Here is a 144,179-nt window from a genome sequence, read left to right as displayed (position 1 = left end):
TTTACACAGAGCGCTGTTCCAATAATATTTTGATTATACATCACAGTATAAATAATATGAAACTATTTGTAATATAGAATCAAAGGTTGTTCTCTTTTTGCATTCAGCCACTCAAAGCTTCGTAATTAAATTAATTCCAGTCATATGCCACCACATAAAATGATTTTAAACCTGCATTCCAAAAGAGACGGAGCAGAGATACAACTGAACATGTAACTAGCATTATTGGCAAGTTCATTTCTCTATGAAGAGAACACATTTTCATTTAAGACAACTAACACAATTTATGGACTGACTAATTATGAAGAAATAGAAGAACACGACTGACTCAAACAAAATTATATTATCCCATACCCTAAAGCAAATATCCAAATAAATATATTAGTGATAATTATAACCTATGTTTTAAAGCAGCAATAGCTTAGTTGGGTGTGGAACAGACTCCCGAGACGAATGTCCACAGGTTCTAATCCTAAGGGCACACACCTCTGACTATGCTAAAAATTATGTGTGTATTCTTTGTCAGTTATCGCTTGCTTTAACGGTGGAGGAAAACATTGTTAAACAGGTGTATACCTGAGAAGTTCTCTATAGGAAATTTGAGGGTGTGTGAAGTCTACAGATCCGCACTAGGCCAGCGTGGTGGACTAAAGCCTAATCCCTCCTGGTAGTAGAGGAGGCCCGTGCCCAGCAGTGGGACAGTATATAATCCAGGGTTGATGTATTATTATAACCTATTATAACCTGCATCCATAACAAACTCCGCGCACGTTCTCGAAACGGTATACTGTACAAAAGTAAGCTTTATTTTTCTCAAAGCGGAATAAATCTCCGTGGAGCATTCGGTTCGTTGCACAGATTACGTACGGATCCCACTTAGTAGATGCAAGACGGATAACTGGTGTACATTCGTCTTTAAATCCGCCTCTCTTATCTCAATTTCGATGCAGACTGCACTTGTGTAAGTGTGATACAGATATAATGCTATTTTCGAGTCCGTTTACTCTGAATTTAAATTCGTACCATTCATTCGGTAAATAAGGGTGTTTTAATCTACTTTTGTAATAAAATTCGACGTTGCTTCAAAAAGTTCACTTAATATGAAACGTTTAATGAATTATGTATTGAAGTTGTTTTGTAGATTTTGTGCTAAATAGTACGAAATTTAAATCCACCTCTTTGCTAAAATCAGCCCGTTTAGACAAATGAAAGAACGACCATGTTTAAAAAGAATTTCACTTAAAAACCGCAACATGAGAATGCTCTTTCATTACATTAGATTTTATTTCGAAACAAAAATATTCGCATCTCCATTCGCCATAAATAATCTGAGGCCTGATTTCCGCACGGCTGTTACATCATTGCCAGGTGCAAAAGCCTGTAACAAGTATTTCCAGGTAAAAACACTAAATTCATTTTATGTGGCGAATGAAAATGTATATATTATGTTAAAATCGCACACCCACGAGTCCATTATTTCTTATAACAGAATATTCACGGGAAAACTTCCCTTTTATTGTAATGAAGGATGCCCAACAGAAAAAAATATATATTTTAGCGTCCTCCCGAGCCAGAATAGTTTCCGGACGCGGTGCACCCTAAAATATTGCAGTTTTTATAACTTTCCCTTGAATATTTTATGTCAGGATTGCAAGCAATAAAAATAAACTGCTAACTAAATCACATCCGCCATTGTTTAATACAGAAATAGCGTTCATTTGTTTGACTAATGTATGTATTAATAACATAGTGGGGGGTAACGACTAGGGGAATTTTGGAATGTTTATTAGTAAATAGGGAGTACCCTATGAACATAGTTTGAGGGTTTATCCCTCTCTTCCATATTTCATGTGATTCATCAATGCGAGGGAGCTAATTTATAAAATTGTATCAATACGCTTGCATCCCTATTTCTATCAAAAATATTGTACTTAATAAAGTCTAGTGACTGCGAATAACCGCGCGAATGGTCGTGAAGTAAATAATAATTTATGAACCTCATATCAGAGTCGAAGATTGACTACGTAGTGTATAAAATACTGTAAAGATAGGAACCAAGGCAGGCTATTTCATTATCAAACAGCATTGTACAAACATCGTTGTAAAACATTATAGATAATATTATGAGTGTATTAAACTTATCATCTAATGTCTCTGAGTATTGTGCGCTCCGCAATCCAATGTAGTGCTTTGTAATTCATTATTCTGATTAATTTATTTTGATGAACAGGCTTGCCACTTATCTAGGGATATCGCTGGTTAGCTGTTTATTTTTTGTGTTCAAATTAGATCATTATATATCACAAAATTCTGATTGGCCACGTAAAAAAAAACTCGAAGGATAAATAAAGGAATTTATAGTTTTGCCTAATTTTTAGCAACATGAAAAATTTTAATCATTATACTAACATTTCAATTTAACATACGAACTCGTAGTAGTGAGCCAACGATATTATCTCTGTAATTAGATAGTAACAAAAAATAATACTATAAAATATGTACATGTTCAAGATAATTCTAAAACAAAGGAATTATGAATACTAAACACGGAATATTTACCCCAAAAATAGGGGTTGTAACGTTTTTGAGACAATGTATTTAATGAGACAAGAAATCCTCACTGCCCTTGTGCCCTTAGGGCTGGTGCAGCGTAATTATGATCTGTTTAAAGGAATAATATTTTTTTATAAGTTGGACTAACAGTTGTTTGAAATTGTTTTTGTGAGTTAACGAGGACATTTGCAATTAGTTTCTCGGAATAGCGTCTTTGAGTATTAATTATGGTGTTAGTAGATTCCCAGGATGAGCATCTAAAAATTGTTTTGTTAGGTTTTGATTCTAAAATCATTTGAGCCGACCGAGATATGTATTAGCGTTCGATATTATAGGTTACTAGTTGACCCGACAGACATTGTCCCGTCTTAACTATGAATTTGCAGCGCGCAAAATCAATCGCTAACATTTATTTCAAACAATTGACAGTTATATAAAATTAATATTTTCGTTAAATTTTCTAATTTTCCGCGCAATTTTTTGATTTTTTCTTTCATAAGAACCTTCTCCTGGCAATAATTAATACAACAAAAAAAGGATTAGCGAAATTGTTCCACCCGTTCACGCGTGATGCGATGACCAAAGGAAATAAAGATTCATTTTTATATATATAGATATGAGTAAATTATTATATCATGTGACGGATACGCTAGCAGTAGTTCTTATGAGAGATTAGCGTGCTTACCTCTTTATAGACGAATTTTCAAACATCCTCTCAGTACCCCAGTTTTGTAATGAATACATGTAATACATTTTACTACCAGCTTTCTACGCTTTGAATGAGACAGTCAGTTTTAAGAATTTTATTAAGTTAAAGTACTAAATAAATCAGTGAATGGGAGAAAGTGGTATATCGCCAATTACAAATTAGTCCTCTGTGTTGTAAAAATCCTATCTAGGATTTAACTTAACAGGGATTTTCTGTTCTTTTTTTTTTCACATTAAATGCTGGCTTGGATCTTGCGATTAGTTCTTTCAAATATTTTTTCATGACCTTGGTGAATTGTGATACCTGGAATTAAAAGGTGGTTTATAGAAAACCTTAGATCATAGATTCGGTATATCTATAAGTTCGTCGTATCATACTAACTGCACTAAATGCAGTTAAGTTTTAAGTATAAACGTATTCTAGCAAGTCCGAGTATAGTAAACTTTAAATCTAAATAGAAAAAAAATTAAGCGCCTTATACTGCTAAAGGAGTCTCTGCTCGCGACGCTGCTGACGTAAAAGAACTAATATAGGATAAAAGTAGCCCATAGTACTCGGAGATAATGTAGCGTCCTTTAAATGAAATCATTTGTACTATCTCAACAATAGTTCTAGAGATTATCGCGTTAAAAAAAACAATCACTTTATTATTATAAAACAAAAAACTAATCTCATTTCTCGCAATAATCTAAGCGTAATAACCCCAATAAATTAATAAAGGTCTAGAGAGAAAAAATAACCGTTGACTTCCTGATAAAGGAGCAATAGCGGCGGAGAAAAGAAAAAAATGAAAAAAAAAAAAGATAAATTCCCCTTTGCATTCTATTTCATTCGTTGGCCAGCCCGCCTCCTTTTGTTCTGAGTGATTTATGAAGTAACGCAAACCTTACAAAACATTTAACAGTGGAAGGAATGTAAATAGATAGAAATAAAAACGCAAATTCGTATACAAAACGTGCGGAAGTGTGGGGCATAGACTTTAGAGGTTGATTATAAAAGTAGCTCATGGGGTAATTGTTTGTGACGCGATCGGGGTAATTGCACGGAAATTTGAATCTGTGACTTAGAGTTTTGATAGATAATTTATATTTTATTTTGATATTGCCCTTACATTGTTGATAAGACTACGTTTCAACATTTAGAATAACAATTCTTTTGTACAAGTCAATTAAGATATTTTCTTATTGGACTAAAGTGAATTTGATTTTAGTTATACTAACACATGGCCTTGGTTAGGCAACTCATTATAATTGCAGATCGAATTGGCTATAATTTGTCTGTCAAATTCGTTGACAAATACTTATGTTTTTGCTGGTGATGGGATATATTTCATATCAGCCCGGAGAGCGACTACACAAGGTGTCAAAACCCGCCAAAGTGGCCCACGTAAGTGTGTCGCGTTGTGGGACCAGCCTGTATATATCCGATTCCAAAAAGCCGGCATAATTGTGTCGACTGCCGAGAGATAAGGTCTTGTCAGTCGACATTATATTGTACCCCTCTCTATTTGTCATCAGGTGTAGTGTGGTCACTTTACGCGTATATAAAAAAAACTAATATTTAGTTACAAAAATAATGAACTTAACAATTTTATTTAATAGAGTTTCCCATTTAAATTCACGATTTTGACTACCACTTCACAGGCAGAAACACGAGCAATATAACATTTGATAAAATGAACCATGAAAATTTTGAATAATTACAACATTCTTAATGAGTCGCCGTTTAGAAGTGTCATCAAATCAACGCGACGTCACGTTGTTAATTAATGAGATTGTTAACTTAGTAAAATCTAATCACAGGGCGAAATTAAGGAATTCTGATAACTAATCCCGTGGAAGCTCGGTCATTCCGTACAGTTTTCCAATTTGTGTTTCATGAATATTAATGACAGTTACGTGGCTGTACCCGGCGATGCCTTTATATTTTATTTATCATGTATAGAAAAAAAATATATAGGTTATTTTTTGTGTGATTTTCCATATCTATGAAAACTATGTCAGAGTTTGTTACTACTAAAATGTTTAAGGAAAATGGCGTATGTTCTACATCAGGATAATTTCGGCTGATGTTTATGTGTATGGTAATCGTACTATCTTCACATTGAATTTGCCTTAATTTTCCCACAATACATTACATTTGTTCATAGTTTGAGAAATCTACCATTTTTCCCCGAATTATACTTTCCATTTAATCGAGACAATTTAGAATAAACAAAATTAAAGTCTTCAGTTCTATATAAATATCGGCTAGTACCTACTCTTGACCAATTTGACTTTGATCTTTCCTTAATTGACTGCCCACTCTCGCCCAAAGCGGACTGTAAATGCTAAGTATTAATAATTTGACGGTTAATTTATTTTTTAAGATTACACCACTTGTGTTTTTCACAATGATAATTGACCTACTTTATTTATTTCATACGCTACGCAAATTAACTTGTTTAGATTGTTTATTATTTCTCCTTTGTAAGTATGGAAAAAATTATTAGTGGTAATATTTTCTTTACCGATTATAATAATATTTATTAGCTGTTAATATAAGTAAACTCAATAAGAAATAAGTAAATCAATGCAAAGAATTCAAGATGCATCAATTATGCCTCTACCTACCCCATTTAGGATAAAAGGCGTTTGCACGTGCACGCGCGTATGTAAGTGTGCGTGTTTGAATAAACTAATACAAAACTTAAATGGTCACGACTAAAAAATGTTACTTCAAGACCGTTTCATTCATTTCAGAAGCAAGACGACATTTCGCTATATAATATATTAGGTCTCATGCAATGGTGTGCAAGCGCATTACTAATCAACAGGCACAGTTCTTTCAGGCTGATACCGAGAAGATAACCCCAAATCTTATTTCAATAAAATTTGAACAAATATTACTGTTTTCTACTCATCATTAGAATTACGCATGTGTATTTGCGTCAGCTCCAAATTCATACGTTGACAATAAGACGTTGAGTTTTACTTTAGTCTTAACAATAACATTTATTTGAACTTGATTATATACATGAAGCCGTTAATCAACATATAGCCAACAATCGATAGAAGTACTATACCAAACATGGCACAGAAATCATTAGTATGGCCAATGCCGTTTTTTAGATTACAATGAAAATTGTTGCTTTTCGCAACTCAAGGTTCGGGTTAACGACCTACGGAATAATTTATCGCCGCCTTGTGGCCCATTAAAACGTCAAAGCAAATTGTTACCTGTATCAAATAGTGTATTAAACGATTCGTTCACAATCCGTTTTTCACGGTTTGGCAAGAATATAAATCGGATCCTGAGTATTGGGGTATCTTCGCAGGATTTCGGGTCCCATCTGCTTAGAAAGGTATCAAACCATTATTATGAGGGCTAATAATAGTAATATCAGCCCTTTATTATATACTGTGCCACTGGTGGGCACGGGCCTCCTCTACTACTGAGAGGGTAATCCCTCTCAGTAGTAGATTATTAGGCCTTAGTCCACCACGCTGGCCCAGTGCGGATTGGTAGACTTCATACACCCTCAATATTCCTATAGAGGAATTCTCTGGTATGCAGGTTTCGTCACGATTTTTTAATGCGATAATTCACAAAGAATACACACATATTTTTTTAGAAAAGTCACAGCTGTGTGCCCTTGGGATTTGAACCTGCGGACATTCGTCTCGGAAGTCCGTTCCACGGCTAACTAGGCTATCGCCGCTTATGAGGGCTAGTATTATTTATTTATTTAAACTTTATATACAGTAAATGTTTACAGACGGACTTTATGCCTGAGGCATTTTATAAGTTAACCTTTGGTGATGCAGAGATGAGACAATGTGGGTGAGGAGTATTAGTATATTTCAGTAGTCTTGTACCTAATTGTATGTGTTGTCTTGTAGTAGCCTTCAGTAGTTTCTATTCAACGATTTAATTAGTGGTATTTTTATCACTCAATGGTGTATAATGCATGCATTCTATAAAATGTCTAGGCAATGTACAAAATGCTTGGTGCGTCTAGGCAATTTATAAAAAGTTATAAATATTATTGTCCATTACACTTTTTGCCTAGGTAATGTATACAATATCCAGGCATTGTATAGAACACAATATATTTGACAATCTGTATGTCGCCGCAGCACTGGTGAATTTCCGGAGCAATAGTGGCGCCATCTATCATTACATCGAGGAAGTATTAGAAAAAGAGGGAGGTGGACCGCTGTCAATGTAGAACCGGCCGAAGGGTGAGAGCTCAGTCTTGTACGAGTCTTGTAGAAGTCTTCAGCAGTCTTGTTTGGACGCTCGGGCCGAGCACATTGTGTATTCCGCTAGTGTTACCATGCAGTAAATTGTTAATGAAGTAAAGAGGTGTTTCAATCATTGAATAACTGTCTGAATAAATAAATATAGACCAGTGATACTTTACCGGTCATGCAAAAAAATAACCAAGTAAATAGTTTTCACTTCGACATGTATATTAGTATTGCCGAAAAAACGCCTCATGATCAAGCTCTTCGAAAACCTATACATCGATGGCTCCTAAGTAAACTATCGTATCTGAGAAAATAGCGATATTCGCTTATTATCGTTTCGTTATCAAGGTACTATGTACTACGAAACCCATTAAAAAAATTAACAAATGATTTTTAATGAAGTTTTATTTTTAATCATCGCTTTTGTTAGAATGTTCTGAACTTATTTATTTGCTACCTCATATACTACACATATATCCAAATAAAAAAGAAGGCTACAAGGTAATAAATAAAATATACACATTGTCGGTTTTTTAGACTCTTTTCCTTCGTAATAATGTTTGTTTAAAAATGAACAAAACACACTCTATAAAAACTGAAATAAATAACAAAATGATCACTTTTTATTCTTACAGTAACATGACATCTTTGCAAAGCAATTCCAATACGATACTCGCCGGGCAATATATTTACGACTATTTACTCCGGTGTTTATGTATGATTGCGTAACAATCGTAAACTCTTATTTACTTATGGCCCGTGTTTTATGATTTATTGCTTGGGATCGGAGTCAGTAAAACGCTTTTTTGCTTTCATTATTTTATAGTTGGACTGGATACCTCTGAATAAAACTGAACAGTTAAATATAAATATTATTTTCTTTGATATTGGTGGATTGATCTTTGTTGTTGTTATTTATGTGATTGAACTTAGAACATATGAAACCGTATAACATCAATGATTTTTGTTTGAATGTTTTATTTGGCGAATAAGGTTTGATTTAAAGAAGATCTTTAACTATTTACCGTAATTTGCATTAAACGATCTCAATAGCTTTTTGCGATTTATCTCAAAAATTTACCGATGAGAACAAAGTCTTCCTTGACATGCTTACAAATGAGTTATTTTGATTGGTTCTTTCTCGGAATTACATTGAAGAATGACATTGGGTTCGTTTTCGGCCGTTAATAGCGAGATGAAGTGGTTATTTATGATGCTTGGCAACAGAGTTAGATAACACGAAAGCACTTCTAGTGCTATCTTTTACATTTTTATTTTTTCGGGGAAAGGAAATTGCACTGCACCTGATGATAATGGAATGGCGTCCAATAGAATGTCGACTGACAAGAGTTGATTACGACTCGACAGTTGACTCAATCATGCCAGCCGGTTGGACCCTGATATACACAGGCTAATCCCGGTTCGTGACACACTTACGTATTTAAATAAGTTTTATATACCACTAGTCTTTAAATACCAAAAAAAAAAAAAAAAAAATCACGTCGAATTGATAACCTCCTCCTTTTTTTTGAAGTCGGTTAAAAAAAATAGCGTTATTTGCTGTCGTAACTAAAAACATGATCATCAAAAAAATGGTAAGTATGTCAAAAAAATTATCCATAAAAAGGTAACTTTTGGTTAAAAGTTACGTTGATTCATAATTTTGGTTTTTTAGTGTCCATTACTCTATTCATGTTACTTAATAGTGTTTACGACGTCTTATTGTCTTTCATTAAATAATTGTCTCATACGCACATTTAGTATTCATTGATGAACGTCAATCTGACGTATGATCTAATATTTGTTACTTATTATGTGATGTGTCCATAATTTTATGAATGATTTATGAAAATTTAACTTATTATAGATTTTTCATTTGTATATAATATATTTTTTTAATATGACTGCATGTATCTATAATTTCTTATCTTTTCTATATAGCAAACTTTTTTTATTAAATAAACTAGCTTTTGCTCGCGGTTTTGCCCGCGTGAAGTAGTTTTCCGGGATAAAAGTCCCGCTTTTTTTTACCGGGATAAAAGTTGTCTATAACCTTTCCAGGGTCCATAAACTACCTTCATACCAAATTTCATTAAAATCTGTTCAGTAGATTTTGAGTAAATCGATAAAATACAGACAGAAAATGGGACTTTTAGATTGGTGTATTATTCGGGGTACCACCTTCGTTCGAAAAACATTATATATAAATCATTATAAAAGCATTATTACGTACAGTCAACCACAAAAATTGCTGTAATGAAACATGACCAAAAAAAGTTAATCCATTCACCCCCAACTTCAGATACCATTCAGATTTAATGAAAACGTGCACAAGAAGTCTTTTAAAGTGATTTTCTTAAATCCTCCAACATGTTTTATCCGATGTCATTAATATAACCTTTTCATTCCATTCTACGTTCGCAAAATCTTTTCACGTACAAATTGAATGCCGGTTTTTGTATGTAAATCATACGGGCCCGATCACCTTTTGGAGGACCAATCATGTGTGACTGGTCGTAGAAAATAATTTTCAGGAGTGCGTAAGTCGAAATGCGGGTAGGCAGTATTTTTGTTGGATTCTATTCGAGAATTCGTCTGGGGTTATTTCATGACATACCCGAAAGGAAAAACTAAAATTTGAATAAAGAATTCTTTTTAAATAATTATTTTGTTCTGGGAGACGCAGCGTAGGCAGCCCCCCACGAGATGGACCGACGATCTGGTGAGGGTCGCCGGAGTCCGATGGATGATGGCGGCCCAGAATCCCAGGTCCCTGTGACGCTCAATGGGAGAGGCTTATGTCTAGCAATGGACGATTCCCGGCTGAAATGATGATGATGATTTTGTTCTGGTAACTTTGATTAATGAAATCGCCTACTAGTAAAATAAAAAGCATTAATGGGGGCGCCATTTTGCTTTTTCGCTTTAAAGTTTTTTTTTACGTAATATTTCCATATGGCGGGGTCTTTTATTTTCCTGGTCAGACTATAACTGAAAAGTGGCTAGTTATTTGTTTTAATTTTATTCTCTCGCCAAATAAAATGTATTAGAATAATATTAATAGCAATTTCCTTACAATTTAGTGCCTTTTATATTTCAAAAAACACCGAATTCATATTTTTACTTTACACCATAAATCATGCCAAAATTGGCCAAATTGAATAACAATTAACGACCCTTCTGGCCTGTCAGTTGCTCGCGTTTGACAGGCGTGTCTGTTGTATATACAGATATTATTGCTCCAAAGCTGTGCATTAAATTGTTTTTGACACCGTTACATTATGTTGAAATACGATTGGAATTGTATGCGGTGTGAGTGAATATGTTATTTATTATAATTTGTTTTATATTTAGAGTAATATTTATATGTTTATACATACATAAATAATCACAATCAAGTCTTTAATGGCAGAGGCGTAGCTTTTGCACCCATTTTTCGCCTTATATATGGTGCTGCCAATGGTGCGATAGGGGGCGAGCCTATCGCCAAATTGGGCACACATTCCAGACTCTAGGCTGATACTAGTAGTATAAACCTTTGCTATAGAAAATGTAGGATTAAAATACTAAGACTTGACCTCTAACTATGAGCCGCTTACTACGACTTACGGTCACTTAGCAAGTTATGGAGACTATGGTCGATGTTTCTCTACGCGATCAAATCAGAAGTGAGATCCAAAGAAGAAGGAAAGTCATCGACATAGCCCAGCGGGTAAACAAGTTAAAGTGGGTAAGTCATATCAGGGACTATTCCGCGCAGCTTAGTGCAATAAGATACCTTCGTCCCGTATGCGCCGAAGGAGGCCGCCGTAGGTTTTTAGTTGGTATACTGGTGTAAAGTGCACAAAGCATTAGGTACTTTCTAATCAATCAATCAATTAATCGATAATTATTTCAGTAAATAGACCTGTGCAAGCACTTCTACATAACTTCTGTACATGGTTATATTGATATATCACAAAATGTCATATAATAATCATAGTATCAGCCCTGTATTATATACTGTCCCTCTGTTGGGCACGGGCCACCTCTACTACTGAGAGGGATTAGGCCTTAGTCCACCACGCTGGCCTTGTGCAGATTGGTAGACTTCACACACCCTCGAAATTTCTATTAAGTACTTCTCAGGTAAGCAGGTTTCCTCACGATGCTTTCCTTCACCGTTAAAGCAAGCGATAATTCACAAAGAATACACACATCATTTTTAGAAAAATCAGAGGTGTGTGCCCTTGGGATTTGAACCTGCGGACATTCGTCTCGACAGTCCGTTCCACAACCAACTCGGCTATCGCCGCTTTTATAATATGTCTAATGTATACCTAATAATTACAATAAAGTTTCTTCTTAATGCTCGCTCAGATGATGCTATACTCCTCGTGTTGATATTGGGCCGTAAGACCGGTGAAACCAAAATGACTGTTCCACTCACTCCAATGGTGGTAGGTAGTAGGTAGAGCATATAGTTCGCAGAACTGATGGCAGATGGGACAAAGGAATTCTTAAGTAGAGATCACGCACCTGCAGGCGTGCCGTTAGACATCCTCCTACGAGCTGGACAGACGACTTGACAAAGGTCGCAGGAACATGCTGGATGGAGACAGCTTTAGAGAGTCAGTCAATCTGGAAATCTTTTGGGGAGGAGGAGAGGATGTTCAACAGTGGGCTTCATATAGCTGATGATGATATAAATTGATAGTTATTAACATATAAAAATATACAAAAACATACTATCATTAAATGTTAATAATAATATCAGCCGTGTATTATATACTTGCCCACTGCTGAGCACGGGCCTCCTCTACTACTGACAGGGATTAGACCTTAGTCCACCACGCTGGCCTAGTGCGGATTGGTAGACTTCACACACCTTCGAAAATCCTATTGAGAACTTCTCAGATGTGCAGGTTTCCTTACGATGCTTTCCTTCACCGTTAAAGCAAACGATAATTCACAAAGAATACACACATCATTTTTAGAAAAATCAGAGGTGTGTGCCCTTGGGATTTGAACCTGCGGACATTCGTCTCGACAGTCCGTTCCACAACCAACTAAGCTATCGCCGCTCATAAAATTAAATGTTAACATAGCATATAATTATTGAATTAAGCAAGACTTAAATCAAAATAGTCGGTTGTTACTGTCTACGTAATTTTTAAACTTCTGATGATCAATTTAACCCTTATTTTTATATCGCTGTCGGAAATTAAAGCGACCGAAGCCTCAAGCAAATACTAGTTTTATAATAAAAAAGAAGTGAAACTCTTTGTCATGCAGTCACTCTAGCTTTCACGAAGATTTTATTACTCAATAGGGATGGAGAGGACACAACAATAGGGGCGTTTGATTTCATAATAATATCTACTTTCTTTTTCTATATCAAGATTTTTAATATTGTCCCAACAATATTTTGAATTTATTTACGATTGAATTTTATAACTTTATGAAATTATAGCTTGGACATATCGCATGCATACAAACTCTCCCCTGGACTTTAGAAAATAAGTCACTGATCTTTAACAAAGTGACATGCAATAGTTAAATAAACATTCAAGGATATTTACCACCCATTTACTTTACGACCAATATCTAGAATGGTAGAGTTAAGTCATGTGAATCTGAGTGTTGCCTCTACTTGGGTTCCGATATTTTTTACTGTGAAAAGGTCATAAGTGATACTTGCATTGGCGAAAGATACCTACTGGCTTCCCTTATGTAGAATTTAATTATCATTAGAACAATTTGCAAACCGCATTTATATATATTAGTATATTTCCTTTCGAAAAATTTTCCCTTTCGCCGCTGGAGGCTTGGCACCATACTAAACGTTACGTTTGGATGAAAATACATTTTAAAAACACAAAAATAATTCGTACATAACAAAACGAAACATTCTCACCGCCTTAAAATAGTATTCATTTTAAATTTCGAAAACGGAACACAAAATGTCAATATGTCCATTATAGAAAATGTGTTAAAGCAACCTACGTGGAACGTTATTTTAAAATTCACCCCATTTTGTGCCAGACCCGTTTTCAGTGCGCCAATTTATTAAAAGCATACCCCGCTGTGTATGTTTGAAGACTATAAGTATTAAATTTCCACTAAGCTTGATAACGTGTGTGTGAAAGTCCAGGGGATTAGGCCCGTAATGGGGTAATACGTCACGCTGTAGGAAGTCGTTGCCAGGGGAGTCTCAGAGTTTATGCGACATTGTTCAGGCTTATTTTTCTTTTGCATGCGGATGATTTTTCTTTGTTATGGCTATCTGCCCTAATAATTTATATTGTTTACGTGCGATTTATTATTTATTAATATTGTTGAGTTTTTGTTCGTATAGAGTATTATTTATGTACGACTGTAGACATTTTATAAAAATACTAGTTTGTCTACTTTGACTAATATTAAAGAACACAAATCAATCCGATACAATAATTCTTTAAAACTACAACACACTGATTTAATATTGGTTGGTTTCATGGCTACAGTTTAACAAGAAGACATGACGGACATTACCAAAAACAGCTAGACTGCAATAACTTTTTCGAGCTACGAATTCAAGATTTATTACTAAAAGCCATACATAAAAAACGACAGAGACCATCGGCGAAGGCTTGCAGATTCCCTATCACTATTACCACGTACGCCCATTCAATTCTAGTGGTTGCCAAAAAACGTATTGGATCCGCCACCGTTCGTATCGCGGTCGCGAAACTAAAACCCAGTTTGGAATAAACTAACACCGCCAACAAACCGCACGCTTCGGCAGCGAAAGCAAAAAAATAGTCGTTCATAAATGTTGTTCCAGCGTGGAAAAGGATTCTGGCTTGTATAAAATAAGTAAAAAAAAACTTTCTATATTTAAATTAAATTGACGTTAAAAATACGTTAAATTATTATTAGTTTCATTTGTACTTTTTAAATGTTATGGTCGAGAATAATCCACAATTTATTTAATTTGCTTTAATTAAATATTAATATTATTGAAAAACTTTGTTTAATGTAATTTCTAGCAATGACGAAAATTCGAAGATCGATCCGTTCCTTAAAATTTTCTTAATACAATTTTAATGAACAAGTGGTTGGCGAAAGACAACGCGTGTGTAAGACAGTAGAGTTCCGTCGCTTAACATTCATGAAATTCAAATTGGGTACCTACTGAGTGAAACTTTCTCCCGTCAACTTTTAGATAAAAGTTTTGCGTTAATTTTGATTTTGATATTACGATTACAGTTTAATGGATGCTTTAGATTACACGGAATGATTTAGATGGAAGTTTGTGAGACTTTTTAGAAATTTCTGTTTTTAGATCTGTCTGTTTTAATTAAAATAAAATGAATATGCTATTTAGAATTATTTATTAACCACGTAATCACTAAAAAAGTACTTATGATATGTCATCACAAAATTAAAAATCTTCAAGTCAATGATCTTGTCACAATTTTTCAGGTAGGTTGTTTACGAACGTCATTGATTCATTTGCCATCACGAATTCTATTCTATATCGTCCTGTCTGTCTGTATGTTATCGATTTTCTCAAAATCTACTGAACGGAGTTTTATGAAATTTAGTATAGAAATAGTTTAAGACCCTGGGAAGGTTATACGCTACTTTTTATCCCAGGAAAATATATAGCGGGACTTTTATCCCGGAAAACTCATTCACGCGGACGAAGTTTACACGAATGTTAGACATTGAAATAAAACTATATACCAGTGGCGAAGGGTGAAATTTTTCAAAAGGTAACCCGGTGTAAAAAAAATTGGCGTCAGTTAAGATATCGGGGCAATTTATCGGCAAACAAAAACTAAGACAACGGATTAGTCTTGATTCGAAATCAACAAACGTTGACATACATACTAAATTACTTATTATGCGTAAATAATTGAAACATTCATAAAATCGAACAATAAACGAAGATAATTCTCGATCCATTAATCAAAATATAAGTACTTACCTATTAATTAGTTATAACAGCAACAAAAGTAAGTATTAAAATTATAACCACACTACATTAAAAGTATCTGTTTATTTTCAAAATAAAACTATAAATGTAATAGAAATAGGTATCATGATCGCCAAACAGACCAACAGTTTAAGTCTACCTACATGATAAACTTATATAATTATCAATTTAAATTATAATCAAGAAAGGTTATTCGTTAACTTTTGATTGTATCGTGGTGCTACTTTTAATTCAGTATAATATCATATTTATTTTCTTCCAACAAACATTTTGTGTCTAAAATCAAAAACTTTCAGATCTTCTTCAAATATTTTACCATCTAAATACTAATATCGATGGCTCCTACGTATATAATCGTATCCCACAATTTTGCTGTTTTCACTTTTTTGTGTTTTCTAAATGAACTAGATGAGTTCCATAAACTGTGTAAATTTGAAAGTCAAATATTGAAAATTAAGTATTTTAGATTTCCGTTTTCTATCGTATGTTGTTTTTGCATGCGACGTAACTGATCGTATTTACTTTGGCCACATTTTACGGGGGAGAAGGGTCAAGCGTCGCGCGTCGTATGTATCATTTACCGTTCGATACGTTGAGCATACGCATGTTCGAACCTAAAATATTAGTTTAACTCGATGTGAGCATTATTGATTGGTTCTACTAGAAATATGTAATTACATATTTCTACCTATCAAGAAATATTCACGAACACAAAAACTCTGTGTTATTTGCTTGAGGATTGGTTTAAAATGACGACAATGTTTGTAACGTTGTAAATAAAAATGAAGAGGATCATTGCATTTCAAACAATTACACTGAAAACAGGCTATTGGGTAAGTCTTTTGAATTATATTTGTAATATTTACGCAGTTTATTATAAAATACAATTTTTAGTAATGCTTATTAATCAAATTAAGTAAGAATATGGTTAGTAGCACATACGATTATGTACGTTGTTTTTGTTTTTAAAATTATATCGCATGTAACACATAATTTTTTACGTCGATCATTATCGAAAGTTATTTATCGTATCTAATACATGCAATATTTTACTTAGTTCGCACAAAAGTGTTTACTATCGTATTTATAACTTAATATAATTTACGTCGCTCTATCTCTTATCGTAACTATCAATACAATAGTATACATGGAACTCAACAAAAATAATGCTGTCTTATGTCAGTTTTTTAATGTTTCAGTCTCTCCGTTACCAGCCAGAGCCGACCTTATTGAAATTTTAGCCCTTTCTGAACTCTTGGGCGAAGATTTTGAAAGTATATCACCAACATTAACGACTTTAACTACTTGTGATATTATCTATGAGGTTATTTAAAAATTCGGTATTATTATTATTATTTTACTATTGATGGATTTTGCATGGTGATTGTTTTTCCCCATACAAAGTAAATGAGATGAATCATGTAAATTTTCTTGATTTTAAGTTGATGCTACAAGATAAAAATTGGTGAAAAATTTTGCAGAGTAATACTGTTCAGTGGTCTAAGATTAAAGAATTAAAACTACTAGCCCTAATATCATTCTACATAAATATGACTGATGAACAGAAGTATATGACAATTGTTGATACCATAATTCTACCCATAGGGGTAGAGAGAGACTATGGATTGCCATTTTGAAAGATGCTGACATACTTCTCTCGCTTTCTCCACCTTCATCAATCTTTTCATGACTTCCCGCCGGTTCCGGGTACTTTTGACCTGACCTATACTAAGAATGTCAGATATCTGACATTCAAAGGTACGGTGCGGTCGACCCCTATCAGCTCTTCCATCCACATTCGCCTTATAGACCGTCTTTGTCAGTCTCTTATCATCCATTCTCTTCAAATGCCCAAACCACCTTAGACTGTATGAAAATTGTGACGAAAATGAATACCCGGCGTCGACAACAAAACAACGTTTCTGTAAATCCAATTTACTACAATTCATTGGCCATACTTAAGCGAAAAAAATGATTTGATTAGTCTTTGTACTAGTGGTGTCATTTTAAAAATTCACCACAGTTTTTACAAAGGCCTTTCATTAGAACCTTCATTCTCTCGATATCGAAAGAGAGACTTATGAGAAGGATTCAGAATAAGACATCATTATATTCTCAAACCGTTATAGAAGATACCGATTGTTCCTTATGACGGTTACGAGATCTCTTTTATTCTTGATTTTAAGATTATCTTAAGTACAGTAAATCATGTGATACTAATCCTTGACACTTAAAATGATCTATGTAATTATTATTTAATTTTTATTTTACACTTTATATACGTAAAATGTGTAAAGGGCATTCTTTACCAGTTAACCTTTGTGTGATGGAGTCATGAAGGCAATAAAGATAAGTGTAAAAAATATATAATATGGGATGAATAAAAACTGTTAAAAATAATAAAATAAATGTTAAATGTTAAAAATGTTATAAATAAAAATATAACTACACGAACCTTAGCTTTGGATGCAAAACGATTCATGGTCGTCCTAATATCGAGTGAGAGTGCATTCCGGAGTAAAATGGATTGATTTGCAAAGAAAGAGGTGAGTAAAGTCGAAACTGTGAGAGGGACACTTAACTAGAAGATGAGGAGCGAAGGTTTTTATTATGAGTACTACTTAGGTACTGGAATTGAGAAGGTAATTAGGAAGGAGACTTGGGATGTGAAAGTATAGAGAAAGTATAGTGAGTGCCCGCAAAGAACGGCGTTGACGTATGGGCAGCCATTTCAACTGTGAGCGGTAGGAAGACACATGGCCATATTTACGGAGATTCAAAATGAATCGAATGCAGTTATTCCGGAGGCAGTCAAGTTCATTGAATTAGTCTGCATTCAAATCAAAATAGCACGCATCACCGTAGTCAATTATAGAAAAGATAAGGGATTACACAAGCATTGCCTTAGTTTTGCTATGGAGAAAGTTTTTCAAACGATAAAGAGCACGCAGAGTACTCATAACTTACTGGCAAAAAGAGTTTATTATATTATGTTTTTTTATATGATATTCAATAAGCTTTTAAATGATTTTAGATAGCCATTATTACTACTTTCACGGGTTAATGTTCTTCATGAAAGTTACCTACTAAATCTTTCTCATAACGACTGTTAAAACCTAATTAATAAAAAGATTATTACATAAATTCTGATGCTCAATTATAATACAGCCAATCTATACATAATAAATATCTAGTATATAAATTAAACTTTTATATCTAGATGTCATTGTGATTCTAGAAAATTAAGGGTAATGAATGGGTCACTTTGTTTATTTAAGATAACATTTAGTTCCTTGTGGCATGTACGTAGATAAAAAAATTACCTATACATTGGTTACATACATTTCAACTTGTATACCCAGAAAAAAAGGAGAAATTGTGTGTTCATTTCATAATTATCTTTGGCTATTTATTAGTGTATAAGAATAGGACCCACCTAAATACTTTATAATAAATATAACTTAAGGTAAAATTTACTGTTTTTATTTAAACCTATTTTAACTATTAAACTATTATATTAAAAATCCGGCTTATTTAATATAATATTATAATATAAATACATTTTTGATCACCTAATCATCACATACACTAATCAAGTAAGTTTACAATGTACGCAGTTAATTATGGCATGTATGTGTTACGTCTTAATTTTACTTTAATAAGATCATTGTATACTACCGTAACTTTTATATACGATATTTCTATTAAAATTTAAGCAGGCGTAAAAAATCGTAAGTAGCACTTACTATTTTTTTACCATATGCATTTCCGACAGAAATCATCGTAACTGCAATATTTAAAAACTACAAATAATTAATATTTTATTCCTACTCTATATTGTGCCTCCCTAGATCATCTATGCATAGATTAAATTTCAAAATAAAAGGGTTAAAATTAACGATACGGTGCCAGAAAACACCTTTAAAGCTCTGTCCTGAAAAAAGTGCAAAACAAACATACGATTATATACGTAGGAGCCATCGATATGTGAAATCACCGACTTATAATATACTTACGTAAAGGTAGACATTAAACTGATCACAGGTAGTTATTTTCATTATAATACACTTTTATTTGTAGTTTCTAAATAAACAAAGCGCTGGTAACTATCACATAACTATCAAAAAATAAAATGAATATGATAATTTACAAACACCGCAACTTGGTAGCATAATAAATTATGACGTTTGAAGGACGTAAAAAGCGACAACTATACAAAGTCGGTTAACGTGAAGCCGAACTAGCTCGGGTTACCTTTGCCCATATCTTGCGCGCGATTTCGACAAACACTGGCATAGAAAGTCATAGAAAGTGCTGCCATCTATATTAAAAAACATACTACGACATTAAGCCGCTTGACAGCGGGTTACCTTTGCCTGTGGCGTCACAATTTCACTTAGGTAACGGAATTTCTGGGGAACTAAATACAAGGTGCGCCATCTAACGTCATTTAAAATAAGTAATTGATATCGATTAAATTAACAAACAACGGGCTAATCGCCGATAGATGTCATTATTAAGTTATCAATTATAATTAATAAGTTAAGCTATTATAATTATTGTCCATTGTCTGATATGTTGTAAATTTATATTTGCCTATTAAATATATTGTTTAGTATCACCGAAAACCTAAAAGGGAAGCCGGTGGGAATCGGCTTGTATGGACGCTTCGCCACTGCTATATACTAGACTTGTAACGCTCAAGAAACGTATGTCTCGTCCTTTATATAGTAATACCAACTTTTGCATGCGGCTCCGCTTACGTGGCTCCACTAAAAGGTTTTCTGGGATAAATATTTTCCCCAAATAGTAGCGACCTTTAGAAATCAGGAGTAATGGAGTTTCTTATTAGTTAAAAAAAAAAACAATATCAGTTTAGTAGTTCCCGAGATTACCGCGTTGTAATAAACTTTTTAGCTTTATAATATTAGTATAGATATTACCAGATGTGGCAACTAAAAATATGAGTTAAAGTTCATATTTAAATCCCAGATCTACAAATTTATCCGCAAGAACTTATTATGAAATATAGGACCCCAAGCAGTTTTAGAATCGACAGAATCTCAGATGACACTAAATTTAGGTGAAATGAGCCAATCCCAGAAAAATATACGATTCCTTACATCCCTAATAAATATGAAACAAGGTTTCCCACAATACTACCCCGTATTAAATCGTAAAACACATAGATCGTAAAGCCACATCCAGTACAATTTATGTTTTCACGTTACAACCTATGAAAATCGTTATTTACACTCTGCATAGAAAAAGTCCTTATCTTTTCCTTTGGTGAAAATTCAGGAGCCTTATTTTGAAGGTCGGTCCCAGCGGAAATATTGGTTTTACGTGACAAATACGGTGCCCGGACCCTTGAGTGGATACACGGGTTTTTATATCCGGAACCCGAGTGGTTACCGGGTACATTGTCTTATTATTGGAAATTGAAAATTTTTCATGCTATACGCTTTTTTCAGAAGCAGCGTGTTATTTTTAACCGACTTTAAAAAAGGAGGAGGTTCTGTTCGATGTGTATACTTTTAAATATACAGTATGTGGTATTCAAATTTTACAAATCATATCAGCCCTGTATTATTTAGTTCCACTGCTGAGCACGGGCCTCCTCTACTACTGAGGGATTAAGCCTTAGTCCACCAAGCTGTCCTAGAACGGTGTGGTGGATCTATATCCTCAAAATTATTATAGAGAACAGTTATGCAGGTTTGTCTTTCTTCGCCCTTTTAAAAAGTCAGGGGTGCATGCCCTTAGATATGACTGCGTATATTCGTCTCGGCAGTACGATCTACTCACAAGTAGGCAATCGCTGCTTTTTACGTTTGCTTAGCTAAAATATTGATACCAGAAATTGAAGGGTAATAATTGCGTGCTATTATTAAAATTAATAATCTTAAAATAATGATTACTTAATATGCATAAAATATTAATAATGCATAGCCCTCGTCAATCTAAAATAGGAGAATACCTTCTTAAACCGCTAAAATGAAATCAAATCCAGTTCTATAACGTTTTAAAAATTAAACAAGACATTTGGACGGGAATAAGGTTCTATTTACGGTTTAAGCAAGTGACCTGAATAGTAGACTCAATGTGAAATCGAATTAACAGCGGCAACCCGCGGCCGTCTAGAATGTACTCGAAGTAGAAATCAGGTCGTGGATAAAATGTATGTGGAGACGAAAATGCAAATTTTTGTATACGTATTTTTAGAAGGAAGATCAACTCGTGCATGTATTATTTGTTGATTTTTATATCTAATCCTTTTGCGAACCTATCACGAAATAAAACAAGTTTTAATTTTATCTTTATTAAGATTTTATTCATATTTTTTATTTCTTCTTTCCTGCCAGCCCGAGCTGGCTTCTTTGTTTACTTTATTGTATGTCCAATATAAAATATCTGCTATATAAGCAACTTAATTTAAGTAATATTTAAATATTGATATGTACCTTGACTTATCATGAACGCAACCATGTTCACCTATGTGATAAATGAAGCATTTTATTTTAATGACAAAACAAGTACACTCCAATAAGGGTAAGTTTCAACGTTGCACGTAAACAGCAAAACCTTTTAGAACTTTTAATTACTAATAATAATAATAATAATATCAGCCCTGTATTATATACTTGCCCACTGTTGAGCACGGGCCTCCTCTACTACTGAGAGGGATAATTACTAAACTCGCATCAAACTGCGCACATCTTATACTTCAATCTTTCATCTTTGTATATAATAACTCACTTTTTTACAGATGCAGTAAAGTAACCATGCATTTGAAACATGCCACTTGGAGTAGCACAATATTTATTAAGAACTGTATAGATACGTCATACCAGGTACCAGCAGAATTACCCGCATCTTGCTCCTTGGAGCAAAGCAATATTTCACAAATGGATATGTACTTGTCAATTGTAGCTAAAATAAACTTTTTTTATCTATGAATCTAACAAGATATCCAGACAATGTAAACTGACGAGTGATGATTTTTTTTTGCTTTGAATGAGGAGACGAGATTGCCGTTCGCCTGATGGTAAGCGATACGACCGATAAACAGTAGAAACACCATCCAACACCTTGAATTATAAAGTATTGTTTGGTATTTCACTGCGCTCGCCATCCTGAGACATGAGATAAGTATTATTATGTCCAGTAGTTACACTGGCTACAATGACCTTTAAACAGGAACACAACAGTGACTACACACTGCTACTTAGCGGCAGAAATAGACATTGCGGTGGTACCTACTTAGGTGGACTCTCACATATGACAGACCTACCACCAGTTTATTTTTCAGTTTACGACCAGATTATTCCTCCACACAATTATGCCGGCCTATTTGAAATCGGAGATACACAAACTAATCCCAAAACGCGACAAACTTACGCCCCGAACCTAGAAATCAAACCTAGAATACAATTGAATGATATTAAATTTGCGTTTAAAATCAACTTTATAACTTAAGAAATAAGGATGTCAAATAAAATAGGCCCGAAGAAACCGGCAAAATCTTTGTATGGGAAAGCATTACGCGTCGACCTAGGTGTCGGTCTAAAGTGGCTTTTGAAGTCATTAAGGAGTCTGTGCATTCTTTTATACATTTTAATAAGAAATGTACTTTTATAAAAGAAATTCTACATCTAGTATAAATAAAACATTTTGTCAACAAAAACAAACATCATGCCGAAACCTGCATACTTGAGAAGTTCTCTATAGGAATTTGAGGGTCTGTGTAGTCTACCAGAATGCACTAGGCCAGCGTCGTAGGCAATAGGGCTGATATTATTATTATAATCATATAATATAATTGTGAATTGATGGTTGATCTAATTAACTAAATAAATAAAGCTCACCTGCTTGTAACATTACGTAACATTATTTAATAGACGAAGAATTTTCATAGAATCTTAATATCACAAATTCAATTACATTACCCTTTATAAACGCTTACGACATGTTAATGAACATGTCAATCTGTCGAACTTTGCACAACACGAGTTATAGACTTTATACAGGGGTTTTGAATAGGTGTAATAAACTTAGAACATAGAAGTAATATTGTTGCTGTCATATCAAAACGTTGTGTTTAGTTTTTATAAGGAATAATGCAAACGGACATATATATAATATGTTGTTGCTGGTATATCATAATAAGGTATGTTTGGTCGTAAAAAAAATATGCAAACGGTAATATGTTTAAAAAATTCCATGTGTTGCAATTTGTTTTTAAGTATGTTTTGGTTAAATAGGAAAAGTAAAAAGTTTTTTCGGAAAAAAATGAACATAGTACTATAAAAAAAATCATGTACTAGCTACAATTTGTATTTAAGGATGTTCTGTTTGAATAGACGCAGCAAAAAGTCAATTGCAAAAAAAAAACTATTTACATGGTACTATAAAAAAATGTGTTTTCTGAAAGAGGGTATTTAAACATTCGACATTTTGATATGACAGCGACGATATACTTTGAAGTAATGTTGACCAGGCATTGTTCTTCAAAATCGATAATTATATAATAATGCATGCCTCGTATTGTATATGTATCTGGGCCCTTATTCTGTATGATAGTGTAAACGCGTAACGCGGCCGTGTCATGTTATCTTCGAGAAATGTGCGTGGAATGGTATTCTGTAAGCCAAATTTCTATAGTCCTAAACATGATGCGTTGTGTTACGTGCTTGTTACGCACTGTCAAAATAACGTGCGGGATAGAGAATAAGGCCCCTGTTTATAATTCTCATCTTCCACTAAGTGGTTGAAGCCTTTTTATTCATAAAATCATAGCAGCCTTCAATACTTCTCTAGAAGGATCATCATCATCATCAGCCGCAGGAAGTTCACTGATGAACATGGGCCTCCTCCAAAGATTGCCATACCGGGTTATTGGACGCGGCATTTAGAAGGCTAGTGGATCGAAATGCCTTTCTTTCCCAAAAAGAACACGAAACTAAATGTATTTGACAACATCAAAACAAGTCTCGATATATTTAGTGAGATATATTTCCACAATATTCTCAAACATTCCAAAATTCAAAAAAAAATCTAAAAATACTCAAAACGACTAGTTTAGGTGGAAAAGAGAATTTTGTATGTTTACTCACACCGCTGGTTCATGACATACGGGTGCGAATTGCGTCAAACATTTTTCTACAAAATAACTCAGGTCAGGCCTTATTTTTCCAAGCAAAATTTCTAAAAATTACTTAATTAATAGAATTGTGGCCCTTTTAAGTTCAGGTTATGGTATTATTATATTACATATAATATGCTTATACGAATTTGATCAGTTGATGTAATAAGTATGGAGATTAGTAATATCTAGTTAAATATTACCAAATTTTTAAGTCTTTTTTGTGTAATGGCTGGCACATTTGTTATGACAATAATTTCTTGGATAAAATTTAAGTTAATGGAATTCCGAAGGCTACTTTATTTGCCATCAGGGTGCACCACATATAAGCTAAAATGATTTCAAAATAGTGACATATAAGTCAAAAGAATCGTAAAACTATTGTTTGTATGCATTATGCACTCCATAGATCTTCTATTAAAAGCATCGAAAAGTGAATAACTTGTAGTAGTGCTGGCTGGTAGGTTTTTCTTTGTCTAATGTTTTGTTTTAAGTGTAATTTCAGTTTGTAAATAAATGTAATTCAAGAGAAGAAACTCTGAATATTATTTCCCGTTATTCTCGAATTCTACATAGGTCACTTTTAAAATCTATTTTAATTAATGTTAATAACATTTACCCTACCCAAAATCCAGTTTAGGCGTCAAACACAAACCAACCTACACTCCAACGTAATATCTAACCAATAAATCAGTCCGAACGAACGCCCGTGAATTCCAAAATTTATCATCTGGAATACACGTGAAACAACTCATGCGTATGCTAAGGGATAATCTAGCTTTCAACTTGTAGATAAAGTTCCTAGTTCAGTGTAACATCTGAATTCGTGACACCAGAGTGTGCTAGGTGAGCCCCCTCGCGAGGACTTAGCAACTGAACTTCTAAATAGCAGGGATTGAATATCGGAAAGTTTGAGGATAAACATGCACTTGCATGTCCCGGCTTTGCACTGAACTTGCGAAGTGAAATAAATTGTATTCGGTTTATTATAGAGATGGTTTTTGTGTTTTCGTAACATGAGCTTGTGTGGTTGAAGGTTCACTACTACCCATAAACATGTCGCTAGAGATATGTTGAGTGCGTTGTTTATGTTTCAAGAGAAAAAGGTTTTTGGAAAGTACGTAATAAGTTTTTTTTTCATTACTGATTAATAATTTTCTCCAGTTATGCCTGAACATAATCTACGTATATTATATTAACTAGCTTTTGCCCGCGGCTCCGCCTGCGTTATAAAGTTTTTCAGGCTCAAGTTTTCCGTTATAAAAGTAGTAGTTTCCCGGGAGCCTATGTTCTTCCCAGGGTCTCAAACTGTCTCCATACCAAATTTCATCTTAATACGTTGGGTAGTTTTGAGTTTAACACGTTCAAGCAGACAGATGCAGTGGAGGACTTCGTTTTATAATATATTTTTTAGAACTTTTTAAGAGGAACAATCCCGTCATACATCATTGTTGCATAACTTTAACCGTTTACGCAGCGCACGCAACGGAAACTCTCAAAACTAATAAATTGTCCCCGTTTTTGCAACATGTTTCATTACTGCTCCGCTCCTATTGGTCATAGCGTGATGATATACAGCCTATAGCACTCCACAATCAAAGGGCTATTCAACGCAAAAATAATTTTTCAGTTTGGACCGGTAGTTCCTGAGATTAGCCATTACTGCTCCGCTCCTATTGGGTATAGCGTGATGATATATAGCCTATCGCACTCCACGAACAAAGGGCTATCCAACGCAAAAATATTTTTTCAGTTTGGACTGGTAGTTCCTGAGATTAGCGCGTTCAAACAAACAAACAAACTCTTCAGCTTTATATAATAGTATAGATACGTGAAGAAAAAAATTTGTATGCCTTTTTAAGCACATTGCGCTCACGGAGCAGTGTGAGAGATTAAACTTATTTATCCTTCATGGAGGGAGTGCAGAATAAAAATGATGTATAACATGTTTTACAAATATATTAAACTCTACTTTCGAAATTAGACCGTCACCAGTATTAATAAACTTGTATGACATCGTTTTAAACTGTGTTGCTAATATTCTAAGGTTTTTGAAGTTGTGGTTTAGAAATAGGAGTATAAAACCCAAGGCAAACCTCTAACTTTTCGAAGTTACGTGCGTATTGCTATCGTTTGCTTTAACGGTGAAAAAAAATATAGAGAATGTACCTACAGGTCTGAAAACCCCACATACCAATTCCGTAATTATGTATACTTTTTTTTGTTCAAATGGATATATAGTGTATAATATAATTTTCGCTAAATTACAGTGATACTTTTTACTTGTACTTTATAAGTGGGAAAGGGAGGTCGCTATTCGATATGTATCTATCTCATCCCTCTCAGTTATGTGTAGTTTGCCAACCTGCACTAGGTCAGCGCAGTGGACTAAGGTCTAAATCCTATCTAGGCCCGTGTCCAGCAATGAGCAGTACATAATACAGGGCTGGTATTATTAGTTCATCTCTGAAATGTAAAATTTAATAAATTGGAAGTAGGTTTGATTCATCCATCCTGTCGTGCCCGAGGACTGATGTGGCAAAGGAGCTCTGTAATTTAGCGACCATCTTCTAGATGTGTAGGCTGTAAGTCTATTTCTCAATCTGTGTAATTTCTACTGTATGATACAATAGGGTTGACATGTTCTTGTGGACTAAAACCCTAAACAAATAATCAATTTAAAAATATATCTCTGAAATGTGCACAACACGACTTTTACTCTACTTCAAGAAATAACTTTCGCGCCCAGAGCTGCGAGTTAAAGTTAGTTCAAAGATATTACAAAACTACGTAACAAAAAGTTATGACAAGAAATAATTGTAGCTTAAAAGTAGTTGCTAAGTGCTAACGTATGTTACTAGGGGTCCATAATATACTGAGGGCGGATTAAGTTTCATGGCCTCTATACTCATGACAAACTGCCAACTAACTTCCCAGCTATTTGTGATGTATGAATATAATTTAAGGGAATAGTTTGTGTTTTAATGAACCGGCTAAATTAAATGACTAGTCAAGATATATTAGGATTTAATTTGAAAAGTTGATTCATATATTCGTATATTAGCTGGATGCGGGCCGCTTCCATGGATTGATCTTGAAATCTTTGAGGAGGTCCATGTACAGCTGTGAATATCCTGCGGCTGATGATGATGATAAATAATAATAATAATAAGAATTTATTGCACACAACACACACAAAACATACAAGTTCAAAAAGAAAAAAAAGGACAATGAAATATAACGATGAACAAACACAACATGACGAGCATTCTTATAAACTAACTATACCTAACTATACTATACATAAAAGCTAAACACCGGTACATCCTCCATAGCTATAAGATGCTCCATCTTGCTTACTCCAACACAGAGTGCCACTTAGCATAGATTAGTATTACGAAGGCCTAATTTTATCATAGAGTACTCATTTTATCTATTACCTACTAACTGCAAACTATACAAATTAATATACTTACAACAGCTTCGATTTTATGAAGCCTTAGGGATTGCACATGGCTCCGTTCGCGAATATACCTTTTACAATATAAAGGTCTTACTGACAACTTTCCCGATATAAAGGTAGCCTATATTATTGTAAGCCATTATCTATCTATAGTCAATTTCATCTAAATCTTATCAGTGGTTTATTTTTTAACAAATATAATAACATGTTCACATAATTCTATCTCAATTCTTTTATGTTTTTTTAACAAATATCAAAACATGTCCGCAATCGTTAGAATTTATTAGAATTAAATTTTTTATTAAGCAGATTTCATAACGATATTTTTCTTAGAAAAAAGGAAGGCTTATGCTTCCCAAAAACTGTTGATATTCTAAACGATGAACAAGGAAACGGGATCCTATCATTAATAAAGGAAGGGAAGGTAAGATTTCCTCCTAATGACGTAAACATGACGTATTAACCTACGTTAATAGGGTCCTTTTATGTCAAGAGGTCTGAATATGGGGAAAAGCGCTTCCGTGTCGTAATTAATATCACTGATGTAATTAGTAAAATGTAATCAAAATCTTTGTTATAGCAATGCAAATAAATATGTCGTTTATAAATTGTATTTGGCGTAAAAGTTAACTTGTGGAAAACTGTGTTTTTTTTATACGGTCTAGGGACAGTGACCCTACTGTCCTTATGGTAAGTGGAGTAGGATCCTAATAATGTGTGTGGTGTTATTCTGTATGTATATATTCAACATTATTTTTAGTAGGTTACAAACTCCAAATTAGTTTGTTCATAATTATATCAGTAGCACAATCCATTGCCCAGATTTTTAACATATTATGTTATATTTTATCCCAAAAATATATTAAAAATTCGTCAAGCTTACCTTTCCTATTAATAAAAATCCGGCGCATGTCGGTCGCTCACTGATACCTACTACTACAGTCGACCGTTACAAGCACTCCCTTCCCCGCCCCGCGGCCCCGCACATGTCCCGCTCGTTCCCTGTGGCGGCGCGGACGGTGTACTTGATCTATCAATCCCGCGTGAGTTTTCATTGTTATTATTATTTTTGTATTTTTATGTGATGTTTTATACTAAAATCTAATTTGGCTGTTATGGTATACAAAAATTAATCTTGTATATTTCATACAAACTACATTTATACTTACGGTAGTAATCTTGGAGAGAATATCTAAAAGGTTCTCAAAATAAATTAATTGTGATGTAAGCATTCTGTCACTATCTTTAGGTATAACTATTGGGATTAGGCTTTAAGCGTGATTCTATTTAGAGATAATTTTCCGTAGAGTCAAAAAAACTACGTTTTGTCCATATTGTTGAAGAAATAATAATTATTACTATTATGTGAGTTTTAACTAAGAAACTATCTCTTGAGTTATTCTATTTAGTTCCATTTAAAATTTAAATATCCGTGCAGTATCTAATGCGATGACTTTGTTTGAATCAATAGTGCTAAAATAGTACGTAAACTAATAACAATAAAGGATACGTGCTTGTCGCTCCCGTGTTGGCTTTTAGTCATCAACAAAATGTCTTGCACGATGCGCGATCGTTTATAGATACAATTCAATTTTCTAGTATACAAATATCGTAAAAGAATATAGTTGTAGGTATTGAAGTGTAGTTATAGGTATAAAGTTTACCATTTCAAATCTGGAACAATGGTCGACTTGTATTGTGACGTCACCATCTTAATAGTATGCGCGTGCGAGGGAGACAGCTATATGATTCCATAATGCGCTCAAATTGGTTTTATAAACAGAGATTAAAATTGTTGTTTTTTTGGGCGAATTCGGGGCCATTTTCACGGATGATTTATGGATTATTTTGCTTTTTGTAATGTACAAGATCGAATAATATTAAAGTGCTTAATATTACTGAACTATTTACACCTGAAATATGTTCCTGCAACACAATCAGCGTAACTCGCAACAATATGAAACATTGTCCCGCATCAATAAAATTATTGATTATTAAATGCCTTAATGCAATAAAACAAAATTCATGTTAAAATATAAAGGCAACTGTCAATAATGAACGAAATTCGTACAACAAAGTGGACATTACTGCCGATGCAAATATTTTCATTGCATCAATTGATTGCAATCCGTCGCGGGTCAGTTTTAAAAGCTCCGAGCCTTTTTCAGTTAAATCGCGTTTAATGGGCCGAAGGCATAAATCAACGTTCACTTTGGATAGCGATTATTTTATATACTGAATGTATTTATCAGATAATTTTGCACTTACTGAATGCTAGTAATGAGTTGTTTGCTTGAGGTGCTTGCGGCGGATTTGTGAGGTTATTTTGACGTTTGGTACTCTGTTTATAGATTTTTGAGGAGGATAAATATTTTCCTACAATAAAAGTAGCTTATATTACTCAGTAATGTAGCTTCATATAAGTGACAATAAAATCAAAATCGGTATATTAATTCCTGAGATTAGTGCATTTAAACAAATAAACTCCTCGGCTTTATTCGCTTGCTTTAACTGTGAAGGAATCCATCGTGAGGAAACCTGCACACCTGAGAAGTTCTCTATAAGAATTTCGAAGGTGTGTGAAGTCTACCAATCCGCACTGGGCCAGCGTGGTGGACTAAGGCCTAATCACTTTCAGTAGTAGAGGCCGTGCCCAATAGTGAGACAGTATATAATACAGGCCTGATATATATTTTATATTCAAACTGTATTGTGACTTCCGTCTGTGATTGTTAGTTTACATGAATTAAGTATTATGGGTCGCTCCAAAGTAGGTACGTTATTTTGTACCTACTATTATCCAACTCCTATTTGGGGTCGCCGAAAAATTTTCATGCACCTTGCAAAAACGCTTTGGCATAGTTTTTACGACCCGTCGCGCATATCGACCTCTATAATGAAAAATGTATTGTATTTTTTTTGTAATTTATTGTATTTTTTTGTTTTTTGTAAAACAGCTAAATCCTTACGAAAGTATGTGTATAAAAATATCTAATAATTTAAATTCCGAATTATATCATTGTCCAAGTAACTACGTTTGCGAGGTATGTGTAGTTTTTTTTTTATAAATAGTTTGTAGATTTTACTTTGTTTTTTTTTTTAGAATATTTGTATGATTTCAATTTGTTTTTTTTTTAGAATATTTGTATGATTTCAATTTGTTTTTTTTTTTCTTATTTTGTCGGCTACTTATGAGTTTTTGACACTATCATTATAGGTATTTCAAGATACAGGAATGGCCTAGTTTGTGGACCTCTGATAATATTGAAATGCTTAACTCAGATATGCGAATTAATGTTTCAAGTAATTCTTAAGTAATTCTTATTATCTCTGTGTATTTTTTGTTGTTGTTAAAAATATTATTATTATTATTCATTTCGAACAATAATTTTGATTGCAAAATAACACGCCATAGACAGGTGTAGATAATGGCTGCACTCTGATGATACTTACGCAATAATCCCTTAATCTATGCGGACGTATAATGCACCTCGTGATTGGCAGTGTCTCATCGCCGAGATATCTCTATTTGGCATGGCTCCGACGAGGGTGATGAACCTGGACAGGCTAGAAGGTTAGACAAAAGTAATGTGTAGGTTGATACGGTCTATTGAATTTATTTTAAAGTCCTATTGTCCACAATTATTAGTGAAATGATGTCTATATAAAATTTAAAATTTTACTTCTGTTAGAAGACTTCGAACAATATCTAATCATACATTTTTTTATTTATTATATTAAAACGTTGGAATAAAATTATTTTTACAGTTTTTATCGTTATTTTTAAAATATAATTTTTCTCCCGAGGTTTTGTTTTCTCCCGAACCTTCGGGGTCACGACGCATACTGAGATGTTGGTCATCCGAAAATAATAAAATGAGAAAATATAAAAAACCGCGATAAAATCCGCAAAAATCGTTTTATTTCAATGTCGAACATTCGCGTAAACATAAGAAATCATTATAATATTGGAATGATTAATATTTTTTTTATGATCATTTTTATTATAATATGTTAAACGCTCTTTTTACAGTATTAAACATTATATTAGGCGAAATAATTACAGAATAAAATTTTAAACATTTCTTGACTACGTGCAACCAGAGAGAACAATAGAATCGCCGCATTTTTTTTTTTTTTTTCTCTTTTGCCTGCCTGCCCGCGCAGCCGAATACTTCCGGAAACACCCGATGTCAACGACTAGTATAGCGGCGCGTAACAAATACTATAATTATATTCTGTGATTTTATCTAATTACCCATACACTGTCTAAATATTAACAAGCTTAATACAATAAACCTGCTAGACATATTAAAGGTAAATCTTATTCCAAGATATAAATTTAAGAATACTTGTAGACCGAAATCTGTCTTATTGCAGTAGAAAATCCAGGTTGCCTTTATAATGCTTAAGAATAGGTATAAATTTTCAATGGGACACCCAGATTTTCATATGGATGTGAGGTCGTGTTTACGTTGATAAGAAAAGCGGCAAGGGATTTTCCGGTTTATTCTCATTTTATTAAAGTTTATATTTATTATTCTCCGTATTTGTATTTATTATTATTATGAACCGACTTCAAAAAAGCTGGTTATCGAATCGACTTGTATTTTTTTACTCATTAAAACTAGGTAAGCTAGTTAAATAAATAAAAGAATGTATGAAGATAATGTTTAATTTTATTCAGTCACCGGTTTTAAAATTGGTAACCAGTTTAATAATTTTGTATTTTTTAGTTGTGTTTGAAGGCGTTCTTAATTTGTGTTTTTATTTAAAGATAAACTCATTCAAGATGGAGTTACCACTTTTTAAGACAGTCATGAGACATGACGCATAGGATCTGGTGAACAATTAGATATTCGTTAAAAAAAACTTACGTACTACTAATATCTGTACATATTATACTACAAAGTCCCCTTTTTTGTCTGTAAATATGTTATCGATTTTTTCAAATACTACAGAACGGACTTTTATGAAATTTAGTATGGAGATAGTTTAAGACCCCGGGACGGTTGTAGGCTACTTTAATCCCAGGAAATATAGCGGGACTTTTATCCCGGAAAACTAATTCACACGGAATAAGCCGCTAGCAAACGCTAGTCTTACATATAAATGTTATTAAAGCGGGATATTATGCTGAAATAATCGCTCTTAAAAATTCAATCTCAGTTCTTACATAACTCTAGTAATAAATAACGCAGCGAAGGTATGAAAGACCGCCAAACCCTCACAATATGGTGTTAACCCTACAATATCGGTTATTCGCGACCGGAGTGGCATCGGCTTGATAGATTTTGAGGTTTAGGCAAATCCCATCGTCTCTGCGACGGTAATTTGTCTCGGATGGCTCTTTGTTTCGTCCTTTTGTGCTATAATGTTGATCGACTTGTACATTTTTCGATATGTTTTGAGGTATTGTGTCGCTGTTTTTTTTCTTTATGGTTGGATTTGAGACGTAGGTTTTGATAGTCTGGTGGTTTCTCTTTCCTCTTTTTTGTCTCTCTCGGCACAGGAATTTCTCTGCAACAATATTAAACGTGTTGAAGTCCAAGAAAAATATAGAGAAGTATAGGATTTCGTATCAGTCTGTATAATTATGACGTCCTAATAGCATTTACGTGTTCAGCCTAAAGGACCCAATATTATAAGAAATTAACATAAACAAACAATTATTATTTGATAATTCAGGACATGATCCTTATGAGCCGAACATCTAAGTCGGTTCAACAGTTCCAACAGATATCCAAACTAGTTTTTATTGTAAAACTAGCTTTTGCTCGCGGCTTCGCCCGCCTGAGGAAGTCTTCCGGGATAAAAGTCCCGCTTTATTTTTCCCGGGGTAGAAAGTAGCTTAAAACCTTTCCGGGATATTAAACTATCTCCATACCAAATTTCATAAAAATCCGTTCAGTAGATTTTGTGAAAATCGATAATATACAGCCAGACAGAAAACGGGACTTTGTTTTATATGTATAGATAGATTTTAAAGTTTAAACGAGCCACAGGTTGTTCTAGATTCCGTATCCCAAACTAGGACTCAAAGGCTCAAACCACTTCTCGATAATTCACTTACCCCGCATCGCTCTAATTGAAGAGTACACACGTAAAATCACTTCCACATTTGCTGATCTATTACTAAGTAATATCCGAATCGAACTATTTTACGACCAAGACATGAATTACATTAGTACACTAAAGATAGTTTGCTTCGTCGAAAGGTTGATAGCTGCGTACTGGGACTACGAGCTTCTAGAATCAACTCTTAGTGTGGAATTATTATGAAAAATTGTTTTATTGGATTAGTGGCATTGTGAATAAGGTTGATTTTTTATTATTATGCTATTAATGAATAATGTGTACTGCGTTACTAAATGAAACCACATAATAATCTTTTTGAAAATAACGCTTTACAATAAGTTATTCGAACCGTACATGAAACATAAAAATGCAAGTTTTGAACAACATATTTATATCGATTAAAAGTAATGTAAGTAGGTACACACCCTAATGCCTCTATTACTACTTTAAGTCGCAGCGGCAATATTACGCATACATTCTGAAATACACTCACGCATACGCCATATTCGCATTTAACTTCAAAATGATAAAATATTAGGAAATTAAAACTGGAAAATTTTGGTGAAAATATTAGTTATTCATGAATAATTTTGACACAATGCTTAGCACATGTAAAAACGCGTACGTGGTTTCATGCTAATTTCATTCACGTAAATTTTTCAAACAGCCTTTACTTTCTTAACGGTGTTGTTAATTCTTCAGTATGATCAAAAATTGTAGCCAGGGTAACTATTGGACACAATGATACTTACTTAACATCTTATGTTTCAGGAATACCAAACAATACTTTGTAATTCAAGGTGTTGGATGGTGTTTTTACTATTTATTGGCGGTCGTATCGCTTACTATCAGGTGAACGGCAAGCTCGTCTCGACATTTAAAGCAATAAAAAAAATTATGCCCTTTCTGCAAAAACAAGTTGTAATATGTAGGTAGATATTGTAACTTTGACTTTACGGATGAACAACACCTCAGTCCCCCCCTTGACCATGAAGGCTGCAAAGTCTTCGAAACGTCGGGAGAAAATAATAATATAAAAAACCGCGATAAAATCCGAAATGTAGTTTAATTTTAATGTCTAACATTCGCGTAAACATAAGAAATCATTACAAAAGCAAGTTCCTTAACAAGTATGCATGTTTTCCATTCATTCATATTTACATTGCAGTATGCCCTAAACAATTTACCCTGTTACCCGATGTTGCATTACGAAGCCTGCAGACGAGGTAAACGTGAGATTAAAACTCTTGTCTAGCCGTGATTCATTAAAACCCAGCCGTTTTTAGTATAGAAAATTAAAGCGGTGCAAAATTTTTAATGATGTATTATTCCCAGTAATAGTCATTATGTCAGTCGGTTTTTAATTTATATCGGTAATGGCCGGGTGGAAATGCGTTTGAGAACTGTTTTTGATTTCAGGTCTTTATTCAACGAGATTTGTAAAGTACACAGTTGATTGTAAATGTTATGCACACCAAAATTGCCATGTATACCTCAATATATAATACGTATACTTTAAATTTAGCAATAAGATTATGTGTGGTGTCGTTGTGCTATTAATGAATAGATGTTACCTATCACGTGTACTGTGACAATAGATTATTCTTTTCTTTTTCTTTTTTTTCTGTACTTTAAAAAAATGGTTAGTTGAAGTTCGTTGAATAAAACTGCTTAGTAGGTTATTCAGTTATTTAAAGTCTCAGAAAATATTAAATTTTTCAAAAGTTTGAGCTTAAAAATTGGGAATTAGCATAGTATTTTGAAATTCCGATGTATATTTACGCCTTATGAATATTTGTTACCTTCGTATTTAAAAATATTTTACATAATTCCGAAAAATTATTCATTCTTTAAAATTAAAAAACCTTCTATGATAATAATATTGACCTTAAATAAAACTAAAAAGTGTTAAAGTAGTATAATTCTAGACGCAACTAGCCTACAGTGTTATAATCTGATCATGCCTGAATGTCGACTTTGGAATAAAAATATTTCTTCCTTTGCCTGCCGGAGTCGTTTAGGCGGCGACTCAAGTCACAAGACAATTGATGTTCTCAAGATACAATATGTATTTATTTGTCAAACATTTGTAGACCATTATACATTGGCAAAGCGAATGGATGTCATAAAAAAAAATGTCCGACTTGCTTTACCATGGTAGGCAATATAAAGACAAAGTAAGTATTACTATTAAGGTAAATTATATTTTTATTACACGGTATTAGACATTAACTAAATACAAAAATAATATCAGCCCTGTATTATATACTTGCCCACTGGTGAGCATTGGCCTCCTCTACTACTGAGAAGGATTAGGCCTTAGTCCACCACGCTGGCCTAGTGCGGATTGGTTGCTTCACAGACCTTCGAAATTCCTAATAGAGAATTTCTCAGGTATGCAGGTTTCCTCACGATGTTTTCCTTCACCGTTAAAGCAGGCGATAATTCACAAAGAATACACACATTTTTTTTAGAAAAGTCAGAGGTGTGTGCCCTGCGGATTTGAACCTGCGGACATTCGTCTCGGCAGTCCGTTCCACACCCAACTAGGCTATCGCAATAATGAAATATAATTTAATTTAAAATAATATTAACCCTTCATTCCCTAATGTTAAGCAAAGACATTTCAGATAATAAAATATTAAAAAATCGAATAAATTAAATAATATTTATTAGCAATTAAAACGAATACAGTGGAAATCAATAAAGTACAAATAATACAACAAATCAATATTGTTTAACACTGTCATCATGCTGGTAAATAGCAGTTAGCAGCGAAAATGGGCTAGACGATGCTATCACTTACTAACATTATGGGCCACCTACTAGCTATTAGATTGATTAGGCAGATACTTTAGAACTTAGAAAATGTTTTCTTTTTTAGACGCTTGCTGATTGAATAAACTGAGTAGAGCTTTGTAGTGTCTTTTAGAGGGATAAACGCTGCTTTATTCGAAATAAATTTAATTTTAACATCCATATTGTTTTTTATAAACTTAAGTTTTCTTTGTAATCAAATAGTATCAAGTAGAATTTGCTTACAATAAACTGTGAAATTATTTTAGAAATAAAAGTCCGACTGTACAGTATTCCAGGAAGTATTTTGTATAATACAATCTTTGGGCTATCTTTGTGCCAAATCTCATCCACCTATCTAGCCCTATCCATCCATAATCCATCTATTTATTTCACAATATTGACCCTGAAACTCGAATATATCTGCAATATCATATGATCATTGAGTTACAGTGACCATTAATGTTTGTCATCAGCATTGATGTAATTAAATGGGGTTGTGACGCGATAACGTATGTACGTTTCAACAGAGGCACTATAAACAAATGTAAATAAACAGCCTTAAGCTATACTGTACATTACTTGCGACTGCATTTACATTAAGTTTTAAATATATATAATTAGTGGCGTAGGACTTAATATTTGAAACATAATTAATAGATAAGTTATATTATAAATCGAAGTGAATCAGAAATAAAACTGAATATCTCGTTTCTTAATTGATTATTTCAGATGACATATATATGGGAATAAGAAGTAAATAGGGCTTTACTTAATCACATCATAGGACAAAAATACCATTTCAAATACATTGCCAATGTATTTGTAACTCCTGAAGAGTATGCGCAATCAGTCACGTGGAATCCAGGCCAAAGCTTCCAAGTTTGGGACAGAAATATTAAAAAACGATGAGGCCACACCGGAATGCATCACCAACGGCCAGGTGTGAGCGAATTGAAACGTCGCAATGCGGCACTTGCATCTTATATTCATATTATTGTAGCCTTAACATTCAAAAATCAAAAAGTACGTTTCTTGAATGCTGAGTCGCTGCGCTGCGGAATATTTCATCGCATGCTGTGTTGTGGTTTTGGTAGTCTTGTTGGCATTTTAAACTTAGCGTCATTGGTCTATATTTAGTGGATAACTTGATTTATCAATGACCTTAAGTCCTGGATTAGATATTCGGGTTAAGTCGGTACGTGTTAAATTCTGAAAATCAGTGATAATATTCTAGCTGATTATAGTACCGCATATTGATTAGTGTAATAGTTGTTTGTACTCGACCGTCTGGAAATCTTATGATAGCCTGTTTAGTAGTGGGCTTGTGGCTGAAGGTGACGATGTTATATCGATAACAACTCTCTTAACCCTAAATACATGTACAAACATGACTGTATTATGTATATTTCCTATAGCTATTAGATTATTCCTATACTAAAAATCAATGAACCGAATAATAAAGTATTCTTTAGTTCCTTATAAAGCTTAGTTTCATATTTGACCACAAAGGGAACTAAATATGTATCTTTTATGTGGTACAAACTAAATCTATTACAATTAGAGGTTTTAGCCCTTTCTGTTAATTATAGCAAGCATTAGGAAACACTGCTCTTCCAAATATCTACATTTTAAATTAAAATTAGAATTACTTAAACTCAAAAGTCCCATTAAAATGTTACGTAAAACAATACACATGTATCACGACTTCATCCTCGAAGGGGTAGGCAGAGCATCTACATTTTGACAAGTGTGTTCCATAGCGTGATAGGAGGCATGCCTATCACCCTATCCGCCACAAATTCCATGTTTATAAACTTGAACTAATTAATTAATGTCACCGATTTATTCTGTCTTGTCTATCAGTGTTTAGATAAATTAAACATTATATGATGTTCTCATTGAAAATTGTTAGAAAATAAATGGTATAAAAGAGATGAAAATTAAACTATTTTTCGGATTTTATTATTTAATCTTTTAGTTTTCTCCCGACGTTTCGAAGACTTTGCAGCCTTCGCGGTCACGGGGAGGACTGAGGTGATGGTCATCCGCACAGTCAAAATTACAATATCTACCTACATTTTACAATTATACAACTTTTTAAAGTTTTAGCTGTTCGTGGTCAAATCTACGTTGAATGAGCTCAGAGTGTCTTGAAGTGGGAGAAAACTAAAATATTAAAACCGCGATAATATCCGAAAAATTGTTTTATTTTAATGTCTAACATTTGCGTAAACATAAGGAATCATAGTATAAAAGAGGTTTAAATGTTTGTAATTACCTTTATGTTCACTTACATTAAAAAAGAAAAGCTTTCATGACTGTCAGTAGAATCGGTGTCGTATTGTTCTCTCTAGAAAACACTGTATAACGAACGTACTGATTAACAAAATAAAAAAAATATAAATCATACTCGATCTTAATTTATTATTTTAACCTAACAAAAACGATCATATAAAAGCTGTACAAACACAGTATAATGACTTACAAAACGCACATATATAATGTAATTGTTGAGTAAATTCAAAGTAGATAAAAAGACATCTGGGTGCCGCGCGTGATGCCGACGTGCGTCGGAATACAATTTTGTATTATTGGATTTCAATAAACGTTTCATATTTCTATTATAGATGCATTAAAAATGTTCGCGATAGTTTGTGTGAAGTTTCATTGTGGTATATTATCATAAAATTTAATATAACCCCTAATTAATACATAATTAATTAGGGGTTATATTAAATTTTATAGTCAATATCGAATATTAACACATAACGCATTTATCCTCGAAGGGATATGCAGAGGCACAACCAGAACACCCACTTTTCGCCGAGTGTGTTCCGCCCCATGATGTGATAGGGGGCGAGCCTGTCGCTATATCGGGCACAAATTCCAGACTCCGGGCTGTTACTGAGCAGAAAACCCCAAATATCACTGCCCGACACGGGATTCGAACCCAGGACCTCAGAGCCCTGCCGAACCGCGCACAATATAACTGCGCCATCGAGGCAGGGTATTAAACTCTACTTATATACTCTATATAAATATCGTGAGGAAACCCATATACCTGAGAATTCTCCATAAGCATTTCGAAGGTATGAGAAGTCTGCCAACCCACAGTAGGCCAGCGTGTTAGACTAAGGCCTTAACCCTTAATAGAAATAGAAAACCAGGGCTCCGCAGTGGACAATATAAATCAATAGGACTGATATTATTATTTTATAAAACTACTACATTATGAAAAACTTGGGCTATAGAACAATTTTGATAAAAGTTAATTATGCAATTTACACGCTTACGATTCAATAATTTATTACACTAAAATTGCTTATATGTTGTTTTTTATTTATTTTTTTCATAGTTTATATTAATGTTTAAATATGTTGATCATATTACCTTGATTACATAAGCACTAATTTTCTCAGTGTCATACTATTATAACAGTCTGTTCGTAATAAGTGTATTTGTAAATGTTGGTACATCTTTATTTGGTAAGCCCATAAGAACAATAAATACTATACTAAGAAAACTGAACTAATATTGATTGTGTGTGTAAACTGTTGATGTTCCTGTATATAATAAATAAATAAACACTGTAATTATGTTTTTAAGACTTCCACGTGCCAAATTATTGTTTTTTGTTTTTCTTTAAAACAATACATTGTCCTTTATTGCATTATATTATATATTTTATAATTAAAATTCAACATTATAAGTAATTTCTACGATTAATAAAAAACAGCTTTTGAAATCGTCGGAACGCTATTTATCACAGTCATTTTATAGAACATAAATTATCACACAAACTAGTAAGGAATACTTTTACAAAATAAAGAAGTGTTCTTCCGCATATAAATTTAATGAGAAAATAATTATATCGTCAGAATATTCTTGGCAAGCGACTTTATTTCGTCCCTCGTGTTTCACAAAATAGCTGTTTTTTTTTATTTGAGTAATAAATGCAATCAACATGAAATGCACAAGGACAATGTCTATTGGACGTAAATATGCGAGAGTGAGTACAGTCGCATGCATAATTCATGCAATGCTTTAGAACTGACAAGTGTTTGGAAAATGTATGAGTGTCGTTTTGTGATGTTTTTCATAGTTCGTGTGTTGTTTTTAGCAATAGTATTTCGTCTTTTTGAGTTTGAAATATTCTCCAACGACGCACCTAAGCGAACGACGAAGCAAGAAATATATTTTATTCTTCTATTTTTCTAGAACTTAACTATTGCAGTATTATTATAAATACATATTCAATAAGTGTAGTTTAGAGGATCCCATCGCAGTATCGTTTATACCAGTGGTTATAATTTCATCGTTGCATATAATATAATTTTTTACACTACTTTATGAATTTTAATTGTGTTAAATCACGCACAAGTTTGTTCTTCACTTATTAATGTATAAATATCTTGTAACAATATTTTAAATAAACACATATAATACAAAGCAAAATGTCATAAAATGATTGACATTGACGAAACCGAATGACTTCCGACACTGGCAGTACGTTTAAAATATGAATGTACTATAAACGTCAGGTCGCCTAACAAGCACTCGTGTGCAGGAATAAAATATGTGCTTCTGGTACAGCGGTACTGAAAACAGTTACTTCATCTCGAATAGTTGAATATTTATGGACGTCGGCCCACACGGCCTATCTGGTTTGATGCGGTGTATTTCTTTGCATAAGTCCCGTGAAGTATGATTGCTTTTATTAAAATACTAGCTTTAATGAGTTTGTATGTTTACGCGAATGTTAGACATGGAAATAAAAAGATTTTATAGTATAATTTTATGACGACGAATATATAAAGTGTAGGTAGATATTGTAACTTAGACTTTTCGAATGACCAACACCTCAGCCAGTGACCAGTAAGGCTGTGAAGTCTTCGAAACGTCGGGAGAAAATTATTATATAAAAAACCGCGATAACATCCGGAATAATAGTTTAATTTTATTACTAGCTTTACATATAAACTGACCCAATGCTGGGCACGGCCACTTTGAAGGTTTAGGTTTTACTTCAACACGCTGGCCTAGTACGAATTCAATTTCTATGAAATCGATACACATATTACTAGCTTAAAAAAATTGGTAGAAGTTGATGACAACCTTATAAATTTCGAATATACGAATGAGTATGCATCTCTTTCTATCACCTTATCCAACTCATAAGGTAAAATAATATCATCGTATTATAATATATTGAGTAGCTATTTTAGCATGACTTTTATGCCTTTTGTTATTGTTCTGTGGTTTCAGGAAATCATCCCGATAGTTTTGTTTTAAAACAAAAGACGCTGGACCAAAATATTACTAAACAAAACTTAGCTCATTCCTGAAATTCGGGAAACCAGTAAACAACTAGATAACGTCTGAACTGTACGGCGGTATAGTTTAAATTTTCACTTACTGTATAAGGTATACTTACCAACAATAGAGTCGAGCTGGTGCCAAAAAAGTTTATATTTTACTGCACTGCTATAGATTCGTTAGTCCAATGGAATACTTTGGTAATTGAGTAAGATCGGGAATTTTTAAAGGTTCCTTTGTTCTTTGGTACCGAATGAAAATCAATGAGTCTGCATAGGTTTGGCTGGTTTTACTTTGGAATTTGAATATGTCGGTCTGTTTAAGTTGCTTGTTGAAGTTTAGTGTTTGCATCTATATTGCATAAAAATCTTCCATGAAAGCTGATTAAGGTGGGCCTGCAGACCGACCTAATACTGGCGACTGAAAGAAAGAAAGAAACAAAAATGTTATTCGCACAATATACTGGGACGCACACAAACATGTATAACTGCCGCCAGAGACATCGTCCTTCTTTAGTCCATATTATATTTAAAATACTGTCCACATCATAATTACCGTGCCAAGGAAAAAAGTATTAGAAAAAATTATTTATACCTATTTTGGAAGAGGCTTCACAAAAACGGATAGGTGCTTACTTCGTCAGTCTTTTTTGAAAAGATATTATGATGAGTTTTGTGCTGTAGCGAAAATGTATGATAAATGGCTGGACTCGAACCAGCAACTTTCATTTGATACGTTGCACTCTTCGCTAATCTAAAGCGACTACGAAGAGTAGGTAAGGATAAGAAAATTTACTAACACAGCTTCCAATAAAACTATTTCTAGAATCCAATAAGAGTTAGACTACATCCGAAGAGCATTTATAGAATAAGTTTCCACTCTAACAAACAGGCCATCTGCGAATTAGTTAAAATCCAATTCGGTAATTGTTTCTCTTTCGCTAACATTTCCAAACTTTACTGAGTTGTTTAACTCTTTTCTTAAAGTTTCGTTTATACCGAATGCCGTTTGCAGTAAATTAATGGTGAATTTTTCGCCCCTTTTTCGTCCATTTTTCATGATGGCCTTTCATTATGCTGGTCAACTTTGACCTGTAAGTCGATGGCAGACGTTTATTGGTTTTTTATTTTGCGAAAGAATTTGAATTCGGCTTGCTCTTTTCAATCTCGGCGACTTATAAGTCGTAATTAGAGCATATCAAGTTCGACATACTTTACAATGTAGTACTTTTCTTTCATGGTTAGTAGTGTAGTATTTTTCCTTTACTTTTATTTCATCAATTTTGGCGTCAGTTAGCAATGAATTTTGGCAAAAAGTTTTACTTTTATCTGTTTCATATTTCATAAATATGTAGCAAAACAGTTAGGCAATTTCTGTATAAATAAAAAATATAACATTGATTGTCAAATGTTCAACGTCAATTCTAGAACTAGAATTCTAGTTACATTACGACAAATTTCTGTCAATTATACCATTTATTCTAATAATCCTTCCAATGTTAAGATTAAATCATTATTATCAATAAACCTTCCACTTATCCCAGTGGGTCATGGCAGGTAACCAAAGGACCTTAGCGTATCCAAGCGGTTCAATCAGATAGGGGCCGGTGAAAAGACCGCCATCATCACTCGCTTTAGAAAAATTGTTAACGAAAGCCAAGAAAGCGCGTAAAGAAATACGATGGCTATTTCGCATAGACTTTATAAACTTCAAAGATGACAACGCCAAATTCATTTATTCCTCATTACAGTTATACCTACGTCTACTATTAATATTACAAATACATACACAATACTAGGAAACGTTGTTAGGCATTAATTTTAAACGCAATATATAAATAGAAAACATGAGCACATCACTAAAGACGTTTTGACAAAAAAAAAATCACAAGCTTACTTCCCTCTCTGTCTGTGCCCATGGCTCTTGTAACAACGCTGTCGCAATATACATCTCTGTTCGTCCTGGAATTCTTCTTAGTTTTATTTATCAACTATCAAACGTCGCGAAGCCTATGAAAAATAATACCTTTTACGATAAAACTAACTCTTTCCCCCACATTCGTGTCTGTAACAGCGTGACAGAAATAATTAACTTTGGAAGTTACTACATAAGATTCTATAGAAGACCCAAGGAAAACAACTCACGATAAAGGATCTGCCACAAAAATAAGCCCGTAAAACGATTTGTACTTATCATGTAACGTTACTACGAGGTTAGACGACAGACCATGTATTTTATTTCCACGTCATTTATTCCTGATATATCAACTTCAGTAATCAGGGCAGACTGGAAGATGAAAATGCCATTTTGTTTTTGTCAATAAAATATTTCTTGGTTTACTTAAAGGGGACAGATTGAGTGCAAACGACGTGGAAGATGGTAAAAAATGGGAATAGGGGGATATTATTGGTAAATGAAGTAAACGTTTGTAAACAAGATAAAATATCTCTCTCTCTCTCCATTGAAATGAAATTTTATTTCACTTCAATAGAAAACCGTAATTTTCTTAATTTATATCAGATTTTTCGAAATGACATGTTATAGATTTAGGTATGTCGTAATGATAGATTTGCCTCCGTAAGGCGGTCGTCTAAGCAAAGGCAGGCAAAGGCCTTGAGAATTCGTTTGCAACCATATATATTTTAAAGGGCACGAGTCACGGGCGGAAATATACATATTTTTTGGTCTTTATGAAAATTTTAAACTACAAAACTAACAGTGTTGATTGCAAATTAATATGATTTTTGTACTTTAGGAGATATACAGAATCAACAATATTAATGTCATTTTTATTATGAAACGAATAAAACCTTGAATAACCAAAGTAAAGATAACATATTGTAGATATGGTGATTATTTTTTTATAAATTTTAAAATAGATAGCTTCTTCAAGTATGGTTCGCGCGCTTTGGCCGGGAGCCCCACCTAAGATGTTTGATTGCCACGCAACAATACATTCGGCTAATTGTGAGAGCTTCAGTTCTATATCTACTTTAAATGTGATGACATATTTATTGTTTCTGATACTATTTTTATAAATCTCATACCAACTGTTGTGTTTCGATATTACGAATATTGCAATCTGCATGCCTGAGAAATTCTCTATTTGGAATTTTCAAGGGTATGTGAAGTCTACCAACCCGCATTTGGCCAGCGTGGTGGACTAAGGCCTGTTCCCTCTCAGTAGTAGAGGAGGCCCGTGCCCAACAGTGGGACAGTATTATAATACAGGGCTGATATTATTATATTACGAATATTTGGCATTATTACTCGTAACATCATGTTACGAACTATTTATATTTAGATCTGTGGTTCATAAATAGTTCTGCGATGCGATAATGCAAGCGACTTGGTCGTTTTGTCATAAAATTAAAAATACAATTTATTAATAAAATACCAAAGATATATGTGTTGTGTGTACTACCAGTAGCCAAGAGTTAATATAATTCCACTTATGCAGGATTCTCTTGCGTGATTAATTAATCTAATGATCATTAGAACGAATTGCAGACCGCATTAATGCGTATAAGCACCAAGTATATAAATATGTTGTGTTCCCTTTCGGAAAATTTCACTTTACGCCTCTGTTGTACCATACTTGTTGCATATATCTGTGATCGTAGATCGGACCAACAAAGCTAAAATTTAAAAACGTATAATTGTAAAATGTAGATAGATATTGTAATTTTGACTATTCGGATGACCAAAATCTTAGTCTATTCCTTAGCTACGAAGGCTGCAAAACCTTAACTTCGGAAGAATATTATAATATTAAAACCGCGATAAAAACCGCGAAATAGTTTTATTTCAGTGTTATATAATTTAGAGTATAATTGACTAGTACCAATAAACATAATTGAGTATTTGCAAACACTTTTACAATCCGTCACACTCCACCACACAGCTCTAAAAGCCCAGCATTCAATCTGACACTCGGACTGAATATTCCCGAGAGTGGGTCAGCTGGCAGGTGCGCCTCGCAAGCCGATCGTGCTGATCCGTTGTGATTCCCTACTCGATTGAGCTGCAATTTTACATCTCGTTTTAATACCCTTTGCATATGCAATTTTCGCATTTGTCGCGTTTAAGTTTGTATGGGGTTTGTTAAATTATTCCTTGTTAATAATATTGAAGGAATATTATGTTTATTTATTCATTTTTGTGATAGCCGATTACACATAAATACATGAAAATAGGAAATAATTAAAACAGTACAAATATGAAAGCCAAAACAAAGCATTGACAATATAAAAAAAAAAACACTATAAGCTACTACGTAATTTTAATTATTAGAATAGTGGATCAAAACTATAACTTACCAAAAAAAGAAGATGAGAATTTAAATAGACTTATCACAGTAACAAAACTTTGTAGTTTTAATAAAGAATATAATATGTCACATTACTTTCCGAAATGTAATCGAAATATGGTAAATGAACACAAAGTCTGGGTAGAGGTGAGTGAGGTATTTGTTCTAAATAGAGGTGTATGCAATAATTTTGTAATCAGTTTGCGTGGAAGATTTTAAGGATTAAATATATGTTGTGAGTAATTATAACTATGTTGTGAGTAAAGCTAATATTTTTCAAATTTCGTACAAGTCACGCGTGGCTTATTAAAATTAAATTCATTTTGATTCACGGTTGATATCACAAGAAAACTAGCATTAAACCATTGAGATGGTAAAATAATTAAGATGAAGAATTATTTTATGATATTGAAAACAATGTTATAATTGGCTTGTTATAAATAATGCACACTAAATACTTGAAGAATTAATAATAGAAGTATGTACTGGAATAAATAACCTAAAATACGTCGCCATTCTCACTGGTGATGATTATATGAGCTCTAGTCTAGCTGAGCTACCAGCCATTCACTAGCTTCCTGAGAGATGACTTCCTAAAGAAGAAAGACAGAAAGAAACTACAGGCTTACTTATTTGCCTGCAATTGTCCAATTCATCTTTTTTTAAGTCTTTTGTATACAAAGTCACATGAGTAATAAAGCTGATGCACACACATCATAAAACAAATACTAATCAATCAAAAATAACAAGTAATTGAATAAATAAATAATACAAAGTCGGAGGTCAAAAAATCTCCTATTTACTTTACGGCTATCAAAGCTGTCCTTCTATTAGAAAGCCCGCTATTGCAAAAAGAAGAATTCGCCTTCATAGACGAAATAGGGCCCTTTGACCTTACAACGTTTTTGTTTTTTTATTACTTTCAGTATAATTTAATGTAACGCAATACTGGCTCATATAAGTGCATCAAGTGCCGCATCAGATAGTGTATATCCGGTTTCGAACTGACCAGCGTGATCGTGTCGACTGGTGAGGGTTAATTATATCTCGTCAGTCGATACTCTACCTCGCCACTACTCCCCGGTGCGATATCTTTGTTGTACACGTATGAAAAATGGAAATTTTAAATGTGTAGTAAATTTTGGAATTATCGAACTGATTCTAATAATTATCATTTCTGTAATTGAATCCACCTGAGTGTCTCATAATGTCAAGCACAATACAGTTCCAAGTATACATACACATTTATACCCTGATCCCATAGGGGTAGGCAAAGACTATTTACCACCATATACAACGATTTTGATTCACCTCTTTCGCCTTTCCACAGTCATAGTTCTCCTCATGCATTCTTGCCAAGCAATTCTCAGTAAATAATTTCATGTGTTTACGCGAATGTTAGACATTGAAATAAAACTATTAAATCGGAACTCAAAAGACCGGCTGCCAGATTTCAAGACACTGTGAGCTCATTCTGTGTAGATCGGACTGTCAACGGAATTTTTTTTTAAAATGTACGTAGATATTGTAATTTTGACTTTTCGCATGACCAACACCTCAGTCTACTCCGTGACCATAAAGTCTTCGAAACGTGGGGAGAAAATTATAATACAAAAACCGCGGTAAAATACGCAAAATAGTTTTATTCAAAATCTTTGTAATTCAGAGTATCTGTTCATGAACCGTCACGTCACTTACCATCAAACGAGCAGCTAGCTCGTTTCTAAAATTACCGAAGATGTTACATCAAAATCATTGACCTTTCTAAGTAACAGGTGTCCATTACTAAGAAATATCGTAACCAGTAACGAGCGATCAGCAACATTCTATGTCTCTTACGTAAATTGGATCTTCGTAGATATCTCTGATTGAATTAGCCGCTCGATGGCGCGGTACATTTTTGCAGATGAAATATTTAAGTGCGGCCTTAATATTGATGAAAAAATATTGGGAACAAGGCTTTCGATGTCGTTTAAAGGTTTTAGATTGATTGATAAGGTATGCTGATGATATTGTGGTTTGGAGAGTTGATTTTGTATAATGAGTTGTGAGATGAAAGGTTGAGGATGGGTTTCTGTATTATCGGAATATTTTCTGTTCTTTACATTAATTAAATGTAGATGAGGATTAGTTTTTGGTGCTTCACGACTGCCCAATAAGAATTAAAATTACCGTTTTAATTTCCAGTTGCAAGTTACTGCATGATATCGGACTATGTCATTATGCGTAGCGTAAAGAAACAATTAAGCAGGCCGGCATAACTGTGTTGATATTCCGTGGTTATCTTTGACGTCGATATGTTTTTGGGATTCTCTTCACTTACCAGTGCAATGATATATGACGCCAATAGATTCTTAATTTAATTTGTTATAATAAATAAAGAACGAAGCTCATAATGGTTAATGGTCACGAATTATCATATACGAGAAAATCATTCTTTTACTATTACAACTTCCAATTAAATTTTAACAGACGCTTGAAATCTACCTCTGTTAGAACAGTTAACATTGTTAAGATAAGAAAATGAATAACATTCAATAAAAAGGTACAAGAACACCTAACATCTCATAATTTTCTCTGAGTAGCTTAAAGTAACTTCACAACGTAAGCATTCATTGCTTAGGGTGTTCATGATTTAAGTGAAGATAGAGATTTTATTAGCGAGCTAGGAAAAGGGGGATATAAAATAGAAATATAGTAATGCTAGATTTATGAGCTAATAGTAATGTTGACGTATGGTGACAACAGCCAAGTCCTAATTAGGTCACAAGTTTGAGTCACCTAATACCTAACACTTAACAAAACAATGTTGGTCTGACAAAGCTAATCTTATAATGAATGTATAGAACTTTGCGAATAATAACAAAGTCCTTATTGAACCCAAATAAAACCTGCTATACTTATCGCCTAACACCAACAAAGATATGCTAGTCTGGTATAGTAAGAACATGAAAGGAACGATCCCGTAAAACTTGGAAACGGCACTCTCTAGCCATCAGTGAAACATTGGTGAATTTTCCGGAACGTGAGTCGGAGATTTAATGTAATTTATCTGCACTCATGAAGCTCTCATTTGAAAAGATTTACGCTCGTGTTTCTGTACACACGTTCTCAGTTGCCGTTTACACGGGCTATTTTATTTAATATTACTATATCATTTGAATTGATTTTTAATACTGAAATTAAACTATTTTTCAGATTCTATCGCGGTTTTTATATGTTTGTTTTGTCCCGACGTTTCAGACTTTGCAGCCTTCATGGTCACGGGGGGAACTATGAAGGCTGCAAAGTCTTCGAAACGTCGGGAGAAAACTAAAATATAAAAAACCGCGATAGAATCCGAAAAGGAGTTTAATTTCAATGTCTAACATTCGCGTAAGCATAAGAAATCATTATGATTTTTTGTTACTACTTGGGTTAGTTGCAGTACTACTTGGGTTGTATTGTAGCATTCAGCTGAACGAGGTACCTTTGCTGGACTTTATGTAATTTTTGTTTATTTATTAATAATATAGTAATTTTGTTTGTTTAATGTAGTAATGTGTTTGTTTAAAATTGTGCCAGCAATATACTTTCTTTCTTTCTTCTTTTTTCTTTCTTCTTACTTCTTTATTTCTTTATTCTTTCTTTCTTTTTTATTTCTTATTTGTTTCTTCTTTCTAATAGTGACTCTAATGCAGTTGATAATACGCGAGGTAGGGTTCAAATAGACTGGTGCATTTTGCTGGTACTAGGATATATATTCTATCCGCCCGGATATACAAGGTGTTAAAACCCGCCATAGTAGCCCACGTAAGTGTGTCGCGTGCCGGGGTCAGCCTATGTATATTCGGTTCCAACAGGTCGGAATGATTGTGTTGACTGTCGATGGATCATCTTCTCTCGTCAGTCAACATTCTATTGGATGTTACTCCATTTACCACCAGGTGCAATTAATTATCGATATAATTATTCATCAATCAATTTCAAGTATCGATATGATTATGCATCATCAAATCAATAATTATAGCTTAGTCTAGCTTGTTCCGATTCCTGTTTGTAAGTGATTCCAGCTTTGGTTACAAAATTCAAGTTACCACATATCCGTATCTAAGTGAACAGTTTACCGCGTATATAGACAAATTCTATAATAATATCTCGACATTTAATTTCATGATGGTCATTCGGGTCATTGTATACTCTATATAAAACATAAATCCAATGACCATTGACAGACGCGACATGTCGCTGACCAAGTGACAGTCTAGTCACTATAGTCCGGTCAGTTTAGCCCAAAAATAGGGGTCACCTTGCATTAATTCCCAGAAAGCTGAAAATTTACATAGATGTTAGGGACACCATGGTTATGAAATTGTGAAAAGTCCCCATCGATCCCATGTCTGCAAAAAAATTTATTCAAGGTCAAAGGTTGCAAAAATGGGTTTTTATAATTTTTCAGCGAAACGGTTAGCTTTATGATAAAATATGTCAGACAAAAATTGTAGATCATGAAATTATCTACAAAAATTGACAAGAGTACAACGACTGAAAAGAAGAATAATAACCAAACATTCATTAAATTTTACTATAATAGACCGTGTAATAGGCCTACCGGGGAAACCACATTAAAAAAAACGCGCTAGGTACACTATCTCATAGGTGGTGTGGAAACGTGTAGGGGAGCGAGGGGTTATGGGAGCGGTGTGAATATAGGCATAAATAGGACTCGTATTCGCTCAGGCGCCACTCGGAAGCGTTCGTCTAACATCAATTCGGTTCGGCCCACTCGCTTGACTCGACAGTGTCACGCATTCCGTCGCGAGAGAAGGTCGTCGGTTTTTCGCCCCACGCTCATAATATTTCACGACATTCCAAACCCCAAGTAAGTATCAAAATATATATTTATTACAATTTATGTACATTAATATTATGGCCAGGTCTATCTAATTTCATGTTACTGAACTTAAATTGTGATAGTAAGCTAGGTGATTATGTTTTTGTTGTAAATCTAAGATGGTGGTCGCTGGTTAATAGGAGCCTATGTCGCTCTCATTAACCCATCATAGCTCTCATAACCCCATATATCTAAAACGTATTGCGTGAAAATTTATTTGAAAGTGATGATGACACAACTGAAGGAGAAGATTTTCATGATATTTGCGATGATGAGTCTGAATACTCAGAGGAAGAAGCTTTGTGTGCCATCTGCCTTGATACAGGCAAATATAATGAATTGTGGTTCCGTTGCAGAAGTTGCGGGAGCTGGGCACATCAGGAATGTTCTGGTTCTGATGATCCAGCTGCTTATATTTGTGCCTTTTGTTTGGATTCTTAATAGTAATTGATTAATATACGTTTGTAGAAAGAAATTTTTTATTTAATCAGGAACATGAACCTTAATTATCTAACTACAACATAATCATAATTTCAATGTTTTATAATGAGCTATTTTTCTGCTATTAAACTTTTTTCAAAAAAACAATAACGCTCTCATTACCCTCCATTGTGGGAAATGAGAGCCTATATATTTCTGTATATTTAATAGGAACTTTTATATTAAATCAGTCTCAAATTATTGTTACAAATCAGTCTCAAACATATATTAATCAATTACTATTAAGAATCCAAACAAAAGGCACAAATATAAGCAGCTGGATCATCAGAACCAGAACATTCCTGATGTGCCCAGCTCCCGCAACTTCTGCAACGGAACCACAATTCATTATATTTGCCTGTATCAAGGCAGATGGCACACAAAGCTTCTTCCTCTGAGTATTCAGACTCATCATCGCAAATATCATGAAAATCTTCTCCTTCAGTTGTGTCATCATCACTTTCAAATAAATTTTCACGCAATACGTTTTAGATATATGGGGTTATGAGAGCTATGATGGGTTAATGAGAGCGACATAGGCTCCTATTAACCAGCGACCACCATCTTAGATTTACAACAAAACATAATCACCTAGCTTACTATCACAATTTAAGTTCAGTAACATGAAATTAGATAGACCTGGCCATAATATTAATGTACATAAATTGTAATAAATATATATTTTGATACTTACTTGGGGTTTGGAATGTCGTGAAATATTATGAGCGTGGGGCGAAAAACCGACGACCTTCTCTCGCGACGGAATGCGTGACACTGTCGAGTCAAGCGAGTGGGCCGAACCGAATTGATGTTAGACGAACGCTTCCGAGTGGCGCCTGAGCGAATACGAGTCCTATTTATGCCTATATTCACACCGCTCCCATAACCCCTCGCTCCCCTACACGTTTCCACACCACCTATGAGATAGTGTACCTAGCGCGTTTTTTTTAATGTGGTTTCCCGGTAGGCCTATTACACGGTCTATTATAGTAAAATTTAATGAATGTTTGGTTATTATTCTTCTTTTCAGTCGTTGTACTCTTGTCAATTTTTGTAGATAATTTCATGATCTACAATTTTTGTCTGACATATTTTATCATAAAGCTAACCGTTTCGCTGAAAAATTATAAAAACCCATTTTTGCAACCTTTGACCTTGAATAAAACTTTTTTGCAGACATGGGATCGATGGGGACTTTTCACAATTTCATAACCATGGTGTCCCTAACATCTATGCAAATTTTCAGCTTTCTGGGAATTTTTGCAAAGGTCAATGTCTAAATTGACCAGACTACTATTTTACATTACAATACAGAATGTTACTCCGACCAAAATTGAGAGATAAAACAATGCAGTTTGAACTTTATTGTACATATCAGTAAATTGCAATTTAATCATTATTTGGTACCAGAAACTATGTTCTATGTTGAGGAACCCCTATTTTCGCACTTAGCCCGTAATAGGTTGAGCCGTTGTACATGTACATACAACAAAAAACAACTCCAATCTATATCAATTAATTGAGAACAAACAAGTTATCAATACCGTATGCCTTTGATCATATCCACAACCAGGTTCAACATAAAAGAAAATTTACAAAATTTTAATTAAGCCGACCAATGACTCGACAACTTCACAAAGGATAGTTTTGATATCAGTTAACCCATCCAATAACCCGAGGAAATATTCGGAGCATAATCGAGCGTAAAGACTTGCCTACGTTACTGTGTCGAAAAATATCGAAATAATAAGAGATAGTTCGGTATTCGACATCAAAGGCCAGATGTCTCAAGACCATCGGGCCATGTGAACTTTGATCCCGTGCTTATTTGAGCGTTCTTCAATATTTGTATGGAAATTGTAGGACTAAGACGTCTGGAATTGTTGGATATAAGCTCTTAGACACTTTGTGTTTTGTTTTACATTGTTTCGGGGGTTTTGGTGTTGTATTTGTTTTGTTTCGTCTAGATAAGCGAATATTTCTCTAATAATCTGGTTTGGTAGATATTTCTGAATTTTATTTACATGTTTTTTGTACGTAAATAAATGTTTGGTTTTTGTATCCAGTACTTATATCTCGCAATGTAAAAGAATTATTTTGTCCTTTTTATGGTGGGAATAGGGGTCATATTTGAGCATGCGAGTCATTTGAAGTTATATACTCTCTTCCCGAGAAATATCCATAACGTCTTCCTGATATGAATAGTATGGAAAAAGGGAAAAGGTTAGGTATCGGGAATTTCACCGTACGAAATGCAAAAGAATGCTGTTACTTCACTATGGTTGTCTGTACGACCGTAGTACGAACCCATTCGAGCCGCCAGCCAGCCATTTAATCCTGTTTTTTTTTTATTCTGGCAAGGCGTCGTGACCCCACTTCACCTGATGGTAAGTGGAGTGGAGTCCAATAGAACGTCGACTCACGAGGGATGATTACCCCTCAGTAGGCGAAGCAGGATCCAATAAGATGTCGACTGACGAGAGACCCCTCGGCAGTTGACATAGTTATGCCGGCCTGTTGGAACCGAGTATACACATGCTGATCCCGGAACGCGACACACATACATGGGCTATGGCGGGTTTAACAAATATGCCTATGATCCTACTACTTTTAATAATCTAAAATTATTCCTCAAGCCGGGTGGTATCCCCAGTACGTCCACTATCCTGTGTTGCTAAGCGTATTCCACCTAAAGAGCTGGATACAAACAACACAAAACAGAGACATTTGGGCTTCTTTGGAGGAAGCTTACATTCGCAGAGGGGTTCTTGTAGATTAGATTATTTAAATCATAGAGTAATTCAAAAGTAGTTTAAATTGATAAAAATAATTATTAAAATTAAATGCAAAAAAAGTTAAGCATTTAATTAAGACAAATCTTTGTACTTTTACTGTTACAAGAAATAAAAGGCTCTTTATTTTATTTTATTTATTAATTTAATTTATTATCCCAACTTAAATGTCTTAGAGCTTTTACGTAAGCTATTAAGGTGGATTGCAGTGTCCATACATTTTGAGTTAATATACGTAAAGATACATATATTTACATAACATATGAAAAACATTATGTAATTCAACGAAACTGTGTCAGAGACAATGTGTAAGTTGCGGGTAGAGTGTAAAGTTAGATTTTTTATGCAATATCTGAATTGGTAGATACATCTGAAACGATAAAAAGTTGGTAATATTTGTTCTTGTGTTCATAGTAGATATGTTTCTCTATATCACTTCATCATCATTATCAGCCACATAAAGTTCAGTGCCTCTCCCAAATATTTCCAGACGCACCTGTCGAAAGTGGTTTGCATTCAACGTATTCCTACGACTTTTATCAAGTTGTCTGCCCACCTTGCAGGAGGACGTCCAACGCTGCACTAGCCGGTACGTAGTCTCCACTCGAGTACTTCTTTGCCCCATCTGCCGTCAGATCTGCGAACTATGTGTCCTGCCCGCTATCGCTAGCTTCACTTCAGCGACATGTATTGATTAACACAGGTTTTGGTCTACGTGCTAAGGTTTATCCTTAATTATTTAGAGAAAATTTTATTTTCTAATAACAAACATTCAAGTATATTTACAAAAGTTTGCTATAGTATAGTGCTAGCTTTTGCGCGCAGGGTCGTCCGCGTGACACTGATTTTCCGGGAAAACAGTCCCGCTATATAATATTTTACCGCGATAAAAAGTAGCTTGTGTCCTTTCCAGCGTCTCAAACTATCTTAATACTAAAGTCCATCGGAATCGTTTGGTAGTTTTTGAATTTATCGTGTTTAGATGCAAACGCGCCTGGGGAGCTTACTTTATATGTGAGAATGAGTAGAACACGTTATATTACAATACCTATGTTTTAAGTGAGATTCAGTTCATCAATTAAAAAGAACGATAAAAACTTTCCATTGTAAATCATTTCCACAAGTGGCATTCCGGGAACACTGTTTCAGAGTTTTCAATGTAAAATTTAAATATTTTAATTCACTAATATATAAAGGCTACACTTCATTCAATTTACGTTCATGGAAAAATCACACAACGTCAATACATCAAACGAAATGCCGCTAAAAAAACGTGAAGCGAGCCGACAATGCTTTACACAAATTGTTCGCCGGACGCCGTGCAAAATGGCCGAGTCCGTAGTTTGCCCGCAACGTGCCTACAACATTATTCACCGAGCCCACCTCATTCGTATACCTTGACAAGAGAATTGTATTTGTAACGTAGAATTATTGCGTCGCAGGCATAAAGAACGCGATATTATAATGTTGGTACTGTTTGCGGAGGAAATTGTTCCCTCTTTAACCCGTTTTCAGGTGGCAAATTGATATTTGAAATTTAAATGAAATTTATCGCTTATAATATAATTTTTCCAGATTAAATACAGTAAATGTCACCCTATGGAACTAGATTTGAGAATCTGATCAACTGCTCTATGTAGGTAAGTATAATTTTAATAATAATAACAAATAATATCAGTCCTGTATTACATATTGACCCACTGTTGGGCATGGGTCTTCTCTACTACTGAGAGGGAATAGGCGTTAGTCCACACGCTGGCGTAGTGCGGATTGCTTGAATTACCACGCTCTTGAAATTTCTATAGAGTACTCAGGTATGCAGGTTTGCTCACAATGTTTTCCTTCACCATTAACGTAAGCGATAATTCACAAAGAATACATATGTAATTTTAAAAAAGTCAGAGGCGTGTGCCCTTGTTTTTTGAACCTGCGAACACTTGTCTCTCCAGTCCGTTCCATATTCTCACACAACTAGGCTATCGCCACTTACATATACATATTATATAGCACAACTTTAACGACATAAAAATAAAAATGGCTTTCTATACAGTATTGTTACTTTTCTATGTAACAATGAAATAAAATGATGACATTGATTATAAGCCCGATTTGGAATGTTTTTTAAAACGGAAGAGTTATTTGACATCTATTGAACACTTGACTAGTTGCTTATCCTATAAAAATACTTTAATATAGCATAATATTGATGTGTTGTCACTCTATTAAGTGAATGTTCCTTAGTAAGTGCGACACAGCCTCCCTGATGTCAAAAAAATATTTCAAATGTAGAGCAAGTGAAACGCAAATTAAAATGTATTTTAGCCCAGTCATATTTAGGTCGGCTTTTAATTCCACGAATTTTAAAGTAAAAAAAATAATGCTAGTCAAACATGGACGTGGTAGAGAACATTTCACATCTATTTCAATATCTGGGTATAACATGCAGCGAAAATGGAATGTTTTTGATGAGTACTTTCATTTTTAAACTTCACGTTGCCATTTAAACAGTTTTGGCACGTAAATTTAACCAAAATTATAGTTAAAATAAGTATATAAATGCAGATCATGTTCGATTCAATGTGAGTGGTTCTTCGGAATTTATAAACTACTAAAAATAATATATTAAATTGACAATGTTTTCATTATAATGTTGGAATAATAATTTGATTTTATACTACCGTATTTATTGAAAGTAATATAATTTTGATCCACACAATTCCCAGTACTCAAGCTTAAATATACAGTGCTTGCGTATTATGATTTTGCAGGACGTATTGCTGCATTAGTCATTTAATAACTAAGAAGATAGACCGATATAATTCTGACAATCGTCAGAAAAAACAATATAACTCATTAATCATTCAATTTAGACTACCCTCTACCAACAATTAAATAGATTTTATACTGTTCTAATATTTTTAACGTAAACAGTATTTACACAACATGGGTTTTATAACCCAAGGTTAATTCTCATGTAAATAAGCATAATAATGTGCCAGTGGCCTCTAATGACCTTTAGAGAAGGGTTCGCTGTGACACGACTAGGGTAATCCAAGTGTGTCGCCAGAAAGGTCACTAACCACAGCAGAACGTGATGTACCTAGCCATAGAGAAATTAACACCCAACGCATTTAAGCTTGGCATGTTAACATACTGCCATTTTCACTGATGAAGTAGTCAGAGAGGAAACTAATGCAACATCCGTTTTTAAATATTAATATTCTTGAGAATATTTTGGCAAAGACTGTTTTTTTAAGATCAATTTATTTACCCGATCTCATAAAGAAAAACAATTTACATATTTTGGGTTTGTATCCGTCACATAATGGGAGCAAACATATCGTCATGTTGGACATAAATTCCAATCTGAGATAAGTCATGTTTATTTTCTTTAATCCCGCACCGAACGGTGCATAAGTTAAGCATCTTCAGTAATTTTCGCTGCTTTTGTTAGAGCGATTTTAGGCATTGTCTATATTATTATAATGTACCAGTCATTAAAAAGAAAAAAATGTTTCGTACAATCAGATGGAAGTAATATAAAAATCCGGAAAATCTTTCAGCATTTCAGCCTCACGTGAAAATGCCAAAAGAATTCACATGAACCCTTTCCCAAATACCACGCAGTACTCGGCTTACTTTTTTTAATAAATTCTTATTCTGATATGGAATGAAAGCAATCACCATTCAGCCAAGGTCGGCACCTCACCGTTTTGTATACTCAGTTACTCAATTTGCTCGCTCAAATAAATTCAGCTCGCGGTTCACGCTTTCCCATCACGTTTCGCTGTCAAAATTCTCATACGTTTTGATCGCGTTATTATGTGCGTCGTGCAAAACAAATGAGACGACTCCTTGTGGATGTGGGAATGCTGGATGCGGTTTGGATGACGGGTTCGGATTTGAATTGTTAGTGATTGTAATCACTCTTACTTTGAAGAACTCATCACTTAAAAGCATACGATAAGTTATAACAAAAACAATTTATTTATATTTTTTGCAGTAAATTTTTTCCATAATGCTATAGTTCGAAGTCATACACTGATCAAGGCAGAAAACAAAAAATAACTTTCTAATTGTAACCATCAGCGACATAAAGTGCTTATTATAGGTTTCCCTTAACATTTTTGGGAATCAAAACTTTAGATATATAAATCTTAGTAATATTATAAACGCGAAAGTTTGTCAAAATGTTTAGATGTTTGTTAGAAGTAAACTCAGAAACAGCTAAACGGATTTGTATGAAATTTGCTACACGGTTAGACCATATCCTGAATTAACATATGGCCCCTTTTTCACTTTGGTAATTTACTCCCATGAGAAATAATAGAATTTTTAAACTTGATGTTTTGAACAGATGGCGCTATTGTGTTTTGCTAGCAGGAACGGCTTTTTCGTGACTAATGGGATTTTTAAACTTGATGTTAGGGATAGATGGCGCTGGGGTGTTTTAAAGACTTGCTAGCAAGAACAGCTTTCCACGTGATCCAAGCAGCGAGCAAAATTTAGTTAATAATAAAATTGAATCTAGTTACTTTATTTTGTCACATACCCACACGCTTCGATTCTAAAAGACAGAAGCAAACGAGTTACTATCCTAGATCTTTGGAGGCAGGTGAGTGGGTAAGCTATGCTCACGTACCGAGCGCGTCTCTTGAATCACAAGTGGCCGGCCTATCAGTTGGATTTGAAATATTCCTCATTCATAAACAAGTTTCTGTTATTGACGGTGGCATGAGGATCCCTACGTATTGGTTATTGAGAGTATTTGTTTCAAATTTCTGTATCGGTTACATTTTGTTTTTTGCGTGTCATTTTTTTTATTTATTTCCTGATTGTATTGTTAAGATATATCGAAATATGTATCAACTGTTGGACAAAGTTTTTTTTTTTTTTATTTACACTTTTAGGTACACATAGTATACAGGCGGACTTAATGCCATGGGCATTCTCTCCCAGTCTACCTTGGGGTGGTGTAGAGAGAACGGAGGCAGATGCATAATAAAAGAAAGTGAAAAACACATAATAGGAGTAATAATAAACAAATGTATGACAATTACAAAATGTACCAGTTTAAAAACGACATACTCACAAATATAAATTAAGTTCTGTTACTTCTTATAATTATGAAGGTTTGTGGTAACCCATTATCCTAGGTCCATTCACATCGATATATCGCCAGCACAGGTGATTAGATTTTAATCTTTTCGAATAGTATTTCCAGACATCGTATGCATTGTTAACAGCCCTTCGCCTATTGTTTTTTTTTATTTTCTAGTCAATATTAAGTAGACCACATCTCTTCCTTATTCCATATTACCTTTTTTACAGAAGTGGTTTTTGCTATAATTGATTAAAACATTTTAAATAACGTGACAGATGAAATTCCATTTGAACTAATGAAAGCGGCACGCGATTAGGCCATCGCTTAGCGGTAACACTCAAATATATAAAATTATCGCTCTTTAACTATCAAATTCTCAAATCTCAAAAATCCGTTATCGCTTAAACAGATCTATTATTAAATATGAATTCAAATATAATAATTTAGAAGTGTTACTGGATTACTTTTACAACATCGTATAACAATTTACATTTATTTTGTAAAAATGGACATACTTATACTACACGTTGGTAAATATTTGAAAAATATTAAAACCGCAATAAAATTCGAAAAAAAGTTTAATTTTAATGTCTAACATTCGCGTAAATATAAGCAATCATTAAATATTAGAAAAGACGATAATTCCTCGTCCCCTTTCATTTATCTCTCGGGTTTTTTTTTTTTTTTACTATACACGATGTTAAATCATGTGAACTATATAATGAAATTAGTGCAACAAATAAGGTAAAGTTAAAAATACGTTATTGAATAACACTTCCACGTAAAAATTTAGAATGCACTACAGCGTATCTTATAAGTTCATAAAATTGAATATAGAATCGAGTAGTAAACACGGCTTAGTTTCAAATAGAATGTATTGAAACCAGATCATGCCAATAAGCTCGCGTGTTGAGCTTTTGATAAATGCATTTCACATATCGATTAATGGACTGAAGTAATCAGCTTATACCAGTTCAGATAACCGCGTTAAGCCGGCATAAGTTCACGGTTCTGTTTCTGGAGGGTTAGGCAGAGTTAGGACGGTTTGACGATATTTAAAAAAGTAACTAATGTACCTATTATAGTCCCATGCTAGTATGACTGATATTCGTCCCGTGATGTGATAGATGAGGGATCTATCGCCATATTAGGGGACTTTTAATTCTGGACAATTAGGTATGTTTGTCTTAAAAATACGTACAATATATAGTAGTTCCGTACTTGGAAATCGAACTCAGAACGCCCACTCCGCTTCAAATAGACCAATAGGGCAAATTGTATGTCTAATAAGATATTTCATCCGACTTATGAACATTGATAAAATAATCTTTCACTAAGTAATAATTACTGCATAAAGTAAGTAATATAAAAAAATCTCAACAAACAATTAAACCGCCTTCAAAAAACCACTAAAAACCAAAAAAAGAATTTAACATAACAGATATATACTGGATACCAAATTGAGAGTCGGTGACTAATTAAAATAAAACATTTTTTTCACACATTTGTTAATTTATTTATCTTACCTAGCATTTTCATTTGTCCTCGTCATTTTTTTGAAACTGGTTGAAAATAAGAAATATGAACCATATTATTTAACCTATACGGGCCATTTTGACATTGCGTTACTGAATGATACCACATACTCGTCTTCACCTTTGGTGACATTGTATCAAAAATCACCCTTAATAACGAATATTTTCACCAAGAATCCCGGTTTTAGTTTTTTTTATTTTTTGATCATTTTGTAGTTTAATGCGAATATGGCGTGTGCATGAATATATTTCTGACTGAATGTATGATGTTGCCGCTGCGACGAATTCTCTTAGAGTATAAGAAGTGGCATTAGGTCACGTAAAATTAAAATTACTTTCTATTAATATTTATTTTGTTCGAATCTTACACTTTTTTATTTTACATCTACGGCCCAAGTACCTTGTTGTAAAGTATTATTGCCAAGTAGATAATTATGTGGATTCATAGTAACGCAATGTCAAATTGACCCTTGTTAATCAATAACAAAGTCGCTCATATACATGTTAACTAACGAATACTAGGATTCAAACCTAAACCCCGTGTCGACCTGACGCATCCATTAGACAGCTAATCCTCAAAACCCGCCGATGTCCATTGCATTCCGAACGGCGTGCAGTTGTATGAAAGGGGCTTATTTGCTCCCAAAGGATTACGTTTAACTGGTGTTGAAATATTACTATCCACTGATACGTGGTTTGTATAACTTAATTTAATGGGTATACATCTTATGTGACGATTAGAGATGTTATCTGTTCGTCAAAGGGTGTTGGTTAATAATAATAATATCAGCCCTGTTTAACATACTGAGAGGCATTGCATCTTAGTCCACCATGTTAGCTTAATACGGACATATACCTCAAATTTTTTATGGAAGACTTCTGATGTATGCAGGTTTCCTCATTCTGTTTTACTTCACAGTTACCCAAGCGATAATTCACAAAGAATACTTACATAACTTTATAACAGTCAAAGGTGCGTGGCCCTGGGTTTTGAACCTGCGTACATTCGTGTCGGCCAAAATATCTGACCATTTGTCTGAGTGAACGGCTGCCACACTTCAAGACACTGTGACCTCATTCTGCGTAGATCGGACTACAAAAAGCAAGAATTGTAAAATATAGGTAGGCATTGGAACTTTGACTTTTCGGATGACCAACAGACCGCCCCGTGACCATGAAAGCTGCAGTCTTCGAAACGTCGGGAGAAAATTATAATATAAAAACCGCAATAAAATCGATAAATTAGTTTTATTTTAATGTCTAACATTCGCGTAAACATAACAAATCATTATCTCCTAGTAACTCTTATTACTTACACAGTAAATATCTCTAGCTTAGGATTACGAAGAATCTAAATCTATAATGAATACACACACGTGAGTAAACGTTTCCTTAAGCCCGTAATCAACATGGCCGCACATGAGGCTGTCATCTTCAGATTATGACGGGTTGTAAGGAAACTAGACTAGGGCATAACCTTATGTATATTGTGCTGAGACATCGATTTGTAGTAGTTCCTTTTGCTAAGCTACTGTTAATGTTTATAATAGATATTTTAGGCAATAATCCTTTTAGTAAGTGCAATGAATCTTTATTTATATCGGAATTGAGTTTAATGCGTGAAAAGTAATTTATTTCGCTATGCCTAGGTATCGAATCTGTGATTATTATTTTATACGAGCAAAGTAACCTCATCACACCGATGATAAGTGGACTACTGTCTATATAGAGTTGACTGATAAGAGACGATTACCCCTTGCCAGTTGACATAATTATGCCGGCGTATTTAAAAGCCTGTCTATTGTGAATCCAATAACCACACACGTGTTTGTTACGAAATTAAGTAGGCCGGTAGCCGGCATAATTATAGCGGCTATTTTGAGATACTTTTCATAATATAATTCTTAAACGGTTTGACTTACTAAGTACTAGATATAAAAACAGACTAAAATGTAGTAAAATTATAAGAATTTGAACCTTTTAAAATGCGAGACATGGTTTAGATTCCGCCGAAACTTTATTACTAATTCCCACCAGACAAGAAAGACAGAAAAGAAGTAGACAGAAACTCTAAATAGCTTTGTCTATACAAGAAATCTCGTGTATGAAACCCACAGACGAAAACGAAACGACAATAACAAAAGTCGGAGGTCAATATAATATGCTCTTTATTACTTAGGGGAAAGACAATATTTCCACAAAGTTAACTGAAACTTTTGCTTTGATACATTGAACTGGAATAACATTCATACTTTACCTAGCTTATACTTTTATGGTGAAAATAACAAAGTGACTTGATAAGACTGACTGACTTATTAATAAGTTAAGTTTGCTGGTGTTAGGTTATATTTTATATCCGTCCGAATAGCGACCACCGTCCACAAGGTGTTAAAACTCGCCATATTGGCCCATATAAGTGTGTCGCGTTCTGGGATCAACCTGTGTATATCCGGTTCCAACAGACCGGCATAATTATGTCGACTGCCAAGGGGTAATCATCACTCGTCAGTCGAGATTCTATCGGACCCCCCTCCACTTAGCATCAGGTGTAGCGGGGTCACTTTCCCGTGCATGTGCCAAAAAAAAACAGCTAGAATATAATAAAGTGCTTTAACCTACTTTTATCCTGAGAACGGACTTCGCAAGCAAAGCCACATGCAGAAGCTAGCAATAACATACAAGTTATCAAAAATTAGGCCACAGTCCCACCACTTGCACAAAAATAAACAAAAACATATCTCCAAAATCGTCCGGGCCGAATCCCTCGCGGTCAGCATATATAACGCAAATAAGTAACGAAGTCGATTTATTCCCTAACCCGCGGCCGAAGTGATGTGTTCAATAATTTAGTCGGGTAATTTTGTTTGCGCCCGTACGAAGTAAATATATTATTCATAGCTAAAGTCCGAAACGTGGGAATCGTCTAATGCTCGTGAAAATGTTTTCTAATTCGGAATAGGCTGAGTTTGACTGATTACTGCATTTATTAATTAATTAATCCGGTATTAAAAAAGTTCGTGAATCTTGATTAGAATTATACAGAATCGAATTGCTATATCAGCGATAGCTTAGTTGGTTGTAGAACGGACTGCCGAGACACATATCCGCAGGTTCGAATCCCAAGGACATATATTTTGTGAATTGCGGCTTACTTTAACGGTGAAGGAAACATCGTGAGAAAACCTGCATACCTGAGAAGGTCTCAATAGGAATTCGAGGTTGTGTGAAGTCCTGGTAGACTTCCAACGGATTGGTATCCGTACTAGGCCAGCGTGGTGGACTAACGCCTAATCCCTTTCAGTATTAGAGGAGGCCCGTGCCCAGCAGTGGGACAATATATAACGCAAGGCTGATATTATTATTAATATTAAATTGCGAAATGTTGATTAATTGCGACTAAAATATCTAGGTTTGGAAAAATATGTATTTTAAATATTTATTTAAGGAGCTTAGTCGTAATTTCTCGACTATGTCGCACCACATGTCGACTTTCATGGATGTTCACTCTCTTTTCACTATGTCAACATATTTTATTGCCCCTAGACGTAGGAACCGACACAAAACTATTTGTGATGCCCATTGAAACCTAAATCATGAGAATTAGTTATTAATTAATTCCGCACGCACTCCGATAAAATATAATGTACATATTCGAAAAATCTCTTTCTATGAAATAATATAAGCCACAATAAAATTTATTTTCATCGGGTTTTACTTCAATTCAATATTCCAAAATCCTTTTTCATTAAATTCCTCTCGCATTCCCTTCATTTTTTTCAAAACATCAACAAAGCAAACAATAGGACGGTCCGTTGCTGTAAAAAAAATGTGGAACACATTGCATCCCTATCAATCATTATTTCGATATCAACATCATCTGTGACGAAAAAACAAGATTACAAATAACGTTTCTGAAAATTTAATAATCAAGGCTTCGGAGGCCTCGCAAACTTTTTAATAAAACGTGGCCCAATTTTGAGTTGACCTGTTTAAAGTTACAGGTAACCAAACACGCACTTTTATCAAAGCAAAAAAAAACAAAATTACATCCAACAAAGAGGTCGTTGACAAAAATTCTGGAATATTTTAAACGAGATATTATTAACCCTCCTTTAGGTTCGAATTTCAGGGGGAGGAAGCATTAACAGTAACAAAGTTGAGGTTAATGGTTTAAGGAATGTTGGAGGTGCTGAATGACGCAACTTTATGGCCTTTTTTGTATTCAGATTCGCTATATAAGTTATAAAATTGTTTGCTCCTTGAGGAGATAATTTGGATTAATAACGTGATTATTTCTTATGGTACTTGATATGTAAAGATATCAGTTATAGATTTATATATATTACGAAGCAAAGTCGTAACTAATGATATATGTAGCAAAGGCATACGTAATGAAATGATAAAAACATATTTCAAATCCAATTATCAATAGTGATAAGGTTTATAATTAGATGTAGTAATAACTGGCGTGGTTATGTGGTTAATATTTCTGAAAGTAAGCAAATACCAAAAGGTCATTGACACGTTTTATATAATCTGACTTCTTAGATTTGTTTCAGTTCGCAGCACACGTTGAAAGCCAAACTATTCACTGATAGGTCATCGCCCTAGCTTTAAACTTCGTTGGAACACGAAATCTTGTATAACACATAATAATTAAATGTAATTTAACACGTTTTCAAAGGTCAATAAACTAAGAACCTTATTTATGTTGTACTAGGAGTTACTCGCGGTTTCGCGCGTTTAAATAGATTTTTGCGCTACAATAGTCCTTAAAATATTACATAAGATACTGCACAACGCCTGCGACATCATTTAAAAAAATCAAAAAAAAAATCAGATTAAATAATTATATTATTTCCCACAGAAACAGATCACCGTGATAAAAGGCAGCCTACGTAATATGTATCCTAAAATATAGTCTACCAAGTGCTAAATTTCATCCAAATCCGTTCCGTTGTTTCTGCATTTACATATAACAAACATAAAAATATCTCAACATTACCACAAGCTAATAGTAGGTAAGAAGCAGTAAGAATAAGATACATCACGTTTTATCCCCAAAGGGGTAAGGATAGATGCAACAGGGTCATCTACTTTACCTGTATATCTTCAAACTCATGACCTGGGCCTATTTCTCCATGAAATGCACTGCTGCACATAGGCCTAAACATTTCCGAACCCACCCGTAAGAAGCTGCCTGCATTCAGTAAAATTTTATTATATTTATAAAAATCTCATCATCATCCTCCTCTTGTAAAGTCCCATTGCTGGGCATAGATCTCCCCTGAAGATTCCCAAACTGACCTGTTTGAAACATTTTGGATCCAGTGAGATTTCATATACTTACAAACAAGTCCCGTAATCTTTATTACCGTGTGAAGTCCCACTGCTAGACATAAGCCTCTCATACCATGCCAAATTTCCTAGTTTGGAGCCACTCGCATCAGTTTCGACTCGCAAATATATCCACCAGGGTCAAATAAAACAAAATTTACACAACGATCCATTTTATTTTTAGGAAATCTCACAATAAAAGTCTTGACTGGATCTTATCCATAAACGGCAGTATGCACAGCAAGTGTTTTACATCTCCTTAACTTTAAATATAAACTTACACGTAACATAATTCGTACAAATATTTACATGGCCCGTAACCGGCTATCCTTAATTGTTATAGCTACGTTCGTGTGTGAGTTCCATTTGGTGCTCTACAAAATGTCAATCAAGTTATGAAACGGGGTAGAAACTAGAAGTGTGTTGAAAAAAAGATTATGATTTGACCACATAGTCTAACCGTCTTGTATAACCGTCAAGTCGGAAAGACAAAGAATTGCTTTCGAAAATTTCAAACGCATTAATTCCATCCAGCTTATTATAAAGTTCTTCAAATGAATTAATAATGCTCATAAGTCATAATTAAATATTAATTCTTGAATTCTAAAGTCTAGAGACATAATCAAATGGAATTCAAACAGTCACATAGATATTTTTATCATATCTATCTTAATCAGACATAACGAATCACACATCGATCGACAAAAAGTTATCACTTTACAACAAAAAAGTTACAATTTATTAGAATTTCGAAGCCTTTTAGAAAGATTTGCGAAGGGTTTTTTTTACAATATTGTCACAATTTTATTAAAAGGAATATCTAAAGCGAAAGAAATTTGATACCCTGTTGATAAAGGTACGCTTCCTTTTCGAACGAAAATGAAAGTTAACAAATAGGAATAGAATTTATAAGAGAGAGTTTTTAATATTTATTTTTAAGGGTGTTATCAAACGATCAAGTGACTGTGACAAGAAACCCAAAATATACCGACATTCGCTAAAAAAACAGTAAACACATATTATTTTATTTCCAGTACTTGTACATCCTCGATATCATAGCATCAAGCTGTACAAGACTAGAAATTACGAGTCCATTAGAATACTTACGAAGTTAGATTTGAAACTACATTATCTTTGCTTGGACTAAAAGAAAAAAATTATTAACTCCGAATAAGTATTCAGTTTGAAACTCGTTTATTTTCTGTGTATCGATCAAAATTATTTAAAATGAAAACCGATATTTTTATGATTTACTTATTTGTACATTGTCTACGTATATCGACTTTTTGATCATATTTAGGTAGTTTTAAATGTATTTTTTAACTACCATTCAAACGCAGAAATTAAAATAAATTAAATAGGGAATGTAATAAAATAATTTATAATTATTTTTTGGAATCATAAATACGTTAATATATTAAATTTTGGTATATCAAAGTTTAGATTAATAAACATTATTAAACTAGACAAACATCAAATGCTTTACAAATTAATATAATATTTTATTAGTAAAATAAACTATACATGTGCTACCTAAATGGAACGTTTGAAAAATAGTTTTTGAAAATGTCCAATCATTAACATTTGCGAAATAATTTAAAGCAAAACTTGTATGGCTGCGACATCAAAGTAAATTAAAATAATATCAATTGATCTCAATAAAAGAAATATAATAAGTCAAATGGAGTTCTACGAATAAAATCCTACCTTTTTATTTTAATAATGAAAAGTTTAATTAAAAAGTATTCTGAAAAATTATCTACCGTAGAGTCCTACACCGATCAAAAAAGGTTGATAGCTTTAAGGAAATCGTTATCATGTGCCATAAAAGTTTTGCTTGCAGCACACTACAATCTTAGGCCCGTGACCACACAACTACAACAAAACGTCTGTACAAATTCTTTCCACGAAAGATATATACACATTATTCTATCATTGGTTTTATTAAGAAAAATAATTTCGAACGTGAAACCCCATACTGTACATTTCGATAGCTAATTTTATATAAGATTAGCTTCCAACACGCATTTCCTCTTATATTTAGTACACATAAAGCTATTTTTTTTATTTGCATGACATTTATAAAACTTAGTGTCTGTTCATTTTTTGTGACACCTATTTGTTGTTAAAATTGGCTCGCTTTGGATGTTGTGACTATACGTAATTTTAAACTAAAATCCGTTGTGATATTTACATGATTAATAGAAGAATACAAAGCTGGATATTACAATGAAGTTTTAAAAACATTAAACCTAGATATTTGAATCACCAAACGTAACTTTTATTGTGGAAAATTCAAGCGTATATTATGTGGACTAGTTAGAATTTTAAAAGAAAATGAAAGAAATATATCAAAACCGTTTGGCATCGAGATTTTTCTCAATATAGCACAATGTTATCATTATTATCCAATTACCGGATCCGGGTCTATTCAATTTACTAATGCTTTTTAAGGATCTCTCTTTGTATTACCTACTGAAAATTATTATAGAAAATTGTTTTAAAATCTAAAAATTATCCAGTGCAATATCAAATAATGTTTCGTCTCCCAGTTACATCTCAAGTAGTCCAGAAGCACCTCACCAGGTTATAGTAGATCAGTTAATCTACGGTGTTGGGTTATGAAGGCCAATTAAAAAAGAGTAAGACCTCCATCTGTTAGTGGACTGATAAGTAAAATAATATCGTTAGCTATTAACAAGTTATGTACTGCAGTATAATTCGCTTTCTATAATGACCCAGTTAATCCGTACGGATTCCATTAATCGCTTCAAATAAAGTCCAAACAGTGTTACTCAAATTGGCAGCGTTTAAATTGCGGTTTATTACATTTGCACAATTGTCGATTTAGTTAAATTGTGAATTTCCATTTCCTAGTAATGTTGCATTGCCAATTATATCGAAATGTTATGATAATTAAAATTTAAATTCTAAACCGTGAAACTGAGTTCAAACATAACTAAGTTGCAACATACAACTTGTGTTTAACATTGGTGTTGATTCTATTCTGAAACACAATTTAGAAAAAAAATATCAATTTTCACATGCCAACTACACGCCATATTAGGTTTGTCACAAAAAAGGAAACTACCCTTCAACAAACGAGACGCGTTTTATTAGGTGTTTCATATTTTCTCTTCTTTCTTATCTTCCGACATATTTTATGAGGCGAACATTTGAGCGAGAGCCGGCAGCAAGACTGTGCTGAGTGCGATGTACAGATTTGCTCCTGAAAAATAGAATTCATGAATATCGGATTGGGCGAAAATCTCCAGAGAGTAATCTGTTTGATTATGCGTCTATTATGTAATCCGTTGCAGCAGAATATGTCAACGATATTGAATATATTGAGACAGATCACACATTAGCTGTATTCCTAATTAATGTAACTGTGTTGGCCACTAACGCAATCTCGAGTATATTACATAGTATGTGTTCCAGATTGATAAATACTGGAATTTCATCAAATGCCTAAGAGAATTGACCCATTATTAGTATCGAAACAAAAATCCTTTTTAAATAGTGTAAAATATCCTCTTCTTTATTAAAAGTCCATTGAAAAAATACCCAGTAAACTCAATTTGTTTTAATGACGTAATGCGATTCTAGTTTCATTGAAATTTAATCTAAAAGCCATTGTCTATCTTTTAATTACAGCGCTAATTGGATGAGCAAAATTGACACTTCGGTAGTAAATGACGGGTCGGTATTGAATTATGCTGAAAATATCAATTCGCTTTTGCCGTAAATCTTTATTATCTATTGAAAATGTTTTAAAGCGTAAATCCAGAGTTGTTGAAGGTAATAGACATTGAGTGGATGATGGAAGTATATTATGATCTTTATTTTTCATAATTCATAGATATAAGAAAATTCATTACTATGAACCATGATAACAAAATATATATTTAATATAGAAAATTCCATCACATAGATTTTTCGACGTATCTTGACTTTCGTAAATACCTTCTATTACAATATCCATGATTATTTTTGTTAGTAGCTCCATAATCACAATTTCAGTGCTCAATTAACTAAATATCAAGAATATTACTAATAGTATCAACAGATCATTTAATAAGAACGAAATTCTATCAAATCCGACATTATTTACAGGACATTAAGAACTCTTCGCTCTAAACCTAATACATTACCATCACCATTTAACGTTGTTAGGAAACCTTGGAATGTTATACGAAACAATGTATCGTATAATCCAACAGATTAAAATGACACGTCTCCTTGACAACTTTTATCCCCGCAAGCCATGTCTAGAAATATAACGAAATCCTTCATAAATTGAAACTAAAATACTGACATGCGGATTTAGAAGGTTTTGTAAGACGTGCGATCTTGTGAAGGGACCGTTCGATTTCGTACTTTCGATATTGAAGATGAAAATAGAACTGGGATCAAGGCGATAGTCTGTTGTTTATATATTTGGTATATTGTAAGATATTGGATGGTAGGTGATGTAATCGTATATATGAATCTTATGTTCAGAGAATTAATGTATGCTTATCTATCAGTGGAGAAGCGTCCATCCAAACCGATTCCTACCGGCTTCCCTTTTAAATTTATTTACGTTGTCTTAAATTTTGATTTTTTTTTTGTTAAAATGACCACGAAATGTAACTAAGGGAATTTCTTTGCCTTTTAACAAAATTTCATTCTTCCCTACTGTTATCTACTCTACTGATAAATTGAGCAAAAATTTTATTTCAAGTAGAAAATGTCTGTACACAAAGTTTCTTTTTTCTGAAAAGATATAGCTTCCTTAAAATTACCAATGTCACTAATCCTTAATCAATTTTGACCTCAAGAGTATAAAACAGTCCCATTTGAATTAGATAAAAAATCAACAGAAAAGCTGAGCGAAGTCACTTGAGGATAATGTCAAACTTTAACCAAGATTAGATCTACTAACAGAAGATTCTCAAAATTCCATTAAGAAAGAATATATGATTAACCGTATATTAAATGTAATATGAAAGGAACATAATAATTACCTTTCGAGCCAACCGCAGCTGCCAGTTGCATATCAGCTGCTGTGGGCATCTCGGGAGTTGTGCTTATAGGACCTGCAATAGAATTTAGCATTTATATTTGTTCAGTTTAGATATGCCACTCATTTAATATTTAGGAATTATGTTCTTTTAAATTATAGAGGTATTGAATCAGTTAAAAAGTTGTTTATTTGTAAAATGTAGGTAGTATTGTAACTTTAACTTTGCGGTTGAACAACACCTCAGTCCCCCCCGTGACCACGAAGGCTGCAAAATCTTCGAAACGTCGAGAAAAACCGAACATATTAAAACCGCGATAAAATCCGAAAAACAGTTTAATTGTAATATTGAATCAGTCGTTATAATGATTTATTTTTCTCAACCAACAATGAAAAGACTTATGCATTTAACGGAGTATCAAGCAGTTCAGTTCATTAAGTTCTTTTATACTATAACACTGAGGTTAGAAATTATCGGAAATTTTACTATACATAAAATTCTCTCACGTAATTTCATATCTAGGTCAAAGTCACGATAGCAAACCCATAAAACATTTCCAATACCATCCGATTCTCCAACATCATCTGTAACAAATTAGTGTGACACTCGGGACGCATCTAAACACTATCAATCATACTCTTTGAACATCCCATCGCTCCTCGCAGCGCCCTCAGGACTTGTTGACTTTTCATTAGAGATGTTACCCCAAAAAATGTTTGCCCGCGCTCCGTCGATATTCTATTAAACGCATTTTGCCTCCCACAATGGAGTTAACGAAGCGAAAAATTATTCTCTAGGACTTCTGCAGGAAACGTCCTTTTTATATGGCTGTGTACACAAAGTTCTCTGATAAAAAGCTTAAAATGGCCCTCTCGCAAATTATACCGCAAAATTGTTATTTTCATGGCGGACGTTAAAAAATATTCGCATCCCTTATTCTTCCCGCTTTTTTGCCTTCGGTAATGATGTTCCGTCGACTTACAAAACGTTTGAATTGTTTGTTTTAAATAAATAAACAGCTTTCAGTTTCACATCGTATTTTATAGCGGGTTTAACCCTTTGTTAGTTTAAAAGAACTACTTTGTTTTATTGTTGAGGTGCGAACCGAATTTGCTTTTTTTTTATTTTATTTAAATATGAGATAAGCATCCTGAGATATCAACATCGTCAGAAAAATATTTAAAATTCAAAGTACCGCATGATACTCATCTTTGTAAGCCGTTAGGGATAACTCGCAACATAGATCAAGTGACTGTTGATTACATTATCTACAACAGGGGCGAACCAATGGCACGCCAGTGGCGGCACGTTAAAAAATAATCCGGGCTGGCCAATAATATGCCAACCAAAAACTTTCTTGTGACGTAAATAAGGTTGCTAAAAAGGGGCTCTCTAGATAAGGTAGGCCTTGGTTGACATTTTACAGCCATATTATTGTTTTTTTTAATAATATCACGTCACTGCCTCAGTGGCGTATTTACAACTAATAATTTACGTATACAGTGCTGAGTTTTCGGGTTCGATCACCGTGAAAGGCAAAGTGATATTGGGTTTTTCTACTCAGTACCAACTCCAAATCTGGAATTTATGCTAGATATAGCGGTAGACTCCCCATCACATCATGAGACGGAATATACGCGATGTAAAATGGGTGCTCGTTGTGTCTAGGCCCTTCGGGAATAAAATGCTTATTAACCAATAAAAGTTCACCATCATTGGACTACAATATTCCACAAACAAGAACAGGATCATTGTAGAAATTAAAAATACACAAAACAATAATACCTAGGGAGATTCACATAAAAGAATCAACGTTATTGAAATTAATTCAAAAGTAAAAAAGTGTGCTCAATAATTATTGTTAAAAACATTTACTTCTACATTAGTTTTACTTTTTGATTCATATAAATAGACATTTTCTACTTATACCTTTGATTTATGACCATATTTGTTTGAGTGTAGTTTATTGCTTCAATTATTTTTTATAGCACAATGAGAGGCTATAAATTGTTAGAGTATTTGTATTGTACGTACTCTGTCCAAATTAATAAAAGGTTGAAGATAATATATTTTCGAAGAGAGATCTTCATAAAATAAATAATATTAATATAATAATACTATATCAACCTGTGACTGTTATGCAACTGATTATAAGCGAAATGAGAGAAAGAATCATTTATTGTTACTGAGGGCTATATTATCACAAGTAAAATTCTAAGAATAAGTGTATAATGGGGAAAATGTTGTATATAATGAAAAGCACCCACACCATGTCTACAAGGCGACAACCATCTTAGCATAAGCTGTGTTATGATGTAATTCTTAACAAATTGGTAATAACTTATCAGACATTAAAAGAACATAGTGACTTCATCTTATATTTTTATACTGGTTTTAAACATTTTAAAAATTGCCATAAAATATTGCATATTTGCTCGCGGCTCCGTTCACATATAATTCGTAGATTAAGATAAAAAAATATCCTATATATTAATTCAGGATTTGTTCCATCTGTGTGCTAAACTTCATCCAAATTCATTCACATTCTGAGGTTACTTTAACTATTATCCAAGCATTCAAACTTTCAAACTTATAATAAACACTTCTAACACAGCTGTTGTTCAGCACATATCGACACACTTTTATCTTAATTCTAATATATTAAAAACGCACCTGGATAATAAATAGCTTCTTTCCTTACAGCGTATTTGGCCTGCGATATCCTCAAGGTGCAGATGAATTCTGCTGGAGACGGCAGGTCGGCATCGTTGAGGGTCACGAAGGCCACTGCTGAGTATCTGCCGTTCACCAGCTTCAGGTTATGAGACACGCCGTCCAGACGCCTGGAAACAAGTTACTGGTTAGATATTGTTATTATCTACTACCCCTGTTTCTGTAATATGGGATCGGTGTAATAAATTTTTAGGCATGTTGAGGTTTAGTACTTTTGGTTCCAGATTTAAAAAAGACCGTTAATCCTCTTTGGCGCAATCCTGGGGAAGTTGTATAAAAAAAAAACCCACACAAAATGTTGCTTTTCCTGGGAATCAAACAGAGGACCTCCATTAGACTAGACAAATAAGGCGATAGGCACGTATACACTATAATTTAGCTTAACAATATAAAAATAACTTCTATTTAATCAATCTTTTCTTCAACTGGTCTATTGTTTCTTTACTCAAAATTGATAAGTTATAGTCAACTTTATACTTCGATATTTTTTCCAAAAATTACCAATATAACCTTTATTCAAGGGAGACGTGAAGAGTGACATAAAATCCCAAAAAAACACAGCCCTGTTTCCGTAAGTACATACCGTCACGAGCAGAATCAAGTTTCAATATAAAACGCACCATATTGGAGAGCACAAACACTCATTTAATCCGATAGTGAAACTAGTACGCAAAGTGATTATTGAATCATATCCAGCGGTGCAGTACAATGATTATCATTGACGGTAATCACTTGTTAAGGAGGATATCCGTCTCATACAGCTTTGTGTAGTAAATTAATAGTGGGTGTTATCAATAGGTGAATTGTTCCAGGTGCTTAGTACTCTAGTAATACTGACTCACTCAGGCATGAACTACATTAGGATTGTTTGTGGGTAGATCACTTATCATCCATTGACTAGCTTGTTTGGTCTTTACCCGAGACCGTAATTGGTCACGAGACCTCATCATCATGATCATTTATGCAATACAACTACGTCATCGAATGAGTCTTTTATACTATATTTTAATTGATATTAAAAATGTGTATAATTTTCGACCTTAACACGTTTGGTATACAACACAATTTGCTGGACATGACCTCCTTTACAAAAAAAAATTACATTTCTTCATAAAGGTCGGCAGTGACACAATATTTTTCTGGATTAACTGGGGTCATGGACGGCAATATAATAAATAAGTAATCCACGCTTACCCCTTCACTTCATATTTCAAAATAAACACCCAAAATTTGGAAGACGTACCCAGAAAGTCCTAATTACAACGTGAATTCAGTATTTGCCTTAAATTATTCCCAACTAAACAATACAGCCGTTTGTACAATTACTACGTACGGACTTGGGAACATCCGTGTTTGCAAGTCGACTCTCGGGGATCGTATTCTGTTCTACATTGGAGACTACGCCACGTTGAGTGTAAGGCATTTATCTAATAAGTTTCAGCTACAATTCCTTCAAGTGAATAACGTGAGGGATAATAAGGAATATGTTGCTCATAGCAAAATGTATTGTGAAGATATATGCTTCTTAGTACGTCCAGAAATTGGTGCACGATTGAATAAAATTTTGGACATATATAGACCATGAAGACTAATAATTGTACAGGTACGAGAAATAAAAATTATGGTTCGAGGAATTCTATTAGTTCTAAAAGAAAACACAATTTATTTTTCTATTGACTTTTCATGAATTTATTGTCCATTAAGAAATTTTATATGTGCCCGCGTGAAAATCATTTGTCACAAAGTTTTTCAGTCACTTTACATAAAATCGTAATGTACTATTAACCTAAACCTTCCTCAAGAATTGCACTATCTTTTAGTAAAAACTGGAAAAAATCCGTTCAGTAGATTTTGAGAAAATCGATCATACACAGACAGACAGCTTTTGGGAACAATGTTTTATAATATTATGCGTCTTATAAAACAAACTCCTAATATGTCCAGAAATAACATTCCATCGGATTAAATTACAAAATTAAATATGCCCAAACCTGGGGAAGAAGAACAATAATCCATAAGTATTAAGAAATGTCAACCTCAATGTGAGCTCTCACCATCTATAACATAAGAGCAAATGTCCTGCAGTGTAACATTAAAGTAACACTCACTTTTAAAAACTTTCCTTTATTCAACATTTCTAACTTCGTCTTGTGATAAAATTTCTTATAAGACGCATCTCTCAGGGGTATTCATTGCGGAGTGTGGTCCCTACGTTTATGTTGCTTTCCAAAAGTTAAATTAGAAACTCGAGTGGTTTCGTTTTAGTTTGGAATCATTGTATTGAAAATTGTGAAAGTTTTAATCATGTTTTGTTTTATTGTGTCAGTTGAAATTATATTAATGCTGTCAGACTGTCAAATGCTAGAGTGACGTGTATCAGTAGAATAAAGTTAGATTGCATTTCTACAATCAACGTTACTCATCTAAGAAAGTTTGATGTTTTGTTTTTAATATAGAAAAACCAAAATCATGTTTATTTTACATTTACTCGAAACACTAGAATCAAAAATAACTACTCCATCCAAATTAATTTACATATGAATTCAACACCAGTCAAAATCTTTTAATTGATTATGAAACCACACCTGCAAATCAATACAATGTAAGCAAAAAAATTACACTGTACTATTTTCGCCTTAATGCTTTCATAGACAAATATTCGCTTTTGCATGAACGTCGGTCTAGCACAAAAATCTTTACATACACAATTTCTTTGCAAATATAAAGTAAAGACTTCTAAGACCGCGGCTCCGGTGGAAACCACTATAAGCGTCTGACGCACCCATCTCAAGACCATCCCAAGGCAATTTGGGAGCCATTTTAAAAATTTAATAAAAAATACCGTGCATTATGTGGCACTTGGCACGCGTCGAGTTCAGGTGTTAACGATGGTACCCAGTTTAATCTTGCGTCTGAAACGACGCCAAGTTCTTTGTTCACGATATTCATAGCCAATTTTTCATAAGGTGTTAATGTTTCGGATTATGTGTTCCAGTTCCATCTTGTTAGTTTAAGCCTTTATTTTGTTTATACAGCATTTGCATATAAGGGTTATTTGCGGCGTAGTCTCATAGTCTAGGTTGTCCTAGATTTTTTTATCTTTAAAGTAATAGTCTAGGTTGTCGTTTTTTCTATACGTAAAGCATACCTTTTGTGAAGCATCTATCGAGGTATTTTGTACCATAAGAAAGTAGAACTTCTCGTTATCACACTCAGATTTCAGTTCTCAAAATTTTATCTCTTTATGATTTTAACTATTCGTAGAAGTCAAGTGTTGTATCGATAATTACAAATACAGTCTGTTTAACACACTCGAATGTCAAACCTGGTTGTCATGACATGACGCTTACCGGCTCCGAAATTGAGTTAATAACAATCATTGCATGCGGTCACCGAGCTTACGGCTCGGTCCCTGCGCAGTGAACTAGTGACCGTTTATTAGCAAATCCCTGTGCTCTGCTTCTGGGAAAGTTTAGCTGTCTACTCCATTCTTGACGTCACTGTATGAAAAATTTGGGTTATTCCTGTACAAGCAGCTTGCTTCTATCGTCATTTATTCATATATAATAATATCAGCCGTGTATTATTTACTATCCCACTGCAACGGGCCTACTCGACTACCGAGAGGGAATAGGCCTTAGCACACCACACTGGCCTAGTGCGGATTAATACCTGTGGATTGATACCCTCAAATTTATGGAGAATTTCTCAGGTATGCAGGTTTCCTCACGATGTTTTCCTTCGCCGTTAAAGCAAGCGATAATTAACAAAGTATATGCAAATAACCTTAGAAAAGTCAAACGTACGTGCCCTTGAGTTTTAAAACTGCGGACATTCATCTCGGCAGTCCATTTCACTCGACTTTACATATCGCCGCTTTCTGTCGCCATTTGGTTGTGTAAAAATCTTATTTTTACTAATACGAGTATTATATATGCGATTGTTTTGTCAAGATGTTTGGATGTTTGTTCTAAACGCATAAATTTCTGTATAAATTTGGAACTCATTTAGACTAACAGCTTGACAGCTAGCTTGTACATCAACATTAATTTTACTTTTGCTTCCAGAAAAGTGTTGTAGGCATTTCATTTCGAAAAAAGTGTTTCGAAAACTGCTGTTAGAATCATAAATATAATATAGTTTATTATAAACTTACCAATCATGTACATTTGTTTAACAAATTTTTCTTTAGATGTAGTATGTGTAAAAAAAAAATGTAATATAATATATTTAATAGGTATTACAAATACCGAGTCCCCGTGGACTAAAATAAGTAGGTACAAAATACTAAAATGAAAACTGAACAAAATTTAATAAGACATCATAAAATCCACAAAATAAGTTAAAGCTATTAAGAGAAGCGGACTTAATGCCATAACAGTTCCATGTATAAGAACTATTGTTGGAGTTGCGCGCGCATATTTTTCCCCCGGGAACCTTTAATTTCCCCGGGATAAAAACTGACTTGTATATTGCTGGGTCTTATATATCTCTAGAGACTACTGATGAGGTACTTAGTTATTACATATAGTTCATATCGTCGGTTTACTGCAAGAACTTATTAACTGACAAATACAAAAGTATGAATTAAGCCATTTTTAGTTTTAGTCATATTGTTTTCGCTATATCAACCTAGATATAAGTATGTTAAAAAGAAGTAAAACACTATTATATTCTTGAATATTTATGCAATTAGTGAGTTCTTGCAGTAAACCGACGATATAAAGGCACCGTCCTTTGAATATCAGTCGTGTGATTCTTTATTCGATTTGCAGGTAGAGTAATGATAACTTGGGTAAACTTATCTAAAAATTAATTTGATTTGCTTGAGATGAGATTTAAGTAATAAGGGCACAAGGCGTGATATATCATTGGCCTGATATTAGCTTAATAAAATTAAAGTCCATTAAATACGTCTGCCTAACCTTTTATGAACAAAGGCACGCTTATGTTATGAGTTAAAAAATAACAAATAATTTTTATACTCAAAATGCTATGTCTACGAAAAATCTATGAGTTCCCTTTGATCCTTAAAAATTCTATGTCTACGAACCTTGAGTTAAAACTAAATACATCATTAAATTGAACAAGAGCAAAATGAAATCAGACGTGGGCAGTAAATCTGTCGCGACCACAATACAATCCTACATCAAACAGGACAAACGCTTTTAATATTTCACATCTATGAACATTAGTGCATAACGTGGACTGTGACCGCAATGCGGCTGCCTCCCTGATGAGTACATACATCAACCGGTGGCCAGCTTAGCGTGACATGTGAAATTCTATTGTACACCCCCCAGGTGAGTCGGTGACGTGAGAGCGAGGGGAGGGTGGGAGGTCAACATAAATTGGATAATTCGAGTACGTGTCACGTCGGCCGTGCGATAGAAGGAACGGAGTAGACCTGTCAAGGTTAAGAGTTATGAGTTTCGAAAGTATTTTCTTGGATATAAAAAGTTGCTGCGTAATGTCAATGTTGTGGAAAATGTATTAGAACAAACTGAAACTTCGATAAAACTATTGCGAGATTTTTTTTACGTTGGCGTTGCGCAATCGAAGTTCGTGAACGAGGAACAGAATGGACTGCAGATGGTCCCGAATTCAATACAAGAATACGTTCCTGCATTTTATTAAATGTGCTATAACTATATTGTTTAGCAACCGTTTTTACAGTGAAAAATATCTTATGAAAGTCTACTTAATTAAAAGTATATAAATAAATAAGATATGTAAACACTATCAACTTCTACTAGATCAACGAGCGATCTCAACCATATGAGTATAAATAGACCATTTAAAATAATCTAGTAATTTAGTTAGTATTTTTTGCACTCTCATTTCTCTTTTAGTGTTAACTTCTGGACAAGCATGGATTATTTCAAACCTGAAAACCTTTAAAGCGTTTACACGTTACAAATTACTTCCATCGCCAATAATGATAACAATTTAGATTTTAGTCGACGCTTATTTAAACGACAGCATGATATGATACCCACGATTTAAACAATTGTTTTAAATAAACTTCTCTAGGAATGTTGAATTGTGTTTATATTTTCACGTAGACGAGTCCCAGCGGTAAGCCGGTCATAATGCTAATGTTGCATTTCGGGGTAAGCCGATGAATATCCAGTTACCGCGATACGACGCCATAAATTTATTGTTTTAGAAACAAACGTATCAGAATATATAAAGGTGTCTATTTTTCAGAGAAGTATAATCTATCTGAGCCTTGCGTTTTATTTAGTTGATTAAACTATTGGACCACTTGAACAATTTTTGAAATGAATTCTATCTCTAATATGGTATGGTATATGACTTTCCGTGGATAGTAAAAAAGTCGTCAATATATTAAAGGAAATGATGATAAATTTTGTAATTATTATTAACATTGGAAAAGAATAATTATTGATAGATAAACATAATAGGTTTTTTATTATTTCTTTCAATCAATTTGCCGTTCGCCTGATGGTAAACGATACGTCTGCCCAACAGTAGAAACACCTTCCAACACCTTAAATTACTAATTATAGTTTGGTATTCCACTGCGATTATGTCCAGTAGTTTACACTGGCTTCAATGTTCTTCAAACCGGAACACAACAGTGGCTATACACTGCTGATTGGCGGCAGAAATAGACATTGCTGTGATACCTACCCAAGCGGACTCTCACATATGAGAGACCTACCACCAGATCTCACATCCCCATGAAATATATCAAGTAACACTATTCATTAAAACTGCATGACCTCACTTTGAGAGATATAATGAAGCCAAAACTACTCACCTCTCCGGCGTGGCGAGCGTGAGGTTTGGCGCAGGAAACGCGCCGTCCGCAGCACAGATGACGTTGACCGTGTCGTCATCCGTTTTGTTTTGGATCAGCCGGAAGTTCGTCTCCGGCACTGTAATATTACACCTGGTTACAAGGAAGTAAAGCAAAAAGTCGTGAAGGAAGAGGCAATGTGAGTAGACTGGAATCTGTATAAAAATATGGAATTATTTTTATTTAACAGCTACCTTTTTCTTGTCTACTCGGATGTGGAGTTGACTCAACACAATTTTTCGAGAGCGTTACAGAAAGGTTTAGTTATAAAGCTTACCCCCTTATTCATAAACGTTATTTATTTAAGGACGGAGCATTCCTGTGATTGCAGCTTTGTTTATCAGACAGCCAATTAGATTAAAGTTGTACCTCAATATTAACCAATCACAACGGCCCTATGTCTACGCACTGCGATGGCTGCCATGCCGTCGGCACTGTAAAACAAATTTGTTATCACAGCACTGCTCCGTCCTTACATAAATAATGTTTATGAATAACGGGCTTAGTTTTTTGGGACATGCGTGAGACAGTGTTGCACTAATCCCACGTCATTTGGATTAGGGAAATCAGGAAAATAAGAGATCAAGTCGATCCTGAGACGTGGCTTTTCTGACTACCCACTAGTGCGTCTTATCAAAATACTTACGGTGGTCGCTATCCACTTTTACAAACGTCTAGCACGAGCAAACCAACATGTTATTCAAGTGTTAGTACTATTCACATCGGAAATTGAAAACCGACATGAATCGACAGCTTGCTGTTGCGTTTGTGGAGATTGGTGGCCAGTATTGAGAATTTCTAACAAGTATACTTGTTTTTATTATTTATTATTTCATTAGAAGTCTTTTAAAGTGTACGCATACACAACATGTAAGCACTGTAGTATTCGTATTGGAAAGATACTAATTTGGATTTCTATCTACTTCCCTCCACTTACCATCAGGTGCCGAGGTCACTTTGACCGTAAAAAAATCATCCAAACTAAAGTTTACATATATCATTTTGTACTTGATTACTTGCAAATCCTGGCCACAATTCCTAAGAGCTGTATGGATCTCGCCATGTAAAGCGCCAGTTTAATTGATACGACACTACTAAAGTAGATAGATATCAGATAGAATTTTTACATAGTAGTTATTCTTATCTACTCGGTATTGTGAAACCATTTCAATAATTACGGTGACCGAACATCCATATTTTATTCGGCTTTGTAATTCAAATTCAATTAATTTGTAAGTCTTTGTAATTTGGTTTTGCTACATTTTATCCGCATTTACTACCAGATCGATATCTTATTCAGTTGCATAAAATTAGATCTACTAGATTTGAAGCATCACTTATCTGCCTATCAAAATTTATTTTGAGATTATCGATTGACAATAGGTAATTATAACTGACTCCTGATATACAGCTACGCTAGTTTGGTAGTCAGGGACTATTTCAAATTTTTACCACTATTTTAATGTACAATAAATAAATAAATAAAAATTATTCCTCGCTAGATACAATTCTCACGGCTTTTTTGAAACCAGATATACACAGGCTGATCTCAGATGGCGATACACTTACGTGGACCATTATTGAGGATTTTACACCTTGTGTATGCTACAACTTCGTGTATGGTCTCTATCCCAGCGGATAAAAACATATCCTACCACTAACAATTCCAGTACCCATATAAATCCTTATAACATCTCATAACATGACTCAAAGGTCCAGTTCCGTTTGTTCATCTGCCCCGAAGGCGTACAAGTGCCATCGGCGTAAAAACACACGCGCTGCGGAGAGCATATGTCGGAATATATAAAACTTGCTTAACCACACAAAAAGTAGGTTGTGTGGTGTAAGTAATGGCGTTTTTGCTGGTTCTGCTTTTACTAAATTTATTTATACTAATATTATAATTTTGGGAAATTGTAGGAAATACTTTTTCTTTTAAACGGGCATATTGTAGTGACCCATTTGCACCAGATGGTAAGTGGAGTGGGGTCCAATAGAATGTCGACTGACGAGTGATGATTACCCCTCGGCAGTCGACACAATTATGCCGGCCAGTTGGAACCGGATATACACAGGGTGATTCTATTGAAGTATATGGAGTGGGGTCCAATAGAATGTCGACTGACGAGTGATGATTACCCCTCGGCAGTCGACACAATTATGCCGGCCAGTTGGAACCGGATATACACAGGGTGATTCTATTGAAGTATATGGAGTGGGGTCCAATAGAATGTCGACTTACGAGAGATGATTACCCCTCAGCAGTCGACACAAATATGCCGGCCTGTTGGACCCGGATATATACGGGCTGATTCTATTGAAGCTACTCTTAAAATTCTATCAATAAAAAGAGAAGTTCATGCTACTGATAACATTTTGAGGATATAAGAAATTGCCTCAATAAAATTCTTAACTTCTGCTTTAGTTGTTCATGGATTAGTTATTCCGAACATTGAAATGACAACTAAAATCATGAACCAGGATTGTTCTTTAACTATGAATTATTATTCCAATGGCATGTAAAAATGTTAACTTTTCATATTTTTAAACAATGCGAATGTATATATCAAGCTTAGACCTTATTTCTTGCACGATAAAAAATATATGTTTTGCTCCACAAACGCAAGATGACGACATACGTGTAAGAAAGTAAACGTTTCCAGAAACTGTACTAGAAATATGAATCCGCTTATATGAATACTGAGCCTTATTCCAGCCGATTATATTCCTTTTCCATGTGCAGCACCTAAGCTTGCAAATAAAGATTTAATATATTTATGGTCTGATCGTGGGCCGATGTGGTACTATCCCACAGGGAATCGTAAGGATGGAAGGCACTAAATTACCCGCTGAGCTTGTGGTATGTGAGTAACAAGAAATTTGGTAATTACTCTCTAGAATCGCAGCGAGGGATTAGAGAAGATACTACATACCGAAGTATGGTGGTGGTAGATGTGTAAAATATACTAGTTTTGCCATTTATTTGCTCTAGAATTACAATGTCCGAAATGTGAAAAAATAAATCCATTAAAAAATTTGTTTAATTTTTTAATGATTGTCATTCTGAAAAAAGTTTTTACTTATTTTTATTTTTAAATTACTTTATTTTCTCTATAAATATTTCATCAATTCTTAAAAATCTTTTAATACAATTAACATAATAAAGCCAATTGAAAACTGTATGGATTTATCGCGTTTATTTATATTATTACTTTCTACCGACGTTTTGAAGACAGGGTCAAACTGGGTATTTTTTTTCGTTCTCTGAACACGGTTTACATATCTGTAGTGAATAAATTGTAAAAGCATCGTTTTTTTTTAAACCGTTCATTCTTCGCCACTCGCAGCCTATCTTATCTAATGTTATCAAAATGTTCTAGACCAATTTCGTATAAGCGTTTGTGTAATCAGTTCTGCTTGGCTCTTAGCTCGAACCGTCAGGCCGTTTTGAAAACAAATTGCTTATTTTAATACCAACTTATTTTAGTTGACTGTTATTATGAAAAATGGGAGAGGCATGAACTTGAATTTGTTAATATTTTTTTTTACTAGTATAGGTAAAAATTTTAAATGAATTTATTATTTTTTTAAATGAGGAGAGTCAATCGCTGTCTTTAACGAAAGCTATACTATACTATAATTGTAAAATTCCCAATGAATACACTACCTATATTTCAGAAAACAGCCAATGATTAAATACTGCTGTTTTAAATCACATAGAGATATGAAAGACCACCGCACCTATTTTTCGCCAAGTGTGTTCCGTCCCATGATGTGATGGGGGCGAGCCTATTGCGTTATCTGACACAAATACCAGAATACAGGCTGATACCGAAAATCCCAATATCACTTTGCTCAACCAGGAATTCGAACCTGTGACCTTAAAGCGGGTTCGTTCAACAGTTGTATTGCGTACCACCCAAATAGTCTATAAAGGAATATAGAATAATAAAAAATTACCGAAAACAATCATCTGTTTCGTTCTAGAATCTTCTTCCATGAACGTGGACACAACACACGTGTAGTCACCAGAAATGTCTGTGTTTGGCTTAACAATACGCAATGCTCGATGCATTTTCAAAGGGTCGTTAGAGGCCCTATACGTAAGGTCCACCCGACCCCTCAAGATCCCCATATCTTGAGGCTTTTGAGACGCTATCCACTGGTACACAGGTCTTGCTTTGTTCTTGAAGAACCATTTTACCATTAAACCTGAGGTCTCATTACCATAAGTGTAATCACAGTCTAATATGACAGCGTCCTGGACACCATATTGTATTATTTCTGGTACCACCACTTTCACTATTTTCACTGCGTTTAGACCTGCAACAAACAGAATTATGCCTTTTAAAACATAGTTAAAAATACTACGCACTAAAATTGGTGGTGGGATATATTTTATAGACCGTATAGCAACCAACATACACAAGGTATTAAAACCCACCATAGTGGCCCATGCAATTGTGACACGCTCCGGGATCAGGCTGTGTATATCCGGGTCCAACAGGCCGGCATAATTATGTCGACTGGCGAGGGGTAATCATCTCTAGTTAGTCGACATTCTATTGGACCCCACTCCACTTACCATCAGGTGCAGTGGATCAATATGCCGTGCACGTAAAAAAAAATATGTTTATCAATATTTTCGCGAAGCCGCGATGCATGTCCAATTAAATGTTTTTAGAAATAAAAAAGCTAATAAATATAATATAAGATTTTCTCTTTTTTCTCTATGGCGATAGGCTCGCCCCCTATCACATCATGGGACGGAACATACTTGGCGAAAAGTGGGTGCCCTAGTTGCGCCTCTGCATACCCCTTCGGGGATAAAATGCGTGATGTTATGTATTATGTATGTGTGTAAGATTTTCTCTATCTCTATAAGAAATGTTGTAAAGCTGTTAAGCGGTTTCATTACTTTTTACAAATATTTGAACAAATTCTCGCTTTTAATATTATATTAGTAAATAATAGTGGCGTGAGGAAGGCCATTCGATCAATCTTTTATCAATATTATGGCACGCTATCGGACTGACGGACATTTAAATATTGTTTCTGTATTAAGTCAAACATAGCATTTGCGTCATTCGGTACTTGGAAGTATTATTTCTTAATGGTAATGCTGCTTGGCAAATGCCGGCAATGATTCAATGAGAATTAAAATTCAACTTACTGACTTTAAGTTTATGACTGAGATTGATAAAACAAAAGAAAATGATCCCGTAGCACTTAACTGAGCGCTTTGGAGTAATATCAGCCTTATACGATATTTTATAAAGATTTATTTCAAATATAAGTCTTACTGCCACTTTGCCTATAGATAAGGAATACTATAATCATTGGCCTCTTGGTCTATAATAAGGATATTAATAACATACAAAGCATTTAAGATACTGACCAAGTCAGAGAATTTATATTATGTAAAATAAATAAAAGAACTGAGACTGCCTCGGTGGCGTAGTTGTATTGAATGTCCGGTACAATAGCGCTCTGAGGTCCTGGGTTCGAATCCCGGGTCGGGCAAAGTGATATTTGGGTTTTTCTGCTCAGTATCAGCCCGGAGTCTGGAATTTGTGCCCGATATGGCGATAGGCTCGCCCCCTGTCACATCATGGGACGGAACATACTTGGCGAAAAGTGGGTGCCCTAGTTGCGCCTCTGCATACCCCTTCGGGGATAAATGCGTGATGTTATGTATGTATGTATGTAAATAATAGAAAAAGAATAATAAGTGTGGCTAAATTTTAAGCATGCATTGCAAGATATCGTGCAAAGGTTTGGTATGCTATACAGACCACAATAAGTGCAAAGCTAAGTAAGAATCCCAACAGTGTATTAATAATAGATCTATTCTTCAATGTAACAATTTTTTAAGTTTAACAAGAACTGCGACAACTAGTAAGTAGGTGAAAGATTAATGAACTTATGAAAAGTTTTAATTAAATTCCAATCTACAAGTAAAATTGAACGATCGAAGAAAGCGATATAATAAGAATTAAGTTAGAATCAGATTCAAAAGAGAGGAAAAAAGATTTAAATCGAAAATGGATGAAAAAGCAACAGCAAAAATGTCTTTTTAAAATTCCGATAAAAGGTCCGAGGAAACAAAACATCTAATCACGAAACGGCCTATTTCTGCAGCAGTCACGATGGCTGACTGACAGCATCGCATTACCACAGTCAATAATAACAAATCGGAAACTCCCAATATCGCAGCAAACAACCGGCCATTCCTTATAATGTAAACAATTAATATTCATAGGACGAGAAGCAATTTGCTTGGGACATACATATTTGAATTTCGAGAATGGTGGGAAAGTGTTTGTTAGCTGACGTTTAACTGTGTTTTTTTAAATTTGTCTATTGATTTTTGCGTGCTCAAATAATATTTATGACTTATTTTTTATTACCTCAACATAAACCGTGGCAGTATTTTAAATGTTATTTAATTTATACACTCGAATTTGATCGTAGATTCACCTGCAAAAAATTCCTATCCCGGAATTAAAATCCGACATTCCACTTTTCAAGGATAATAAGTCTATTGTAAACACAGAACGGTCTATTTAAGTAATTGATTCTTACTTTTAAGAATAACATTAAAGGATTCCAATAAAATGTGAGGATCTGTGGGCTAGTGTTTAGAATATTAAGTTACCTGATTGAGTGCAAGGTGAGTTATTGTTCCTGATTGCAGACAACGCAAACCTAACCCCAATGCTACGATCCTGACGCTCCAAGTGAATTCACTTTGCGTTGTAAGCGTCAAAAACAAATATACGATTCAACATCTATATGTTTTATAGACTTGTACATTTGATTTTGGCGCTTGATACTAACGCTTGCAGCATTAATGCGAATTTACTTGGTGCGTCAAACTTGTAGTCTGGCTATAAAGCCAAATCTTCTAGCGTAACGAAAATTTTAAAATTAGGAACCTAAAATTAGAGCTAGGCATATAAATGCTAAAATAATAATGCAAACGAAACAAATGAAGATAAACTCTAGAGACCAGAGATGCAATTCAAATTTATAATTCAACATGTCACTGTAAATAGAAATAAATGGAATTTGAAAGGTCATTTGAGGTAAGCACCACGGGTTATTTTATAAAAATACTAGCTTTTGCTCGCGGCTCCGCCCGCGTTGTAAAGTTTTTCAGGCTAAAGTTTTCTATTATAAAAGTAGTAGTTTCCCGGGAGCCTATGTTCTTCCCAGGGTTTCAAACTGTCTCCATACCAAATTTCATCTTAATACGTTGGGTAGTTTTTGAGTTTAAGACGTTCAGGCAGACGGATGCAGCGGGGGACTTTGTTTTATAATATATTTTTATAGAACTTTTTAAGAGGAATAATCCCGTCATACATCATTGTTGCATAACTTTAACCGTTTACGCAGCGCACGCAACGGAAGCTCTCAAAACTAATAAATTGTCCCCGTATTTGCAACATGTTTCATTACTGCTCCGCTCCTATTGGTCATAGCGTGATGATATACAGCCTATAGCACCCTACAAATAAAGGGCTATCCAACACAAAACGAATTTTTCAGTTCAAACTGGTAGTTCCTGAGATTAGCCATTACTGCTCCGCTCCTATTGGTCATAGCGTGATGATATATAACTTAGAGCACTCCACAAACAAAGGGCTATTCAACACAAAAATATTTTTTCAGTTCCAATCGGTAGTTCCTGAGATTAGCCATTACTGCTCTGCTCCTATTGGGTATAGCGTGATGATATATAGCATATAGCACTCCACGAACAAAGAGCCATCCAACGCAAAAAGATTTTTTCAGTTTGGACCGGTTGTTCCTGAGATCAGCCATTACTGCTCCGCTCCTATTGGGTATAGCGTGATGATTTATAGCCTATAGCACTCCACGAACAAAGGGCTATCCAACGCAAAAAAAATTTTTTCAATTTGGAACGGTAGTTCCTGAGATCAGCCATTACTGCTCCGCTCCTATTGGGTATAGCGTGATGATATATAGCCTATAGCACTCCACGAACAAAGGGCTATCCAACGCAAAAAAAATTTTTCAGTTTGGACTGGTAGTTCCTGAGATTAGCGCGTTCAAACAAACAAACAAACAAACAAACAAACTCTTCAGCTTTATATAATAGTATAGATGTGAATCTCAAATTGTGCTCATTTTGTGGAGAATATTTGTTCTCTGTACAATTTGAATATGTTGGGACCCGTTGAAAAAATAATAAAGTAGCAAAAGTACGCTCATGCAGCGTGCCAAAACGGCTCGGTTTAACATTGTTAGTAAGGATATGAGAGCTGACCGACTTACAACAAATGAATTTGGCACTAACTGGATGTATGCAGAATATTAAAAAATCCTAGGAAACCAAAATAAAGTAACACTTTTGTTATCCAGCAGACACGCTATACATCACTATGTTTTAATATTCAAGGAAAACAAATCAATAGATATTCCCATTTAAATTTCTTTCGATTAATCCATATCCATCAGTCTTCTAGTCCGTGTACCATTAATATTTATGCAATTCCCAAGTCAACGCCGACGTTGAGAGCTTATTTAAATTCATCCTTGCTACTGCTTAAAAGCCGAGATGGGCACGACCTAAAAATTTGATTCGCACTTAAAATTTCACTGGCGTAAATAAAGTGGAATGTTAAATAACAAATTCATAAAAGAAATGAGAGCACTCAGTGACAAGGGAATATCTGCGGCTTTGGAACGCGGCCTCTAGTCGGGAAATTCGAAATAAGGAAGTTGTTTTTTAGAATCAGCAGCTGTTAGCCTCAGACGACTTTAGTACCATCGAGCAAGTGCCCGGACTTCGAAGCGCTTACGCTAGAATAAAAGTTACTCGGTATAAAAGAGCAGACAGCGTGGAGAGACACAGCGTGGAACGTTTTCGAATTTAATGCACCTGACTTAATTAAATGGAAAGCATAAATTGAGTGTTAAGCAAATACGCAAACAGCGAGTGGAAGCAACAGAGCCAAAGCAAACTTCGCAGACGAATACACAAAAGAAAGACACAGAAATGTGCAAAATAAAATCCTCAAAAAACATGTCTGAAGATTTCACGAACCACATGGGATATCACGGTCGAAGAGCACTTAAGGTTATGTCTCTTCAAAATTCTCTCTAACAAGACTGCTGTCAAATTTGTATGAACTCGTTAGGTCAGCGAATGTGGCCACCGCGGTTTGCTGGTTGTCGAGTGAGCATTGTTACAGATAGCACTTCAGATAGTACTCACAAGGAACGACGCGACGACTTGGCTAGATATAAGAATATTGAAACGCATATCCAGAATTAAAATTTGAGATTTTTCCGCAAGATTTAGTTGCATTCTATTTCAAACGATGGAGTAGGTTATTCAATATCTGTCTGTGGTACTGTTTAGATTTGTGTAATAGTTATATATAAAATTATGTTATCTATTTGAGAAGATAATACTAAATGAAATCAATAAAAATTCGGTGCATTTTTAAAAGTCTGCAATCGGCATAGGCCCGCCTCTTCGTATCATGGGACGGAACACACTTGGCGAAAAGAGGGTGCCCTGTCTGCGCCTCTGTATACCTGTTCGGGTATAAATGCGTGATATGTGGGTTTAATCGCCATTACGATCATATCAACCATTTGTAATCCACATCCAAATCTCAAGCTGATTCTTGACTAACTTATCCGAACTATTCTATACTCTAACGTTAACCTAAAACGTAATAATGCTACCAGAATAAACGTTTTAATAAAATAAGAGTTCTTTACATATACAAATTCAGAAACACCAGATAAAGTCTTATCTGAAAAGCTAAATTCATTTTTTCTCGCCACCACTGGGGCTTGTTGCGTCAAATTATGTTATCGGGCCTATTCCAGTATTCTTCTTGATGTATATTACACATTACTTTATCTGAATATTTTCGTTCAGATGCTGACATCGCCACTTTTATCTGGTCATATGGACAATAGAAGTAACATTATTGTTTAGATTCTTAGATAGAGAGAAAATGTATATATTTTGTATTTTAAATAGCATAAAAATTACAAATTAAATTGAATTAATGGAGACTATTTAAATTTCGTAATTTTTAAGTAGCACCACGTGAGAAATTGATGGCTTAATGTACCCAGAATTTACGTTTCTACAATACTAGTTACATGTATAAATTGAAAAAGCAATACTAGAGTTTCATTCCCGTTCTTCCCTGGTGAGAGTTGCTTTCCGAACTGGCGATAGAGTAAAATTGGCAGAATCTAAATAATGTATTACATTTTAGGGGTTCAAATAAATTATTTAATTTCCTTCATTTCATTATTATCTATTATACCTTTATCAGACTACTGCTTGGTAATAGAAAAAGCAACTCTTATGGTATATACATAATCGTTGTCTCATCGTCTCCTGTGACCGACCTAAGCCGAGGTTCGTAGCCCGTTGGTGGGTTGCCCTCAACATGGTCGCCTAATTTTCAAGGGTTGCGAGCGCCTAAAGCATCCATCCAAAAGTCCAGTGTGTTTGTATAAGCCGGCTCTTGCTAGGCTGACAAACGTGTAGGCTAACAAAAAGTAAGATAAGTTAGATAGGTTTCTCGTACTCGAGAGTTCGTCTTGGTATGAACTTTCTCTAAGATAACATAAAGTAAATTAGAAGCACATTCTTACGACAACTATGAATATTAATAGCAAAAATACTGAATTAAGTAAATTCCAAGCTAGGGCTGTCAATGTTTTTATTATTGTAAGGAAATAAGTTCTCAAGCGTAAAACGAGAGTTATAAAAATAGAATAGAGAAATAAATAAATGTATTATATTTCCTTGGAATTGTTATTTTAGGATATTAAAATACGTTATTTGTTTCATATTTAAGGAATGAAATACCTACAATCTTAGCTTCTAGTTACTATTATAAATGCAAAAGCTTGTGAAAATGTTTGGACGTTTGTTAGAAGTAAAAGCAGAAACAGCTGAATGGATTTAGATGGAATTTGACATGTGGATAGACCATGTCCTTGACTAACACATAGACTATTTTTATCCCGATAATTGCGCCTACGGCAAATGATGTATTTTTTAATTTCATTTTTAAACAGTGATTTTGGACGTTTATAGCAGGAAAGCTTATTCATATGGGTAAAGCCGCAAGCAATAACCTCGTAACTTAATACATTAGCTTTATACTGTCATGACTTCTAAACCTAGAAGCTCAAACATAAAGTTTCTTAATCTATATTATTATTATAAAGCTGAAGTTTGTTTGCTTGAACCCGATAATATCAGGAACTACTGGTTCGAATTGAAAAATTCGTTTAGTGTTGGATAGCCCATTAATCGAGAAAAACTATACAATATCAAGGTATGACGAAATAAAGCGGAGAATCAATGAAAAATGTTACAATAACACAAAAAAAATATTTCTTTTGAGAGCTTCTGTTGCATGGGCGTAAAAAAATCCCCATATCTTTCAAACCGCAGCTCAGTGCGCGTATACAAAAATAGACAAAACAACCCTGATAGCATAAGATACCAAGGTTAATCTACCAGATTAGTTCTCACCTAAACCTAATACAAGTTAAAGTCACCTTGTAACCAGACGTTTCAATACGGTCAGCGGAGTTCGCACGATTCGCATTAGTTGAAAGCTCTTGATTACTCAAGCAAACTTCTTAAAAGGTTTCCATAGCTTCACTGCAATGTTACACTAACGAGTATACTATTATTACAAGTCTTTAGTGCGCAGTTAGAAAGTTACCAAGATTTGCTTTTAATTTATAATTGGTACTTTAGTTGAACATACACATATCAGGACATTATTCTCGAAGGTTGCAAAGCTGCCAAGGGTACTCACTTTTCGCTATGTGTATTATTTAGGGAGCTGCCTTGTAAGTAATAGTATTAATAAATAAATAGTTTTGTTATATTAGCAATCTTTACGCTATATCTGCCTCGATATATCCACATCTAACTGCTCCATATTTGACTGCCTCGGTGGCGTAGTTGTACTGCATGCGCAGTACGGCAGCGCTGTAAGGTTCTGTGTTCATATCCCGGATTAGGTAAAGTGAAATTTTGATGCTTAATATTAACCCGGAGTCTAGAATTTGTGCACCATATGGCGATCGATATCGTGGGACAGAACACACTCTGCGAAAAGTGGGTGCCCTGGTTGCGCCTCTGCATACCCCTACGATGATAAATGCGCGATGTATGTTTTTATTTATTGCCATATGGGAGTCAGATTCCAGACTCCGGGCTGATACTGAGCTAAAGAACCCATTATCACTGGCCAACACGGGGTTAGAACCCAGGACTTCAGAGCGGTGTCGTATCACGCACGCAATACGCCACCAAGAGTCAATTAGAAATATTGAATAATATGTTCTTAACTCAAACCCCCGGAGCCTTTTCATATTTGTTTGGATATTATGTTTAATATTCCCGAGTTTAATTTACTATGATTTATTATCAGAATGGAAACTACGTACGAATTTCTAATTATCAACGCGTGCTCTGAAAGTTTGTTTTGTGTTGTGTGAGTTATGTTTTTGTCTTTAAATAATAGATATTAATTGGTAAACAGTACTAAATATCTAATTACTAACTTTTTCTCGCAGCTTCGCCTGTGTTCGCCTTCTAAAGTCCCGCTATATATTTCACGGAATAGAAAGTAGCCCATAAAATTTCCAGGGTCTTAAACTATCTCCATACCAAATTTCATAAAAATCCGTTCAGTAGATTTTGAGGAAATCGATACCATACAGACAGACAAAAAAGGGGGCTTTGTTTTAAAATATGTATAGATTTTGATTTATTTAGGCATTATGGCTGCCTAACCTGGTTGTTTTGCTTTGTATGATAGAGGAGTGTAGATTCTATTTTTAAATAAATCATCTTACAAGTATTATTAATTATTAGGCGTTATTTGCGGCTTCCTTTGCGTGCAACAACATCAACACAAATACCCAGATTTTAATAGAAGATGGTTGGAAGCTTGCACTGGCCTGGGATCCTCTTATTCACTCAATTAAATCGGAACCCAAAACAACCTGCTGCGTGACGTCAGGACACTAAGCTCATTCTGCATAGATCGGACCACCAGCAGCTCAAAACTTAAAGAAGAATGTGTACTTCAGTCCGCCCCGTGACTATGAAGACTGCAAAGACAACGAAATGTTGGAAAAAACATACTAAAAAAATCCGCAACCTGAAATCTAGTTTAATTTTGATGTCCAACATTCGCGCAGACACAAAAAATCATCTCGAACATACCTATATTAACGTTCAAACAAAAAAAAATGGGAAATAAGTATACAAACAAAAACTGAATAAATTATATTTAAATTTTATATTTCTGTCAATTACTTGAAAGGCTTACGTGACAGTCACCTACAACCATAAACTGCATAAATGACGTAGATAAATATTAAACACGAAGGTTTCTAATAAGATAAATACAAAATAATATAGATTAATTATTTGTACTTTAATATTGAAATTCCAACAAAAAACACTTCATAATCGAACCATTGGTTTAAGAGCTACAACACCACAAACAAACATAAAAACCTTAAAACATAACACCCCTCTTTTTGCGTCTTGGTTTAAAAATAAGGATGATATTGAAATCATAACACTTTTACGAATCAAAGAGCTAAAGCGTAAGTACAGGCATTTTAAGTAGGACCAGCTCGAGGCGACTTCGCAGTAAGCCCCTCTCCATCGATCAAACCGCCTTCGGAGTTATTATTTTTTAATTCGATTCAGCGCTGGCCCTACCGTGTTATTTATATTTAATTTCGCTGTACTGGGCGCAGTTCGTGATATAAAATTGTTTACAGTTGGTTAGTCTTTATTTTATTTTGGTTTATGAAGTTGTTTATACTTTATTTATTGTTGGGAGGGTGCGTGAGCGCTGCAATTTTGAATAGAATTTCACTTATATTTCTAGTGGTCAATAGTTATAATAGCAATGATAAAATAATTAGAAAATAAATACAAATTCTCAAACTTAGCAGGAAAAATCAAATATAGGTTTTTGAAGAATGGCTAACTGTCAGTATTAATAATGCCTATGCCTATCGCTTCTAAAATATAGCGTTACTTTAATTGAATACCTCACAAAAATATCTCCAATAACTCTCTAAAAGTTAAACTGTCCGTAAATCACATCAAAATCGGCTTCAATATTCAATTGAACCGCTTTATACCGGTATAAACTCGTTCAAACCGCCCATAACCAGTGTGTTCCGAGCTTCGCCCGCCCCTGAAGGTCACAATACATTATTTCCCAGCGGAGACCTCTGGGTTGGTCCACAGCTATTAATAATAGGCTTTCTTTGCCACACATTCGTGAATTTGACGGTAACGACAGCACTTTTAGTCATTTATCGCCCCTTTTTTTTAAAGCTTTCAAAACAAAAAGGTGTTGGATTAAATTAATTGGAGGTGAAGTGTGGTTGTTTTTACTAATGAATAAGATTTTTTGTACTTTCTCGATATGTTAAACCCAAATTCCCGAAAACGCAAACATTTTTGCTTGATCTGCGAATCAAACATAAAATCTTAAAGATTTCTTATTTTTGCGCGAATATAATGCAGAAAACCGCGATAAAATCCGAATAATTGTTTAATTTTTATGTTAAAACGTTAAAATTCACAGCCCAAGATATCACTAGCTTTATAACTAAGACTGTTTTACCAGGCAATGTTATGTTAATTAAATTATACACACAATATCAAGTAAATATAATTAAATTCTCAACTATAGGGAAATGGGCAAAGTTGCCTGTATCGACTACCAAACCAAAGTTAGCCCAATTTTGCCCGAACATAAAAACAATATACCAGATCTTATCGGTTCACTTGACCATGACTCGGGGTTCATTTTATTACTACAATCAAATACGTATTTATGATAAGTACGATATAAAAGAAATCACAGGATTACGTATGGTCCACTTAGGAGAGAAATATGAAATAAAGATTTCGATAATGATTTCTTATGTTTACGCGAATGTTGGACATTGAAATGAAACTATTTTGCAGTTTTATATTATCATTTTATAAAGAGTTGATTAGTTTAAAAAAAAATAGGTAGCATATGATCTGTGTATACATATGTTCGGATATTATGGCCGAATACCTTAGCATAAATGGACAAATAAAAATAGGGGACCGGCCTATGCTTGATTTTGTACATTATTCTATATCTAATGGTTAATAATACGAAAAAGAAGCACTCCTGCGAAAACTGCATAAAAATTGTTTAAAAAATGAGCGAGTAATTCATATTTAAAATATTGTAATGTGCAGAAGTGGGCGCGATGTGGGGATAGCGCTTCATCTCTTTCTTTCGCACGCATCTTAATTCCCGATGACGTCACAAGTGGGTATTTCGTCTCTTTTCTGTTTCTTGTTAATTACCCCTTCCATCGAAATTCAAAGACTTATAACTTGTTGATTTTTTAACGGATTTTAATAATTCCTTCTGTGTTATAATTTATATTACGTAAATATTTGATAATAGTAAAGAACAAAAATTAGTCCGGCACCCTATTGTATTTTTACTATAGCGTAGTAGTTGTTAAACATCAGCTTACCGAGGTAGTCAGGTTTAGTCCTCGGTATCTTGATATTCATTTAACATTGAATAAAACTAAGAGTGACGAACATTTGCAAACATTAATTTGTGAAAGACATAAAATAAGTTACCAAAATTCAACATCGTCTTATTAAAAATACATTGCACCCCCGCTGTCTACATATGCATGCCATAAGATGTTCAATCTAATAATGCCCAGTAATTATGTTCGCTACAATGTCAAACACAACAGTTCATACACGCTGCTACTTGGCTGTAGAAATAAACATTGCAGTGGTAGCTACCCAAACCGGCCCTCGAATATAAGATAGATTACTTAATGATAATCAAGTACTGTACGTATAAACATACCGAAACTAAGATTTCTTTTCACTACAGAACCCCGAAAAGAAAACCTTGTGGTCAGACTTTTGGAGTGGCACATCTGTTTCTTCCAAATACGAAAGCTATCCGCCCAAAGTTCGACACAGTTTGGAAGGCATTTGCCTACTTTTATCAGAATAGTAATACTTTGAAACTCTAAAAATTGGTCTGATATTAGATTTAAATGTGAGTAAACTACTTTTGAACTTGAAAACTATCTAGGCATTAAAACTTTTTAAAATTAAAAGACTTTGCAATGTCGGGGGAAAATAAAAATATAAAAAGCGATAAAATCCGAAAAATAGTTAAATTTTAATGTCTAATATACGCGTAAACATAAGAAATCATTATGCATTACAAGTTTTTTATTAAAATAATTAAATGAAGCAGTAATCGTCTAAAGGAGTCTTCATAAAATCCTACCCGTTTATATTATTCATCTTTATTATAAAATATGATAAGTTGACCTATTTGCTTATGCAACTCTAAATAAAATCGTGACCTACTTATACTTGCTAAAACACACACAAATACACAAAATATTTGCCAAAGCGTACAAAATTTACTGCACACGACTTCCCAAACAATATTCCATTTCTAAAACAATTTAGATAAATAACAAGAGGCAAATTTAAGCGTCCACATCGCATTAGCAGGCACGTCGTATAAATTCATTCGGCCAACATTTTCTATGCATACGAAACGTTCGCTTTCGCACTTTATTTTTGTGGAAATTGTGTTGGCGTTTTAGAAGCTAAAACAATGGATTTTTTCGAAATTCTCGGAGACCTGGATATAGAATACTCGCGGGTAAGTGTTAAGCCGTCCGAGCTGGTTGTTGTCAAATAGCTGTTATAATTCCTACATGAAGCTATAGTGCTGCGAATCCAACTGCTGTGTTTTGTATGCAAACTCCATTCGTTCGACATAAGTTCAAAAAGGTTAGTAGATTTGTTCAATCTAGTGTATAAATCTATAGATTTAGTACTCTAGTTTTTGCTTCGAGTTAGGCTATTTTATTGCTGAACAGTGTTTGAGCACAGATGAATAACCAGTCTAATTACAAGGCATTTTCAGATTTAGAAAGTCTTAGGGTATTTTTGAAAATTCTAATGTAATAATTTAAGAAAGTTTAAGTCGTGACTATCAATCATTGAACTAGGAACAGCTGTTGCACTGACGCAGAACTCGTTAGTTAAGATTAGGAACTTAGTTATGATTAAGAAGCCAATTTTTCTTCGCCGTTTTTTTTAACCAGACATTCACGTTCTAATTCAGAAATTTCTACCATTTCACTACATTTAAATTAAATGATTCAAATTTAGTTAAATGGTAATGTTTCATATTAGAATGTAAATTCTAAATTTGAAACGACAGTTATTTTGAATTTCCAAAAAAACAAACAATTCAACTTACAAATGAACAATTAAACATCCATAACATGAAACCAAACCCATTAAGCAATCATGTCGACAATAATTCGTCATTAAACCCGAACAAATAATCAAAATAATACCGAATCAAAATATGTTAATTACAACGGATATTAGTACATTCCAAAATACACGCTGTTTGTTATAAACACTGAATTTGAAAGCAATCATGCAAATCGCGGCTCGTTTCCATTGCAAATCGAACGAAATAGACATACGCATAACGCTTGATTTCATATGGATATCGTGGCACTTGATATGAGATTTTGTATTGGAATTCCTTGTTGAAATGCTGGTAATGGACGGATTATGTGTTGACAGGTCCGGTATAGGGTAGTAGGTGTGCGTACAGGAGTACAGCTATTGTAAGATTAGTCGGTGCAGTATACCGGAACCCTAAAAGTCCTTATTTTTTTGGTCGCCTGTGCTGTACTCTACGGCCTCTCGAACTCTCACATTTTTAGGTCACCACCCTGACTAAACTATCATACCTTATAAACAGATTAATCAGGGACCTTATTTTGTTCCCACCCAGGTACTCTTATAAGCTACACTGAGCCAGGGGAGGGAGCTTTTTGCTGTATGTTCCTTGGTTACCAAATACATCATTTGTATTTTGAAGAAGAATAGTGTAGTTACTAGGCTTTATGAGGCCTAATATTCAATGTCTCAGGTTGGTGAGCACTGCGGAATCATTTAATATAATAATATAATAATATCAGCCCTGTATTATATACTTGCCCACTGCTGAGCACGGGCCTCCTCTACTACTGAGAGGGATTAGACCTTAGTCCACCACGCTGGCCTAGTGCGGATTCCACTACATGGTGAGTTGAGAAGGATACAGATTTAGTATTGACTGGACGAAATATGATTGCGCGGCGTCAGTTCAGCTGTCCTGTTGGGTTTGCTTGTCTCGTCGTTCATTTTTATAAAATAGTGTATATACCTGGAAGGGTTTGAATTTTAAATATATAATGTTGACGTGGTTATACAATCAGGAATTATCCCTTCACGGAACAGTGTAGTCAATACATCTGTCGCCTAGGAAATATTAAATCTAATACGACTATTTAAATTTCAACAAGTCAAAGCTGACGATTAGACAAACACCATGTTAATAGTTAATTATGTCCACAATGAGACGACAAATTTAATTTGTCCAAAAGTAAGAATAGGTATTAACATTGTAAGGCGCGGGCGGCGCGCGTGGGCCGAGTTGCGAGATCACAAGAAATTATACGCCTCGCGGCCCTGCACGCGTGGGGCGAGACACAAGATGGCCGCGGGTGCAAAGAAAGGTGCAAAAAAAGGATTCGCCCACTGTTATATGAGACATAACCTAGTAGGTATCCCTCTCTAAGCAATTCTTGTGCGCCCGGTCTTCACACCAAATGCATGCCCATATATGGATGGATGTTTGTCGCGGCCCTAGACACACAATAAAGCGTGTATTCCTAATTATTGCCCAATTCACATTGAGGCTTCTAGGGAAAGATGGTTGTACCGCAACGTCTATTTTTGCTGCCAAGCACCAGAGCGTAGTCACTGTTGTGTTCCAGTTTGAAGATTATTCTATAATAAGATATAACATCATCTCATGTTTCAGGATAGAGAGCGCAGTGGTATACCAAACAATACTTTGAATTTAAGGTGTTAGATGGTTCTACTGTTTATGGAGGTTCGTATCGCTTACCATCAGGTGAATGGCAAGCTCGTCTCGTCATTCAGAGTAATACGAAAAAACCTTTAAGAAGAATTTGCAACGTGCGCAAAAATTTAAGTAGTACGCACTTAATCAAAGTTATGTTCGCATTCACATACGAAAAAGCACAATAAAATTATATCGCATGTCACTCGTCTCTCAAAATTAAAAAGCTTTTGTGGGCCAATGAAAACACTTGAATTTCGCTGGTGGTAGGATATACTCTATATCCACCCAGATCGCGACCACCTCTAATGTAAAGGTAACCTCTCGTCAGTCGACATCTTATTGGACCTCCCTTACTTTACGGTGCACATATTAAAAAAATATATATAAAAATGTATAATATTTTCTTAGGTTTTATTTTTAATATAATAAAAATAATATAATTTAAATAATACACATAATAAAAATTGATTGAAAAAACTATTCCTTACATTTTAAACCATTCCACCAACTAGTCGTTAATCAATAAATAAATATACAATTTGACACAAAGATTGCAATTTCACTCAAATAAGTAAACAATAAATTGTAAAACTAATATTCGTATTATTAAAATTTAATTTACAAATAAATATAAATTGAAAATATTAATCCATAAAGACTTCATAGATAGATCCACAATTTAATCTAATAGCTAATAATCTGCTAAATCAAAACGAGAGAGGTAAAACAACAAATTCCATACTACCATCGTAAACACGCCCAATGCTCGTCCCTCGCACCGAATTTTAACATCTTTGTAAGTTACTTCAGGATGGTATGACCTAAATTCTGCGCCCGTTCCCATCTCGCCGAAACAGCGATATTTTTGTGTGGCAAAAAGCTACTTTGTTCTGCATTCGCCCATTTCTGCTTTAATTAATTAAAAACGTTGCTTGTTACATCTTCCTTCGCGTGAAATATTCTCACGAGATGATATCTTTTTGTACGTTTTTTGTAAGTAAATTACTTTCATTGTGGTCGCTAGTCTTTATGCTTTTGTTAATTAAGCGTTTAAGGTAGGTTGTTGTTAAATTTTTTGCAAAATATGTATGTTCATGTTGTGATAAATTTGTTAATTCTGACTTGTTCTACATAGATCGAGTTTTGGGAAGCGATAATCTAATATTTAATTACTGCTGTCGATCTTATGATGCAAGGAAATATTTTATTATATATAAATCTAAATGATATTAAAATACCTGGTCACTAGGAGGACTAGGAAGGCTATAAAGTCTTCGAAATGTCGGGAGAAAATCATAATATAAAATAGTTTTATTTTAATTTCTAACAATCGTGTAATCATTAAACTAAATTTTTCAAATTTATTTTAAGCAAAAAAGAATATTTATTTATTAATAATGATTTATGTATATCCTTGATAAAAAATATTACTGATCTTATATTAACTTATTAATAATTATCTTTTTGACCGTGACAATCTCAATTTAATTTCAAATTCCTTCGAGCGAATTTAGCAAATAATATTTTGTATATAGATTATTTATTCTATTTTTATCTTTAACTTGACTTGAATTACTGAAATTGCATCGATCAAGCCTCTCACACAGAAAATCACTGTTTAATATGTAATCATCTGCAGTCTAGAGCCAAAAACTATGAAGAGTAAAGAAGCCGTCTGAAGTAGGTTTTAATGAGGGCAAACTTAAAGTTTCGGCTTTAACTTTGTCTCCGTCTTCATCATGAATTAATATTTAGTAATTTACTAAGTGGCCTACTCGGTTGTGGAAGTGGCTGCCGAGACGTATGTCCGTAGGTTCAAAACCCAAGGCGCCTCGGAATAAACAAGAATAAATTGTGTTAATTGATTTTGAATATTATTTCAATGAAGACAATGTCGATAATGTGTGCCACCGTAATGTTTATTTCTGTGGCCAATCAGCAGTGTGTAGTCACTGTTGTGTTCCAGTTTAAAGGAAATTCTAGCCAGTGTAATTACTGGAGTTAATAAGACTCAACATCTCATGTCTTAGGATGGCGAGCGCGGTGGAATGCAAAACAATACTTCATAATTCAAGGTTATGGTCGGTCGTATCGTTTACCATCAAGCGAACGGCAATCTCGTCTCGTCATTGAAAAGCAAAAAAAAATAATAATAGTTCGATAGTAAAAACTTCTCTACGCTGCTCTTCGCTATATATAGCCGGCTCCTAAATACAGAAATGCGCACAATTATAGTAGTATATTAGATACGAAAAGGAAATACAAACTAAAATCGAGTACTCAATAAACCGATATCCAAACATATTTGGAACTAACCAAAACAACTCATAACAGAAAAGTACAATTAATACTTAACCCACAAATAGCCGAATAAGTCGATGTAATCTGACACAATAAATTGTTTTTATATTCACAATTGAGCCAATGTTGGCCAGTAGTCAAGTAGATGCCAATACTTTCTCCATTAGATTTGTTCAAGATGATCTGTTTTTGCTTGTCATTTTGGTTTTTGTGAGGATTATGATTTTGAATGGTGTTTGTAGGGATGACGTAGAATTTGAATTGATCTATTTCTGCTTGTCATTTAGGTTTTTGTGAGGAATATGATTTTGAACGATGTTTGTATGGATGACGTAGAATATGACTTTGTACACAACGTTAAAAGATTTTCCAAGTAGAAAAAACTTAATTGATCAATACTTTGGAGAAATATAAATTAAAATTTCACTCATGAAAATACTCGTTTGACTTCTGCATATTGTTCCTTAACACAATATTTAAGTAATAATAATATCAATTATTATAACTTAAAAATGGTTAATTGTAAGTAAACTTATAAATCAGTAAACTAGGATAACTTTTTTTTGATCATTTTAAGAACTGATTCACAAGTTCCAAGAAAATAAATTGACAGTTATCGTAATAATCAGTTTCGTAATCAAAAAAATTTGAAACTATAGATTACCTTGTGATTTTGGTATTCGATAATATATTACTTACTCAGAAGCGGTACTAGAAAGTCATAAAATGATACAGATATTCATATAACGCTCCGAAAACCAAACAAAAAGAACATAAAAGCACTTAATGTCTCATTTCTGAATTAGTTCGACCATAAATCGTAATATTTCCCAAACATAAAAAGCAATCCAACATTACATCTGCAATACTCCTAACGTTACGGAACGCATCATACATCCGAAACAGCCACGGTTCATACATTTTTATGTGTCTACATCAATAACGCGAGATGACCTATCATACCACGACAATGTATAAGAAGGCTAAACTTCGCCCCATATATAAAATTACATCTATCTAGATGCCGATTTTGCGGATACTCCGATATCAAGGTCGGAATGGGTTTCGTTCCATTTGCGCGAATCGCGAATTACATACACAATTTGGTGAAATGTATTTGTGTATTACTTGTATGGGTTTGTGGTTAGCGGCTAGAAGTTGTGTAAATAATAATTGGAAATGTTTTTTTTTATGAATTATAAAATCAATAGTTTAGACTTCGAATTTATCTAAAAAAGGGCATATATTTTCCAAAGAAAAAATCTAAGATAACGCAATGTGTTGTCATGAAAAAAAAGTTTATTTATACCAAGTATTAAACGTCATTTATTTTACGCACTGTTAGATACAAATGGTCTGCTTGAAAAAAAACTGTCAAACTAATAGATAAAGAACTTCACAAACACGTGTCACTGAAGCACTTAAAATAATTTAAGTGTCCAATTTTTACGTCAACATTTCAAAGTTACAATATATTCAATATACTTCTGACTTATGTAATAAATACGAAAGTTTATAGAACTTTAAGTTTTTGTAGGGAAAGAAAAGTAAATGTTCCGATGAATAAATTAAGATGAAAATTGACATCTACATTGACCACGTATTGAAGTTTATTTTTCTTGGAAAATGCATGAGAGCGTTATACCTTAAAAGGTCATTCTTGCCAGCAGAGACTCGAGTAATAAATTTAGTAAAAAAAAGCACAGTAATGATAATCTAAAATGTAGGTAGATATTATAACTTCGACTTTTCGGACAACCAACACCTCAGACCCCCTTTGACCATGAAGGCTACACAGTCTTCGAAACATCGAAAAATAATAATAATAATAAAAACCCCGATAAAATCCAAACAAAAATAATTAAAAAGCACTGTATCTCCTGATATACTGTATTTTTTGTTTATTTTTGTTCATCAACATGCGATTACAGTCTTGCCACGTGGAGTTCATTTTTTCTCATATCTAATTTATCTTATCTAAAAGCGTAGCGATGCGTATAATAATTCTTTAGATGGATAACTTTATTGCAAATTACAAGAGATTTATTATTCTCTAGAGCATATTAAAAGGTCAATTTAGTTTATTGTCTGGCATGTCGATCGCTTGAACTTATGTAAGCAACCCTCTATGTAGCTGTAATGAAGTAAATTCCAAAGAGACTAGTATATTTTCTTTTGTTGTTACCGATTACATTTTTTTTTTTTTTTTTTTTTTATAATATCGCTTTTCCTCAATTTAGGCAGTCAAACCTCTTGAAAAATATCTGAACATTAACATTTCATAACTGAGGAATAAATAAAAAAAAGTAAATATTCTGTTGTATTTTTTTATTAGGTATTTAAGTTTACTTGTAATTAGATATAGTTGTGTAATGTTTATACCTGTAATAAGTATATATAGCAGCCACTTATGATTACTATGTCTTTAGAAGTTTTGATTTTGTTTATATATATGCTGTTGATGTACCATAGACATAAATAAAGTCATAAATACAAAACTTTTCGTATTGCTTTTCAGTGTCCTGTAAACTTTTACTTAGTTGAGATTTTTCCATAGTCAGAAGATAATATTGCTTGTGTCCTGACCGAATACAAAAGTGAAATTATCCAAATATTTTTAACTCCCGATCCAGAAAGGGGTTTAACGCTTATCTCTCTGTCTATATGTGACTTCGTATTTTCCGAACGAATGCACTATGTCTTTTTTTCGTTTAAAACGTAATGTGATTGACATGCTTTTTGGCTTTAATTTAAGATCTGTTTAGGAATTATCACTAGGTCATTTTTCTTATAAAATAAATGGTCTTACTAACTTTACAAATCCGATTGATTTGAAGCTTTTCGTATTGTTGCTTATATCCAATAAATGAATACCATGTATTCATACGAATGTAAAATTAATTTGCATATGAATTCTACGAATTACTTTTATCTCCAATCAGGCCTAATTTTAAAAAATACATTCCAACACAACGGTTTACCAACCCCACACAACCAGAAACCTTATGATGAATGTGCGAAGGCTCAAAATGTCAGCACTCAAATTACAAACGATTGGGCTCGAGCCCGTGGAGCCGTTAGCGAAAATGACAAGGCATGACTCCGCCGAACTCACTAAGTAATTACATACACGTCATACTGTACGTGGGAGTGTGGGGTGACCATGGTTCTGGACGTTTTGGGACGATTTAGGACTTTTTCGAGTCGTGAGATAGGAGCAAGTAATCTTTGTTTCAAATTATACCTGTTACAATTTTGTAGAAGTCCTGTATGCATATGACGTATTTTCCTTATAAGGTTAGTGATCTAAGATCAATAAGATTGTTTTTTTTAATATTAACCTCATGTGATAGATAACATCACGTGTGTCCATAAACTACTGTTTATGACCAGGCGGAGGCAGGAACACCATAATACATTTAAATTATAAAGCACTGAGTTTGTCACCATTAGACAGTGAAAGTTATTAAGTAATTAATTTTATTACACAGAAATTCCTTTTATGTATTCCTATCACATTGGATGAAATTACATTCGATAAACTGTGCATTAGCTGCATTTAGACTCAAACTACTTCATGTAAATTGTCTATTGAGTCCACTTCGCACGTTGGCCACTTCGATAGATCTAAGTTGGAATTCCATATGAGACATCGTTTGATGGATTAAATGTCGGGTCGCTTGTGCATCCGAGGGTATGTAAAATGTCTATTTTGATTGCACTTCACTCAACATTTGCGTATGATATATAAAAGCTTGCAATTTAAACCATAAGATAAAGCATAATTAAAAAGGAACCGATTCCTTATTCATTTTAGTTTATAGGAAAACAGAATCTCATCAGTCTTGATGTAGTATGTCAATTCGCATGAAGAAGTACCAGACAATTTTTTTATTCCTATTGACACAACTGCAAAGATATATATATCTGATTCTGGGCAATTCTGTGGATTCAAGTAAACTTGTCTTTACTTTCCTTAGAGATAGGATTGCTAGTTATAAAGTAAAGAGTAGTTTGGATCACAGCCTTAGTAATGCAAACGTTGAAGCTTCGTTAATACAGGATTGATTTTCGGTTTCCGCTGGCAGAGGCAGCCACCTTAATCGATGTAGTTACAAGAAAAAAATCTTAGGAGACTGTCCATTAATATTGTAGACTAATATATGTATTCCTAGATTTTGAAAAAAATCAGCCAGCGAATGGGTAATTTATGCTAATCGATCCAGTTGATATAAAGGATCAAAAGACTATAAGACCAGCTACCTTTGCTGTCCCATCTAAAAAGGCCACCTTGTAATCCATCGAACCTTAGTCACTCAACTGATATAAGATGCTTAATATCGTAAAAAATCTAGATCAAATGCCTAGCACACGGAAATATTCATAGCATAACTAAACTCGACGAATGTTCTAACACACACGTCAACTCACATTGTCACAGTACTTGAATTAATAGCATATTCATCATATGATCAAGTGACTGGCTCAACATTCCACCAACATTATTAGTCGTGTAGCTCCAAATATCAGCGAGCGGTTGACATATTGCATTACATAGTTCTGCTGAATAGATTTGATTTTAGATGGAATAGTGTTTATGAAGACTTAGGTTAGGTTGGAGCAGGAAACTGGTAAGCGAGGAACTTATCTTGTTGTTGAGGTTAGATTATATATTCTTATAGCTAAGGAAAGATATAACATGGTAGTTAATAGGTATATACCGATTATATACTACTCAAAAAAAAATTAGGGCCAGTCGAATTATTTGACTTATTTAATAATAAGTCAAAAAATACAACTGGCCCTTGTTTAAAATCTCACCTCTAACCCAAAGTAGTAGGCAGAGACCATGGATTGCAACTTTGCACGTTCCTGGTATACTTCTCTCGCTTCCTCCACCTATGTCAATCTTTTCATGCATTTACACCGGTTCAGAGTACTTTTGACCTGGCCTTTATTAAGAACGTCAGATATCTGACATTCGAAGGTTCGGTAGGGACGACCCCAGCTCTTCCATCCACATTCGCCTTATCTATCTTCTTTATCAGTCTCCTATCCTCCATCTTCTCCAATTGCCAAAACCACCTTATCATCAAGTAATTCTTATAAAGTCCCATCCCATTGTCACCCCACAAATTTCACAATACTCAAGTGTAAAGCAAGAAGTTGAATAAATAACGCAATGAAAAGCGCTAGAAACGCAACAACGCGATTATAAATCAAGTAATTACATTAAATCGGGGGTGGTTTAAACGTATTACGTTCACAACCCGTTGTCAACGGATCTACAGTTTTGCAGCGCTTTGTTTCTTCGTAATGTCGCAAATTGTGGATGTTAGCCTGAGTAATAATGTTAGGTTACTTTCAAGGAATTAAATAAATCTATAACCTATATCTATACTATTATATAAAGCTGAAGAGTTTGTCTGTTTGTTTGAATGCGATGTTGATTTTTTTTCTACTTATAGGATGCTATCCTGCCGTGCTAAGCGCAAAGCAGTATGTCAGGTAAACCTTATTTCGAGATAATCGAAGTTCGAAATATAGTTTTGTAAAACTGAGATACTGTTTTAGGTATTTTGTAACAATTTCTGAACATGATACCATTATTTAGGTAACTTCATTGGATAGGTATTTCTTTAAGCTATCTGACGACATAAAAATCAAGATTGTGTTTTACCGTACCCTACGAATAATTTTTATCTTATTGTTAAAAAATCAGCCCTTAGACACATAGGCCTGAACCTATGTTATATAAGATATCTAATGACAATAATGTCACTAGTATTCCTGAGAATTCCGGTCGATAGACTTGCTTCGGCGGATTGACGGAATTTCCTGCAAACGACTTATTTTCTTCAGAACTGTTTGTTCAACTGGATAAACATTTAGATGTAATACCCCAGTTCTTTGAATAATCTATGTTTAGGTACTTGAATGTATTACCTTTCAAGTATTACGTAATAGCTGAAGTTTGTCACGCAATTAGCGGAATTGTTGTTAATAATTTAGAATATTGTAATTAGTACCTATTATAATAGGTTACTTAGTGATAATCTAATTGTGTTTCAAAATTAATTTATTAGTTATATGCACACAAACTCGTGCCGTTCATCCCCAAAGGGGTAGGGCAGAGGCGCTACTGGTGAACCCACTTTTCGCTCTGTATTTCATGTCAGCATTATGGATTTTTATTTTGCATAAAGTGGCAGACCGGGTTCTGTAGCATACCTTGGACCTTGTCCTTATCTAGTAGTGGACTGGAATGGGCTGGTGATGATTTCGTCCCAGAATGTGTTACGGGGCGAGCCTATTACCATATCGGGGACAAATTCCATATTTCGTTCTAATATTGAGTAAGAAAACCCAATATATCTTTGCCACATCCAAGGATCGAACACGAGACCTCAGTACTGTATTCATACCGTAATACAACTACGCCAATGCCGGTCTAGTGAGATAATATTAAAATTAATGACAAAACTTATTTTTCAGTTGCATAAGAATTTAATAGTTAAATAATTACTCAGTTGGTCACAGATCCCTTAAGAATCTATTTGTGTGTAAAAATAAATACAGCCTATCAAACTGAAAGATAGTGAAAAATTCAAATTCAAATCTGAACGTTTGAAAACAATAACAATTTCGAACGAACACACGTCCACAATAATTGAGTAACAAAGTTATTAAAGTGTAAACAAAAAGGGAGCCGAACAGTTATTGATGTTTGTGTACCATTGTTCGTTTTATCAATGTGTTTATTGGTCTGTGTAGTCCAATGCGGTGCACGTGAATATCTTTGGGATTATTGAAATATTTATATCGTAGTTTTTTTAGCCACTATAGCGGGTTTTAACACCTTTGTGCGGTGGTCGCTATCTAGATGGATATAAAATATATCCTACCACCAGCAAAACACCGTATTGTCGATTTCTGCCGCCAAGCAGCAGTGTGTAGTCCCTGTTGTGTTCCAGTTTGAAGGGCATTGTAGCCAGTGCAACTACTGGACATAATGAGACTTAACATCGCACGTCTCAGGATGGCGAGCGCAGTGGAATACTAAACAAAACTTTGTAATTCAAGATGTTGGATCGTGTTTCTACTGTTTATGAGCGGTCGTATCGCTTACCATCATACGAACGGCAAGCTTGTCTTGTCATTCAAAGCAATAAAAAAAAACAAAAAATTAAATCCTTTAGGTAAAACACACATTTATAAAAAATATGTAATATCCAATAAAAACTATATAATATGCACTCACTTTTTATGTTCTAAATTCATTCTATCCATTCGGTCAATTTCGGCATTCTCATTTCGAATGTTTAAACCGCGTCGGTTAGACTATCGGAAAGGGTCACGTGTCTATCCCTCGTTTGACCCAAAAAACCAATTGGCCGACATTGTACGGTTATGAGAGAATAGCGAGTGACACTGGCCGTAAAAACTAAAAAAAATACATTCTCTTCTGAGCTTATGTTTTTTGCTATCTTTCGGTTCTCTGGCGGATGATTTTGACATATCATAAATACGGAAGATCGAATGTAGCGTTTACTTTTTTTTAATTTCCGTAGAATATAGCTAGATAAGGAAAGTCACCTGAACTAATGTCATGAATAAATGTAACATCAATGAATTAAAAGAAACATTCGATATTACAATCCTAATTTTATAAATCGTATGTAGACACGATACCTACAGTTTAGGACTATTGGCAGCTATCATGAAACCATTCCAATATATCGACGTTTGAAAGGCTAATTGACGTTTTTTGTCATTTTTTTTGATTTCAACTAGTCCCCTCCCCTCGTGACCATGAAGGCTGCAAAGCCTTCTAAACATCGAGAGAAAACTAAAATAATTAAAACCGCGATAAAATCCGAAAAATCGTTTAATTTTAATATCTAACATTCGCGTAAACATAAGAAATTATTATAAATTTTAACTAGGTTAAAAAAACCGAAAACTTGCTGATTTTAAATATGTATGCAACTTAGTCTTATATCGCAAAATAATGTCGCTTAAGACAATTAGCCATTCAACCCTCGATATGAGTATAACATTCCTAAGTCCAAACAAAACAATTCAAAAACATAGAACACATTAATCACGAAAAAATATCATAAAATAGCCTCCAGTTTTAGCATAAACAAACAAAAGTTCGATCGCTGTCATTTATAATGGACAATCAATATTGTGAAGGCACGTTTAGCGTAATTTATCACTAGTGACGTGAAACCGTGTGGTGATTAGCCCTTAATGGTGATATTGTGGTCGTTTTATAATAATAATAATAATATCAGCCCTGTATTATATACTTGCCCACTGCTGGGCACGGGCCTCCTCTACTACTGACAGGGATTAGGCCTTAGACCACCACGCTGGCCTAGTGCGGATTGGTAGACTTCACACACCTTCGAAATTCCTATAGAGAACTTCTCAGATGTGCAGGTTTCCTCACGATGTTTTCCTTCACCGTTAAAGCGAACGATAAATTCACAAAGTTTTATAATACATGTGTTAATATAGAAGAATCCCTCCTAGCTGAATTTCGGCCACGACGGCCAATCTCAACGGAGATCAGCCAGGTACGCAGGAGATATTATAGTGCACAAGTGTGTGGGCAATACACAAGCACTCTCTGTTCCTTCACTCTCATAGTGTGGTGAGTCGGCAATCCGACATGACCGGAGAGAGATCAGGCGCAGGACCAACGGCTTTACGTGCTTTCCGAGGCACGGGGGTATCACACCGCCAACTTCCTGACTCCGAGCTGCGACTGAGTAATTTTTAAGATGGAAAAACCCAGTCACAATTATTTTTGGCCCGACCCGGGATTCGAACCCAGGACCTCAGCGCGGCAGTCGTACTTGTACCGTGTACACTTACAACTACGCCAACGAGGCAGTCATATCATGTGTTAATATATTAAGACACGAACATTTATCAGTATTTGAATAATATCAGCCCTGTATACACTGTCCCACTGCTGGGCACGGACCTCTTTTATTGAGAGGGATTATTCCCCTTAGTAAGCTTAACATTAAAAAATTATCACGTATTTAATATCAAGTCTGATACAAAATCCGAACACTTATTTAAATAAGATCCTGTAGAAAGTGTATAGAGCGTGCGGTAATCGTTTGAAATTTTAACTTGTTCCTTAATTATTCAAGAGTTAAGTACATATTAACATGCTATACTTCTGCAAAGAACCGCAGTGGAGAAGCCACGTGGTAAAGCCTACCTTGAAATTACTTTAGAATACAGGCTTTACTGCTCAGGGAATAACTGATATATTTTGTTGTGTGGCTCAGCCCTTGTTCTGTTCTATCTGTTCTAATCTGTTCCAGGTATGAAATTTACTACTAAAAGCATAAGGGATAATGTAGCTTATGTAAGAAACCAGAGATTCAAAGATTTTGTATTACAATTGAATGACGAGACGATAATACCGCTCGCCTGAAGGTAAGCGGCAACCATAGACAATAGCAACACCATACATAACCCACATATACGATTTATTGGTGGTAGGATATATTGTATACCCGCATAGATATCGACCACCATACACAAGGTGTTAAAACCCGCAATATTAGCCCACGAAGTGTGTCGCGTTCCGGGATCAGCCTGTGTATATCCGGTTCCAACAGGTAGGCATAATTAAGTCGACTGTCGAGGAGTAATCATGTCTCGTCAGACGACAGTCTATTGGACCCCACTCCACTTACCATCAGGTGCAGTGGAGTCCATGCTCGAAAATAAGAGTGTTCACCCAAAAAAATTGGCTCACCTCACTTCAAATTCAGAGGAATTTGTGCATTATTGATTATCAGAATAAAGCGTATGCGGTCCATAATACTCTGACGGATTCTACTGTTTACACAGCGCATACTACCGAGCGTCTCGTCATTCAATATTAAAAAACAATAGCAGTCACAATACACCGACCACCTGAAAACCAGTCAAAGCGTTTGTCATACTCATTTCATGTCAATCTGACCCGGCTCCACACGTAAAAGGGCTCTAAAAATCTAAATAAAAAGAGACAAAACGCGCCCAGCTCTACATAGAGCTGGAAAATCGCAGCCCCGAAACCATCGGACTGTGAACGTGGACTCGAAATCTATTCGGGCTATATTAAAACTAGACTTGTATAAATAAATGTTTGTATTTTTGTATTTTGTGAGTTTTTTAGTATGGTAATTATGATGGCGGGTGGCGTAATTTTGTTGCGTTGATTGCGTATTGTGCTAAGGTCTCAAGTTTGATTCTATAATAAGTAAATGAAAATAAGTCCAAGCCCAAATATACTAATGTATTTTATTAAGTAAAAAGTTCAATAAATAGTTTAATTCTCTAACGAATTGCAAAGATCGTCGACCATACTAAACTGTACAAAATACATATATTCCGCGTACTTCAGATAGCCGAACCAAATTCCCTCCGCAACTCTCCGCTCCGCTAAACACACTTGCACGCGACATACATAAAACTTTACGTGTCATTGCAAAATGCGCTCCATTTCAACTTTTTATCTTGAAGAAAATGTATTTATTCGAATAGAATAATGCAATTGGCCAATTCGTTCGAGCGTGTCGAGTTATGCGATTCCGAAATATATTTGTCTTTTACATTCTTTGGCCTTTGATACGCGTGGATGGTTGTTAAAATACATAAATACTAGAATAAATAAACTATAAGATGCTACCAAAAAATGTCAGAAAAGTGGTAACTGTATTGGAAGTTTTAAAGTATTTAAAGGACCAACATTTAAATACTTTAAACACTACTACTACACTACTTTAAACAACAAGGTAAATTTGACATTACCTTACTAAATGAAACTAAATACTTATTTTCTTGTAATTTAACTTTATAATAAGTTATTCGTGCTGTAGACGAATAAAAAAGTGTAAATCTCGAACAAAATAAATACGATACTAATTAATTTTAATTTACCATCTCTTAATGCCATGAATACTACTCTAATGGAAGTGGTCGCAGCGGCAACATTACACATTCAGTCAGAAATACACTGACGCATACATCACATTCACACTAAACAAAGTGATAAAAAAATTAAAATGAAAATCGGAATTTTTGGCGAAAACATTCGTGTTTACGGAAGATTTTTGCAAAATGTTATCACAGGTAGAAAGGAGTGTGTAGTATAATTTATTACGCAATGTCAAGATGACCTTGTATAAAAAAAAAGATTTGATATTTTCATGTAGCCCGTAAGAGAATCTCTAAACATTTTATTTTTATTTATTCACGGACGGCACATTTTCTTTTTCTTCTGTTATGGCTTACGTTTGATAAACTAAATTCTAAACATATTTGCGGTTAGAGAATTCTTAAAATGCCTACGTTATTGAGCCAATGATAATTTCTAGAAAATTCCTTTCATAAAATAAAGAGATGCTTGGGCGTTTGTATTTCGTGGGGCATCCAAATATAGCAAATTGAAATTCTTAGTAACATTGAATATCAGAACGCGTTACGTTCAGAGTTTCATTACTCTATAAATACAGATGATGTAGCGTTTCAAATACTATTATAGATAATACATATTCACGTATTTTATGCCCAACGGAGTAGGCAGAGGCGCAGATGATACACTCACTTTCCATCGTGGGTATTCCGTCCTAGGATGTGATAGGGGGCGAGCCTATCGTCATATCTCGCATAAATATAAGACTACGGGCTGATACTGAGTAGAAATACCCAATATCACTTTGCCCGACCTGGGGATCAAATCCGTGACCTCAGCACTGCATTCGTACCGCATAACAACTACGGCATCGAGGATTATATTATAAGGTAACTAAAATAACTAATATTATTATTTATTCACTGATTACTTAATTATGATAATAGTAATATCAGCCCTGTATAATATACTATCCCACTGTTGGGCACGGGCCTCCTCTACTACTGAGAGGGATTAGGCCTTAGTCCACCACGCTGGCCCAGAGCGGATACGTATACTTCACACACGCTCGAAAAAAAAATAAGGTTATTTTATTAATTAGTTGGATATTTGGAAAACCATGTCATATTATTTTATTATTATTGACAGGCATAGAGTTTTAAAATGAAATAGAGTGGACAATGAAAAGATTGTGATACAAAAATTTTGCGCTCATGCGATGGTAACTCAATCTACCGCGAAATAGCAAAACATTAATATAAAATACAATTAATTTGTCCATATCGTGATTTGCACTTTTTAATGCGCATGTTAGCATGTTTTATTTTTATTTTTTAATTAATATCTGGGAACGCTGTGACATTTTGTCACACATTTCAAATAAGACAACGAAATACCAATTGGTAATAACTTGGAGCACAAATTTTGTCTTGATTTCCGGTCTATAACTAACTATACTATTTAATGTCTATGTCTATGAGTGATTTTGTTATATGACATCATACCAGTTTATTTAATATTGTTGTAAATTGAAATTCCCACTTGATTGCGCCGTCCTCGGGAGATAAAAATAGCATGCGATAATTCATACTGCATCAATTCTGCAAAACGACGTTTTTAGTCAACTGTTCTTACAGAATACTATATTTTGTTCACAGTTTCGCCTGCGTGTAATTGTTTTTTGGGATAATATTTCCGTTATAAGTCCGCTCTGTGACAATAAATGATGCAGTCTTCGAAACATCGGGAGAAAATAAAAAAAAAACACGATAAATCAGGAAAATGGTTATATTTCGAAGTCCTGTTATATTTTTTTCTGGGATAAAAAGTGACCTATGTCCTTACCAGTGTCTCAAACTATCTTTATACTAAACTATATACCTATTTTAAAATATTATCGAAAACTGTTCGGTGGTTTTTAAATTCATCGCGTTCGGACACACAGACGCTCGGGGAGACTTTGTTTTATTATATGTAAGGATAGTAGGTATATGTATGATTCATAAAGTTTCATTAGTATTTTCGGCACTGCAATAAAGCCAATGGGCAAATATTTGGAAACATTATATATTTACCAAATTGTTAGTGTCAATATAGCAATATGCTAACCCCTTTTATCGGACGGAATATTCACAGAAAATTGTCGGTTTACTGTTTACACCTCTGCCTACCCCCGCGACAGCGAAAGGCGTGAGTTTCGGTGTGTGTGCTTGTATCAAAGAAATCACAGCGTCATTTTCAAGGCTCGTCGTTAAAATTGTGATTGCTTCTTGATTTTAAGACCTTCAAACTGCGCACCGAGTTTTTAGCTACGTCGGCGGAATATTAAACTTTCCCCACGATAAACCTTTGGTATACTTTTATAAAACTCTAGAATGTAACTCGATTGTAATAATGTTATAGTTTTGTCGCGAAACTTTGCTTCACTGTTGCAGTTTGTGATTTATTTTCTGATTTTATTGTTCAGTTTGCGTTTTGTATAGATGTTTTTTAATATATTTATATGTCAACTTATCATAATAATATTGTTGTTTTTATATGCTTTAACTGCTTTACTTTAAACAATAAAAAAACACTGCAATAAGCTTAGTTTTTTCATCGATTCGCATAACAAGTAGGCTCTAATATTTTACTATCTCCTACAACACGTAGTTAATCTTTGAATTAACCAACCAATTTCTATCAATTCTTTCCTTAATTAAGAGCTTATATAACAAACTAAAACTGATAATTTCATTCTCTGTTTAAAATACACATTATTGAGTTTAAATTTAAGCAGATTATCCATAAAGAACCATTAACCAACAATTCACTAAACACAACCCTAATCTTCGCTTCTTAACCGTTGACCTGGAGTTAGGCTCTTATCAAAAGTATGTAAAATGGAGCTCTCCAAACCTCCCTATGGCATTATTATAACATATTTCATACACCGACCATCTTGCAAGCGACGTTAATGACTGGACCCGTGAAATATGGCTATTTCGGCGAAAAAATCTGACTCGCTGCTTTCCAGACCTATTTTAAGGGTAATGGCTTAATTTTGACGTACCAAATGGTAATGTTGGTGAGGTATGGTTATGTTTTTTTAGATTTGTTAAGCTTTTACCTATAGCAATAAGTCTTATTTTAATTAATGTGTGTATTTTAACTTTATTATTGGATATACATATTAGTAAAATATGCTTTACTTGACTAATATTATTTTATGATTATAAATTCGAATAAAATGTTTGGATGTATGTTACAAGTAAATTAAGTAGCCGCTGAATGGATTTGGATGAAATTTGGCACACGGATAGGGCATGTCCTGAAATAACACAATATTGGCTTTGCGTTCCAGGAATTTGCTCCCACAGGAAATATTTATTGAATTTTTATCTGATTTTTAAGTAGATGGTATTGACGTAAGTACAGATGCAATTTAGATTGTTATAGTTATATAGCAATTTTTCAATTGGAAAATGCTTATAACACGGAAAAAGCCACGAGCAACACCTAGTACTTATGTATTTAAATGTGGTATTATAAACTCGTACAATTACTATCGAAGATATTAGCAAAGATATAATTACAATCCAGCAGTTCTTCGTAAATATCAAGAGCTTAAATTATAAGTCAAATGGTATTTTTTAACATGGAACTATTTTTTTTTTTATAAATTATTCTGCATAGTTTTATAGCAAAGCGCTGGCAAACGATCCAGCAACGGAATGGTAAATATTCTAATATGCTAAATACATGGATTCGGGTCATGTATTTTTCTATCAAACAACATTTTATAGTAGTTTTTTACAGAAGTTGTTATTCTGAAATATGTTTTTCAGATGGTAAAAAAGAATGAAAATACTCGTTATTCCAAATAAAAATTACCACGTGTCAACCATAAATAATTCCTAAAAAGAGACATTCAAAAGCTCGTAATTTAATAAAGTAATCTAATAAAAAATGCTAATCCTAACTTGATAATAAATTTGTCACAATGCATGATACTTGATTACATTTGTAGTTTAAACATGTAGATTAAAAGCAAGTTTTAATTTTTATAATGGCAACACCACGTGTTTCGGTCATAAATTTTGTCACGTGACCGCTCGGCCACGCGGAATTATGTTGTGTTCGTAAACACCGACTTTAACTATTTCAATGTGCGCTGATTTTTTTTTTGTTTGCGATGCATGTGTAATGTTGCCAGTGTTAAATTTTTTGTTCCAAATAGGTTGGTTTAAACTTTTTCGTTTAATATTTTTAATAATGGAGTAATTTTGTTTGGAGTTGTAAACTACTTTTCCTTTTAAACATTTCAGTGGTGGTAGGTCTCTCTTATGTGGGTAGGTACCACTGCAAAATCTATTTCTACCGCCAAGCAGCAGTGTATAGTCATTGTTTGTTCCAGTTTGAAAGAGATTGAAGCCAATGTAACTACTGGATATAATAAGACTTAACATCTCATGTCTCAGGATGGAGCGCAGTGGAATACCCAACAATAGTTTGTAATTCAAGGTGTTGGATGGTGTTTCTACTGTTTATGGGCGGTCGGATCGCTTATCATCAGGCGAATGGCAAGCTCGTCTCGTCATTCAAAGCAATACTAAAAAAAATAATTAATTAGTAGATATTTGCTTAAAATAAACTAAATGAATATTAATAATTAACAGTTATATTTGTACGCCCCAGTGGTAAAATATAGTGCTCTACTACCGAATATATTTGAGAAGTGTATTTACTTATGTTAAACAAATAAATAATTATGATTATGATTACTATAAAATTTAAAAGCACGTAGTAGAAATTTTATTTCGTGTATAGTCTCCTAAATTTTTTTCTTTTTTATAAAATTAAGTGCAAAATTTATATTTAAGCACAGATTAATTTATTAAGGGGGTAATCTTAGTGTAATATTTTTTCTATATCGTTATCTGTGAATAATACTCTCATTACAAAATTCCTAAATACCAAACCGTTAAAACACAAAGTTGCAATATTCTAAACATTGCAAAATATTTTCTAATTACTCCCTCATTAAGTTCAAGATTCTCTATGGTTAAAGAGGGTAGCCCGAGGCGCTCTAGGAAGAAACCAGCTCAAGGCCATTACTAGATGACCTGGATCTTTCCACGCACTATGTTTGCGCCCACAAATAGATGTTCAGTGTTCGACCTTTGCGTGGGGCTGGAGTGTTGATCAATGCATTACATAATGAAACACAGTTTCACGCTTCTATCGTAGGAGGGTAGGTAAAAATTCATATAAAATATTAGGCGAGGTTATTTGTGTCCCAGTATATTAGGCCTGACCGAAATCTAACTTATTTAATTCTTTAGAAAACCTTTTTTTTTATCCAAGTGATATGCCACATAAAACTAACTGTCCTTTATTAATGGAAAGCACCATTAATCCTCATGGTCTTTCTATATTTTCTCTTCGATGATTTTCATCTGAACGCCAAAGTTATAAAAATAAATTATTATTCACAACCTGTAAGGTCCCTGTGTTTATACAGGGTCTTCAACGTTGTGTTAATAAATCAAACCACAATTAGTCTTTACCTCTAAAATAATAGAAAAAAAAAAAAGAAATGAGAATATTTTCACCAAAATCCAAGTTTTACTTTTTAGATTTTTTTATTTTTAAACTACAGTGCGAAAATAGCGTATGCGGAACTGCAAATGGGATGTTGCCCCTGTGACGACTTCTCTTAGAGTAGTAGAAATGGCATTATGACGTATAAAATTAAAATTATTTTTATTGAAATTTATTTTCTTCGAAACTTTCACTTTATTTTCATCTACGGTTCAAGAAACACATTGCAAAATGTTATTTTCAATACGCATGTAATATACTAGAAACGTAACATCAAAATGAAAATATATTCTCATAGCTTTTGCCCGCGGCTCCGCCCGCGTTATAAAGTTTTTCAGGCTAAAGTTTTCAGTTATAAAAGTAGTAGTTTCCCGGGAGCCTATGTTCTTCCCAGGGTCTCAAACTGTCTCCATACCAAATGTCATCTTAATACGTTGGGTAGTTTTTGAGTTTAACACGTTCAGGCAGATAGATGCAGCGGGGGACTTTGTTTTATAATATATTTTTTAGAACTTTTTAAGAGGAATAATCCCTTCATACATCATTGTTGCATAACTTTAATCGTTTACGCAGCGCACGCAACGGAAGCTCTCAAAACTAATAATTTTTCCCCGTTTTTGCAACATGTTTCATTACTGCTCCGCTCCGATTGGTCATAGCGTGATGATATATAGCCTATAAAACTCCAGGAACAAAGGGTTATCCAACACAAAAAGATTTTTTCAGTTCAAACACGGTAGTTCCTGAGATTAGCCATTACTGCTCCGCTCCTATTAGTCATAGCGTGATGATATATAGCCTATAGCACTCCAGGAACAAAGTGCTATCCAACACAAAAATATTTTTTCAGTTCGATCTGATAGTTCCTGAGATTAGCCATTACTGCTCCGCTCCTATTGGTCATAGCGTGATGATATATAGCCCATAGTACGCCACGAACAAAGAGCTATCCAACGCAAAAAGAATTTTTCAGTTTGGACCGGTAGTTCCTGAGATTAGCCATTACTGCTCCGCTCCTATTGGGTATAGCGTGATGATATATAGCATATAGCACTCCACGAACAAAGGGCTATCCAACGCAAAAATAATTTTTCAGTTTGGACCGGTAGTTCCTGAGATTAGTCATTACTGCTCCGCTTCTATTGGTCATAGCGTGATGATATATAGCCTATAGCACTCCACGAATAAAGGGCTATACAACGCAAAAATATTTTTTCAGTTTGGACCGGTAGTTCCTGAGATTAGCCATTACTGCTCCGCTCCTATTGGGTATAGCGTGATGATATATAGCCTATAGCACTCCACGAACAAAGGGCTATCCAACGCAAAAAGAATTTTTCAATTTGGACTGGTAGTTCCTGAGATTAGCGCGTTCAAACAAACAAACAAACAAACAAACAAACTCTTCAGCTTTATATAATAGTATAGATAAAGTGCTAAGAAAATACATCACCAACATTAAAAACAGTCATAAAACACATTACAATCACAATCACACAATATACATTAACAATGAAGTGTAAACACGAACAAATAACCATGTATTCAACGCACTTACAAAGGGTAACATATTTCATTAATTACTTACACGTCCCTTTACTAAGGAAGTGCGGACACAAAGCCTACGTAACATAGACCAAGTCTTTGACGTGTGTTAAACAATTGGGACTCGGGTGGGAATATAGAGAGCATTATAACTCAATAGTCGCCTTTGGTTTGCACGAAATAATACTGAATTGCACAGGATAGTGATTGGTGTCCAATATGGCTATAGGAATTTTGATGGTACGTGAAGTCTACCAATCCGCACTAGGCCAGCGTAGTGGACTAAGGCCTAATCCGTCTCAGTAGTAAAGGAGGCCCTGAGCAAGAAAACCCAATATCACTGCCCAACGCGGGATTACCAATTACTACCAGTAGTGGAACAGTATATAATACAGGGGTGATATTATTATCTATTATTATATGGCAATAAGCTCGCTATCAATTTATGGGGCAGATTTAGCCGACACCGATCTGTGATCCCAGGTTCGAATCCCGCGTTGGGCAGTGATATTGGGTTTTCTTGCTCAGCATCAGCCTGAAGTATGGAAATTGTGTCCCATATTATGATAAACTCACCTATCACATCATGGGATGAAACATACGTGACGAAAAGTGGACGCTCTTATTAACCTTCTGCCTACTCCTTCCAGGATAATGGCGTGATTTCTGTATATGTAGCCTCTGATCGTTAGCTGTTATGACACTACGTCTAATGTTAAGTAACACGCTCAGTGCTTTGTAAATTAAATTGCGACGCGGTCTTCTCTTAGTCTTGCCTGAGTATACAAAGGTCTTCAGTTAAGTCCTCGGCCCTTTGGTTGGGTTAAGAAAGGTTGTAATATCTTCTATCAAGCTAAGGATTTGCTCATAACTCTATAAAAAATTTCGTCGCGGTCTCCTCTTAATCTTGTCTGCATACTACAAATTCCTTCAGTCAAGTCTTCGGCTACCTTTAAGTTGGTTTTAGGATGGTCGTAATGTCTACCATCTTGCTAAAAACTTCCTCATAGCTCTAAAAATACTTATCTGCGTGGATGAACTTGCACTGAAACCCGCTGTCAAGAATATAGCTTTGAAAATGTTTTTTTTTTCACTTAAGGTTTGCTTTAGGAGATCTAAGTGTATTGGATAAAATTCCATTACATTTCGCAAACACAAAACTTGAGAGGTTTATACTTTTATCCATCGAAATGTCGAGACGAGAGTCACTCGCCTGATAGCAACTCGCCTTAAAAGTAGTAGTAACTTGCGAAAGAATTTCTGTTGAATAAATAGTCAAAACACAGGTCCAATTACAAAGACTGACTGGTTTCATTGAGTCTTCTTTTGGATTTAACTTATGTACATTCAGTAAACGAGGTCGAAATAATTCTGAAAAAATACACACCTCTCTTTGGTTGATGGAAGTCTTGACTATATTTATCAAAAAGCCAGTAAAAATAAAAAACAAAGCTTACAACGAAATCCCGTACCCTATAATTCACATAATGATAGCACGATAACCATAATCAAAATATACGAAAGAAATGTCGAATCATGGTAATGATTTAACAGTTACATAACCTTTTACATTATAGATGGGATGTGATTTGTTTGATCGATGGCTCCCGTATGAGCGGTCGTTTTGGTCCACCCTTACTGTATTATTCACAAACGGGTTATAAAGTACGCTACTTATGTATGAGTTAGATACGAGAAAGTGTTAATTCCAAATTCAAATTTATTGTATGTTTTTTTTTTTAATAATGAAGTGTTTGTAGTTTAAGTTCACAAACGGGTTATAAAGTACGCTACTTATGTATAAGTTAGATACGAGAAAGTGTTAATTCTAAATTCAAATTTGATTTTTTTTGTAATAAAAGTTTTTGTAATTCAAGTTTGGTATTTATATTTTTTTATTGCTGAGTCTGATCAGGTCTTTGTATTGTCTGTAATTATAAGATTTTTAAACCTAACTATTTATAACTAAATTAGCGCAATGAAATGCCGATTAGTGTTATATAACTAAAGCTTGGGTGATGTTCATGTTTTTGAGTTATCGTGAATTCATCTATAGGGCGACTGCCACGCCATATAATATTACTAATATTAATGCGTAGTTACTATAATGTTTGCTTATTTGTATGTTGGTAAGCTCTTAACGAATTTGAAAAAAAATATAGACTATTATCATAGGATATATTTAAATATATTGTCTGTTATTTTTTTAAAATTAACGGCACTGGCGTTGTCCATAGTTCTATGGATACCTGAATGAAGTGCTTTTCTAGTATGAATGGGTTTTGACGCGGGCGAATCCGCGACCAACATCTTATTTTATAAAAAAAATGATATTATATTTATTATTAACACGTTATTATAGTATTTAAACATATTCATTATAATAAAATCCCACTTATTTTACAATAACGATTATAAAACAGTTTATAAAGTCAGTAACTCACAAAGAAAAATGTACGTCATATTCTATTATTAAAGCTTTCAATTAACACCACCATTAATAATAACCCTTTGCCATTATTTACAGGGCTTCCAGTGACCGTAACACAGAATCCTAATTACTTTAATAGCTAGTGATATCCTATGGCTTTGCGTGGGATTTTTTAAGAAACCTTTGTACGATAGTGCCTTCATTGTCTACGTTTCACCCGTAATGTAAATCAAAAGTCGCACATAGTCTGGAATTGTAATAAAGATAATAGTAATCAATACATATTATTAAACAAAGTCCCCTTTTCTGTCTGTATGTATGTTATTGATTTTCTCAAAATCTACTGAACGAATTTTTATTAAGTTTGGTATGGAGATAGCTTAAGACCCTGGGAAGGTTATAGGCTTTCTATCCCTGGAAAATATATAGCAGGACTTTTATTTCGGAAAACTCCTTAACACGGGCGAAGCCGCGCGCAAAAGTTAATACTAACTAAATTACTGAACTAACGCGTATTCTCTACATTTATGTATACAAAATATATGGAATTATATAAAAGTTGGTTTAATGTTCTTTAATATCAAAGGCATTTTGAAATAACATAACTGATACATATTTATCAAGACATGACACAAAACAAATAAACAAAAGTATTATCGATGAGGTATGTTGTGTTCTTACATAAATGTTTGTTCTTTCGTGGAAGGAAGGTCTAATTCTAATCGGCTTCTTTCTTTTACTAGTTGTTCCTTGCAGCTTTACCTGTGACTTTCTCAGATATATCTATACTACCAACAATTCTTATTGTGTTTAGAGCATTAAGAAGGAATAATCACTTAATAAGCAGTTAGAGTCAAGTCGTTTATTTTTGGAATCTTAAAACAAATGCTCTTATCTTATAGGTTACGTATGTATCGATATTCCTCTAATGTCGTGGCACTTGCATATTTGATCATTCCGTATAAAAATACCCTAAACCTTTGACTCCATTATGTTCTATGTTCTATGATGAGGGGCCCCTTTATCTGCACTTAGACCGTTGCAAGTCGGGCCGTTGCACGTGATATGTCAGCTATACGTCTAGTTAACGTAACTCCTTACAGAAGCGCAAAATTTGACTCTACTATTCAAAAGTTATTAGAGCGGCGATAGCCTAGTTGGTTGTGAAACGGACTGCTGAGACGAATGTCCGCAGTTTCAAATCCCAAGGGCACACACCTATGACTTTTGTGTATTCGTTGTGAATTATCGCTTGCTTTAACGGTGACGGAAAACATCGAGAGGAAACCTGCATATCTGAGAAGTTCTCTATGGGTATTTCGAAGGTGTGTAAAGTGTACCATTCCGCACTAGGCCAGCGTGTTGGACTAAGGCCTAATCCCTCTCAGTAAAGGGAGGCCCGTGCTCAACACTGGGACAGCATATAGTAAAGGGCTGATATTATATTATGTATTCAAATATTAGACTTAGAATTCACTGCACTTAGACACACAAAACAATTTTCAAATATAAAAACAAAAACAAAAAGTTCATAAAATCTGTCTGGATGAATAACGAAAAAATATCATAAAATCATTACTCGATAACAAGTTAGGGCAAATATAAAGCTGGAACTTTTATCAGTTATCATACCAAAACTTATTTTATTACGTCGTAAATCTGTGAAGTGATCGGATTTCTCTCGCCAATTTGAGTGAACATTTTTAATGCTCCAACGGAGTCGAGACAAATGTATTGGAATTTTTGTTTATTTTTATTAAAGAATGGTTCATATGTTTTAGGATTGTGGTTGGTCTAAGCTTCTAAGCTCTAAGCTCGAAGGTTCTAAGCTCGAAGGTTCTAAGCTCGAATAACTGGTCGAGTGAACGCTTTTTTGACTGGATACTTAGAGACTGGCATAAGATCGGTCAGAAAACTTAAATCCCTTTTACAACGTGCTTCAAAAGTATGGTTCGTTTTAAAATCTATTATAAATAAAAAAAGCCGTCACGCGTAACAGTCGGACGTGTGTAACTACTTTACTATTCCGGGAACAGTATTTCCGGTAACAGTGAGGGGGTTCAAACTAGTTCGAGGGAGTGAATGTATGCATTTCTAACCGAAACTCAACGGATAGCCCCACCGGGCTTTGAACACGGGACGTCACGGTTGACAGCCGACGTGCGTTGCTACTTGGCCAACGGATCCGTGGCACTGGTATAACAGTTGTGCAAATTAAATGGGGTAAAGTTGAATAATTTAGCCCAATTTATTTAATCCAATTAACTTGACAATTTAGATTATAATTAGTGACAATGTTTAAGTAATATTTATGTTTTGTGATATACCTTTAAAAGATGTAGACTTTGATTCTAACTGTAGTTAAAACTTGCTTATATGGGGTGCCTAAACAGCTTCCAGCATACAAATTCCTACTTTAGCATCTTTAAAAATCACTTTCTAGTGTTATTTGAGGTATATTTATAGTAATTTTAAAATTGCGTTACTAAATGAAACAATATATTTTTCTTCTTCATACTAACACTTTATCATGAGTAATTCTAAACATAGACGTAAAATAAAAAGTTGGAACAAAATAAATATTCATAAAAATAACTTATATTTTACATGCGCTAAAGTTACTATTACTACGTTGCTAAAAGTTGAGCAATATCATTTTTTTTAGTCAGAAATACATTTACTCACACACCATTTACTAAACTACAAAATGATCAACAAATTTGAAACTAAAACCGGGATTTCTGGCAAAAACATATGTTACTCGTAGATAATTTTTGGCATAATGTTAGCAGAGATGAAGGCGAATATATGATTTCATTTAGTAATGCAGTGTCAAAATGAACCTGTATAGTAAAAAAGGCATTTTCATGCCTACTGCCGAATGATGTAATGTTAGAAATAGACATTAAATTTGGACTACGCTATATTATCAACTACGCCCAGATCCAGTGCAGTTAATAAGTCATTCCAGGATAAAAAATAGCGTCATATTGACCAAATTACCAAAATAATTAATCAATACAATTCTACCCCATTCACCCATACGAAACCAGTACATTCATTAGAAAAGTAAAAGGGGTATAAAAAAAAAATAACGCTAACCGCTCAGTTGTTTGAGCAAGTGATTTATGGACGGGTATCGCCCGCAGGGGCGGAAGTCCCTTGTACCCCAAACAGACGTACCGGTTAATCGAGCTTTACTAAGATTTGAGCTCAGTATGTTTTGGTAAGGGTATTTAGTTTTGAATATCATCATCTTTCCCACACTTTAAATGAAAACAAATACATAAAAGAAACATCTTCTAACTAATCAATAAAATAAACAAATTATTTAACTCTCTCCTGCCTTTAAAAAAAAAACAAAAACTTGAAATAAATAAACTAAAACATATAATAAATCAATAGGTATTCTTATTCTAAATCTTGACAACATTTAAGAAGTTGGTTGGCATGTCGCTTCCATTGCAACCCATCCACTTCTATTGAGTAAGTTAGAACTGGTACTAAAATCTCACAAATTTTACCTAACCTAACCTAGTTTTAATATATAACAATCTTATTGGGCGAGTGATAGTTATATGGAATCAGGAGAATTATGAGAGGGTTTTCAGAAGGCATAGGGCATGTTAAAACCCACGCAAATGGCATATTTGCACAAGTAACTAACTGGGAATCAAGTGCCGGTGCTAGATGCCCCATTTTGCCCCAGCCCAAAATTACCTTCTACTTCCACCTGCGTTTATTCTATCTCAATACGGTGTCGACCCAAAGTACTTCTCAAGCAAGTTTGAGAAATATTTTGTTTTTTGCGACCGCCTGCTTAATCTCAGAATTATTTAGAAAATAGTCTCAGGTAAACCACTATAAATCCTACAAAAGTATCACCGGCTTTGGGATTCGAACTCGGGGCATCCCAGACCATACACACTGCCAGACGTGTACCGCGCTAAGTCAAATCTAAAGGCACACGTGCACCATTTTACATTTCCTTAAGGTGGTAGCTCAAGGTCCATTTTCATACATTTTGTTTCGGCTTTAATCTGGGTAACTAAACAAGTATTGGCAAGTAAAGAATTTAAATTCACGTCTAGTTAGTGATTAGTTCTCGCAGTTGAAAGAAAAATGTAAAAATAATTAATAATCATGGATATTTCTGCCTTTAAAATTTCGTCATATTAAATTTTAAAGGCCGAAATATCCATGAGCTACCTTGAGCTACCACCTTAACACAAACAAAAATAAATGAAAATGGGGTAAATTACTGAATATGTATTAACTTTATAACTTGCGCGTGATGGATTGAGGTAACAATAGGGCTGTTAATGGAGCAAACTGACTTTAGTATAAACTTTAGTATGATCTGGCAGTAATCTGTAGCTTACTGTTTATAATGTGTTAAATACAGTGAATTACTAGCAAATAACTTCGCCAAACAGCTATAAATTCTGAATTCGTGAACGAAATTGGATCTTCAGTTGATTTAGGACGTGAACTTATGTAAAATTCTGTCTTAATTGATCCGGAAGTTTGATTCGTTGAGCGAGGTATAATAGAGAGGACATATTACCTCAACGATAGGAACAACGAGGATTAGATTGTCGAGAATTATAACAATTGAATTGACATCCACTACAAAGTGAAATTACTTGTAGAAGATAATCTAAAGAATTGCTAAACTTCTTGTAAAAAATATTTCAAAATCCTTTAGATTATTTAATTTAAAACTAAATACATTTATTTCAAATAAATAATTTCGCGTGGGCAAAGCGACGTTCCATTGTTAAAATAAGTCAATCTAATCAGTTTCACATTATATAAATGTTTGGGTATGTTCAGATTCTTTAATTTAATTAATAACTTTCAAAAATAAGTGTAACTGCAACATATTTCCCTGAATGAGTCCTGTGATCTTCATGTAAGCGGGTACAAGAACTTCAAGCTAAGAAATTAAAGTATATCTCGCAAATGTTAGTAAGAAGTAAGACTTCTTATTAATATTTGCGAAGGTGTTACGATGTTTATTAGAAAGAAATGACGTAATTACTTCGTTAAGTATTTAGTTTATGATGGATGGATGATTAGTTTATGAATGAGATCTCGCATACAGGTAGACCATATTCTATCTTAATTATATTATACGCTCCCACTGCTGGGCACGGGCGTCCTCTACTACTGAGAGGGATTAGTAGTCCTTAGTCGACCTCGTTGGCTAAGTGCGGATTAGTAGACTTCACACACGCTCAAAAATCCTAAAGAGAACTTCTCAGGTATGCAGGTAACCTCACGATGTTTCCTTACCTGTTATAGGAAATGATATAGTACAAAGAATACAGGTATAACTTTTAATAAATTAGAGCTGTGTGCCCTTGGGATTTGAACCTGCGGACATTCGTCTCGGCAGTTCGTTCCACTCCCAGCTAAGCTATAGCTTAATATATTACCTACTTTTAATGTTGAATAGGTACATCTTTCGACTTTTATATCTTTACACGAACTACGCTACAGGCAACACCTAGTCATTACTAAAACTTTCTTTCTTTCTTTTTTTTTCGGCTGGCAACACTCGTACTATAACAAGCAAATTTTTGTAGCTCTGGTAAAATAACTTATTAAAATTAATTATAATTAATTATAATAACAATTCAGTCTCGAAATAGTTGTTATTGCAGTAATATATTGATTATTATTATAGTAATTGTGCAAAAAATGATGTAGTGTCGGATTTAATAGGGTTAAAACATACATGTGTGACCTGAGGCCATCTTGTGCACGCCGTTATAAAGACAATTTTGTGCTCGAGCATTTACTTATAATCTGCTTGATCTATCATATGATGGCATCTACAATAAAATATGGTTGCTGTTCAAATCGGAATTCAATAGCAGACGATCTTAAATGCTCTCAATGTCGAATAGTTTTTCACTATGGCTGTGTTGAACGAGCGGGAAAGAAGCCATACAAGGACTTGACTGCCGAATATAAAAAGTCATGGATTTGTTCTCTGTGTAATAACAGAAGACTCAAGGACCCTGCCAACACATTCCATTCTCCTCAAACTAGTGAAGAGCAGGACAATGTCACGTTTCGGAAAAAACAAGCTAGCCTTGCAGTTTCGACTAATGACAGCCATTTTCGTGAAATCATACGAGACGAAATATCAAAATTATTGGATCAGTTCAAGTCTAACATTCTTCACCAGTTTGATATATGCAATCAGGAAATCCTGAAACGTTTAAATGTGGTCAACGATTCTCTAATTGAAGTAAAGTAGGACTTAGATATTAAAGATAAAATTATCACTGGACTACAAACAGAAAACAAAGATCTGCATTCAAATATAGTTGATTTAAAGAGACGTTTGTCTCTGATGGAGCAACATTCAAGATCCTGCAATGTAGAAATACAATGTGTCCCTGAATTTAAGACTGAAAACCTGTATAAAACTATCAAACAGATAGCGAATATAGTAAAGTATAACATTAATGAGGCTGATATACATAATTGCACTAGAGTATCAAAACTCAACAAGGAAAGTAATCGGCCACGGTCAATAATTGTGACATTAAGCTGTCCCAAAGTGCGCAATGAGTTCCTTGCTGCAGCAATCATATACAACAAGAAGGCAACCACAAAAATGGGCAAACTTAACACAAGTGATTTGGGCATAGCAGGTGAGAAGCAACTTATCTACATATGTGAGCACCTGTCTCCAGCCATGAAACATCTGCATGCAGCTGCTAGGGCCAAAGCTAGAGCCTTGAACTATAAGTTTGTTTGGGTAAAAGGAGGCAACATTTATATAAGAAAGGATGAATCGTCTGAGTATAAATTTATAAAATCAGTTGAATCGCTTTCTGACCTAAAATGAAGAACTTAGTAATTATTTTTTTTTGTGTGATATCCTCATTACTTACTTAGCTGGGAAATATGCTCGTGTAACTCAGTCCTGGTATAGTATATTTACAAATTTTTTCACAACATCTTGAAAATATTAATACTACTGAATAGCCATGTTGTATAGCATGTTTCCCACTATACCTTATGTTATAAATTATAAATAATTATCTTTAAGTTATATGCACCTGGTGCTGCCTACTTAATTTGTTTTGGTCAGCGATATAGAAGTTCTTGTGCAATTTAATTAATATGTACCTTGTGCCTATGTGATTATTGTTGTATTGTATTTTTTTATTGTAATTATTTCTTGTTCTTATTATAGAACCTAACTATAGTGTTATGTTCATGGTATCCACCATAACATCACAATAATAACTTTATGCAGTTTAATGACTAAAATGTGAAACTTTTTTTTTACTATTTAAAGAACTTGAAAATCTTTTGTTTTATGTTGTATTGTATTTTCTTTTCTTTAATTTATTGTATTGCTCAATGTAAGGTGCAAGTTTTATACCTTATGGAATCTTGTACCTGAATTGAGATATTTAGTTGCTCATAGGGCAACTATAACTGTATTACTAGCTGTCAGAATTACTACAGCATATTATAGTGCCTTGTTACTTAATTTGTTGGTTAAAAACCACAACTAATTTTTAATTTTTTGTTACTGTTTTAGTTCTAAACTATTATGATAAAAGAGAAAAAATGTGTTTATCTGTGCTTAGTTTACTCTTGAATTTGTAATATTTTATGTGAAAGTTGTGAGAATACTGATTTAACTTTTATGCTTATTATTAAGTTTAAGTAGAAGTTGTAAGTTTTATTTTGTTAAGAATGCTAATTCTAATATGCTACTGAAGTATTAGTATGATATGGATCTCAATTGCTATTATTAAACTTATAAGAAAAGGGAAGAAAGCAGAAATAAAAAAAAAAAAAAAAATAATAAAAAATACTTAATACAATTACATACATATATATTCAATATGTGTATATATATTAGAATGAAAGCCTAATAAGGTAACATTATTTTCAAACTTTAATGTACTTATGTATATCTGACTTAACTTTACTGCCATTTAACCTTTATTGTTCTTTAAATTTACTGCCTTAGAAAAACTATGTAAATGGCTTATTGTTCTTATATGACCTAGATAATTTCAGGTCACACATATATGTAGTAGATGCCCTGTTACACTTAATGAAAAACAATTATATTCTTTCATGTTACTATCAAAATGTTAGAGGTTTAAGACTGAGTACTACGGAGGTTCAACAACAAATATTGCAATATAAATATGATATCATAATCTTAACTGAAACTTGGCTAAATAATACTATCTATGACTCTGAATTATTTGACAATAACTATGAAGTGTACAGGCGGGATAGGGAGGATTCTATATTTCATCACAGAGAAAGGGGGAGGAGGGGTTCTTATTGCAGTAAAAAGAAATATATATCTAAACGTATCAGTGAGTGGGAGAGTGACTGTGAAGATGTCTGGGTAAAAATTTATTGTAACAGAAATGGTAAATCGCTTAATTTATGTGCTGTATATTTGCCCCCTCCTGTCACTTTAGCAGTGCTTGATAACTACGTAGACAAAGGTAGTAATGCTTGTCCTGACAATGATAATATTATGATAGTGGGTGATTTTAATCTGAGTGGAATTGACTGGTTGCAAAGTAGTAGTGATTGCTATATGGTACCTAATAATTATAATAATTGTATTATTAAAAGTAGTTTGGTTGACTTTATGTCCTTAAGTAATTTAGTTCAGTTTAATCACATTAGAAATAACAAGAATAAAATACTTGATCTTGTATTGTGCAATAAGTTTATGAAGACTGGTGTTACTGAATGTCTATACCCCATTAAAGTTATTGACAAATTACATCCTGCTCTCGAAATAACTCTTGAATTAAATCTTGATGATAAAGTAAATAACAATATATCTAAACAAGTGCCTAATTTCAGGAAAGCCGATTATGAGCTGATTAGAAATACTCTAGATGTAATTGATTGGAATTTTGAGCTAGGAAATTGCCTTGATGTGAATGAACAAGTAGATATATTTTATAAAACTATTAGAAGAGTTATAACATCTCTAGTTCCACTTTCTCCTATACGTAAATCTAATAACTATCCAGTTTGGTACACAACTAACCTAATTAAAATGCTTAAGCGTAAATATAAATATCGTGCTAATTTTAAAAAATATGGGAATCCGCTAGATAAAATTGAATTTGAGTATTTACGTAATGACTGTGATAGATTAATTCGTATATGCTATTCAAACTATATAACATCAATCGAGAATTTAATAACTAAATGTCCAAAATACTTTTGGTCACACATTAAAACAAACGAAAGTCTAGTTCCAACTATCCATCTAATATGAGCTTACACGACACTATAGGCAACAATACTTCCCAGATTGTTAATATGTTTGCTACACATTTTTCCTCGGTTTTTGATAAAGATGAAACATGCGATATTAGGGTTCACAAACTTTCTACAGAGTTAATTCAGGAATTACATGATATAACTATTGAATTGAGTAACATAAAGAGTAAATTGAAAAATCTTGATGTAACGAAAAGTGCTGGCCCTGATAATTTGCCACCGGTTTTATGGCAAACTGTGCAGATCAGCTCTCAATACCTTTATTTATAATTTTTAGACATTCACTAACCTCAGGTATGTTTCCTGACGTGTGGAAAGAGGCACGTATTGTCCCCATACATAAAAGTGGTACCAAAAACTTAATTACTAATTATCGCCCCATATCTATTTTGTCCACATGTGCCAAAGTTTTTGAATCTCTAGTCCAAAGTCATATTTATAATCACGTTCGCAATCTGTTATCCAGCTCTCAGCATGGCTTTATGTTGAAAAAGTCAACTACCACAAATCTTATGTACTATGTAGATGATGTAACCCTATCGGTAGACAAAGGAGCTCAAGTAGATGCAATATACACGGATTTTTCGAAGGCGTTTGATAAGGTGAATCATAGGATATTAATAGAAAAATTGTCTAAAATGGGAATTTGTGGTAGTATTCTTGATTGGTGTAGATCATATTTGTACCAAAGACCTTCTAAGGTAGTTATTGATGGTTTTGACTCTAACCCTTTTATAGCTCATTCTGGAGTTCCTCAAGGATCGAATTTGGGGCCACTTTTATTTAATGTATTTATAAATGATATTCCGGAAGTGTTCTCCTACTCTAATTGTTACCTATTTGCTGATGATCTCAAAATTTCTCGTGTCATTAATGACTTTGAAGACTCTATACTATTACAATCTGATCTTAATAAATTGTATGACTGGTGTATAACTAATAAAATGTTTCTTAATCCTGCGAAATGTTGTCATATCAAGTTTACATTAAAACGTAACAAAGTGAACACCACTTATAGCATTGCTGGTGAAATCTTAAATGAAGTACCCCAAGTTCGTGATCTAGGTGTGGTTGTAGATACTAAGCTTAAATTTACTAATCATATTGATAATATTATTGACCTTGCCTATAAATCACTAGGATTTGTTATAAGAAATGGTAAAGAATTTAAGAATAAATCTACTACCCTAATGTTGTATAACAGTTATGTAAGAAGCAGATTGGAATATTGTAGTGGTGTGTGGAGTCCAGTTTATAAAGTTCATTGTGATCGGATTGAGAGAATACAAAAAAGTTATTAAGACATTTAGCTTATAGATTTAGGCCACCCAAACATGTCAAAACTTACACTGATAAAATTAAATACTTTGAAATGCAAACTTTGAAAAACAGACGTGATCAACTTAGTTTGATGCTTTTGTATAAAATAGTCAACGGTGATATAGATTGTCCACCTCTTCTCAATAAATTCTCTCTTAATGTACCTACTAAAATCCCTAGATATCCACGTCCCTTATTTAATTGTAGATTCAGCCGAACTAACCTTGGTAGCCACTCGCCTGTCCCTCGCTTATCCCGATTATATAACCGAATTGTAGAAAAATCTGATTGTATTGACATATTTAACGACTCCCTTCCTATCTTCAAAAGAAAATATTGAACTCGCTTGTTGAAACCTAAATTCAGTTTTATATTCAGTCTTATATTTAGAATATACTGCACTTATGGTGCAGCCAATTGTTAATTGTTATGTATTTAAAATGTTCATGCTGTGACAGCCTGTAATTGAAACAGCACTGCAGAAATTACTTACCGAATTCTTAAAAAAAAAAACTATGTAAAGTGTATGTTTTGTTGGCTGTACAAATAAATAAATAAATAAATAAATAAATAAATAAATAAATAAAACACGTTATTCTTATGCTTAATTATTTTGACAGTTATCGTATTAAGCAGCTGATGCAAATAGTACTTATTTTATTACATAGCATAGATTAGTGTCTTTGTCTTCTGTATTTGGTCGGTTTATATTTATATGACGAGTAGCATTAACGCAGAAGTTGTGAAACAGCCCCTTAAAGTTCATAGTATTCTCACGTTTCGACAGCAGCACACCAAGGGACCCACAAAATAAAACTTTATCGATATTACGCCACTGTGTGATGTTACCCCAACGGTACATCCCTACCCCTATAACAATATTCAAGCCTATCAAAAGTAAATTAAATTAAGACCTTGAGACTCGTGAAAGAAAACGTAAAAATAGGCTCAAAATCGATACACTGTAAAACCGAATGACAATAAAATTCCTTGGAAGAATTTTAGGTTTTCGTTTTATATACGCTGTTCAGTGCAGAATGTAAATTGATCGATATAATAGACACGTAAGACAAACTAGTACAGATTTACTGTGAAAGATATATTTTGCTGTAAATTTGGTTTAGTATGACCGCCTGATCCACAATTCAAAACCAAAAAAAACATCAACCGAATCCCGAAAGGGTAAGGCAAAGGTGCAACCAACGCATCAATTTGACACCATGTCCATAACTCATATACTTTCTTAAAAGGCGGTGCATGATACTTCTTGTATTGTGTTAACAGCAGATATCACTCACCATCAGATGTTTGATGTTTTGGCGTCTATAAAAAGTAATGAATATTGTCGGCTCAGTGTGAACTATTCATAGAAACTGGCATATGAATATGTTAATGACAGAGATATTTCTATAACATTTTTATTCAGTACATGTGCTGCGAATAAATCGGTTATCGGGTAAAATCTGTTTGAAATAGATTGCGCGAAATGCAAATGTGGAATATGAATTCAAAACGGGTTTAATATAAAATTTTATACAAGATTGAAATAAAATGAGGAATGAGGTTTCAGAACGTCTTTATTAGTATAACTCTAGAGACGGGAGCTTTGCTAAGGCTTATGCTATTCATTGATCTCATATGAAGCTAGTTTTTTTTTTGTTTGAACGCACTGCGATTTTGCTCTGATCTGAAAATTCTTTTACTAATAGGACGTTCAGTATCTCTAATAGATAAATACTTTTGATTCGAATAACGGACTTCTAGCGGCTGGGTCTGCAACGAAATTAAATATTGAATTATAATTTTTCACCAATAAATAGTTTTTAACCATCCATCGTTTTGTCAACGTCATCATTGATTGTCAAAGAAACGAGACACTGATTAGTGTTATAAGTGAAGCTTTAAGTAATAATTAATGTATAATAATACAATAAAACCAGTGAAGAAAAAAATAAAAAAATGTTCATTAGTATTCTCCAGTGGTAGAGTACTTGAAACAAAATGAAACAAAATCTGTGTTACAGTAGCTCTGTTAATATAAGAATTTTAAATTATCTCTATAGTTCTAGAGATTACCCTCTACAAATCTTGCGGTTACAAACTTTACCACTTAATAGTGTAGATTTATGAAATATAAGCAGTTGGTACGGCCATTAGTAACGGCAATTTTTATATTTAAAATTATAACTTTGCCCATACATTAACTTCGCCAATTAGCAATAAATTCACGACTCGAAGCAAGGAGATATATTAGAATATCATAAGGTCTTCCCTTCCCTTTCCTTTCCTTCCCTGACCTTTTCCTTCCCCTACCGATGAAAACTCCGCCAAACCAACTTACGTTTTAACTCTACATGACCGTGTTAATTTACTTTGAATGTTTTCAACTTTTAGGACTTTGGATTGGATTGCTAGAGATGAATGTTAATTATATTTACTGGGTGTTTTCGACTGATACAACTTTGTATTTTGCAAGTTAATTATGTTTTGGTTTAATTTATGTAAATAATACGTTTATACAAAATGTTTAACATTATCGGATGCATGAATCCCAGGAAAACTCAGAGCTGCCGTTTGAATTTAGAATATTATTCTTTCCAGCCAGGTACTTTACCAGACTACCGAGGTTTTATTAAAATGTAATTAATTCATATAAATAAATCTATTTTCAGATTTTATTGCGGGATTTAATTATAACTATCTCCTGACGTTTCGAAGACTGCAGACTTCACGGTTACAGCAAACTAAAGCGTAGGTTGTCCGAAAAATAAATATTAAAATATCTACCTACATATTTTTACAATTATTTCGAAAGTCGGGAGAAAATTAAAATACAAAGAACACCAATAAAATCCGAAAACTAGGTTTATTTCGTTGAATAAAATTTGCCTAAACGTAAGAAATCATTATATAATTAATTCGCTATTTATCCTAAACAAAGAAACTGTGTTTTCTCTTTTTATTTCTAACATGGCATACACCCAAGTATGCTACCGTACTTATGAAGCGTTGTGTAAAATATAACTAATTAACGTCATATCAAAAGAATATAAAAATTTTAGTTTTTACAGTATTTATTCAAATAATATATCACGAACAAATGATAGGGAAGGAACTTGCGCCCTTCATTCACTGTTATAACATAAATTCTCTATAATTATTTATTCATATTGCTGAAAGCATGTAATTACGTGTCTATTACATTTGGTTTAATAAAGGAAATGTGAAATATAATGTTTCACGAAAGATACAGAAGTTTGAATACCAAATGTGTAAATTTGACATAACGAAGAATTATCTATCCAGGTGGATAACCCATTGTTACAGCACAAGTTTACTACATACTATGTATATATATTTTATCTGATCTGTCGTATGTCAGTCCGTCTGAATAGGCATCGGTTTGTCTATCTTTGCCAAAAGGTAGCAGTGTGAAAATTATTTCGGGCAGTAACAACATTTTTCATTTTCCTTTCAAAACCTTTATGTATGATTTTCTAGTGCTTTTAATGTAATGTACTATAATTAAATCAACAAAATAAATCTCAGGAATATTAAAGAATAATATTAAAGCATCCATAACTTAGTAAGTAATGAGTAATCTATGAAACAAAAGACTGAGGGTTCAATCTCCGCACCGTATCAAATCTTTATGTGAACTGTAAATACTAGTTTGGATCTAAAATGCGTTGGAATTAGGCAACCTCTTAGTTACTAATACAAGAATTATGCATAAGTGTAAATATTTTCTTTTTGTTAGAACTATGAAACTATTGTGTGGCACAAAATATATTTCTTCTAATTTAAAGCCAACATACGTAAGATTAATAAATGTATTTATCATTACATACAGAAAGTCCAATGCTGAATATAACTGACTCCCGCCCCCCTCTAAAGACTTTCGGAATGACCCACTGGAAGCCTACATTTAGCAACTTACTACTTGAATATCGGTTCGTCTGTCTATATTGCAGGTATAATTTTAGATATTAGATTATAAGGTATACTATTACCTTACCTATACATATAATTAAATTGTAACAGATTAAAGTCTGTGCATTATAGATAGCTGGTTTTTTTGGTTTATATAAGCTACTTTATCTAAGTAATAATGAAATATACTCATGTTCCTTGACTTATCATAAGTGCAACTATGTTCGCCTACGTGATGAATAAAGCATTTTTTTTATAGATGTTGAATAAAATAAAATCTTTATTAGAGCAACAGAAACCAAAACATATTTTTTGTATTTTTGTATCTGTATTTTTTACACGCATCACATGAAAACTTCACGGATATGTTGTTAGAGATCTAATTGAAAATATAGGCTCCATTTTATCTCGAGAAAATAAAAAACCAGAACTTTTATACCTGAACAACTTTTTCACCAATGCGAAGTCACGTACAAAAACTAGTTTATAAGTAAAATCACTGCAAGATACATTCATTAACCAATCAACTTTAATATTACAAACGACATTATAACCCAGAAAACCTATGTGGACATAAGAAACTTATTTCAAGGGAAATTCGATAATCATTTAGCTGTTCATACAAAAGTGTACGGGAGAAGATAAACTGGTTTCACTCAGTAAAAGGTCCCTAATCTGATACCTTACGTCGATCATAATCCCTTTGATAATATCACTCTGATTCTACAAAGAAGGGATATTCATAATAGAATGAAATTCATTATTTTTAATACTTTCAACGCGATCTTCACCGTCTGTTCTTTGTGGATAAGTCTGCTAAAACCTTTGTAGGATTTTGTTAGGAACAGATCCCGGGTTACTTTCTAGTTTTTTTATGGCTTTAAATGACGAGATGAGCTGCCGCTCGTCAGATGGTAAGCGATACGACCAATCAGTCAATCACTAAACAGTAGAAACACTAACACCTTGAATTGTAAAGTATTTTTTTGGCATTCCACTGCGCTGGCCATCCTGAATCATGAGATTTTAAATCTTATTATGCCGAGTAGTTACACTGGCTACAATGTTCCTCAAACGGAAACTCAACAATGACTACACACTCCTACTTGGTGGCAGAAATAGACATTGCTTTGGTAGCTACCCAAACCACCTTTCGAATACGAGAGAGATTACTTAATAATCAAATATAGTATATTAATAAAATTCCCGTAACGTATAGACTACTGAAACTATTACGTATAGGCATACAGAAGACCTACTACCGAGAATGGATTAATGAAATAGACTCCCCATCTATTATAGCCGTTCAGAGATAGCCCCTTTGAAGCGAAGCACGAGATGTAAAATTATTGTTTCTACGAACTTGCGGGTAAAGGCAATATGTAGAGAGCGGGTTTAAACTTTTTGAATGGAAATCCTTATGCACTATCAATCTACCATCGCCTTCTACATCTTCAAAAATTTTCAATAACCAGGCTTGACAATAAGTATTCTTAATAATACTGTCAAATTATCACAATATCGGATTTACAAAGAGGCTTGATATCTCAAAAAATCTTATCATTCCTAAAACCGTAAGACAAATAAAACCTTCAAAATCCCAAAATATTTTTCATATTAACTAATGACAGTTCCAAATTTTTATTTGCTTAAAGCAGCTAACGATACCACAGCAATTTTCGCTAAATCAAAACAAGTTTTTAATATTTTTCTTTGCAAAAGTCTTGTCAATAGCTGACAATCATAAGAAATACGTTATACAAAATTCATGACATTCAAAAGTACATCGAGCAATAACGTTCGGAACATATGCTATCCAGTCTTCAGCGAAGTTACGCTAACTTCCAAACTTGTGTTAGTTCCCCACAAAGACTTCGGACCAGATAACCTGCGACTATTAGTACAAACTTCGGCTTTAAACATCTGTCGAATATCTACATCTTTCAAAAGTGGTACGCTGTAGACATATTTGTCTTCATAATAATACATAGTTCTACTTTAATGGTACCTTATAGAAAACTAGCTTTTGCTAGCGGCTTCGCCCGCGTGAAGGAGATTTCCGGGGTAAATTTTTTTCGACTTACTTGATATGTATCGTTATATTATGACCGAATAACTCAAAATCATTATAAATTGTAGCCTATGTATTATTCTGATGTATAGCCAATATTACTGTAAAATTTTACCCAAATCCGTAAAGTAGTTTTTTAGTGAAAAAGGAACAAACATACATACATCCATCCTCACAAACTACGCATTTATAATATTAGTAGGATATATGAAATGACAGCTTGATGTATTTCGTATATTGAGCCAGATCTTTAGTAATCCAAATACCTCTCTTTTTTCTTATACTTTATGCCAGTAGTTTACAAATTATTCTGATTTTATACGTTTTTCATATGAAGAAATTTAATCACCATGTATAATGGCCAGCGCCAGCCTCCGCTATATAAACGTACATCTTTACATAAATTTTCACTAGAAAATATTATGACAAGTTTAGTGAATTTATGTTTTATTCTTAAGATATATCGTATATTGTAAAATCTAAATTAACTCTGAACTAGGAATGCGGTCACAACAGTGACAACTCAAGATAATTCTGTGGCGCGGACAACATTGCGTTGCATGTAGTACTAACTTGAATACAAGTTAAATTAAATGTTATATTTGAATTGTTGAAATATATCTTTTTGAATTTGTATATTCAATATAAAACATTTTTACACCTTCGATATTCGATAACTATGGATTAATACCGTAAAGTAAGAAATGAAGAGCCATAAACTTCTAAGTAATAATTATGTTATTGTTTCCAAAAAGCTTGCCTAAATGTATGGTGTTATTTTTACTATTTAATGTTATTTTATTTATATAAAAAAATGTTTATTTTATTCCTTAAAATTTTATATCTACTGCACCGGGTTTGGAAATCTTTCAGTATTGCTATATTAACCCTAAAAAGGGATTTAATGCAGTCAATGAGCAAAATCTAGCTGTAATCATAAAAACTCAATAGACATATTTACCGCTATCCAAAATACCCTTTAGTTAAAAAATATTTTTTCTAGGTTTATTGGAGCGATCAACTCAGTAACTGAATAACTGACGAAAATTCTTTCCTTCTTCGTCTGTATGATTAAAATCATTTTCACCTCCATGTCGGCTACGTCGCCGTCACAACCCAAAAAGTTATAAAAACTGAATTTTATTTTTCTTGAAATTTTCATAACATATTTCAAACTAGAATATTTTAAGTAATACGTTTTAACATTCTTTTCTACTAATTTAACACTCTTATATGAACAGATTTGGTTACTCCAGCTCTGCGCTCTACACTTTGTAAAAAATATTCTTGATAGCCAAAGGAGTTACACAATACTATAAGGGAACTGAGTATAAAGAAATATAATTATAAATAATAATTTTAGAACGTAGCAGTTCTAAAATTAAAGATAATTATTTACAAACAAATAATTAAAATATAATACAGTCGTAATACATCCGAAACCGAATGATACAATAAAAACCATTTCCGAAATTATTTCACGAAAAAATATTTATGATTGTTCAAATAGACGAAAACCTGTTAAGTGCGAATACGAAAAAAGAAATGATATTTACGAACATTGAGGGAATAAAAACACTGTGAGAGAAAGTAAATAAAGCTATAAATCACGAACATACAAACAGCATGTTAAGTATTATTTATTCAAATGAGATACGGAAGCACCATCGCCTCATCGAAACTAACATAGAACCGATCACGAACATCAAAATAAAATAAACTCCCCAACCTTCCTCACAAACTTTTCAACTGCAAATTTAGAAATCGCAAACAGAATCCGATAGTGGCACTCCATTGAATTTTTATGTGAAACAGCGCGAAATTTACCGACGCTACGAGACTTGAAAGTCAAGTTTCACACACGGTTTGAAAAACTAACAACAGCGACAACCGGCCAATCGGACCGTGTCCGAATGCTCCACAACCCTAAATTATCAAACTTACCATGTATACAGGTGAGCAGCCATAACAGCGCGGCGCACAGTTGGCCCGACGATACACGACAAACTCCGCGTCTACGCACCATTTCACTATCATCGAAACACCATCCCACTGAATCTAACACTCGAATCACCCTCGTATGACGTAACAGCAAGTTGGAAAGTTGTTGCGACGCGACCGCCCTGCTCGGAGGGACTCGTGTGACTGATCCAACTCGCTAAGGCTTCGAGGGCGGCGGGGGCTGAGGGGCGATATCAAATGTATCGTATCCTCGCACAGCCGTTTCCCAAAGTAGGGACCACGTGCTGTGTCAGTTTTCGTCCGTATCGGCTATTTGTATTTTTATTGTGGCCGTTAAACGAAACATCATTAGTGGATCACCGGTTACCGGCCAATGTTCGCCAAATTTAATCGTACGGCTTTTTGTTTTAATTCACAGATGGCTTCTGGTTTTTATTTTGCAATTAGGCCGACGTGAATGGTTTTTTAAAATCATCCGGTTTTTTTGCCGATCGATAGGGCCGGTGTCCGTTTATCATGCATATGTTGGGTCTTAATGGGTTGGCTTACCGGTAAAATTACGAGCATACCTAGTGTATTTAATTTTCTATATCAAAATGTTTTTATTTGTTTTAATTACAATATTCTTTAGTAACATAATCAATTTCTTTTTAAATTAATTTTATAATATATTTTTTAAATGCTTATGTTTTTTTTTATTATTATATACAGCTTCAAAGTTATCACTATCACTCAGAGATAACAACACCACATTTCTTCTGACATGTAATTAGTATTGTAGGCGTCCAAGAGTAGCGGTCATTTAATATCAGGTGACCAGTGACCTATTTGTTCTCTTGCGGCTTTCTACTTTAAAAATAATAATTATTATGTTATTGTAGAAATTTATCTTTTCTTTTAGTATTTACATTATCTGCAGAGTTATTTTAGAGTTAATTAATGTCAACTCTGATGTTTAAGGAGTGCTTGCTAATTGCTTTGTAGTTTGACCTTACAATAATATCAATCGTTTGATGTTATGCGAATATAATAACAAATAACAGCATTGACCTAATATTAGTACTCAATATTTTCATTTTAAACTAGCTTCTGCTCGCGGTTTCAGCCGTGTCAAGAAGCATTCCGGGATAAAAGTCCTGCTATATATATTTCCGGGATAGAAAGTAGCCTATAACCTTCTTAAGGTCTTAAACTATATCAATACCAAATTCCATAAAAATCCGTTCCGTAGATTTTGAGAAAATCGATAACATACAGACAGATAGAAAAAGGGACTTTATTTTATAATATGTATACATGATAAGTGCGTTCGAAAAGACGTACGAGATTCAACGCACATTCGTTGTTTTGACATAGAAAAACTCGAGAAAGAAAAACATAGCGTCGATTTTATAACGATAACGTCACTGAAATACCACAAAACTCGTATTAAATTCGTCGGCAATGGGCGAAGTTTTGTCGGTTTCATGCTAGGCCGTCCTGATACCGGGAGTTTCGGGAAGCCAGGCGCCGAGTTCTGAAGTCGCTGAGTTTACTACACGATTTGCCAACTTTTATGAACATCGGGTAAAAGTGTGAAGAACCGATTTGTAAGGGAGGCTGAATAAATTTATATCTCCGTGGAGTTCGTCAATGGTGAGTTTAAAGTTTTATGGGTGTGTTACGGGGTGGTGTTGTATTAACTTGTAGTATCCTAGTTTTGAAGTCGCTTCCAGATTCATTTATAAATCGTAATACTCTATTGTGAATAATTTATTGTTAAAAATTCCAGTTTCTTCCGTCATATCTGCGGTTTTATAACTTCGACCTTAAACATTGAAATTAAACTAATTTTCGGATTCTATCGCGGTATTAGTGTTTTATTTTCTCCCGACATTTCGAAGACTGCAGCCTTCATGGTCACGGGGGGGACTGAGGTGTTGTTCATCCGCAAAGTCAAAGTTACAATAACTACCTACATTTTACAATTATACAACATTTTTAAAATTTTTAGCTGTTGGTGGTCCGATCTACGCAGAATGAGCTTACAGTGTCTTGAAGTCTGGCAGCCGGTCTTTTGGGTTCCGATTTAATTAAATGTAGAACTGGATTCCAGGCTTGTGTAAGCTTCCAACCATCTTCCCTATTGAAATTAGGATGTTTTTTAATTTCAATAGCTTCGCGAATCATCCTGGGCAGGAGTCGGTGTTCTTTGGCGAGGATTTGTGACTTGTCTAGTCGCAGATAATGATTGGCGCCTCCTATGTTTAGCAGATTTTTGACCTAAATCTTGTTATTTGGAGAGACGTTTTCTTCTCTTTCATCTTGTTATTTTATATATTTTGGAGTAATAATATCAGCCCTTTATTACATACACTTGCCAACTGTATGTTTTCCTTCATTGTTAAAGCAGGCGATAATTCACAAACAATACAGACTTTATAGAAAAGTTACAGATGTTCTTGGGCTTTGAACCGGCGAACCTTGGTCTCGGCAGTCCGTTCCACTCCCAACTAGGC

At 34.1% G+C, this 144,179-nt stretch overlaps 1 protein-coding gene across 1 annotated transcript; it reads right to left on the bottom strand.

The window, feature by feature from the left end:
- Positions 1–66,844: 66,844 nt before the first annotated feature.
- On the bottom strand, positions 66,845–141,879 carry LOC115442866. Its single transcript, XM_030168054.2, has 6 exons — positions 141,664–141,879; positions 85,214–85,576; positions 81,215–81,332; positions 74,368–74,537; positions 71,698–71,769; positions 66,845–69,917 (listed from the first exon to the last, which is right to left on the bottom strand). The coding sequence occupies exons 1-6, from the start codon at positions 141,743–141,745 to the stop codon at positions 69,850–69,852; spliced, it is 873 nt and encodes a 290-aa protein (XP_030023914.2). The 5' UTR covers positions 141,746–141,879; the 3' UTR covers positions 66,845–69,849.
- Positions 141,880–144,179: the final 2,300 nt, after the last annotated feature.

Source organism: Manduca sexta, chromosome 22 (assembly GCF_014839805.1).
Source record: "Manduca sexta isolate Smith_Timp_Sample1 chromosome 22, JHU_Msex_v1.0, whole genome shotgun sequence".
In the NCBI taxonomy this organism is placed as follows: domain Eukaryota; kingdom Metazoa; phylum Arthropoda; class Insecta; order Lepidoptera; family Sphingidae; genus Manduca; species Manduca sexta.
The sequence above is the reverse complement of the archived record's forward strand: the minus strand, read 5'-3'. Positions and strand labels throughout refer to the sequence as shown.

What these genes read in the sequence shown, in the direction of transcription:
- LOC115442866 (XM_030168054.2), bottom strand. Translation starts at nt 141,745, where the DNA reads ATGGTGCGTAGACGCGGAGTTTGTCGTGTATCGTCGGGCCAACTGTGC. An exon ending in ACGCTCGCCACGCCGGAGAG is followed by an intron (nt 74,538 to 81,214) that starts GTGAGTAGTTTT and finishes ACTTGTTTCCAG; the next exon opens with GCGTCTGGACGGCGTGTCTC. An exon ending in AGAAGCTATTTATTATCCAG is followed by an intron (nt 71,770 to 74,367) that starts GTGCGTTTTTAA and finishes ATTCTATTGCAG; the next exon opens with GTCCTATAAGCACAACTCCC.